Below are 102,460 nucleotides of genomic sequence, written 5' to 3'. Positions count from 1 at the left end.
AGTAGGCTGGGTGGGGACTCCAGGGGGTGAGGAGCCTGGCCCAAGCTGTCTCCAGGGAATTGAAGAGGTGAGAGTCCCAAGTGACTGAGAGGTGCAGCTGATAGGCTTTGCCGAAGGCTGGGGTGTGCGGCTGTGAGAGGAGCTGGGGAGATGAACCCGAGAGTTGAGGTGGCCTGAGGGCCCAGGCCCCAGAGGAGCCCTGCCAGGGAGCCTGGTCTTTCTCCTAGGCGGCTGGGGACCATGGCAGGGTGCAGGGCAGGGGAGGGAGTGGAGCAAGCTGAGGTCCCAGGTGGCAGAGCCCGCAGCAGTGCATGTGCGCAGTGTGGGGCTCTGCTCGCACTGTATCCCAGGACCCTGTGGGTTCCTAACTCTGCAGGGCAGGGTGGCAGATAGGGCCTGAGAGGACTCACTGTGGCCCTCAGCCCTGGGGCTCCTCTCCCTGCAGTGTTGATAAGACCAGCTCCTCCCCCCAAAATAAATCTGGGAATGTGGGTTCCAACCCCTGGGAGTGCAGAGATGCCCAGAGGCCTGTCTCCTCACCGATAAAGTAAAGGAACAGCCCCAGGTTCCGGGTTTGGGAAGGCACATGAGCCACACATTCAGAGAGTGGCTGGATCCTCGGCACTGGCGGCCCTGGGGGTGCCGGTGACACCCCAACAGCCCTGAGCGCTACAGCCTGGCACCACTCTGAGCAAGGATGCACCCCATACTGCTGACGTGACCCTGGGATGTGAGCTCAGAAGTCCTGAGAAGGGAGGTCATGTGTCCGGGGTCCCTGGAGGGAAATGTATCAGGTGGTGGGTGTCTGCTCCTGGGGCAGGCCCGCACTTCTGCCCTGCCTGTTGGCATGAGGCCCAGAGACAATGGGTGGGCACAGGCAAGGCACTGAGTCTCAGCTAGCCACACCCAGCCTCATGGGTAAGGGCACAGGTACAGTGAGGTCACAGCAAGCAGCTTCCCCAGAGGCCTGCTGGGAAGGGAAGAAGGGTTAAAAAAGGGGCCTGGCCCAGAGGGTCACTGTCCCCACTTTACCATGCCCTGCACCCTGCAGGTCTCTCTCCCAGACCCAGGAGAGCCACCCAGACCTGCTCTCCAAGGTGACAGAGGAAGGAAAGCTGGAAGGGGATTACTGAGTTTAAGTTAAACACCCACATGAATTTATTAAATCCAGACTGTGTTAAAGGGCGGCGGTCTGAGAGGAGGGAGCAGTCAGGGGAGAGGGACAAGATGATGGATGGCCATGGGCATCCCAAAGGGGCCTTGGCCCCTCCCCCGCCTGGCCCACTCCCTCGGCAGCACCGCCTCGGCTTCACCATGATTCCCAATGGTGCTGGGCTGGCGGGGCGAGATGGCTGGAAGAAACACAGGAACAGACGGACAGATGGCGCCTCCACAAACCACGTGCTCTGGCCTGCCCCGGCCCCTACACCACACGCGGGGCCCCGGTCCAAGGGAGCCCCTAGCTGCCCCGGCCCGATCTGTCCAGGGAAAGGGCGACAGGGAGGAGAGGCAAGGGGCCCAGGGCGGCAGGGCGCTGGTCACCAGGGGCCGGAGCGGACGAGGACCAGGAACAGTTAATCCCTTTTTTTGTCCTGTGCTGGCTTTGGAGGGACTTCCTGGGGCTCGGTGGCAGCAGAGCTGGCCCCCTGGGTGGGCGTGGCAGGCAGGGGCGTGGAGGCCTCCTCCCTGGCGGCAGCAGCGGTGGCTGTGGCTGTGGCTGTGGCTGTGGCTGTGGCGGGGGCAGGGGTGGGTGGGGGTGGGAGGGCCCCTGTTGCTGTCGGGGCCTCGCCACTCATGCCAAACTCGTTCACCCGCGTGGGGTCGACGCGGTAGATCCACCGTTGGTAGAGGTAGATGAAAAAGACCACATCTGGGGGCGGGGTGAGGGGACAGCGTAAGCGGGAGCGGCCAGCCTGGCCCACTGTCCCGTGGGGTGAGGAGTCCTGCAAAGACTGGCCAAGCCCCTCAGACTCGGTTCCCGGGCAGGCCTGGGGCCAGGACACCTCCCTCAGCCCAGGGCCCGGGTCTGGCCCACCCGTAGCTCTGCTGCGAGCTTCCCGGCCGGCCGCCCGCCAGGCCTCACCATCCCGCAGGCAGCCGATCCGGTACATAACGGGCATCTTGATGACAAAGGCGAACAGGTCATCGATGAAGGTGTTGAGGGCCTTGTAGGTGAGCATGCGCCAGGGCAGATGGGCCACAGACTTGAGCTTGTAGTTGATGAAGAGCTGGGGTGTCATGGTGATGAAGCCTGTGGTGGTGGTGAAGGGACACCCATGAACAGAGAAAGGGACGTCCTGACCCTTGATCTCTGGCCTCACTTCCGGCCTCCTTCCTCTTGCTCACTCTGCTTCGGCCACACTGGCATCCTCTCCGCTTCCAACCCCCAGGCACACCCTACCTCAGGTCCTCTGCGCCGTTCCCTCCTTGGCACCCTTCAGGGCTATTCACACATCTCCTGGGAGGGGTCTCCCTGACCACCCTCTGATGTGTACCCTCACCTTGACCCCTTCCCCACACCCATTACACGCTGTAAGCCACTCGTCTGTTGTTTTCTTTGTGCATTCCCCTGAGGACATGCACTGTTCGCGCCTCCCAAAAGCCCCCCGACCCCCACACCAGGTGTCCCTCCAAGGCTCCCCATGTGCCACCCCTGCCCACCCTGGGCTGTCCCTGTCTCCCACACTGACTGCGAGCCCCAGAAGGACTGGCCAGGCTGACTTGATCACTGCTGAGTCCCCAGTGTGGCCCAGTGGGGTGGAGGGACATCTGCTGGGCACCTGCCCCAACTGGCGGGCCAGGCCTGCTCACCAAAGGTCAGCAGGAAGCCATAGAGCATGCTGAGCACCCAGGAGTACCAGCCCTTGTGCTCCAGGTACAGGAGGCTATAGACGGCATAGCAGCCCAGCAGTGGGAAGAGGATCCAGGACAGGTACCGAAACGCCATCTGTGGGGCAGAGGGTGGGGCTGGGACCCGGCTCCTTGGGCCCCACCTGGCAGCCGTTCCGCATCCTCACCCGCCCACACCTGGTCTAGCAGGCTGGCCTGGGGGAATTTCCAGGTGGCCCTGGGAACTTTGGATTCAGCCAGGTAGTACACATGGCAGGTGGGTGACACTAGAGGGTGTGACAGGCCATAAAGCGTGGGTCTGTCAGTCAACAGGTGATGTACTGCCCCCCCCACCCACTGCCCATCCCCTGGTACCCCAGGAAGGCTTGGAAACCTTCCCCACAGCCCAGTGTGGGGGACACTCACGTCATCATACACTTTGGTTGAGGACTCGATGTATGTGGACTTGTCTTTGAACGTTGGGCGGGGGAAGAGTCCTGCCACCTTGTGCTCCCGGTCCAGCTACAGACAAGGAGGGAGGCCGTGGTCGGCTGCCATGCCGGGTCCCGCCCCTCATGCCTGTCCTTCCTCACCGTTCCTAATTCCCCTGCCCCATGTGACCCGAAAAATCCCCTGGTGTGAAAATCCCCTTGGTCCTAGGAGTGTGGCAGGCATTGGGAAACCCCTGGGGCCAGCTCCAGGGTCTGGCTGACTGGACACCTCCCTCCACCTCTGGTGGCCCCCGAAACAGCATGGCAGCCTGGCCTTACCCGGACATCCATGACCTTGGTGATCTTCCAAAGGTCGATGAGGACCCCGATGAAGACGCTGACCTGGACCACGAAGTTGGTCTCGTTGTCCAGGATGTAGAGAAGGACCACGAAAGACTGGAAGACGCCAAAGAAGACGGAGCGCACGGACAGGCCTTCCAGGGACTGCCGGCTGTTCCAGAACTGGATGTCTGCGTGCGGGAGTTGGGGAGAAGCAGGGAGGCTGAGCCAAGTGCCTCCTGTGGCTCCCTCAGGCTCCACCCTCCTCAAGCCCCTGAGGAGGTGCTAGGTAGGCCAAAGGGGAGGGGTGCACATGCTTCCCGCTTCCATGAAAAGCTTCTGCTTCTCAGGTGCCACCTGCAGCGCCGGATAGGCAGGACCTCTGCAGTCCTCATGCCTGACACCCCCCATGGCACAGTCTTTTGACTGGTGACGGGTACCACTGCCACATCCCAAGTGCTCGCTACCCGCCAGGTGCTAAGGGCCATCAGAGAAGCCACTTCCCTGAGGCCTCAGACCCTGGCCTGGCGGAATCTGGATGAAAGCCAGGTCTGTGTGACACCAGACCTGAGCTGTCCACCCTCATGCCGGGCCACCTCCCCTGGGTGGGAAGACCAGGGACACACGCTTCAGGACCTCCTCCAGCCCACTGTCCTGAAACTGTGAGGAAGGGGCCCAAACCACCTAGGGTACGCACATGGGCCCCAGGCTCTGGTCTCAAACCGAAGCTCCTTCGGCAGCTGCTGGACTCCACCCGAGGGGACCAGGTCAGCCCCTCTCTGAGCCCTGGTTGCCCTGTCAGCCACACGGAGGTAACAGCACTGTCTGACCCTGCCTGGCTGAGCGTTGAACACCTGCGGCCGGAGGAGGCTGCCCTGCACACGCCTGTCTTAGGGCAGCGTCACCAGGCCCGCGATCACAGAGGGCCAACTTTGCACTCAGTAACTGAGGGCTGTGAACACTGGCTGTCTGCCCCGCCCTGGTTCTGATCCCAAAGCTCTCGAACACTCGGTGGGCTCTCGCTCAGACCCTGAGATTTGAAGGGGACATTCACAGAACGCCCCCAATCCTGACCGGGAAGAATGCACAAGGAGACGGGGTTCTGGCGAGGGGATGAGTCCTGCCCCAGACCAGGAAGGCAGCGAGCCGGGTGTAAAGCGAGGCCTGCCCAGGGCCCAGACCCCTGCATGACCTGGGCGAGTGACCACCCTCTTTGTGACTTTTTTATCAGGAAAAGAGGGACCCCAGCTGACCCAGTTCACTAGACCTCTGTTCAGTTTTGATGTGACCATCTAGAATGGAATTCTCAGCCATGGCAATATTGTCTTAATAATAATAACATTCGTCACTACCACCACTTCCAGAAGCTGCGGAACAGCAGGCCGCCTTCAGACTGGGTTCTCTAGGAAGGAATGAGTGGCTAGCAGGGCCTAGAGGATGAAGGCGGGTGCTGAGCTGGCTGCCCGGGTCCAAATCCTGGCTCTGCCCGTTGGGAGCTGTGTGACTGCGGGCAAGTTACCTGACCTCCTTGAGCCCCTGCTTCCTCGCCATGAGCATGGGGGTAATGACGAGCTTCCTGATGGGGCTGTGGCTATGGGGACTCAACAAGCTCACTGGTGACAGCCTGCAGAATAGTGCCTGGCACGTGACCAGTAGCTGTCAAACCCTGGCCATCACCACTGCTGGTCTTTGGAACCTGGGGGCCTTCTGAAGACAGGGCTGTCACCTTCCCATTCAGGTGGGCCCCACCCACCCAGCCCTGAGGGACCTTCCCCAGTGGGCAGCCTGCTGGGCAGGGTGACGGGAGCAGTTCTGGGGCTTCCCTGTTCCTGGCCTCGGAGTTCCCCGGCCCAGCCCCTCCCTCCGGCACAATGCCCAGTGGATGGGAGTTTCTGGGCTGGGAGTTTTGGGGCCATCGCCCTTACCAGTTCACTAAGCCTCTGGAGAGGGGCTGAGAGACCCAAGGTAGGGGGAAGACCTAGGTGGAAGGAAGGGAAAAGGGAGGGGGCAGGCCCTATCCCCCCACCGGGCACCCTCCTGTCCCCTGCCCCCCTGACCTCTCGTAGACCCCGGGGTCCTGTCCCTACCATTCTTGAAGGCCAGGAACTCAAAGACACTGTGGACGATGGACACGATGATGGTGAGCGCCAGCAGGTAGGGGTTGGTCTCTAGGAGGGCGACCTGGGGGGAAGGCGCCCGTGAGCACTGCCGTGCCCTCGCCGGGGTGCTGACTGATGCAACACCTGCATTAGCCCACCCCTCTCTCCTCCTGGACCCTGAGAGGACCCGCTGGGCTTCCCAGAGGGAGAGCATGCACTGGCCAGGAGGGAAGCGGGTAAGAGAGAGGCAAGTGGAGAGGCAGGCTAGTGATGCGGAGAGAGAGATGGCAAGACAGGGAGAGAGGTGGTGTGACCGAGAGGACAGTCAGAGTGGAGCCTAAAATGGACGACAGCCCCAGGCAGGCACGGCCGAGTCTCAACATCACAGACACAGGCAGAGAAAGAGGGAGACACCAGGCGGTTGTCAGGAACACAGTGACGGGGAGCAGAGAGTCAGAGCCCAAAGTTGGGGAGAAATGAGCTACGGGACAGGAGTAGATGGGGGCAGGACCAGATCCAGAGGGCCTGGCCGAGGGGACAGAAAAGCCACGGCAGGGAGAACCACAGAAGCCTTGGAGACAGGATCCCCAGGGGCAGCCAGCGCTGAAGGCGGGGAGCGAGCCTGAGAGGTTGTGAAACCGGGCAGGGGAGCGCTGGCCAAAGGTCTCCGGGCTTCCAGCCCAGCCTACTTCCCCTTCCCCTCCCGCAGCCCAGGAGGGCACTGGGAAGCCCCCGGCGTCCACCTCACCTTCACTGAGTCTTGCTCCTCGTCGGACTGCTCATACAGCTCGTCGCCCAGGAAGTTCCAGGGCGACTTGGTGCTCTGGGCGGCGTAGAGCTGCCAGCGCCAGAGCGAGAGCGGGCAGAAGGAGACACGCAGTGGGAGGCTGGCCAGGCTCTCGTTGATGGGGTAGTAGTCCTTCTGCAGGTTCCAGTAGTCGTTGAAGTAGATGATGGGGTAGTAGTCGCCGCTCACGGCGTCAAACTTCACGTCTGCGGGCGCAAAGGGCAGGGTGCCGCTCAGCCTGGGCTGGCATTGCAGGCACCTGCGAGGGTGGGGAGACCCCTCAGGCCTCCCAGGACAAAGGTGGCAAATTGAGATGGGACCCCCTGACAGACAGTGGAAGATGGGACATTTTTTGGGTGCGCCATGAGGAGCTGAAGGGCCGTTTGACCCCAGTGAAGGGGACAGGGAGGGAACAGCCAGGCAGGCCCCAAGGAAGGGGACAACTCTGGCCCAGCTCCAGCCCATAGCTGCCCCATGGGTGGCTACACATCAGAGTTTTATCAAAGAAGTCAAAAATCTGGGTTTTTAAATGATTCTGCCCCAATTTTAAAAGTCAGCAACTGATGCACATTTTTTGAAAACAGACTGTGGGCTGCGGGAGCCGTGTCCGCAGACCAGTTTTGGCATACTGGGTGGTCAGTGCTGGAGTCACAGGGGGTATGCGAGGGAGGAAGGGTGTGTCTAGAAGGGGAGGGGCAGGGCGGGGAGCTTGGGAGATAAAGACCCAGTCCGGAGGAGACCCAGGAGACCCAGGAGACAAGGCCGTGGCTTGGTCAGGAGCCCGGGGGCTGGGGGCCTACACTGGTCCAGCGGCGGGGGCACGCTGCCCTTCACCCACGGCGTGTGGTCGTCCACGATGTTGATGGTGATGTTGGGGTGCCAGTGGGAGATCACCTCCACAGGCCCATAGTCCTCGGCCCTCTGAGGGAAGAATGGAGGGGGTAGGCCTCAGAGGCACCTGTTCACTTCCCCGAGGGCTCCTGTGACAATCGCGACAGCGGAAGAGCAACCACCACAGCGATACTTTGCCAAGGGCTCCCCCAGCCAGCCCCACGCCCGCCTTTACAGCAGACCCTGCGGCCCTAGACCCCTAGCCGCCTGACAGAGCGGAAAGCCTGGGCCTGTAGATCAGAAGGAACTGCGTGCCGGGTGGCAGAGGGGGCCCCACGTGTGGCCTGCACACTCAGGGACCTCCTGTCTGGGACCTCCTTGCAGGGAGAGGAAGGCTCTTGGCCCCCAGCCAGCCAAGAATCCCCACGGGAGCCCAGTTATGGGTCCCTGCTCTCTGTCCGGCCGAGCCTGGGCTGGGGGCCTGGCTGCCTGGGTGTGACTCCCACACTGCCACACCCTGGCAATGACACTCAGGCAAGTCTCCCCATCTGACAATGGAAACAGCAATGAAAGCCACCCTCCCCCGGAACCCTCCAACTCCCTGAGAGGAAGCTCTGCTTCTTAATCGTTCCCAGAGAGGGAAACTGAGGCTCAGAGAGGCAAGGAGACTTAACTGAGTCCACAGCAGCACGGTAGTGGGCCAGACGAGCACCCAGGCCTGGCTGCCCGACCCTGGGCCCGGCAGCCCCTCAGGTTTACCTTGATCATTTCCGGGTCAGCTTCCGTCTCTCCCGTCAGCAGGTTCTTGGTTTTCTGGAATCTCCGGCGCTTGTATTTGTTGATCACTGTGAGAGAGGGCAGAGACAGGGGAGAGGGAGTGGACATAAGACCTGCTGGCCCCTGGTGGACCCAGACCTCTGCCACCAAAAGCTGCGCACTGGTCTCCCAGCTCCCACTCTTCCATCTGCCAACTGGTGACTGCGGTGACCAGCAGGCCCGAGCTGCCTGCCTTCCCAAGCCTCAGCCGGCCTCGCTTTCTCCATCTTTGCAGTGATACCAACAGCCACCAAATGGCTCCGGGCAGAAACTTGGAGTCTTCCGGCTCCAGAATCTGTTGTGTCCATTCCATCTTGCCCATCCTGAGGATGCCCCCTCTGGCACATGCTTCCACTCCAACTACAGCTGCCACCTCCAGGGCCCCACACCGAGCCACACCAAGTCCCCCTCCTGGGCGACTACAGTCCCCTTCTCACCGGCCTGCAGGCGGAGCCCGTGCCTCCATATGGCTTCTCTGCAGGGCAGCCGAAAACTCTCACACCGAGTATCTGATTGTGCCCTCCCGCTGCTGCCAAAGCCCAGAGGTTCCCACTGCTCAAGCAGGGGGACTGCTATGCTCATGCCCACCCCCTGCAGCCTCTCAGGTCTCACCCCTGCCACCTTTGCCCACCTCGCCCCTCTCTCCTCAAATGTGCCAGCCTGCGGCCTTCAGATGTGCCGCTCTATCCCCCTGACCTGTATCCACCAAGGCTGGAACCTTCCTGGTTGGCTCCTTCTCACCCTCAAGTCCCTGGTTAAATGTCCCTCTTCCACAGGACGCCCGTGCCCACCCCGCCCGAGGAGGCGCCCCAGACATGCTCCTCCCCGCATTTCCTTCACAACTCTCCATCGCTGCCAATTTACTTGTTTGCTGTCTGTCCCTTCAACCAGTCTGCGAACCCCAGAAGGGTTCGCTTTGGACACTGGCATAACCCCTGCATGGGGTTGGCCCCCGGCAGGTGCCAGTGACAACTACCAGAATACGTGAACATAAACAGGCAGGCTGAGGACAGTTCCAGAGAAGGCCCAGAGCCACCAGTGTGAGAAATACTTTGGGACTGTACACCCCTAGCAGGAGTGGACCTCGCTTCCTCTTGGGGAGGCCAGGCTCTCTGCCCCGTGAACCACGATCTCCCCACGTCGACCCTGCCTGAGTACTCTTCAGCTCTTCCTTATCCTGGGAAAATACGCAGACTGCCCCTCCTGTGACTTCTCCATCCTGCCCCCAAAGGCCAGGAGAGATGTGAAAATGGGAGAGGGAACCGGCAAAGAGGAGGACACGGGAGTCACATCCTGGCCCTGTATCCCATGAGCTGAGGGACATTAGTGAGCCATGTCATTTCCCTGGGCCCCGGTCCCTCCTCTGGAAAATGGGGCTAAAAGCCCCACTTCTTGGTAGGACCACCATAAACTCTCTGCTCTTCAGAGCCCAGTCAGGCAGAGCATGCCTGCGCGTCCCATTTACACGAACCACAGAGCCCGGATCCCTCCCACCCATCCAGAGCCAGGGCTTGGGGCTTCTGGACCCTGTGCACGCACTCACGTTCAAAAACACTTCTGGGAACGGACTCAGGGCTTCGGCCCAGGACCTGCTGCTCTGACTGCTAACGCTAAGCCCATCCCTCACTTCTACCACTATTAACGCATTTGAGACCTCATCCCCATGGCCAGGGGAGCAAGAAACAAGCAAGGGTGGGCAATCTGAAGAATGAATCCCAGGGGACACGCTCGCTGCTGTTCCACACCCAGGAGGGGCTGTCCAGAGGAGGGAGGAGCTGTGTCCTCCAGGACCCAGGGGCCTGGAGGATGGGACTCAAGAGATAGGCTTTGGCTCTGGTGGAGAACATTCTACAACCTGGTAACATCGGATGGGATTATACTACAAAATGGACATGGCTTCTGTGGGGAGGAAAGAGTCCTCTTCTAGAGCTGCACCGGCCAGGACAGTGGCTGCCACGTGAGGACAGTGGGCAGTGACAAGGCGGCTGACCCAAACGGAGATGTGTTGGGAGCGCAACACACACAACAGATTTTGAAACAGTGCAGAGGAAGAAAAAGAATGTAAGATAATCTCGTTAATTTTTATACTGATTACATGTTGAAATGACAATGTGTTGACTTCAATAAAATTATTATTCATGTTAACTTTATGGTTTCTTTTATTTTTTAAAATGTGGCCACTAGAAAACTTAAAATGACTCTGGCTGGCACTATGTCTCTAGGCAGCTGTGTTACTCTAAAGTACTTCTTGCTGGCCCTTTGGGGACATGGGGGGCTCTTCTGATCCTACTCATTCTTTGCCCTGGAGTTGGTGGGTGGCCAGCTCCAAGGGGTCCCGGCTATGAGGCAAGCCTGGGTGATCTTGATTCTGGTGGGCTTTCCAGGTCCACTAGCTGTAGATTCTATTTTGCAGACCACGCCAACATCTGTCACAGTGACCAGGAACACTACCTGGCCACACAGCGATACAGATCACATTCACCAAAGATAAAACCACAAAAAATACTGGCACTGATAGAGATAAAGAAGATGAACGCGATCTAGGCCATGCCACTCTGAACAAGCCCGATCCCGTCTGATCTTGGAAGTTAAGCAGGGTCGAGCCTGGTTAGTACTTAGATGGGAGACCACCTAGGAAGACCAGGTGCTGTAGGTGTGCAAAAAATAGAAAAAAAATAAGGGATTGTAAACTGACAAGGTCCTTGCAATCTGTGAGGTCAATCGAGGGTTGCCTCACCTGAAAACAAACAAACAAATAAAAAAAAGGAGATGCATGGGAGTACCACCCACCTGGGTCACATTCAAGGCAACCTCTGAAGCGTCAGGCACATGTACCCCAGACCCCTGACATATCTCACTTTTGAGAACATGTCTGTGGGGACAGCCCCTCAGCGCAGTGGGAGGGTCATCACGCAGAGCACACTGCATACACACCCACCTAGAATAGTGCTCAGCACACACATTGGGACTTTTCCAAATCAGTTTTGGGAACTGGCATAGAGTCACCAATATTTTGTTTCATCCCATGTAGATAATTACAAAAAATAATTACCATCCTTTGGGATGTTTTTGTACCAAAAGAAGTAGGAAAGACCTAACCCACGCAAAAAGAAGTACATCTGTTACTGTACCACACGAAACGGCTGATGGATTGTCACCAAATCCACAGGCAGAATAAAATAAACAAAATTCACAGGAGACGAACGGAGCTTTCTGATGGAGCCTTCTCCATATCTGCTGAAACTCAAATATGGGGAAAGATTCCTATGAATGCCGATCAAGAAACAATGGACAAAGACACAAAGAGCAAGTGAAAAATGCCAAAACTCATGAATTTCACGGAAAATAAGAAGTTGAACAGGAAGGAAAAATAAACTATGTTCGCTGTGTAGCTCAGATGTAAATAAGAGTCACACACTCCAAGTCACCCGAACGCCGAACATCAACCTAATCAAAATTATGTTCCTGTGTTGGGATTTCCTCTTCCAGAGTAGGAGGTAAATACATAGTATCTAAAACCGAAAAACCAAGAAATTGTGCTGTCTTGTTATTAGATGCTTTGGGGATTAAGCAGCAGAGGAAACAGCTAAATGAACTTGAAAGCAGCTGTCTTTGGGGGATGGGAAGGGGGGAGGGGGAGAAGGAGGAACAGGAGACTTATGAATTTCATTGTTTTGTTGATTATTTGAATTTTAAACCATATACAGTTGACCCTTGAAAAACAAAGGTTTGAATTGCACAGGTCCACTTCTATGCGGATTTTTAAAAATAAATACTGTATTGTTTTTGATCCGTAAATGGGAGGGAAGGGCCAACAGTGCACACTGACCTACGCCATTTTATATATGGGACCTGAGCATCCACGAATTTTGAGAGCCAGTCCCCTGCAGATACCGAGGGACAACTAAGTTTTGGGGAAGTAAAAAATTATACATGCATTTTCAACTGTGCAGAGGGCTGTCACACCACCAACCCCTGCATTGTTCAAGGATCAACGGTACTTGTAACAAGAGATTAAAAATATTTTTAAGATACCCTGGGTGGATAAAACCTGTTTCAATATAAGGTTGTCAGAGTTACAAATGACCAGCCTTGACCCAGGACTTCCTGTGGGTCACTCACAGTCTCAGCGGTTTATCCATCTGATTGAGATTCCCCGGCCAGTGGTCAGCAAGAATGAGAATGGGGGGCCTTATCCAGTGCCAGGGCCCTCGGCATCTTGCCTCTGAAAATGTAGGGGACTGCTCGGAGGTGTGTATCCAGGAACAAGCGCTCATGGCAGAGCTATGCCAGACCCAAGCAAATGAGCCACCTGGGAGCCGGGCAAGACATCCCGAGGACAGTGCATATGTGCACCACCCATTCACAAAGGCTAAGTTGGCACAGATGTGATCAGAGCTCACACTGGATGAAAAAATCTTAAAGGTCCTTCCCTCTTCCTCTGCTCATTCAATCAATCCATCATCCATTCTAAAGCAGGGGTCCTCAACCCCTGGGCCACAGACTGGTACCAGTCCACGGCCTGTTAGGAACCGGGCTGGCCACAGGAAGTGAGCAGTGGGTGAGCCAGCGAAGCTTCATCTGTATTCGCAGCCGCTCCCCAGTGCCAGCACCACAGCTTCAGCTCCACCTCAGATCATCAGGCATTAGATTCTCATAAGAGCACCAGTCACCCCATCGCCTAGTCACAGACTATTCTCAAGCATTGACTTCTACCAGGCCCAGCACTGCGCACCAGCCAGCGCCATCACCTCCCTGTCAACAGCCCTCTGTCCAGCTGCTCTTCCTAAGCCCACTGACCTCCCATATGCATGAGAGGTGTCCACAGAGACCTGATGTGTGGCCCGTCAATCCCGGTCTCCCCGGGCTCAGGGTTTCTGACTGCCCTTGTGGACCTGGGATGAGAGGCCCTGCACCACCAGCAGTATCCAGGCTGCCAATGCCTAGATGGGGGGTCTGGGCTGTGGGGACTGACTTACTCCGAGACATGTGGACAGTGGCAAGCCGGCGGTACAGGGCCTTCTGCCGGGGGTCTGGGTGGAAGCCACTCTTGGTGAAGTAGACGTGGATGTAGATCGAGCCATTCTGCTGGACGCTCTGCAGGGGGGCCAACAAGGAAAAAGGACCGCTGTAGACTCTGCCAACACACACCCCAGCGGCTTCCCCGCCCCAGTCTCAGGCTGGCAGGCAGTGAGGGTGAGTAGTTAAGAGCCAAACACTGGAGTCAGACAGACACTCAGGTTCAGATCCCAGCTCTGGCACGCCATGCTGTGTGGCCTTGGGCTTCCTGTCGCTGACCTCAGTGCCCACCGGCAGGATGCAGGTCATCAGGGCTGAAGACACAGCAGTGCTGTCGGGATCATCCCAGAGCACCTAGCAGGTCGCCCAGGAACACAGCAGGAGCTCAAGGAATGTCAGCGACCTTAGTTCATTTAACAGTCAAACAGCACAGCCTGGACCCTGCTCTGGGCACTTCGAATGGTAACTGCCCAGCCCAGCGGGTTCCCACTCCTAAACACATCAAGACCTCCCCCCCACCTCCCACGTGAGCTGACTGGGGCTTAGGCAGAGGGTAACGCGACACGAGTGGATCCAAAACCCGCCTGCGGGCTCCAGGCGGCTCTGCCTGTCACCATCTGCGTCCTGCCTCTTTGCCCGTGCCTCTACCCTATCTCCTGCCTGAGAGAAGGGACTATGCTCACTCCCAGCAGACACAAATGAGGACACTGACGAGGGGCACGGGGTGGGTGGTAAGGGCGCACCTGAGCCCTCCGCTTGACCTTCCTGTGGAGCTGGGACTCGGCTGGCCACGCCTCACCCTCCTCGCTTCCCTGCCTTTGGAGAACACCTCTGCGTTCATCACTTTTTTACATTTCATGCTGTTTTAACATCTCAGAGGACCCAGCTGGCTAGGTAGAGACTGGCCCTGCAGGGCTAACTCCCAGAGATGATACCTAACTCGCCTGCCCTGCAATATGTCTCTTATATGCAAAATAACTGACCCCAAGTCCATAGCCCTATCCCCCCCTTCTTCTGCCTCACACACCACGCTGCCCTCAGTCACCTAGGGCGGGTACCAGAAATCTAGAGACCAGCCCCCTAGATCAGAGCCTGCCAACGTCACCCAGACTAATCAGTCCTAGGCTGTTTCCGCTGCCCCACCTCGTCTTGCCCACAGAAGCCCCAGCGAAGCAGGTGACCTAGGACCCCTGCCCCCGCTCCTTCTGCTCCTGAGCGAACCTGGTGCTTCTCCATGTGGCCCTGTGTGGCATGGCGGGCCCCCTCCTCTCGGGAAATGTAAGTAATAAATGCTTCTTTCAGTGGCATTGGCCTCTCCGTGTGCTCACTCGGCCACTTTCGTAAATGAAAATCAGGTGCAACTGAGACACCCTCCCACCCCAAAGCTGGGAAGGAGGGTCATATGCCAGTGCTTGAGGGCAGCCCTCGCTGTCCAGCTCGCTCCCCCGCGGGCTCACCAGGACCTGGGTCTGGGCCCCGAGGGCTGGGCATGAGTCGGTGGGAGGCGCCTTTCAACAGGGATGAGCCTATCCGCCTCAGAAGCCTGCCACCCCAATAGACCAAGAGAGACAAGCAGAGCAGACACGCCCCTCCTATTCCCTGAGATCTTCTAGGAAGACATGAATGAGGGGCGGCATGCCCAAGGAGATGTCAACTTCATTGATTCATCAAATTAACTGACTATTCGACATTAATTGATTCTGCACTCAGCCCCGTGCTGGGCAGAGCTGGGAGCAGCAGTGATGACAGTCCCAGCCTTACCCTCATAGGGCTCCCAGTCCCGTTGTGGGGACAGGTCCACGTCCAGGTAGTACCAACCCCCCAGAGTGGGCAGGGCTTGGGTGGGACAGCCCAGAGGGGGTGGCTGCCTGAGCCTAAGAGTTGGGAAGGGCTTCTTGGAGAAGGCGGGATCTGAACCTGAGGCTGCCAGGATCCAGAGCCAGACAGCCCGAGCTGAAATCTCTCACTAGCTGGGTCACCTTGGGGAAGTCACTTAACCTCTCTGTACCTCGGTGTTCTCATGAGTCAAATGGAGATAATAGTTCCCACTTCACAGGGTTTCTGGGAGGTTTCCATCAGCTGGCCTGACTTGGTGCCCTGCATACAGCAAGCATTTAATCAATACTGTTATTTTCAAACTGGGCCGCCTGACAAACTAGTGATGACTGGACACCCCCAAGGATGATTGCTAATCTCACTGGTTTACACCACAGGTTTACACAACCCTGGAGGTTGCTGGAACAATCGCACACCAATTCTGACTCCCTCCATATGTAGCTGTGGGGAGGCCAGGGCCCAGGGACCTCGGGAACCTGCCGGTGGCCACACAGCACGTGCACTGAGGGCACTTCCAGGCTTGGAACCTACGCTCCAGCTGCAGGACCGGGAGCTAGTTCAAGGACAGGCCTGTCAGCGTGAGCCACGCAGCCCTGGGGCCAGGAATCGGTGGCTATCCCCACCTGCGGGATGTCGAGCTCAGCGAAGTGCTCGTAGCAGCCGTCCGAGTTCTCGCCGCTGGTCCAGTCACCGTACACAAGGTCGTGCTGCTCCCAGAAGAGGGCCGACGTGGCGTTGAAGTCTGTAAAGTGCTCGTGCTCTGAGATGTACACATGCAGGTTCTGTTGGGAGGGGACAGGGGACTCAGGGATGCTCAGGAGCCTCTGAAGTTGACTAATAAAGAGTAGACGACGGGTGGGGGCAGCGCTCAGCCTACTAATGTGAGTGACTTTGTGGGAAGAGGGAGGGGTCGGCAAGGAGAAGAGCAGCAGCTGGGAGGATACGTTTTCTCTTCTCTCACACCCCTACCACGTCTGTCCCGGTCTGAGTCTGTGACATCTCTGAGCAAAAGAACAACTGCAGAATGGCCGGCCTGGCAGTAGGAATTTGGGGTTAAGGAGGATCAGGACCTCCCTGAATTACCCTCTCCCTTCTCGGCGTCTTGTGGCCCTCTTGCTCGGAGCTCTGTAGGCTTATGGATTAAGCACAGCCAAGCCCTGCAGGAGCATCGGCTGGCTGCTGAGAACACAGCGTGTCGGGCAGCTGGGCCCTGAGAACTCCCTTTCTTAAGACACCGTGGCCATCTTTCTCCAGAGCCCTGAAGGCCTACTGACAAAGAACAGCTGACAGTGGTCACCCTGCCAACTAGAACCCCAGAGCTGTGGAGGACCACAGAGGTGGGGGAAGCTGAGATCACTGGGGTCTCAACACTTAACATAGGTGCCCCTGAACCCGGCCGCTCTGGGTTCTCCCTCAGCCCTGCCTCAGCCCTGCCTCTGCCCAGCCTCTGCCCCGCTCCCCACCTTCTCGGCCTCACCCTTCCTTTCCCCTCCCTCTGCAACTGTGAAAGTCTGAACCTACTTTTGAAATAAAAGATGCTAAGGACCCTGTTAAGACAGTTTTTAAACAACTGAGTGACTCCTTGGATGTATGTCCCTCTTCCCCTAGAGACAGCATCACCACAAAACCAAAAGAATTTACTTTTTCCTTATGGGTGTCACTTGAGCAACAAGTCCAGAATGCCTCAGCCCTGGACCTGTTCACGAGCCTGACAGTGTCCAGGGACCCGGCCACTGCCCACGTCACTCCCCCGCACCCTCCCCCGAGCCTTCATCTCCCGTTTTAGGCCTCCCAGCTGGCAGTTACCATTAAAGTGTCTTTGGGGAACAGGTTGCGGCTGGCGACGCGCGGGGCTCCTCCGGGGCCCACCTGGTCCTGAGGGGCCTGCCCTCGGCGGAACCAGCTGCTGATGGCCCAGATGATGAAGATCCTAGGGAGGGAAGCAGAGAAGGTGGTGAGTTACAGCCTCTTCTTTCCGACGTGGCTCTACGTGACTGACTTCTGACTCAGCACTTGCGAGGGCCTGACCTGGGGCTGGTGACCAAACTGGAGGGTCCCTGTGAAGGCAGTCACAGGGCTGGCGAGAAGACAAGGTGCCCCCAAGGCCATGACTGTGGAGAGACCCCAGATGCCACTGTTTGCTAGTACAGGAGCCTGGCACTGCCCTGGTCTCCACGCAGACCCCCCACGGCATCCTCTGGGAGCTCCTGGTGGCCGCAGGGCCTGGGACCCTCAAAACCTCAGACGTGGAAACCCTAATGTGCCAGGCCCCTGGAAGCCCAGAGTGAGACGATCCTAAGGATCTGGAATCCCAGCGTTTTAGAGGCCCAAGGCCTTAGTGAGCAACATTTTAGAACTGCAACTTGAAAATGGAGCAGAAGAAGGTGAGTTTGTCCTGACTGCTAGCAGCAGTGGGCTAGGTTATTTGCGCCAACTCTCCTGCTGGAAACGACTTGGAAAAACAATAAAAATGAATATGCTGAGAATATCAATATTAATAATAGACGTATAATTACATATCTTGATATAGCAAAAATATATACTGCTTATACGTCATCTTTCATACATTTTTAATCAAGTTTACACACGAATCTATGTAAATGTTTTCTTAAAAGCACTGAAGATAAGATGGATGACTGAAGGTTCACCAGGCAAAAACTGAGGGGAAGATTGGAACCCAAAGAAGTAAAGGGCCACCAGAAGCTTCTTTTTGTGAAAACTGAGGACATTTGCTAAGTACTTTGATAGGTGACAGAAAGAAATGCTAGCCCAGGGCTTGTGCGAGGTAACCACAGGCCTACTCTACAAAAAGCCAAGGGCCCACGGGGCCCCAGGCCCAGGACAAGGGAAAGCAGCCAGGGCCCAGCTCCCCAGGAGTCGCATGTCAGGTTGGCATGGCCGAAGCTCAGGACCCGGCACAGGGAGACCCTGGATGGGTCACGCCCCAGACAGCAAGCAGAAGCAAAACGAGTCCTCTCTGGAAGAAAATGTGTTCATCCTGGGCCTGAAATTATTCCTATAAATAATTTTCCAAGTATAATGATTAACACACAGCCAAAGGTGAGCCAGGTGCATAAGAACACAAGACGCTAGGAGCGAGAACCAGTGGAAAGCAAAATCAACATTTAAACTCAGTGGAACGCTGGAGTTCCGGAATGTGTTATAAAACCCTGAGGGAGCTTCAGAAGTATCATACTCAGACTACCATGACAGAAAAAACGAAAACAAAATGACTCTATCTCAGTTAAAATAAATGTTTTAAGAGTCAGTTTCTCAATTCACAAAACTAAATTAACATAATATTACACGGTCTTCAAACTGTAACTGAATTGGAGGTATTTCCAGGATACACTGTTAAAAGAAAAAGGCCAGATAAAGGCAGGTATACAGATAGAGTCCATTTTTGTGTAACAAACTATATTAAAAAAACAGCAAACCTGGGCTGGGGAGAGGGAGAAACAGGAGGGTTCAACGGGTACAGAGTGTCAGCTGGGGAAAATGAAAAAGTTCCGAGACGGATGGCAGTGATGCCAGCAAAACAATGGCACTGTACACTTAAAATAGTCCACTTTATGTCATATGCGTTTTACCACAACAAAAGGCAAACAAACAAATAAACAAAAGACACCCAACCTGCATATGTACCTTCACACTGATATATAAGCAGAGAAAGGTATGAAATGATACACATCGGACTTCAAAATGGATTCCTTTCGTTGGGGGAGCAGGGGTAGAGGCAAGCAAAAACGAAACAAAAAAACTTCAAAACACAATAAAAACAGCATGTGTGTGAATCAGTATGTAAAAAGATCAACACCAATACAGTAACAATGAATGACAGGTATGTTTAGGTGATTTTCACTTCTTTGTGCTTTTCTTTTTGCATTTCTTTCTAATGAACAATATAAAAGCCCCAAAGCAAAACTGCAGCAGATTGACAGTTGTGCCCCAATATCCATCTTCCTCTTCTCCTTCAACAAGAGGGAGAACATTTCAGCTGAACCCCTCGGCCACCCAGAACAAAGACAATTCTGACCTCACTTATGGCTAGGTGTGGACATAAGGTGAAGTTTTGGTAATAAAATGGCAAAACAAATGTGTTATATTGGGCTTTTGAAAAATGTCCTTAAAGAGCAAAACATCCCTCCTTGACTTCATCTGCCCTCCTGGAATGTGGACGTGATGGCTAGATCTTCAGCAGCTGTCTTAGGCCATGAGGATTAGGGGCAACACCTAGCAATGGTGAAACAAAAATCAGGAAGGGATCTGGGTCACAGAAGATTGCAGAATCCTGGTCTGCCTAAATCCAGACTGGTACGTGAGAGAAAAATAAATATCGTATTAATTCAGGCCTCTCAGACACAGTAACTGTATAATTATTAAATGAAGATAGTACTTATTAATTACAGGTATAAAAGCTATGTAGCAAAGAAGTTAAATGACCACCTCTAAGCAGCAAGACCTGGATCTGAAACCCAGCTCTTCCTGCCACTTATTGACTGTGTGACCTGGGCAGACTCAGAGTTCTCTAGGCCTGTTTCCTCCACAGTCAAAATGGGGAGAGAACGCTAACTACCTTGTAGGGTTGTTTACAAGGATTAAATGCATTGAGACACACATATGCAACAATACATACATCCTCTAGAATGGCACCTGATACATACTCAGTAAGTAGAAGTGTTAGTTATTATTGTTATTTTCATTATAGGAAAAAGGCATATAAAAAAACTTTGGAATGGAAGAACAGTAGGAGAGAATTCTAGTGAGGGTGGGGTGCCTCCAGCTGAGCCCTAAACCATAAGGATCAGGCGCAAGGACTTTTCTCTGCCTGCGGAAGCCATGGAACCCTGGAGTCCGGGGTCTCAGGGGCCATGGACCGGCTGAGCCATCTACTGCCTCCCCAGGAGTCCCCGTGGCACATGGCTGGGGACCCCTCCGCCTCCAAGAGAGGCTCCTGCTTGAGTGAATACACCAAGGGAGAGTTTGGGGGCAGGGACGCCCAAAGGCAGCTCTGTCCTGGCTTAGTGTGTGGCCTACAGGGGTCTCCACCCCTCTATACTTCTGAGTCTCCTTGTGTAAAACAAGGCAGACTAGACTAGACTTTTTTAGGATTCTAGATCCCCAGCCCCCTGAAGAATATGTGTGTACCCAAATTCCCATAGTTTTGGGGACTCTCTCAGACACCTTGTGGACATTGCCCTCCATCCATGCATCCCAGGACAGGAAGTTCCACCCAAGGACACCAGGCCTACAGGGGACAAGCCCTCACCTAATGCTTTGGAACTTTCCAGAGTAAGCAAATAAAAAAGACTAAATCCTCCCTCCCACCCAAAATTGGTATTACTTTCACAGGCTTGGAAAAATTTTAAAGATATAAAAAGATGTATAATGAAAACTCTCCCTCCCACCCTATTTGCCTACCCAGTTCCCATCCCACCCTCTCTAGGTGACCACTGGTGTAATTGGAGGATGTGCTAAGAACCATGGACACTGCCCTCCAAAAAGGCCATTTCAGCACAATCTCTTTGAAGCTTCAGGGAGTTCACACACGCCTGAAAAAAAACCCTGAATTCCATTTTAATTACCCCAGATGAGACTCTGAACCAATGTTTAGTGCTGCCCGGTTCTCAGGAAGAAGAGGGAAATCAGCCTCCGCTGTGGCTGTATTAAAAATGCTCATCTGAAGGAAGTTCCTTTATGTACTGATGTGGAAAGATTTCTAAGATATAGTGTTAATAAAAAAAAAAAAAAAATCAAAGTGCAGAACTGTGTAACATTAAGCTACCTCTTATGTAAAAACAAAAGGAAAGATAAAAATAATCTTTATTCATAGCCTCTTGAAGCACGAAAAAGAGAAACTGGTATATAAGAAAATTCTAAGTCCTATTGGACGTGGAGCTGATGGGGAGGAGAAGAACAGAGAGACGGGACAGAAGCTCCACAGCTCAAGAAGCTTGGGGTACACATCAGGAATGACGGATGCATGTCCTGGCCAAAGAGAGCAGCTTCTCAGGGTCCTGTGGGACACTCTCAGAGGACAGCAGGCAGGCAGGTGTGTCCCAAACTGGAAGGTAATCAGTGACTGCGAAGAGAATTATGGGCTATTTCTTGGCTGTTCCTCTTTATAATATATGCTCTAAGGTTTTTGCTCTTTTTCTTTTCTGAACAGTGAACAAAAGCAATCATGCTTAACTCTGAGCATGTGCCAGCTCCTGTGCCCCAGCTGACATGGATTCTCATGGAATCCTTTTGATGACCTGTGAGCTAACGGTCAGGATTCCTCTCTGAGGTGGAAACTCAGGCACCAGGTCACACAGCTCAGAGGTGGGGAGATGAGGTGTCAGGGCAGGCGTGTGTTCTCCAAGTCTGATGCTATCTGCCTCCCAAATTTCAGTAGCTGATGCCCTTATTGGGCAAGCGAGCTGCTCCCATATTTTTTCTATTTTCAACTGTCTGTGAGCATCCTTAGATATCGCACTTACGGCTAGTTACGGGCGTATTTTTGGGATGACCACCAATATGTTGTACTTTTTTATTACTTTCTTTATACTCTTCCATATTGTTCCAATTGTTTTATTTTGCACAATATGCATGCATTATTTATAAGTTTAGGGGAAACAACTAAAAAGATAGCAAGGAAGTGAGTCGTTGCCCCCTCTCAAAACCACTGTTCTGTTCTTCCTCAGTGATAGAACTCCTTCTTTTCGGCAAGGTGCTCTGTTTCCCAAAATAAAGACCACACTTCCCAGGCCCCCTTGCATCTGGCCATGGCCACGTAGGAACATTCCAGCCAAGGGCAGGGCTGTGTTAAACAACTGTGTCCTGTAGTTCCTTGTAGCTGTTAATAACTGCATGGCCTGGCCTCTTGACCATTTTGCAAAAACACCTCTCCAGAAAGAAGAGCAAATGGATTGTCACCAGGTCTAGGCAGGCAGAGACAGAACCCATGGTATACCCACCCCCACCCCCATCCCCACCCAGGTTTCTCTCTGGGGCCCAGTCAGAGGCCGGGCTGAGAGAAGGCAGGCCCTGGGCTCCCACTGCCCAGGAATAGCTGCATGAATCCATGCATAAGAGGGTCCCCACCGGCCAGTCACAAAGGGACAGACTGCACGACTCCACTTAAACGAGGTACCCAGAGCAGTCAAATTCAGAGACAGAAAGTAGAAATGTGGGTACCAGGGGCTGAGGGGAGGGAAAAATGAGGAGTTAAGTGTTGAATGGGGACAGAGTTATAGTTTGGGAAAAGAAAAAACTTGTGGCGATGGATAGTGGCGCTGGTTATACAAAATGTGAATGTACTTTATGCCACTCGACGCTACACTTAAAAACAGCTAAAATGGTCAATTTGTGTAATGTACATGTTGTGACTGAATTGTGTCCCCCCAAAACTCATGGTGATGTCCTCACCTTCATACCTCAGTGACTATATTTGACTGTAGAGAGGTGATTAAGGCTAGGGGAGCTCCCTAGGGTGGACCCCAATGCAATAGGACTGGTGTCCTTCTAAGAGGAGGAGGTCAGGACACAGACACATGCAGGGGAAAGCCCACGTGAAGACACAGGAAGACAGCCTGTCTTCTGAGGCCAAGGCGACAGGCCTCAGAAGAAACCAGACAAGCTGACACCTTGATCTTGGACTTCTAGCCTTCGGAATTATGAGAAAATTAATTTCTGTCATTTAAGCCACCCCGTCTGGGTTATTTGTTACAGCAGCCCTAGAATATTAATAATGTGGTACATTTTACCACATTAAAAAAATCTCTATCATACAGAAAAAACAAAAAGCTCTCTGTCACTCCATCAACATGGTAACTATGATCATCTTCGATGATGTTTTCCTTATTTCTTTATGCTTTTCTTATTTGTACTTGATCTTAGCCAAAAGGCCGAGAAGTGATATGCTTTTCTCATTTTAACTTTTTTCAATGAACAAAACCAAAACCATGTCAGCTCACCTGAACAGCACGCCTTTGATGACCTGCCAGGCGTTGGGTGCTGGCTGGGGTGGTGGGTTCTGGGGCTGGGTCTCTGATGGCAGGTCTCTCCCGATGCTGCCATTGCTGGTCACCTGCAGAGGATAGAGGCCAGGGTGAGGAGGGAGGAGGCAACCTGAGGTATAGTTGTGTTTTAAAGCAGACCTGGTCCAGCCTGGGGGGGCGGGTCAGAGACAGGACATCAGAGCTGCGACCTACTATATAACAAGTGGCCAGTGCAGAGGAGGCACTGAGGGAAGCGGCAGGTGCAGAAACAAAGGCAAGAGACACAGTCTGACTCTGAGAACTGCTCCCTGGGGCCGGAGCCCAGGATGTAAGGATGCAAAGAGGTGACACTGGGGGACGTGGCAAGTGGCAGATTCCGCAAGGCTTGGGCTTATCTGAAAGGTAAAAGTTTATCTGTGGCCGACCCTGTGCACCACCCATCTCTCTAGGAGCTCCTGAATCAGCAGGTGAGATGGAGCATGCGCCACACTGCTGTGCGTGTAGCGAACACAGCGCACACCACCCTGTGGGCCAGAACCTGTGAACGTCCCCATGCGGCGGCTGGGCACACGGAGGCTCAGGGAGGTGAAGTCGCTCGTCTGCCTCACTCAGGAAGGACAACAGCAGCAGGATGACAAGGGGACGGGCAGGCTGGGGCTTTCCAGAGGAAGACTCTTCACTCAGAAACAGAAGCTCGGAAGCAGAGAATTTCATGATGTCAAATTTGAAGAGCCCAAGACGGGGAAATTCTTCCTCTCCTTGCACCTGCTGACTCCCTGGTCCTGCCCTCTTCCTTCCCACAGCTCTGTCCCCTCACCCCCAGCCTTTAAGAGGCAAAACCAGGACTGCCATGGTCACTGTCAGGTGGGAGCATCACCCAGCCCAGGGCCAGCACGGAGCAGGGGCTTGGGAACACCTGTGGAATCAACAAGTGCTCTCTGAAGGGCCAGCCCCGCACACCCCGGCCACCCAAATCCACCCCCTCCGGGGCCCCCACCACCTGGTCCTCTGCAATATCTTCTGCTGCTAGCCTCCAAAGCTCCAGGGAGCAGGAACAGAGACCCCACCACCGGCCAGACGGGGCTGCCAGAGAGCTGAGGCCAGCGTTTGTTAGATGTGTCATTTGTTACCTCCTATCCCCTTCACCAGCAAGAGCTCTTCCTGTCATCTCCCAAAGTGCAGGACAGCACTGTGGTAAGGGCAGAGACCCTGGGTCTGACACACCTAGGCCATGGGCCTGGACCCACAGTCCCCGATGATGAGACCCTCGGCACGTCACTTCCCCTCTATGACCCAAGGCCCAGGCTATGAAAATACTGGTAAGTTCTGTTCAGAAAAAATTTCTTTCGTGTGTTGAAAAAAATATTTCCTAAGCACCTACTGTGTGCCAGGCCCTATGCTAGGCAGTGGGGCCAGTAGTGGCCATACAGCTCTGGGCCCCGCCTTCCCATATCTGCAGAACAAGCAGGAGAATTAAAAATGGTAAATAGGAAAAGTGCTCTGGAGAAAGCAAGCAGGGGGAGATGCCAGCAACAGAGGTGGGGGACAGGGCCCTACTTTGAGTTGGGGGGTGGGGTCAGGGAGGCCTCCACGAGGCGCTGGAGTGTGCTGAGGAGAGGGAAAGGTTCAGGACAGAAGTTGGCTGAGGGTCGGACGAGATCAGACGGACACAGGGGCCCCTCGTTCAAGGCTGGCCTGGCTCCTGGGAGCCCTGGGGAGCCAAGCAAGGGTTTCTAGCAAGTCTGAGCTAATTCTGGGTCAAGAAATGGAAGCTTGAGGCCAGGCCAGGATTTGAACACACATCTGGCTGGTTCCTAGGTCTGTTCTCTTATCCCAAATGGTGGACAAATTCGCTGGAAACCCTCCCACAGAAACGCAAATGAAAACCACCACAAGATGTCACTTCGCTAGGATGGCTGTCATCAAAACGATGGACAGTCACAAGAGTTTGCAAGGGTACAGAGCAACTGGAACGACTGTACCCTGCTGGTGGGAAAAATGGAGATGCCACTTTGAAAATGTGGCCGATGCTTACAAAGTTAAACGTGCACCGGCCACACAAAGCGGCAGTCCCACTCCTGGGTCTCCACCCAAGGGAGACGGGGACACGACCCCATGAAAGATCACGTGCAAACGTCCACGGCAGCACTGTTCACAATAGCCAGAGACAACCCAACTGCCTTTTGATAAGTGAATGGACGGACTGTGATGTACATACACAATGGAATACTACTGAGCACGAAAAAGAACACCGCCAGGGCCAGAGAGTGGCTGCCAAAGGGACAGGGAATGTTCTGAGGGCAGGGAAGTGTATTGCACTGTACTGTATCACTGCACAGATGTACGAAAGCCATTCAACCCTCTATTGACAATAGGCGACCATTACAGTATTTAAATCATACCTCAGGGACTAAAAAATAATAATAAAATAAAATAAGAAGGGGACTCTCCTGTGGCTCCCATTTCCCCTGGAGTGAAGGCAAAGTCTTCCCTGTGGCCCTGAGGCCTCGCCTGATCTGCCCCCTGCCGACTCTCTCCCCTCACCCCTCTCCCCTCACTCAGCAGCTGCAGCCACACCAGCCTCCTGGCCATTCCTCCCTCGCACTAGGCACCCCCCCACCTCAGGGCCTTTGCACTAGCTGTTCCCTTTACCTGAAAGGCTTTTCTGCCATGCATGCCACCCTCCCTTGTCTCCTTCAAGTCTTTGTTCAAATGTCACCTCCTCAGAAAGGTCTTTCCAGATTACCCTGTTTAAACTGCAACCCTCCTATCCACTTCTCACTTCCGATCCCCATCCCAGCTTTATCTCTGTTCATGGCACTTACTGCCATCTGACTCACTATATATTTTCTTAATCTCCTTCACTGTTAGCCCCTGTCCATTCTTCTATCCTGAAGCCCTCAAGCAGAACGTGAGCTCCAAGAGGACAGGGCTCTGGATCCTCAGCATTAGCATGGGGCCCAGCCTATAGTGGGGACTCACTACGCATTAGCTGAAGGAATGAATGACGGAGCTGTGGGGCGTGTATCTGAGCCAATGGCGGGAGGAAGAGCAGGCTGCCTGGGGCAGGAGACTGCAGAGACCTGTCTAGACCCCACAGGTTGTGGCAGGGTGGTGGACACAGCAGTGACTGAGACACAGTTCCTGCCCTTGGACCTACATGTCCAACCTCGCACTCAATCCCCAGGAAAACCCACTAAGAGGCTCAGGAAGCGGCTGAGACCGTGAGGCTGGACCGGGGCTGGGAGTGTGAAGACAGGCTTTCCAGCGCGTCCTCAGCAAGTGCTTGGGTCCGCCATGGGAATTCCACCTAGGCCCAGCCTCCTCCTCAAGTCCCATTCATTCCACAAACACTCAGCATCTGCTCTGTGCCCGTCCTCAGCTGGGCAGTGCTGAAAACACAGTGATGACCAAGACAGTCCCGGTTCTGCCCTCCAGGGGTTCCCAGTCCAGTGGAGGAGTCAGAAAGACAATGACAACCAGGACTGGGCAGGGCTTGGGACAGGGAACCCAGAGGGCTGTGGGAGGCCAGTCTGAGAAGGTCAGAGAGGGCTTCCTCGGCAAGGAGACATCTGAGATGTGCAGAATTAGTGAGGCTCAATCAGGTAAAGAAGGGAGAACCATGTGCAAAGGCTACAAGAAAGAGTTGGCAAGGCACACTCCTGGAGATCAAAGAGCTTCAGAGTGGCTGATGCTCCTCCCGTCCAGTGGCAATTTTGCACCCCCAGGGGACATATGGCAACATCTGAAGACATTTTTGGTTATCGCAACTGGGGAGGGGCGTGTGTACTACCAACATCTAGTGTGTAGAGGCCAAGGATGCTGCTAAACATCCCAAAATGCACAGGACAGCCCCTCACACTGAAGAATTATCCAACCCAAATGTCAACGGTGCAGAGGTGGAGAAATCCTAGTGCAGTCTAAAGAAAAATCAGATCGCGTAAGACCTTGATCTGCTAAAGAATTTGTACTTTAACCTGAGGGCAAAGAAAAAAGTCTTGAAAGGTTTTAAGCAGAGGTGGAACAAGAGAAAATGGGGGAGGGGATATCTCTGTGAGCTCAGGGCAATCAGGGTGACCTGGGTCCTAGTCTCTCTGATCACCCCCACCATAGAAACTCAGAGCAGGGAAGACCCTCTTTCTGCAAGCCTGGGAAACCCCTGAAGACAGGGACCAAGGCTTGGTTTCACTGCTAACTCAGCAAACATTTCCTGAGCCCCCGCGCCAGGTCCCGGTTAAAGACCAGGAACCAGGTGTGCTGGGCTCTATCACACAAATCTCATCCTGGTGTCCTCTCAGGTGATATTATTTGCCCCTCCTCTTGGCAGCCTCAGTCTCTGGCATAGACTTTCGTCACCACCCTAGTCATCTAGGATTATAATTCTTTACATGTTAGTCTTCTCTCCCACTCCACTGAAGCCAGGGACAAGGCTATAGCCATCTTTGTGGCCCATCACATGGCTGGCCCTCCTGTCCAACCCTTCCTTTCACCACTGGAGAAAAAGGGTCCAAAGAGAGAAAGGAACTAGCACAAGGTCACAGAGAAAATCAACTTCACTTTCCCCCCTCAACTTGTGCTCCTCTCCCCTGTACTGCCTCCCACGTGTCACTGACATCTCAGTGGGTGGGTCGACAGCACCTCGCTGTCACTCTATCCATTCCCTAAATGCCTGAAAGGTGGCTGCCTGAACTAGCTAGTATGTACTGCACCCTAAGGTTAACTGAGGCGGCAATGGGTTAGAAGGCGACAGCACCTGGACTGATTCCGCCACAAGATTATTTTATGCTAAAAGCACACCCATTCCATTCCTGATCACCCTGGGTCAGCAATGTCTGATAACTGCTACACGGAAGAGACCCCAAACTCGACCTGGGGAACCTTCTGTCAGCACCTTAGTCTCTCTGTTCCTTGGATTCCCGTCTATAAAATGGGTCTGTCAGCCTGTGCCTTTCCCCACGACGACTACCTGACTTCCACAGAGCTACAAAACTCCCAATTAACCAATCATGGCCCAACCGTCAGGCACTGAGAGAGAGACCTGAACGACTGACCACTCTAGGAACGGTCTCGGAGCCTGGAATTGCGGAGTCGAGAACCCAGGGCGCCTGGGTACTAGTCTGCGTCCCCTCCGCGCCACAGCCTCTGGCTCGAGAAACGAGCCTGGTGGCCGGCCGGCGCGAGCGTGCAGGGAACCCGACGCGCAACGGGGCCCCGCTCCCCGCACTCTCCGGCCTCCTGGGCCGTCCGGCCCCACCTGGGCCCGGTATTCAAGGTCCCTCTGGGCAAGGAGCCCCCGATGCACGGCATTCCGCGCGAAGGGGCAGGACACGCCCCGTGGGAGGCCGTCGGGTGGGGAAGAACCCCTCGGGCCCCTCTCGGCCTCCGTACCTGACCGGAGCCGCCTCCCCCGGCCGCCACCACGGCGCTGCCGGCCCCGTCCGCCTCCTGCGCCGCCGCCATCTTCCCGCTCCGGGTCCCCGCCCCCGCCGCCAGCACCGCCCCGTCCCCGCCGGCGCCAGCACGATCGCGCGAGATTTTGCCCTCTGCCCTGCACACCGGCCACCGTACCGGGCAAGAGCGCCGCAGCCACGCCTCACGGGAGAGCCGCTTCCGCCTTCCTACCAGCCCGGCCACCGTACTGCCCCCTCCTGGTAGTCCGCTTGTTGTCACCTAGTGGACACAGGACTTTCTGGGCCAACACGTGCGCTTTCCGCAGGCTCGCTTCCTCTTGCCCCCTCTAATATACCCTCCTCTTCCAGTTATATGAACCTTCAAGGCCGTCCTACCCGCTTCGCCCCGCCGGTTCTTTGAGTCCTTCCTGTTCCATGATTCTTGAGCTTTCCTGGCCACCGTAACGCTTCAAAACATCCCGCCTGGGCCACGCCCCACCTACGTCGCGACGGAACCCTCCGGGCCACCGTACCCCGCTTCGGCGAGCACGGCTTTCGGCCGGTGCGGTCGCCTTCTGACGCGTTCCTAACGCAACTCTTTCCCCCGACAAGTTCCCTTAGCTTGTCCAGGGTACTATTTCGGGGTCCTCACAGCCACCACACCTCCGAACTGGATTCTGGCAAACCCTCCCCAGCCCGCGGACCACTACTGTGGCGCGCATGCGCGTTCTGCTAGTGGTCTTCGCTTTCTAGCAAACCTTGCATCTCTGGACTCGGCTTCAAGGATCCTGAGAAGTCCATACTTTTTCTAAGCTATGTAGCTTCTTACAGCTCCAGGCCTGGACACGTGTTGAGAGATCCTGGCTTGGGGAGGGTGTTACGGGGGCCCAGAGAGGAGAGAAGATTCTCAGCCGTTAAATGATCCTGGCTTGAGTTTCTTCCTCTTTCATGAGCTAGGCATTATAATAGTATCCTCTATTCCTCGTCCCCGTTGGTCCCGCCGGATTTGGGGGAAGACCCAGTGAAATCACCAATGTAAAGCACCTGGCTCCTGCCTTACACTTAGTAAGCGATCAACGTCTTGGGTTGTTATTACTTTATACATTAGCTGGAAGGGAGAACAAGCTTTGCATTGGGATATTGTAATTATTTGTCAATTTACTATCTACGTCCTCCACTTTCCTCTAAGTCTCAGCTCCGTGTTATCACCTCCTCCAGCATTCTTGCCCCCGTCCTATTCCTGCCCACTTTGGGTCAACACTGTCAGGGATGGGTATGGCGTGTCTCGCCCTGGGCAGCCAAGCCCAGGGCTGTCCTGCTGTGCCCTCCAGCAATGCCCCAGGAGGTGATTGTTGAGTGAAAGGATGAAACGAGTGCAAAAGGTGAATGACTTACCTCTAGGGAACAACACGGGGGCAAGAAAGAAACTCAGAAAATTTCTTGCCCAGTCCCCTTCTCTTACAGATAATAATGGTAGCAATAAGATTCCAGAATTGTAGCCCAGTCTTAAGTGTAGAGACGAATGAACACACTGATTAAGCCCCCCAGACGGTGGGGATGGGGGGCAGATAGATTTCGTGGGCCTCTTTCTTTATTTACTTTTAAAGATTTTTGTTAAAATATAGCTAAATATAATATTGTGTTAGTTTTGTGGTGGCTGAAAAATTGACTCTTATTGAAAATTACTGTTTGACTATCGCTATGGACACGTAGGCCTTTGATTACGGGAACATAACATTCTAAACAAGCTTTCTGCTTCTGTACCCCCGCTTATGTGCCTGACCTGTGAGTTGACAGGTAACGAATAGAAGAAGGATAGACCTTTGTGTTTAGACAGAATGAAGAATGGGATTTTGGGCTTAAAACCCCTGTACCTCTACATTTCGGGGCTGCTTAATTTGGGGTCTGCGTACCCCTGGCAGACCCAGCTGGCTGAATAAAGAGGGTGTTTCCTATAACTCACTGAGTTCTGGTGGTCCGTGTGTCTTTCGGGGGCTGGCGGCTACAACAGTTTCAGGTGTACACCATAGTTATTCAACATTTATATACCTAAAAAAGTGATCACTGTGATAAGCCCAGTACCCATCTGACACCGTACGACTCTATCACAATGTTATTATTTTTTCAGTATATTACAATATTATTGGCTATATCTCCTATGCTGTACATCGTCACTTATTTGTTTATATCTGGAGGTTTGAACCTCTTTCCTCTTCATATTTTCATCCCCCCTTTTTTGATTTTTTCAATTATAGTTGACAGTCAATGTGATTTTACGTCAGTTTCAGGTGTACAGCATAGTGTGGGCCTTTTTTTCAAAAGTACAGTCTATGGCCATGCCACCCTGAACAAGCCCCATCCCGTCTGATCTCAGAAGCTAAGCAGAGCCGGGCCTTGGATGGGAGACCACCTAGGAAGACCAGGTGCTGTAGGCATAAAAAATAAGGGATTGTAAGATGACAAGGTCCTTGGAATCTGCGAAGTCAACCAAGAGTTGCCTCACCTAAAAAAAAATTTTTTTTAAAGTACAAAATTACCCGTACAAATTTAAATAGAGCACCACAGAAATCCCAGACAAGTGAGGGGCTTTGAAGCTTAATCTCCAGCTTCCCTGTAACTAACCCCATCTCTGCTCTCAGCTCTAGATACCAAATATCTCAATCTGTCTTCCCTCCTTCATATACAGCTGAGTCCTGATATATTGAAGAATGAGAGGCTCTCTGCTAGACTGTGACCTTAGATGGGACCCCTGCAAAGCCCTCCCCCATGTCTGTTGAGTGACCAGATCAATTCTTCCATTCCTTCTAACTGGTAAATAAATCGCAGGCCAGACCCACTCTCCACTCCACTAGGGGACGCCCAACACCGACCAGAGGTTGTGATTTTAGGTTCTAAGGGAGGAGGAGGCTGAGGACCTGAACTTCTGGATCCTAAGGTTAGGGATCCCTGACTCCTGAGTCTGAAGGAAGTGAAGTCTGAGGTCTCAGACTCCTGAATTCTGGGGGAGGAGGAGTCTGGGGACCTGGTCCTGAGGTCTTAAGGGGAATAGGACTTGGGGGGGCTGGTGCTGAGAAGGAAGGAGGAGTCTGGGAAGGGCACCAGGATTGGTTGGAAGTAAAACTGGCCTGGGCAGAGGTTTGGTTTGGCTTGAGTTCGTGGGAAACAAGTGGACAGAGCAGGAATTGTTTCTCCAGGGTCCCCCCACCCCATCACCCGCTAGGTTTGGCAGCCTCAGCTCTTCTCAGGCCCCGGGGACTTGGGGACATTTCCCACAACCCCTCCCCAAAGCCCCTGTTTTCCAGTAGACTCACAGCTGCCCAGCCTCAGGACCTGGGAAAACTGCCCCAACAGTGCTGAAAGGCTGTCAGGAGGTTAGTGCCAAGCAGATTAGGAGAAATGCAGGCCCTCGGTCCCAGAGGCCAACAGCCCCACCCCTAGGGCTTGGGGGCCAGGACCACCCTCTATTCCCTCAGGGTCCAGGAGTCGAGGCCCCTGGTCCCTCTACCACGGGCTTCAGCACTGTCTTCTCTCGGACCACAGTGCCTCAGTTCTTATTTGCATACCCTGTGATTTTAGCCTGTAATTCTCCACTGCCCAGAGACGCCCTTCCAACCACTAACCATCCCACAGGGTCCTGGGGGCCAAGCCAGTGCCCCTTCCCCTCCCTCACTCTCCAGCAAGACAGCTCCAACCACCCTTCTTTATGATGCAGAAGCCTAGGAGGCCCTTCCTGGGCCAGAACCCACTACCTATCCAAGGCAGCTGCCCCCAGGCCTTGATCTGCTGACTTTCTCTTTTCTCCTTGGTCTGTGTTGCTGTGAGTTATCTTCTCCATCGCTCTGCCTGCTCACCCTCTGCCTCCCCTCTGCTTCCCCCTCCTGCCTCTCTATTTGTGGCCTCGGGATGAAACGGAGCTCCTGGCCCTGAGCAGGAGCTCAGGAAATGTCATGACTGTTGCTAATAAGAAGAAAATGACAAACAAAACATGCCACAAAGCTGTACTCACTAAACCACATGGAGTTGGGCCAGGATCAGATCAGCAGCATTTTGAGGGGTCACATGGAGACAAGACTGTCTCTGTCCTTTCCCTGCTGGAGCTACAGGGCCTGGTAGGGTCTCGATAAATGCATGTGAGACGAATGTATAAGAACTGTCATGGAGCACAGCTTTGGCAGGTCTCTCCTCGTGGGTCCCAGCCAACCTGGGCACTGACTTCCTATGCTCAGCAATGACTTATGGGAACCAGTCCCCCCTGTCACAGCACTGTCGAACAGCTCCATACAAAGACAGACATAAAGTGTCAGCCCACAGCCTGGACACTGCTAGAGACCACTGCAGGTTAGCTCGTCCATGGTTTGTCATTTTACAGATGAGAAAGGACCTTAGTGAAGAATGGTCTCTAATTTTGTTGTTATGATCACGTATTGTTATTCAGCTCTTGATTCCGACTGGTCAAGTTAGGAACAAATACTAGGCTCTCAATAAATGTTGGCCTGACTTAATGAGTCCTCCATCTTGGCTCCGGAGGTCTTAGAAAAGCAATCACATCGCAGAGAATAAACTTGGCTTTTTTTTATTAATGAGAAATCAGGCTAAAGCTGGGAGCAGGATGCCTGGGAGCTGCTAGGATGTCGGGGTAAGTCACAGAGCCAAGCGGTTGCTGGAGTCTGGACTCTCCCCTCCTCTGTGATAGGGGGCCCAGCTGTTATGGGTCTCCCTTCAGCAGAGAAAGGACCTGGTCAGTTAAGATTCCTAAGTAAGTGCTCACAGTTGCAGTGCTTACGTTGTACATGTCCCTGGGGAGAAAGGACAAAAGGTCTGAGGAGGGGGAGGCTGGGACCTGGACTCCTGGGTCTGGGGTAGGAGGGCCTGGGGACCCAGACTCCTGGGTCTGAGGGAGGAAGGGCTGGGGCCAGGATCATGAGTCCTGTCAGAAAAGGCGACTGAACCCAAACTTCTGGATCCTAAGAGAGGGCAGGCTGGGACCTCAGAATCCTGTGTTCTGAGGGCGCCGGGGGCCAGGGCTGGGATACCTGGGCCTTGACAGAGTGTAGGTTTGTCAGACTTCTGAGTCTGGAGAAAAAGGATCTAGGGACTGGGACTCATGGTGTCCGGCGTAGAGATGGGGTGTGATACCTGATTTTCTCATCCACGGTGGGAAGGTATGTCTTCTGGTACAGGGCATGGGCCGCTGATTTGGCTTTATCCCAGTAACCAGAGAATGAATCTTGCACCTGGGAGAGCAGTGTGCTGCTAGTAGCCTCATCTTGCTGGGGCAAGTGGGCCCCCTGGACCTCTGCAGGGGGAGAGTGTGTTGAGAGCTGGTGGGCCTGTGGAGGGAGGGGGAGGGCAGAAAGGGAGAGGAGGGGGCAGGGGCTGGGCCAGACAGGACCTGGGCAGGAAAGATGCTTAGGGCTCACCCCCCACCTCACAGACCCACCTTCCCTGTGGCCCACACTTACCAAACCCCAATACCAGGAGGATGAGAAACAGAGCCAGGAGGTAGCGGTTGTCCATGGTGTCGGACGAAGACTTGGAACTGAGGAGGGTGTGGGGCAGGGCCGCTGGAGGCATCTATTCCTAGGGTCCCTCACCCAGAAGGAGGGGGCTGGGCTCCCCCTCTCCCACAGCCTCGCTCAAGTCTGGTTCCTAATGGGTCGCCCTGGGCCTTCCTAACATTCTGTGACTCCACTCCTAATTTTAACATCTTAGTTCTAACACCCATTCATTCACTCAAGAAGCATTTCTTGAGCACCTACTACTACATGCCAAACACAGTTCTGGGCCCAGGCGTGAACACAGCAACGGCCCCGCCCTTAGGAAGCCCACGTGAGAGAGAGATTAAATGAACAAATAGTAAATGAATAAAATGTAGAGCATGTCACATGGAGATCAGAGCTCCGGGGGCAGAGAGTGTGTCATGCAGCCTGGGAAAGCCTCAGCAGAGGGTGGCAGGGACGTGTGCCATGGGCTCAGCTAAAGCCTGCTGTTTGGCTGGGCATGTTTCTGCTGCGTGGGCCCCGCTCAACCCCCATCCGTCCATCCCACCTGTGTGGTTGCGAAGAGGTTGGTATCCGACCCAGGAGGGAGAACGGCATGGGCACACACTCTGTGTTTCTAAATTCCATTGTTTCTAACACAGCAACTAACATCGTAACTCTTGCAGTTTCTGATTTAACAATCTTTGCCCTCTCCCCGCCAACCACCCTCCATTTTGGGCCCTCTCTTACCAGACTCTGGCAGGCAGTCCTCACCAGGTCCCAGGAGCACAGAAAGGCTTTATAGCTCCTGGGATCCACCTCCCCTCCACAGCCGGCAACCGCCACCTCGCCGCCTAGGCCAAAGTCCAGGCCAACGGAACCGCCAAGGGGGTGGGATGGGGGCACAGAGGGCAGTGACGTTCCCTGAGGTCAAGCCACAGAGAGCCCCCACTCTGAAAACCCACCCCTGAGAGGGACAGGCTGGGTGGGGGCTATAGTGCAGCTGGGGGTTCTGGGCACCCACCAGGAATGGGTCTGGGGTCTCCATCGTGTGGGAAGTAAAGGTAGAGCTCTGAATAAGGGGTCACTGTGGGGACCTGCGAACCCCACCTGCTCCCCAGATCTCACCCTCCATTCCAAACTGAGGAGCCTGAAGCCTCCCGCTCCCCACAAGCCCATAGTGGGTCTCAGGACTGGGGGGTGGTCATTCCCCCGACTCCTTCCATCAGCGCCCCTCAACCCTCCCTCCCTTGCCAAGCGTCACTTCCTCTACTCATTAACTGCTGGGGAAGTGTGGGGTGAGGTAACCTCTGGCCTCACTGAGGAGAGACTGTGAGAGGGACAAAGAGAATAATTTCTTTATTGTGGAGGCTGTGAACATTTTAATCCTGGTTTCTGTCCCCCACACAGATGCTGGGGACACAGGTTGTGGGCCTTGTTCAGGAGGCCGTCCTTGGAGCTGCGAAGCCAGGCCTTGGCATGGGGACCCAGGTCCCACAGGTGGTTGTCACAGTAGGTCTGCATGAAGTCTTAGAAGGCCTTGGGGACCCTGTGGGAGAAGGGTCATCACAATTGAAACCCCAACTTCTCCCAGGCCTCTACCCTGTTCACCCCCTCCTCCCCCAGCCCAGGGTCCTGGCCCCCAGCCCCTCCTCCCCCAACCCCTCCTGTACACACTCGCTGGAACCACTGCCAGTTCTCTCTGGTCCTAGTCAGCAGCGACTCCATCGACCCCTTCGCTGTCCCGCCTCAGGCTCCGGGAACTACTCGCCCGGCCCGGCAGTGGGGCTCAGGGTTCCTGCAAGCACTTCTTGCTGGCATTCTAGGTGGGACCAGGGGCAACCTGGGTGGACTAGGACCCCAGAACCCTTCCTCCTCCCTTTTCCTCCACGCTCACTGTCACCGTCACTCCTGGTGGCCCAGGGACAGCCCCTTGCCAGTCCTCTCACCATTGGCCTTTACCTCTTTATAGGTCCCCTGAGCACTTGCCCTCCTCTTATCTCCGTTCACCCTCTGTGCCCGTGGCCCCTTCTGTCACCCCTCTGTCTGCCTTTGGTTTGCTCCCTTCGTCGGTCACCCTGCCTCTCTGGCCCCTTGTCTTCCTCCTGGTGCCTCCTACACTGCCTGACCTTGCCACCCGCTCCGTTCTCCTGCAACTCCCACGCTGTCTGAACCACCCCCATGAGCAGTGGAGGGTGCGCACAGGACGACTCTCGGTCCCCGGGGAAGACGGTCAGCAGGGCTGTGCGACGCCGGTCCACCCTTCACGTCCTTGCACCTGCCTGTCTGTCCAGCGCGCATGCGCCAGAGCAAAGCCCCGCCCACAGAGAGCAGCCGTCACGCGGGGCACGTGTGTGCCCATGCATAGAGGCACCCACCTAGCCCGCGGTGTTCCCTCGGGCACTGACTCAGCCTCAAGACTCAGTTTCCTTTCTGTGAAATGGGATGATTGGACCTTCCTCATGGGGTTATTGTGGGACTTCGGAGTGAACACGTGTAAGGCACGTGTTAAAACGTTCAATGCATGTGCACAACCCAGATATAGTCGCACGGGTACTCAGACACATATACCACGACTGCATATTCGTACTTACACACACTCAAACCCACGTGCACGATCACCGTCATCTGTTCCAGCCCCTCTAGTCCTCACACACGGCTACCACGGACACATACACCCAGACACGCACACTCATCTGCACACTGCAGGGCACACAAGCTTCGTATCCATGTGTCTGCAAACTGTACCGCTCGTCACACAATCACGCTCACACCCCACACCGCTACGGGGTCCCCACAGCTGCCCGCCCACTCCTCCTCACCCATGACATGGACCAAGACCACAACGCGAGGCTGAAGGAGGGCAGGGCCTAGGGCTGCTGTGCAGGGAGCAACATTTCTGGGGGCTCTGTCCCTCTGTGCTCTGCTCTCCAGGCTGGGGGAGGGGGAGGCTACACTGAGCAGAGCCCTCCCCTGGCTGCCTCTCCACGGCCTTCGGCAGAGACTTCAGAGAGAGGGAGCCCGGTGACAGTGACAGTCAGAGGCTATGCCCGCCCCCTTACTCTCTTTCCTATCCTCCCAGCACCCTGGCCTGACAGGGGAGGACAGAATACTCTTCGGCCTCCTGTGCTGAACTGCATTCAAGTCCTGGATCCACCTCATGTGACATCCCCTCCTTCTGGCCTCAGTTTCCTGCTCTGTAAAATGAGCCCTGATCCATATGCCAGGCGGGACATTAATCCAGTGAAATAGTCCCAGGAAAGGTGTTAACACAGAGCCTGGCCCTGAAGGTGCCCACGATCATCTCTGTTTACCATGATTTATTTCATCCTTTGGCTACGCCAGACACATCCTCGCTGCGTGGCCTGGGTAAATACACCCCCTTCTCTAGGCCTCCTTGTTTTCAGCCGTGAAATGGGCATGGTGATAAGTGCCTGCCTCACAGAGCCCGTGCAAGGGGTGGGTGAGGCGGGGAAGAAAAGCTCCAGGTTCACACAGTAAGGGGTTGTCAGCATCAGATTCTGCCTGATGCTAAACAGAAAGAAAGTGAGCCTTTTTCTCCTGGAGGACCCAGCCATGAGCCAGGACACATGGCCCATGGCTTAGCCAGGGGACCACGGCCACAGTGATCAGACAAAATGCAGAATGCCCGGTGACATTGGAATTTCAGATAAATTATGAGTTTTATTTCCAGTATAAGTATGTCCCGTGCAATAGTTGGGAATTGTACTAAAAATTATGTGTTGTTTATCTGAAATTCAAGTCTCGCCCAGCATCCTATATTTTTAGGTGGTAAATCTGACAACCCCACCTCGGCCAGGACCTGAATGACCGCATAGGACAGTACTGACCCGGAGGCCTCCGATGGAATGCTGTCCATTCAGGTGGCCTCGGCATGGGCTCTGGCACATAGTAGGTGCTCAACAGACGTTTCCCAGAGCACCTCACCAACAACCATCAGCCAGATAAAACCTCCTAGAGTTTCTGTTTGGTACTATGGAAAAGTTCCAGAAATGGATGGTGGTGACGGTCACAGGATGTTTTGAATGTACCTAATGCCACCAAACTGTACATCTAAAAGTGCTTAAAATGGGAAATTTTATTTTATGTTTCTTACTGTAATCATAATAGAAAAAGAAAAAGCTTGCTGTGCGTCGTGCTGTGAGAAGTAGCACAACGTGGGGTTCAGAGCCTGGCTCCACATCTTTCTGGCTGTGTGACCTGGTGCCAGTTGCTTAACCTCTCTGGGCCCATTTAATCATCCACAAATGGGAGTCCTGGAGAGTCAAGGAGATTGTTTATGTAAAGAGCTGTGCTCAGTGTCAGATATGCCACAAAGGCGCTCGGTCACTGTCATCTGTTGTTTATTAAACTTGCATTTCCTGACCACACGTGATGCACGAGGCACGAACTCACTGAATTAACTCACAGCAGCCCCGTGAAGTGAACATCTCTGTCGTTCCCATTTTGCAGATGAGGAAGCCGAAGCTGCAGGAGTTGGGGGGTAAGACCACTTAGCCACGGCCTCTCAACCAGCAAGAGGTGAATTTGAACGCGGCCATGTCGCTCAACCCAGCCAAGCCAGGACAATCTCTGCCCCAACTCCCCGCTCAAATTCTATCAAATTCTAGAGGGCGAGGGGGAGGTTGGAGCCAGGCAAGGGGTGGGCCCAAGAGGAGGTCTCTGGCCCCTGCCCCGGCTCCAAGGTCACTGTGGGCTGTTTGCTGTTTGCTTCTCACAATGTTTGCTCATCTCAGGGACAGGAACAGGCTGAAGGTCATTCGAGGTGGACCTAGAGACTGCTCATAAACAACTTTGGGGGAGATGGGTGGAAAGAGGTCACGAGGAAGGAGTGGGGTTTGGGAGTGGTAGGCCCCAAGACCCCAGCACATATGTCTGCCCAGAGCTTGAGGCTGTGTTCACAAACAAAATGCACACTCACTCTGTGAACCGTGCCTCCAACTCCTCTGTCCCGTAAGTCTCTGGGCCTCCAGCCTGAGAACTCTCCAGGGACCGATGAAAAGGCTTGAAAAGAAGTTTATTGGCTCCAAAATGCTAGAAAAAGGGCCAAGTAAAAATTAGTAATTGTTCGATTAGATGGATATAGAACATACCCTTATGCCAACTGTTGTAGCCGCCAGCCCCCCAAAAGACACACGGATCACCAGAACTCAGTGAGTTATAAGGAAACACTCTTTATTCAGCCAGCTGGGTCTGCCAGGGGTACGCAGACCCCAAATTAAGCAGCCCCGAAATGTAGAGGTACAGGGTTTTTAAACCCAAAATCCCTTTCTTCATTCTGTCTAAACACAAAGGTCTGTTTTTCTTTTATTCATTACCTGTCGACCCACAGGTCGGGTGTGCAAGCGGGGGTACAGAAGCAGAAAGCATGTTATTGGAATGTTATGTTCCTGTGGGCGACAGCCCATGTTCCCATGGCGATAGCCATGTTTCCATGGGCGATAGCCAAGCAATAATTTCCTGCAAGTAATAAATTTCTAGCAGTTATTTTTCAGCCACCACACAGCTAGCCAACCACAGCACAACTCCTCACATGGTTAACATCCACCGAGGGATGTGGGTGCATTTTCTTTTGCTGGATATGACGTGAATGAGGTGGGGGACTGGGTGTATGTGTGGCAGCTGCCATGTTCCTCAGGGCAACTCAGGGAAGAGGAAAGGGGAGTAAGAATGTGGCACCTGGGACCGCCACCTGGGTTCAATCCTGGCTCTACCTACTTTGGGCTGTGACATTACATAAGTGACTTTAGCCTTCTGTGCCTCAGTTTCTTTCTCTGTAAGACAGGGTCGATGATAGCATCTACCTCAGAGAGGTTTTGTGAAAATGTAATGTTTAGTTTTTCTTTTTTCTTTTCCAGATTTAGCACACTTGTCTCACAGAATATTACTGAGCCTCTGTACCACTTCGAGCCCTCTGCTAGGCTATGCCTGAGGACATGGTGGTGATGACGGCCGCCCTGGCCCTGTCCTCTGGAGGCTCACAATCCAGTGGGGGAGACAGATGGGTCACACACGGTGACCCAAAGTGGGGAAGGCTGGGACAGGAATGCCTGACTCAGCATGGGGGTCAAGGAGGACTTCCTGGAGGAGGGAACATCAACACCGAGACTAGGGGGGTGGGGACTGTGTCAGTCTCTTTCAGAGCTCTAGGCCAAGTTCTATCCTTGTCTTCTTCCATATTCCCCTTCATTACCCATTGAAAGTGTAAACACCTACTGTGTGCATGGTGACGAATCACCCCAGTCCCTTATCTTGGGCAGCCCACCAGGGAAGAGTACAGTATAGCAAAGTGTTAGCCCCAGGCTGGGGAGCCCATCCAGTTCTCCATTTCCTGGCTAAGTGACTTCCCTTCTCTGGATCTCAGGGCCTTTATGGGATTACTAGGGAGGGCCCAGCTCTCAAAGTTCCTGTGAGGATTCTTTTGCGATCCTGAAGTCCAAAGTCCTCAGCACAGGGCAAGTAGAGAATCCGCAATGCATTGGCGTCCCCTTCTTTTCCCCAGAGATGCATACCCCCACCCCCGCCCCAGTCTCACAGCCCTGGTGGCACAGCAAAGAAGCTCTCAGAATTCTCCACAGGATTTTTATTGCTGGTGGTAGGGGGCGGACATGGATATGTATCGTAGGGGAGGTCTTCGGTATAGGAACCAAAGGTTTTCAGAGCACCTTCTTGGGCACAGGCAGAGCGGAAGGGCTCCCTCTGGCATTCAGAGGGAAGTGGTTTCAAAATTTCTCCTTTAATTTGTTGAACATCTCCGAAAACCAGTTCCTGTAGGGAGAGATGGGGGAGAGATGGGGGAGGGGTTACCGTGCTTTGCCTTCCCTGGGGACGCCCAAATCCTGCTCTCTGCCTCCCTGATCTTATCCTGCCCTCAAGAAAACAGTAGGGCTCCCCGCACTGGTGGGGGGAGGAGAAATCTTGGCTGGGTGGCCCAGCTTCTGTGCCTCAGCTTCCCAGAGGCACCAGAGAGCCTTAAAGTCAGAATGCTCTGCCTCCGCCTGGCTTTTGAGGCCTTGTGTCTCTTACTACCGACCCTTTCTCTAAGCCTGCTCAGTCCCCTAGTCATTCAAGGCCCCTTTTCGGCCCCCTGCCTCTTGGGCCAGGCTGCACCCCTTACATGGAATGCCACTGTCTCCTTGAGTATCTACAGATCTTCCTGCCTCAGGGCCTCTGCACTCACCCTCTACAGGGAACATTCTTCCCAAGTTTCTCAGATTTCTGGCCGGATTTTCCTAACCATTGCGATCTTACTTTAAAGTCTTATCTCTTCAGAAACCAGTCTGCAAAGGTCCCTCCCTCCCCAGTTCTTCACAGTTTAAACCCACCCTGTTTATCTTCTCCTGGCTCAACTCTATCTGGGCTAATCTGGAAATCCACTGGTTTACTGTCTGTTCCTCCCCACACTCTCCCTCCCCTCCAGAATGTCAGTCTCCACCCTCCCCCCCTTCCCCCCCCCTCGCCAGCACCACCCAGCCCCCAACCCCATGCACTGGGACTTATTATTCTCCATGTTGGAACCGTTCCTGGCACTTAGCAGGTGCTCAATAAACATTTGTTCATGAATAAATGATTCTCTAACTCACCAAATGGAGCCAGTGTTGCTCAAATACTGTATCGAGTATTTACAACATGCCAAGTGCTATGCCAGTCCCCTAGTTTACCTCCCCTTAGAACTGCCCACTTCACAGGTGAGGAAACTGAGGCTTGCGACCACACAGGGCACAGTGAGTCTTTGCCAGCCTCGTCCATCCAACTCCCAAACTTGGGTCTTTCACCATCTCTACAGTGGGGCTAGATGAGGGAGTCAGAGAACCTGTCCCCTGAGTCTGAGCACCCTGAGATCCAGCTGTGTGACCACAGGGACAGTGCTGACTTTCCCAGTCTGTTGGTGGATCCCCCCCCCCCCCCTCGCCTCCCATGCATGGGGAAAAGGCCTAACCGGGTCTTCTCTGGAAAGTCGCTCTTTTTGATCTGGTCAACGGCTTTTCCGAACTTGTCCGCCACGGTTCTTCCAAACTCCGTCAGCTTCTCCGAGATGCTCTCCAAGGTACTGGAGACATCTGGGGCTGCCTGGGCTGGGGCTGGGCCTGCCCAGAAGAGGGGCAGGGGTGCAACAATTTCAGGATCGGGAGCCCTTAGGATGAGCTTCCAGGGATGGAAAAGGAGATGCTTGAATAGGATTCTTGGGGGTCATAGTGTTAGAACTGGCAGGGGGTGGGCAGCAGGTGCAGTACGAGTGACCAGGTAGCGTTCAAGCTGCTGAGTATCACCTCCCCCTCCCCCCCAACCTCCCCGTTCCTCTCTGGTCATAAAAGCAAGACAGCCAATCCCGAATGGGTGAGAGTCCTTACATCATCTGTAGCTAGGGTTCCCCTGGGCAGATTGGTTACCCGCTGGACCGCCCTTGAGAGAACCCTGAGAGCTCATCTGATAGGTGGGAGAGGTGGGTGAGAAGGGGGGTGGTGGTGCTGATCATTGGACAGCAGGGGAACCGGGGCACAGGAGGGGCTCAGAGCTCTCCAGGGTCCTCCAAGCCTGGGCCCGGGGCTCATGGCCAGCTTCATGCTTTCAATTCTCAAACTCCCAGATTCTCTTATCCCACTTTTACCTTCCAAAACCATCGCCAGAACCACTGCCAGAACCGGTAGCGACAAGATGAGCCTCATGGCTGGGCCGGAGGGATCTGGAAACAGAGGTGGAGGTTGGGGTGATCAGTGGTGCCCCTCCCTCTTCCCCCAAGGTCCTTCCACTCCTTCCCTTGTGCTCTTGGTGTGTGTGCCCAGGGTCCCTTCCCGGCACCGAGCACCAACCTGGATCAGACTCTGGACAGTCCTGGGAGCAGGTCCCAGCCTTTATTGTCTGGGGAGAGGGTGGGGCAAGTTCACTTCCCTCCCTCGGAGCCTCCCCTGGCACCTGCCTCCCTGTGCCCACCCACCTTTTCCTCTTCTATCCCTTGCTGGTGGGGACGGGGGTCAAGTGGGTCACTACTAGGTCCCTTAGCCTGAAGCCTCTTGCTGTTCATTACCCTTGCCGCCAAATCTCCTTGTTGGGGGACCTTGGCCGGAGCTGAGGGACCCCTTGTTCCCTTGGGGGACAGCCTTCATCCTCTCCCCCTCCTGCTCTCTGTTACTCAGTAACTCAATTCACACTGTGTCCCCAGGCCACCTCTTCCATCCCTTCCCCCTTCTCAGCAAGCTTCTTCAGCTCAAACAACTCTTGCTCCATGCCTGTGGGGTCACAACAGCCTGCTCCAGGCTCCTGCCTGCCATGCCCCCTCCACCTTCCTTTCAGATCAGCCCTTCTAGTCTCCCCTCTCCTTGCATCTGGTGGCCTCTGGGCCTCTCTGGATGCTCTCTGGAGCCTGCACTCCACAGCTCCCGATCTCCCTTTTGGGGAGGGTTTTTTCAGCCTGTTTGAACCACGCAGCCTCATCTGCAAGGCTTTCAGTGTGCGCCCCTCCATCCATTCTACCAGGTCTCCCCAACCCTGCCATTGCCTGGCCACTCTCCAAGCCTCCAAGGCCCCTGTAAACGCTCCATCTGCTCCTCTTCACCCTCTCAGTCCCCTCCTGGCCCCAAGCCTCCCAATACTACATCTATCCCCCAGGGCTGGAGTCCGATGCTTCCCCCACTTCTCCTCCGCTGCCTTTGACCGCCAGTGACCTCTGGTAGTTCAGGGGAGGGTGGCCCTGGGCCCCAGGCTCTAGGCTGACTGGCCCTGTGCCCCCACAACCACGTGTCAGCCTGGGGGCGACAGGGGATGGTTGTGAAAGGGACTCACAGACCAGAGGCTGGCAGGATTGCAACACCCCTCTGGCCAGCTCAGCAGCTTCCAGCGCCTGTCAGACCCCAGCTGTCTTCCCAGACATCTGCTTCCTCCGTGAGCACAGTGCTCCCCAGACACCCATCCTAATGTCTGCCCCACCCTCCCCCGCCCCCCAGGAATGGAACAACTTTGCTTTGCCAGTCTTTTTAAAACTTTAATTATTTAAATTAGTTTCAAGTATACAGCATATTGGTTAGACATCTACGATGTTCATAAAATGATCTCCCCAATTGTTCCCTCCCTCCCCTGGCCCTCCACCTCGCCATCACATTAGTGTTAACTGCATTCTCTCGCCATGCTTGCTTTTCCAGTCTTGGCCTCACCTTGACTATAGGGGTTTTCGTTTATGGATGAGGAAACGGAGGCACAGCCAAGGACATTCAATGGTTAAGTGTGGGGGGCTCTCTCGGACTCCAGGCTGTCTCCCCTGACCCTTGCTGGAGTCAGCCTCCGCCCCACAGCACCCCCTGCCAGCCTGTGTTCCCCAAAACTGCTTCCCCAGCCCTTGTCTCACCCCTTAGACCTGACTGGGATTGTGGTGAGGTGAGACACTCTTCTTTGTTCAGATGTCTTCATGTGTGAGAATTCAAAATTCATCTCTTCAAGTGGGAGACATGGCTGATGCTGCCTCCCTCCTTGACGTCTGGGGAAACTGAGGCTCTGAGAGGGCTCAGCGCTAGCTAGCTGTAGGGTGCACAGCGAGCGAATCGGCAGCAGGCCTGCCTGGGACTAGGTTCCCCTGCCTCCGAGCCCGCTGACCCTTCCCCTCTCTGCTGAGCAGGGGTGAGTCAAGGAGCAAAGGCCCCCTGGGAGACATGAGCTCAGGCCTTGCCTGTCCTTTGGTGAAAGCCCTGCTCCCCTCCTCTGAGACCACAGCGGGCTGGAGAGGGAGGTGCCTGCGACTCCATCCGGGGCCTCAATCCTCAACCCTCTGCCAACTCCCAACTCAGTCTCCCAGTCCGGGACTCCAGGGGCCCATGCAGATCCTCATGGAAGGTTCCTCTCCATTCTCTCCAGACCCCAGACCCCTGTTCCAAGAAAGAACAGGGGACAAGGAAGCACAGCTCAGAGAAGGGACTTGAATACCCAGAGGGAGGAAGGGCAGAGGGCTCAAGTGCAACAGAATGGCAGGCAGGACAAACACTCACGGAGGAGCAAGGGGAAAAAAAAAAAAAAAACAAGCTAGGCCAGAGCACAAGAAACCGGGGTGGGGAGAGAGAACAGAGGTGGAGGAAAAGAGGAAGCTGGAAAAAGGAAGCAGGACAGACAGGCCAGGAGAGGGAAGGAGGTAGAATCAGCTAAGACCGGAATGGATGCAGCCAGGGGAGAGAATAACGAGTGGGAGCAAATAAAAATGGCCTCATAATGGCAGTGGTCTCGGCTCTTTTGAGTCACAGCTCTATGAAGCAGATATTATGAAGCTGGGCAAACTGAGGCTCAGAGAGGTTGCTTTTGCCCACAGTAGTCAGGGCCAACTGCAGGATTTAATCCAGGGGCGGATTTGTTCCAGAACCACATCTCAGAGACAGAATGGAAAGAGGCAGAGGAGAGAGGGTCGGTGGCAGAAAACCCCAGAAAGGGACAGAAGGAAGCAAAGACGGAGTTAAGAGAGACGAAAAACAGAAACGCACGTGGGCAAAGGGGATGGGACTGAGACCCATGTGTGCGGAAGGAGAAACTGAGGCTCGAGCTGTGAGAAATCACACTCAAGACTCTGGCCACTGCTGTGAAACTTGCTGAATCTTTATTAAGCCAGGGCCCCCCGGGGGACAGTGGGGGCTGGGAGAGGCGAGGGCGCGTGTGGCTGGAGAGGGCCCGTGGGCAGTGTGCCAGGCACTCATGTGGTCTTGCTGGGCTTGGTGGAGGGGCTGATGCCCAAGGCGGACTGCACCTTCTCCACCAGGATGGCCCATTGGCGCTCCATGTCTTGCACCAGGGGCTCAAACCAGCTCTTGAGGAGGTTCTGGAAGGCCTCGGCCTGCAGGCGCACCTGGCTGGCCTGCTCCTCCACCTTGGCCTTCAACTCCCCCATCTGATCACGCATGGTGTCCAGGCGGTCGCGGGCCTGGTTGCCCACCGACTCCAGGTGCCCGCGCACCTTCTGGCCCCAGGCCTCCGCCCGCTCACGCAGCTGCTCGCTGGGGGTGATGGCCTGCACGGGGCCCTCCATCATCAGAGGCGCGAGGCGCTCATGGATGGCGCTGACCCCGCGCTCTGCGGCCTCGCGGGCCCCGGCCTGGTAGACAGCCAGGCGCTTCTGCAGGTCTTCCGCGTCACGGAGCAGCCGCTTGCGCAGCTTACGCAGGTGTAAGGCCAGGCGGCCCTGCAGGTCGTCGGTGCTCTGGCCCATCGCGGCCTGTGCTTCGCTGCGGTACTGCGCTAGGCGGTTGCGCACATCCTCCATGTCCGACTGCAGCCGGGCCTGTGCCGCCTGCAGCTCCTTGGACAGGCGGGCCTGGGTCTCCTGGGCTATGGGGCCCACCTGCTTCTCCAGCTCCTCCTTGTAGGCCTTCACCTCCTTCATGGTCTCCTCTATCAGCAGTCTGCAGGCCAAGAGGGCAGGAGGGAGCATGTGGGTGGAGAGAGACAAAAGGAGAAAGATGGGGTGTGGGGGCAGAGACCTCAAAGAGGAACAGAACGAGAGGACGAGACAGCAGCAGAAACAAGAGGGGAGAATGTGAGACACTGACCTAGAATGATAGACGGAGAGGCGGACAGGAACATGCCAGAGACAGAATCAGAGAGGTAAAACCTGGAGTCCGAGGCGGGGAGAGGAAGTAAGAAATGAATAGATCCCTAGGAGCTGGTGACAGGGACGGAAAGAAACCCAGACCGGTGGAAGTTGCGGGTCCCGAATGAACTGCTCACCAGGAGGGGTCGGGGCCAGGCGGGGACACTCACTTTAGCTCCTCGGTGATCTCCGTGCTGAGAAGCTCCTCTTTCACCTTGTTAGACAGTGTCTGCACCCAGCGCAGGTATTCCCAGAAGCGGCCCAGTGCCTGCTCCCAGGGCTGCTTGGCCTGCCACCTGTCGGGCTCCTGCCCCAGCTTCACCTCCTCCGCCACATCGGCCTGGCATCCTGCGCGGAGCAAGTTCAAGGCAGTCAGGGTCCTCCCTCCCCTCCAGGCACACAGGCGGTGCTCCACAAATGCTTGTGCACTTCTTCGGGGCACTGGTGGGCAGGGAGGGGGTGGAGGGACGGCCAGCCAGGTTCATCACATAACAGGCATTTACTGAGTGTGTGTTCCATGCAGGGCCGTGGTGGGGGTGATGGAGAATAAAGATAATCACAGCTGACACATCGTGATCACTACCTGCCCCACGACAATGTATTAGAAAAACGTTATAACACCTGTTTTAAGGACGGGGCAACTGAAGCCCAGAGAGAGTAAATAGTTGCTCAGAGCCAATGAATATTAAAAGAGGCCTCAGACCTGGACCTCCTCTCAAGGGGGAGAAAGACCAGCAGAAGTGGGGACCCAGGGATGGAAGGAGGCAGGGGGTACAGGTGAGATGGAAGAGGGAGGGGCAGGAACCTCAGCAAGCCCCACCCCATACCTGCCAGGAGCGTGACCACTAGGGCAGCCCACAGAAACTTCATCTTCAGCAGGTCAGTCTGGGGGAGGGAGAAAGTGTCAATCAACAGCCAGTGGGGTCTCCTCCGTCCAGCCATAGCCCCACCTGCAACCCCATGGAGGCCTTCAAAGCCTCCCCTAGTCCCAGGTCTGCATCATCCTAATCCCATCACAAACATTTACCTAGCGCCCTCCATTGTCTATTTAACTCCCTCATTGTCTTCTGTCTCCTCATCCCAAGGTCAGCCTCCCCACCAAAATTCCATCTCCCTCTCCCAGGGTTCAAATTCCACTCCCCGCCTGCCTTCCATGTGGCTCCAGCTGGGCATTCTAAGTTCCGACCCAGCATTCCTCACTCTGCCTTCACATTCTAAGCTCCAGCTCCACAACCCAGTGCCATCCTCCACCTATCAGCTAAGTTAATTCTTATTTAAAATCCTCCCACCAATGCCCTAGCTATCCCGCCACCGCCCCCAAGCCTCCATGTAGTGGGGATCTGAGGATGCAGGGGCATCCAGTAGGTGCCCAATAAATGTGTGAGAACACGTGGGCTCCCTCTATGGCTCATCCGGCTCTTCTATTAGTCCGGGTGCTGCACTCACCCCACCTTCTAGCTGTGTTGGGCCGCGCCTGGGACCGGACCCCACCTCCCGCAGATCCAGTCCCCAGCCTCTGGCCGCGTCCCCAGCTCCTGATTCTGTTCTGATCCTGGAGTAGGACAGTCACCTCCTCCCCCTGGCCCATCCCGCACAGAAACCCTGAGCTGGTCTCCGCGCTCCCACTCCTGCTTCTCACCGGCTCCTGGAGAAGCCGTCTTTCACCTCCGCTCTGGCTGAGTAGGACTCAAGGATAGATCCCAGACTCCTCCAATTATAGGGCTCCCCCTGCCCCGCCCATTCCTCCAGGGCTAGGGCAGCTGGGCCAGCCCCCAGTCACGAGGAGGGCTGCTCTCCCTTCACACAGCAGGGAGGAAAGGAGGTGGAGCTTGGAGGCCCTGTGACGCCCCCAGCCCCCATGAGGGGAGGCACCGTCTTACCCAGTAACTCAGGCGCCCTCTATTCTGGGGGGCTGAGCATGGAAGGGGAAGGCGCAGGCGGCTGCTGAGAGCACCCCCTGTCTGCTCCTCTTTTCTTGTGGATAAAATTTTGGGAGAGGGCTAGGGTCCCGAAATCCTGGGTCAGAGGAAGGAGGGGCTAGGGGCTTGGATTCCTGGGTCTGAGGGAGGAGACTGGAGGCTGAAAAACGGGGTGGGAGGCTGGGGGCAGTGGGAAGCATCTGCTGAAAGCCTGGACTTTGAGAATGAAACTTGGGTCTTACCCCTAGCTCCCTCTTTGGTTGTGACTTTGGGTACGAATGAGCCTATCTGAGCCCCTGTCCACCTGTGTGAAATGAAAATCCAGCACAAGCACTGTGGATTCCAGGTGCCCGAAGAGTGTGTCTTCACTGGGCTTGAAGCATTTATGCTGCCTGGTTAGGACTGGGGACTCTGAACCAAACTGCCACAGCCTGAATCTGGGCTCTGTCAGTTGCCAGCTGTGTGACCTTGGGCAAATGACCAGGCCTCTCTGAACACTGTTTCTTGGTACACAAAAGCAGGGAAATAGTTGCATTTACACCATCATTCAGTGATGCAACGAACTACAGGAAGTCCTTACTTAACCTTGTTGACAGATGGTTCTTGGAACTTGGGGAAAACAATATATAACAAAACCAATTTTACCAGAGGCTAATTGATAGAAATGAGTTAAGTTTCTACTGGTATCTCGTATAAGGAAATGATGTGGAACAAAATGTTAAGAACCTGCTGTACCCTACTACTGAGGGAGAGAACACCCTTGGCACACAGTGGGTCCCAAGTTAGATCTAAGTGTTGTGATCTAATACCGTCACCTCCCTAGCAGTCCTGTTACAAGAATCCAGCTATTTCACAGATGAGAAACCCCAGGTTCAGAGCCAAGGCCACACAGGAAGAACCAGAGTTGGGATGGGATTCCATGGGGTCAGGGGAGGCCAAATGCCCGGTCCCAGGAAGTGGGCCCCAGCGCCAGCCAGGCCTGTTTGCTTTGGCCTTTGAGGGCGCTGACAGAGTGGGCATTGTGACTTCTCCAGGTAATAAGGGGGCATCTCTGCCTAGCTGCCACCCTCTCCAGACCCTTTGTGTGTAGGTTTCTGTTCCTATCTGGGGAGTTAGGGGTGTGTTTACCTGAGCCCTTAGTGGGCCAAACTGATCCCCCCGGCTCCCAGCATCAGATGCCTGAGACATTGGTGACTCGGCCTCCGAACCTCCTCCTCCGGACCAGGGTCAGAGACTTCAGGCCCTTCCCCAGGCCCAAGAGTCCTCCGCCCAAGCCATTCTCCCCAGTCAGGCTCAGTAATTGATTAAGTCTTTCCAGGTGCTTGAATCCATCATGAAACATCTGGAAGCTTGGACCTCCCTGTCAGAAAGAAGTCCTAACACCCCATCACCCCATGCCCCTTTTGGAACCTGGAAAGCCCCCATCTCAGCCTGCTGCCTCCACCCCTGCACTCAGACAGTGCCGTCCCTGTTGCTTTAGCTCCTAGGAACAAAGTATCTTACAGCCAGTCTGGCCAGGCCAAGGGGCAGCCAGTGACCAGAAGACCCCGCCCTCCTGGTGAGGGAAGGCCTGATTTCCCAGGGAGGGCGGAAGTCACAGGGTAGCTGTGTGATCCTGAGCCAGGCTCGACCCCCTTGCAGCGTCACCCTTAGGCGCTCCAGCCTTTGGCGCCCCCTACCGACGGCTGTGGGAAGGTCAGACTGGATGGATTGAGCAAAACAGGGCCACAGACTGGTAGGAAAACCAAGGCCTCCCATTTTGCTTTTTTTTATGTATATTTTTTGTTGTTTTTCTGTAAAATGTCCCAGTTCTTCCATAACTTATAAACATGATTTATACCACGGGGTAGATGGGAGAGTGGGTGGGGTGAGCCGGGGATGGGGAAGCTCCTCTTCCTGCTGCCCCCTCCCCCGACCCCGGGCCGGGGCCCAGGGCCCTTTAGAGGGTGGGGACGCCCCAACACCTCCCTGAGGCTGTCTGGCTGCCTCTGCCCCTGGTGCTCCGAATCTGGCAAGCCCTTTGTTTCCGGAACCCTTTCTGGGACCTCAGGGCCACTGGGCATGCTGCCCCTGGCACTCCGAAGCCTGAAGTGCCCGTGTTCCAGAATCCCCCCTCAGCTGCTGGGATGATGGGTCCCTTCCTTTCCGCTTCCCCGCCCCCCAACCCCCAGGAGGGAGGGAGGGAAGGGACGGAACGGGGAGGGGGCTCAGGTCTCCCCTCCATGACAGGAGAGGGGGTGGGATCTGAAGGAAGGGTGTGGGAGGCGGGGACCAGGAGGGGTTCAGCCGATGGTGAGGCCGAAGCCGCACTGGAACTTGTTCTTCCGGTGATTCAGGAAGGCCCCGAGGGCCAGCGTCAGGGGCAGGGGCGGGAGCTTCTTCTCCAGTGTGGCGCCCACGATCCAGTTGCTGTCCACAGAGCCTGTGGGCAGACAGCTGCCGTGAGAGCGATGTGCCCGCTTCCCACTGTCCCCGGAGTCACACTCCAGGCCACCTCGGACACCACCAGCCAGATGCCAGCTTCCAGACCTCTGACCAGGCTGTTCCCAGAAACCTCCCGTACCCCAAGTACTCAGCCCTGGGAGCAGCTGGCTTAGTCTTCCTCCACTCCCAGCTCAGTGATCCCTTCCTTCCAGGAAGCCTCCGCCACCCACGGGCTCCCCCATCCCAAGTCCTGTCCAGATCAGGTCCTAGCTCTCTGGGGATGGGTCTGTCCTTCCCAGGGTGAGCCCTGTGAGGACAGGGCCTGGCTGCCACTGTGTCCCCAGCATCCCAAGCACGAGGCTGGGAACAGTGGGTGCTCACTGTCTACTGAACGAAAAATGGAAGTCTCCTCTCAGGCTCGTTTGCAGAACCTGACGGATGTGTGTGCACAGAGCCGTCCCCACGTGGGAGGGGGGCTCACTCACTTCACAGAGCAGAGATGGAACCCCAACCCAGCCTCTGCCACTGCGCTGACAGCAGAGCGAGGGCTGAGAGGCTTCAGACGCCAAGGAGCCCCTGGACCTAATCACTACTGGTAGCAGCCCTGCCCTTGGCTGACTGACGAAGCCTCGGGGGGTGGTGGTCTTTACACCCCTGAGCCTAGAACCACAGAGGCCCAAGAAGGAAATCTTAAAACTCCTGCTCAGTCCTCGAGTCGCAGCTGAGAGGAGGTTCTGGACCTAGTAGCTACCGGGCAACCTCGGGAGGCTTGGTTTCCGCTGAGAGGTGTGTGGGGTGGCCAGACACACTCTGGGCTGCCTTCCACTCACAGAAACGGAACCAAGAGGGAACCGTGCAGAGGGGGAAGTGGGCCACTGGCTGGGGTGACGAGGAAGGGACGTGTGAGGTACCAAGGCTGGGGCCCAGGCCCCCACCTTCTTAACAAGCGTTTCTGGGTAACGTGGAGACCCACAAAGTCCCGGCATGCTGCCCTCCATCATCTTCAGCCTACACCCGCTCAGAGCTGAGTCACCTCTCACCCGTTTTCCAGGGGAAACTGAGGCCTGTACCTTTGAAGAGGAGGTTGGCCTTGGGCAGGTCCAGCTGGTACCCGAAGGAGACACTTGTGTCCTGCATCCTTGTGCTGGCCTCAAACTCCACACCCACCTGCAGCTGGAGGGGCCAGGGCAACAGTCAGTTTCCGAGGCTGGAGCCCCGGCACATGAGCCCCTGGCAGCCCAAGCCTGGAAGTACGCCCGGCAACGGCGTCCGGACCAGCTCACCTGGTTACTGGCTTTGTGGTAGTAAGTCGCATGCATGCCCGCCTGGCCCAGTGTTACTGTCGCCAACCAGTTGTTTACTGTAAGAGAGAAGGGTGAGAGGTGGGGGCAGGTTACCAAGAGGACTTGAGGACCCAGCCCCTCCTCCCACAGACCAGGAGTCCAGCCCCCAGCCCCCTTTTCCCTTAAACCCAGGAGTCCAGGCCCGCAGCCCCGAATCCTACCCTTAGGCCCCAGGCTCACATGTGTATTTCCCAGCTAGAGACATGACAGTGCCCTCTTCCCCGGGCCGCCGGTGGTAGACCAGCTCTCCGCCCAGGGCTAGACACGGTGTGATACTCTGGAGGTAGTGGGCCACGAGGATTCCTGTGGGTAAGATGGCAGGGTGTGACTTAGGCTTCATGGTGGTCACTTTCTACCTGGCCAGTGTGCTAGGCCACACTCCTGCTCCAGACAGCTTTTTAAGCTGGCCCCTGCAGGAGGCCTGGGGCCTGTGGCCTGGCCTCAGGCCTCCCACACCTGCTTCTCCATAGAGCTGATGACAGGGCTCTGAGGTCAGCCCTTCTGGCCCTGTGGGAGCTCACTTGGTCTGTACAACCCAGTGCAGCTGGCATTCATTCGCCACCATTTACAGAGGAGGCCGAGTAAGTGACTCACCCACGGTCACAAAGTGCATATGAACCACTCTGCTGCTGAGAAAGCACACCCGCGGGGACAGGATGGCCAGGGTTCACATTCCGGCCATACCACTTGCTGGCGGAGTAACCGCAGGCCACTGGCATCACTGCTTGGTAGACAGGACTACCCCTCGGGGTGGAGACAAAGCCCCAAGGAAGGGATGCCAGCACCCTAGGACTGATCCCTGCCCCTCATGCCCTGAGGCCCCTGTGTTTGCTAACAGATGACTCTCCATGAGCCAAGGCCTGAGACTCATTCACGCCCAGGAGAGCAGATACCACAAATGTGATCTTATAGGAGGGGAAGAACCAGGGGTGGGGGACGCAGGAGTGACAAGGAAACAGACAACACAGATACTTACGGAGACAGGAAAGCAGAATCAGAAATGGAGGGGAAAGAAACGTAAGGTTCTCTGGAGAGAAACCAGCCAAGACTGAGCAGAGACAGGTCGAGCGGTTGCGACCCAGCAAGAAAGAGGAAGACCTGAGAAAGGGGAAGCGGGGACGGGCAGGGACAGGATGGAGCAGAAGGCACGCACGACCCTGTTTCTCAAAGAAAACCAGAGGCACAGACTCGGGCTGGCCGAAGGAGCAAGGCAGGAACAGGCGGATAGGACCAGGGGTGGGCTGCCGGTGCGGCTAAGGGAGAGTTCACAGCCAGGGCCCTGGTGGTGTCTTCTGGGGAGGTTAGGGTCCCGGGTGGGCTGGAGCTGGCCACTCTGAGCTTACATTTCCTCTCCTAACAAGCAGATGACATAATCAGCCCCTCCCGCTGGCTATTAAACCATCACCGCACACATCTGGCGTGGCCCATCCATTCATTCAGTTGAGGTCCACAGAGGGAAAGTTACTTATTAGTCACATGAGACTTAAAACTCACGGGCCTCCCAGCTCTGCCAACTGTTGAGACTGAGGGCCTTGAGACATCTCAGACCCTTCCTCCTATCTCCCGGCCTGCCCCTGGCCCCACCCTCCTTCCTGGTCTCCTGCCTGAGCCTCGCCCTCTCCCAGCAACTGCACGTGCAGCAGAGGGATCCTGCTACAACACACACTCAGCCCTGCTCTACCCCTGCTCAGAGAACCCGCTGTGGCTCCCCAGTGCCAAGGAGGCCCTGGGTCCTTCCTCACAGCACACCTGCAAGGCCCCGTGTGGCTCGGCCATAGCTCCCAAAGAAAGCCACTTCCTCTATCCCTGACACAACTGGCCTAGACACAGGGACCGGCCAGCCACACCTGTGTCTAGGCAGCAGAGCCACAGAGCTCTCTCTGCCCTCTGGGCCCATGAGCACACTGCTCCCCCGCCCAGTGGACCCTCCCCTCTACCTGGTCTTGCCGATTAAATATCTGCACCTAAGCATCTCCTGCATTTGGCTACTTTTCTCCAGCACGCTGCCGCATGGAGCCACCACCCCCATGGGACCCTGGCAGTCGCCCGGTCCTGGTTCCCCGTTTCCACCCAGCCCCTATCACTGGTGAGAGCAGAGCACTGAGTCTGTGGGAACCGAAGTCCGAACGCAGTCTCCACTGCTGAATCTTCCCTGGCCCCCACGGCCCCTGTTCATCCCCGAAGCGCACACCCTCGGCCCGTGGTCACAGTGGCCCAGGCTGCTCTTCCTCCTGGAGCTGCACAAGGTGCTGCCAGCACTCAGGTCCTCGTGGGCCTTTTCCTTGAAAACCTGACCCCTTCCTGCTTCTCAGTCCCCTAAACCCACTCTGGTTTTCCCTCATGCCAGACCCAGCTTTCCCGTGGCACGTGGGCCTGAGGCCGGGGCTTTGCTGAGAAGGGCAGCTCTCATCGGGGGGCAGAATGGGGGGGCTTCCTGCAGGGGTTGGAGAACCTGGTGAGTCCCAACCCCACTGGAAGGAGAGCAAGTGGGTCAGAGGTCTGGGAGAGAAAGCCTCAGGCAAGGGGCAGAGCCCCGCCCTGCAAAAGCAGTCCTGTCTCCCAAACCTGCTGGGCAGGAGATTTGGGTGCCACCCCCAGACCTTTCCCTGCAGAGCTGGGGCCACACCAGGATTCCTTGGGCAGTTGCCTGGGGCAGGACTGGCACACACCCAGGGCAGATGCTCAGGTCAGGGCAGCATCCAAAGGGAAGGTGGGTCTTGGTGCCTGCTGGACAGGACCTCTTTCTGCCCCTCATTGTAGTACCCTTTTCTGAGGGCCGCCCTTCTTGCCACCCTCCCTTGGATGAGACACTGCCATTTTAGAAAGGCTCCGTCCCTGTCACTCCAGGTGAGATGGGATCCCTGTTATCAGCTCCCACAGCAATGTGGACTTTTTCTGTGTAGGATTTCTCACAATAGCAATGAAGTCACTAGTGACCATCTGTTTAAAAGCACACATCTCTACCCCTGGCTCACAAGCCCCAAGAGGGCAGGAAGCGGCTGTCTCGGCAACCCAGCACTGTCTTGCTCAGGGCCGGCACAGGAGAGACATCCAAGAGGAGCAGAGGCCTTGGAGAGGGAGCCAGGTAAGAACATGGGCCTTTGAGTTAGGCCGCACCAAGTTCCAGCTCCTCTGCCTCCTCGCCAGGTGGTCCTAGGCCAGATTTCACCCTGGGGCCCCACTTTCTCCATCTGTGAGATGGGGGCCATGAAAACAGACACCTCTGAGCATTGTGGGGCACAATGGAGACCAGACAGAGCAAGCGCTAACTACGCGTCTGGCCCGGGACGCAGGGCTGAAGATGGGACCCCCACTGATTCCTTCGGCAAGGTGGTCACTGCTATTGTGCTCCTGTGACAGGCGAGGAAGCTGTGGTTCAGAGGGGGTGGAACCACCAGAGACCCGAGTCTGAGCTGTTGCTAGCGAGTTACTTGTGTGCGCAGCACTGACCTGGCCCGGTAGGCACAGTTCTCATTCGTGTCTAAGGAGAGGAAGAGACACCTGTGAGAACTGACATGAGTAAAGCCGGTGGCCCTGGGCCATGGGGAAGAGGGACCTGGAGGCCAGTGTTGGGGAGTAGGAGAGGATGATGCTGGCGAGGGTGATGCCTGGTGCCGGAGAGAAGCACGTGGACTACGTGGCCTTGGGGAAGCACTTCCCCTCTCTGGGCCTCAACAGGATGGGGACAATGTCAGCGCCTACCCCACAGGGCTGATGAGAGGATTCAAGAACCCATTTTTGTCACTAGTGCCTGGAACGGCTGAACGAAGGGGAGGATGCACATAGCATGTTTGAGGGAAGAAGTAAAAGATGGGACCTGCCATGAGCACCATTTACTCCTTTGCTCAGTATTTTCTAAGCACTTACTCGCTCCTGGCAAGATTCCAGGTCTGAAAGAATCGTCATCCTGACGTAGGAGATAGGCGATAAAGAGAGAAACTACTTCAGAGGGACGGGGTGACGCGATACAGCGCAAACGTGCATGCGTTAGTCATGGAAAGGCTTCTAGTCAGGGTGGATGTGCCCTGAGACTCACTCTTTCAGCCATGTCAAAAACCAGAGAATTCTAAGCAGTGGGAACGGCATGTAAAAAAGTCCTGGGGTAGAAAGAACACAGCCATTCCGGGAAGCAACAGAAAAGCTCATGTGGCCTAACAGCAGTGAGCGTGTGAGCAGAGTAGGTGATGGCTTCAGCGGTCAGCAGGGGAAAGAAAATGTTGCTTCCTGCCCTAGGCCCCTCATTCTGCCTGGGACCCCCACGGACAAAGCCTCACCGAGGCAGCCTCTCATGCCCAGCTTCCCTGTCTCCTGGCTTTCAGGACAGGGCCCTTCTCTTTCCCTGAACTTTGCAGCTACCCTCCTCCTCCCCTTCTTTTGGAAGCCCAAAGGTGATATCTCCTCTGAGAAGCCTCCTCAGCCTTGGCAGGCAGAAGTAAGAGCTCTCCCCGGGCAACCCCTCCCAGGGATTCTGTTTCCTGCCTTCACAAATGCGTTCAGTATTCACTGCCCAAGAGCCTGCCCCCCAGGACAGAGCACATGTGGGAACCACCAACTCCATCCTTTGGTTCAAGCCTCAAACTCAGGAGTCATCCGGATTCCTTTCTCTTATCTCCTGGCCTACATCGAATCCATCATCAAATTCCATCAGCTCCAACTTTGAAGTGCACCCAGCTCCAACTACTTCTCCCCGCCTCCACTGCCCCTGCGGCTGGTCCCTTTGTAGTCTACACATCACATGTCAACACAAGAGATCCTGTTAGAAACCAGTCGGATCCTGTCCCTCTCAAATGGTGACCCCTGACTCAGAGTAAAGGCCAAAGTTCCACAAAATGTTATGTGACTTGGCCCCCTCACTCCTGACTTCTCGCCCATGAAAGCCACTCTCCTCGACGCTCCAGCACAGGGTGTCTGGGGCCTTTGCCCTTGCTGTTTCCTCTGGTGGAAAAGCTCTTTTCCCATGTACCTGCTTGGCACCGTCCCTCCTGTCCTTATCTTTCCCTACAGCCCCATCACCTGACATCTTTTCTTTATAGACTGCTTCAGTTGTATCTGCCTCCACTAAAATGGAAGCTCCTAGAAGGCAGACTTAATTCTATGCTCACCACCTTATCCTCTGTGCCTAGAACATATACAGTACACGATCAATAAATGCTCGTTAAATCAACGTGGAGAAATCAAAGGCAGACACCTCAAGACAAAAACAAAAACAAACAAAAACCACCGAAGAGACCTGAAGTGCAGACAGAACTCAGATGGTTTTAGCCATCAGCCTCCATCTCAGACTACATGTGTCCTCCCCCAATTGCATATAGACCCCAGCAGCCCTGGGGTCTGCTCTGTGCCCCCAAACAACCCCAGGGTCCTATGGGTAATAATAACAGCTCCCTTCCTTGGGATGTGTTACAAACTTGACCCTCTTTGAAGGTTTTCATGCACACGAACCCACATGACCTACTCGACAACACTGTGCGGCGGCCCAATCTTACAGACAAGGAAACTGAGGCTCATCGAAGTGCTGGAACCTGCCTACAACTGTAGTTCAGCCAGCAGCAGAACTAGGGTTCGAATCTTGCTCACCCACGATGCTATGCTGTCTGATGTTTCAAAACCTCTCCCGCCCCTGCTTGTTTCTCGGATGTTAGAAAGGGGGTCTACAGAAGGGGATGGGCTTGCCGGTAAAGCCGCGGCTGGGGTTTGATCACCCCCTAGCCCTGCGCCTCTTACCTGAACCCACCAGGACATCTGGGTTCCCCAGGGTGACAGCTGCTGTGAAGTCAGAACCCCGGTACTCCCCGTCCACTTGCCAGTTCACGAACTTTGACTGCTGGGTCTGTGGGGGAGGAGGGGGAGTGTGAGGCAGCCTGGTGCTTAGGGTGGCTGGGGGAGCGGCCGACTCGACTCCCACTCACCTGGATGGCCATCTTAGATCTGAGGCCGGGGCCCAGCTGATGAATGACCTGAGCGTTGAGGCTGCCACTATTGTCCATGTCACCCACCAGCACGGGGAATGCCTGTGAGTCAACGGACAAGGTTAGAGGTCGGAGGTCTAGCACAATGAAATTACATGAGTCATGGGACAAGACGAGAAGCCTAGGAACAGACAGCCTCAGTTTGAGGTCCTCCCTTTCAGGAAGCCCTCCCGGACCACCTAGGCTGCATTAGGTTCCCCTCTGGGATCTCACAGCCTTTGGGTTCCTCCATTTCAGTCCTGCCCACCCTGGACTATTATTCTCTGGGGACAAACCTGTCCTGTCTCCACTAGACCATGAGCCCCATAGCTGTTTCAGTCACTGCTATGTCCCCAGCACAGGGCTGGGCACAGAACAGGGTTATAATGTTTTGTTGAATAAATGAATTTACTGAACAGAAATAATTAACACAAACAAAGACCTAATTCAGTCTTCCAACTCCACCTGAGTCCTGCTTCCTCCCAGGTCTCCAGTTTTGCCCTCACTCCCCTAACCTAGCCTCTGCCTGGAAGCCTGAGAGACATGTCAAAGGCATCAACCTGATCATGACTTTCCCTAGTTCAAATCTTCCCATGGCTCTCCAGCGCCCCCTAGAGAAAGTTCAAATGCCTAGTCTGGCATTCAAAGCCTCATCCAGCAAAGGACTGGGCAAGGAGCAGGGGTTCAGGATGAAGGAATGACTGGTGTTCTAACACATCTTAGAGAGACACAGTCCCCTCTTTCAAAACCCTTAGCTCCCTCAACAGCTCTGGCCTCCTACCCACAAAGCTTTTAGCCTGGTATTTGGCTACAATTGTTAGAAAAATGATACAATGAATGACAAGAGCAATCTCACCTCTGTGGGACTCAGCTGCTTTGTCCCCACATACGTGACCCCGAAGTGGTAGTTGGACTCCCCGATTGTGCTGAGGGCTACTGTGTGGTTTACCTGAGAGCACAGGGAGGGTTGCGGGGATCAGGCTATGGGCCACGCCCACAGGGAGAGCCCACCCCCTGCACAGCTTCCCTCCAGCAGGGGATGGGGGGTACCTGCCAATCAGGCTTCCCCATGAAGAAAGACAGGCATCTCTGGGCTGGGCAGGGAGTAAAGACTGGGAGGTGTGGCCTGACTAAAGACTTAGACCAAAAACGTGCTGGGGCTATATACCTGGCACTTCACTCCTGCCTGGATGTTATGGGGGGCAGGGTATCTCTGGATTCTGGGTCCCTAAACACTACCGCTGGCCCCCATTGAGTAGTCAGCCTGGTATTGTATCTCTGGGTCTTTTCAAGTACCAAGGAGCCCAGCCCTTTAGGGAGGAGTAAGGGGGCTGTATGTACAGATGCAGCGGGATGGCTGAGATGACCTCTAGAGGGTAAGGGCACCAGGAAGGCTCACCTGGAAATGGTTACTCAACCCTTTGTTGACTGTGAGCTTGACACCTTCCATCTGAATAGGAAACAGCTCTGAAGAAGAGAAATGCTGTCACACTTGATGCTCCACACACACACAATCTCTCATCCCTGCCTTTGCTATCCCCGTGAACTCTCCCTTCTCCAAGGAATCACAGAATGCTCCCAGCCAGTAAAATGGTAGTATAGCCTAATGGATGGGGCCTAGATCAGGACTTCTGCCTGACTCCAAATCCCAGTGCCACCACCCACTACTGTGTGGCTTTAGGAAAGTTACTTTACCTATGTCATCTGCTCATCCCATGGAAACATTGCAAAGATTTAATGAATTAACACACACCAAACGCCAGAATAGTGCTCAACATAAATTTCCAACACTTTTCCTATCACAATTCTTCCAAGCCAGGATCCAGAAGCTTGGGGTTCCGCCCCCACTAGACTCTTGCTAACACCTGACTGACACTGTGACCTTGGGCCTCAGTTTCCTTCCCGATCACACGAGGAGGCTGGCTTGACTGATTCCTGGTGCTTCTGAGGTCCCAGGGGCTTTTCTAGGAAGGGCATTCCATCCGAGATTCCATCATCTAATCTCATCATTCTAAGCCCCAAGTCCAATATTCCACCATTCGATCCCAACGTCAACTCCTAACGAACGCTCTGTTAAATAATTCCAATGGTCCGTGCCAATTCCCAAGGTTGCCTCAATGTGGTCCCCCTTTCCCCGAGATCTAGGCCATCACACCTCCGCCGGCTCCATCGCCCCTCACCCTTGCACTTCCGGTGGCACTCCTCGAACGTGCCCGGGTTGGGAAGGCAGCCGCAGGCCCCATCGTCCGCGGTTCCTGCAGGGCTGGCGGCCGCAGTCCCGGGCGTCCGTTCCGAACCTCGACCCGCCCCAGCCCCAGCGCCTAGGCCGCCCCCGAGTGGCGGCAGCGTGAAACCCGGAGGAGACGGCGGCGGCGGCGGCAGTCCCACGAGGGCGGGCGCAGGCGGCGGCCCTGCGGGCGGCGAGCTAGCGGCCAATACGTTCCCCATGGTCGCCTGCAGGGGAAAGTTCAAAGGGCGGGGGTCAGGGACCGTGCGTTCCCGGCCCAGTCCCACCCAACCCCCACCCTACTCCGGGCTCCAGTTCTCACTGGCGGCAGCGCCCGCTCCCGGCCTGGGCTCCGCTCCCACCCCGTGCGCCACGCGCAACCGAACCCACTGCTGCCGCCGCGGCCGCCGCCACCACCACCGTCCCGCCCCGCGTAGCTGATTGGTCCAAGATGCCCTGAAATCCGCCCACCAGCTCCGGGGCCTGGCCTTGCTATTGAAGCCATGGATGGAAGTCCCACCCACTTCTTTGGAACCTCCTTTTCTATTGGCTTCCAATCGCAGGAGGTCAAAGCACACCCCCCCACCCTTCCCATTGGCTCGCAGAGCCCACGCCTATTGGCTCGCGACGCCGCGGGTTCCGGTGCTCGCCTGCTATTGGTTTGTGCTGAGCACTTTGCAACGCCCACTGCCTTGTCGTCTCCGCCCCTCTTTCGACCCGGCCCCGCGGCGAAGTTTCCTTGATAATTGGTTGGTTTTGGCCCTTGCAGCATCCTGATTGGCTCCGGCAGGCACAGTGGTGACATAATCAGTCTGGTGCGTTCATTGGCCAACCTGCCAGGGTCGAGGGACACGGGTAAAGGTGCGTTGCGCGGCAGAGGCTGCTAGGCAGCAAGGTCAGGCCTCGCGTCCCGTCAGGCACCGCGACAGAGGGGCAGCCCCCTAGTCCCGGGTCGGCGACTGAAAACCGGAAGTCCTTCCCACAGTGCCCTGGGAGAATTCTAACCGGTTTTGTGAACCCTGTCCGGCTTCTTGTTACCCACAATGCCCTTTACCTGTTGAACGCGACAGTTGCCATAGACTCATCCCTCTTGTTACCCATTATGCCTTCTGTCCCCCACCTTCCCACACTCCAGACCTGTGTCACTGCGACTTCTATCTTTGGCCCATTCATTCCTCTCCCATTACCCAGCATGCCTCTGTCCCATTCATTTCAGGTTCATCGCCTATACTACCTTTAGCCCGTTTCTGCCTGTTCACTTCCGTCTTTCTTTTAGCCCTTAATTACCCATCATGCCTGCGTCCCCTATTTCTCCATTATTTATCCTTCTGCCTCTGGCTCATTCATTAAGATGTTACCCATCGTGTTCGGAGCTCCTATTACATTATTCATAATTTTGCCTATACCCTATTCTTGCCATCTATCCATTAAATCTGAGCCCCTCGTACTTAAATACTACCATTCCTATCATTGTTCTCTTTATTTCTGTCCATTACCCATTAGACAGCTATTGCACTGTTCCTTTTCATTAACTACCACACATTGGGCTCCTCCCCCTCCTTCCATTACGTCATTATGTTTTTGGTTCATGCATTTTTACTCATTATCCCCTCACTTAATTTTTTCATGTCTTTGGCTCTTTTGTTTTTGTCAGTAACCCATTCTGACCTCTAGTCTACCGATTCCCTCAAGCCCTAGGACCCCCCTATTCATTACCCATCATGTTCCACCCACATCCCCTTCACATCCCACAGAAAACACAAGTTGAGACCTGGTCAAAGTATAAATTCTTATTTTGCAGGAAATGCCATATTACAAAACAATATCAGATCCTTCACTCCCAACCCAGGTAACCCTCTATCTCCCCTCTGTAGGGAGATGTTTGGGTTCTATCCTGCTGGGCAGGAGGAAAAGGACACAGTAGTCTTCAAAGTAACAGGAAATTCTTCTCTCAAGGCTGGGGCCAGCGAGATACTCTGCGTGATGCTCACCCCAACTAACCCTGGGCTGGGGCTTAATTCCCTGTAGACAGGAATTGGGGCAGTGAGGGCTCAGGGAAGATCTGGACCCCGAGACTCCTGCCTGCAGGAGAGAGACGAGGAAGCTCTTCCTTGGGCTGGGGACTCCCCTCCCTGTCACCTTTGGGGAAAGACAAGGCGGAGAGCAGGCGAGTGGGGCTCTGCTACCTGGAGGGCTCAGGTCTGAGCAGCAGAGTGCCACCCCAAAGCCCAACCCAGCAGAGCTATTGGGAGTATACTGCCTGAGGACAAACCAGAGGTCTGGGGTCTTCTCTGAAATTTGGGGGGAGACTGTAGATGGTGGGACATGAGAATATAAACTAAGATCACAACACAGTCTTTGGGTCAGAGATTGTATAGACACATATCACCCCCACACGCTCGCACTCATGAGATACCAGGTTTCCACTGTCATGGCCTATGTCTCTGGGTCAGAGATCATGGGTTAGAGGTCAGAGTGGAGCCTGGCCAGAGGTTAAGGGCACTAGATCCCCAGCAGAAAGTTGAGGGATCGGAAAAAGAGGCAGAGGCCAGGGCACGGTTGCTCACACATACATGGCCCGGGACATGACAAAGCCTTTGCCCTGGTAGGAATCAGAGGGGCTGGAGTAAGACAGGGCATCATAGATGGGGTTGATCTTGTCCAGGAAGTCATCCTCCTCCTCTTCCTCATCCTCTAGGTCCAGGGAAATCCCCTCGACAACAGGCAGCCCTGGAGGCACCAGGATGGGGGAACCCAGGCTTGTAGCCCCCAGGAGCAGGGGCCCTGGCCGCTCTTCCAAGGTGGGCAGCTCATGGTACCGAGGCATTTCCTGGAGGTGGGGAGGGAATAGGAGCCCAAGGTCACCTCTTGAATATGACACAGAACCCTAATCTGCCCCCTTGACTCCAATATCCTGACCATCTCCCTATGCCAACCAGACCTGATCGCTCCCCTTGTCACCTGGGTCAGTACTGCACTGGGGCAATCATATGGCTTGACCCTAACTCAGCTGAGAGCATTGACCTCACCCTGTCAATCTCGAGTCCCTACTTTGTCTTTGGAGTCCTGACCCCAAGTTTTTCCTCATGAACCTCTGACTCCAGTCTTGACCTCAACTACTTAACCTTAAGCCTGAAAATTTCCTTAAACCTTGACTTTTTGCAACCTCAGTATCTGACCTGACCTCCAGTAGACTGCTGAGGGGAGTGACTTGTCTGTCTTGTCTCACAGTATCTGACAAACGTAGATGTTCAACCGTCTTCGCTAACTGACTTTAAACTCTGACCTCATGTCCTTGGATTCTTTCAATCATGACCTTCCTCAGCGAATTCCAAACACATCTCAATGTCCTAAGCTCTGACCAGAGACACAGCCTTGAACTTGAGTTGTGACCGTTGGTCTTTGACCTCTTATGTCAGGGACTGACCCCTGGCCCTTAAACCCAGACCGTGAACCCACCCTTCTCTTCCCCCAAACTTCTACCTGTTCAGTGCATGAGACTCCAGCATCAAAGTAGGGGGTTTTGAGTGGGCTGTGCTCCGAGGCTCCCAGGGTGAAGAGCTGGGAGGGCTGCAATGGAAGGGGAGGGGCAGGTCGGTCAGGACCCTCACACAGCCAGCCTCTTCCCCCCAGCCCCTTATCCTCAGTGGGGAAACATGGGTGTGGAGGTGGGGGCAATCTGGGCTCCAGGGGAAGTGCTCACCATCTCTGGCTCCTCCAGCTTTGCCTTTGGGGTCGGTGGCTTGTATGAGGGAGGCCCCTCCAGGCTGTGGGGTAGGAGGTAGGTAAAGCAGAAGCTGAGGCCTGAGAAGCCCTCCAACCCCAGGGCCGCTGCACATGCTTGTGCCTCTGCCTGATCTCCCTTTCCACCACCCCCATCCCCCTTGCCTGGCTAACTCCTACTCATCCCATGAATTTTCTTCTTCCAGGAACCCTCCCTGATTCTCCAGGGGGATCAGGAACTCCCGTTATATGGTCACATCTAGCTGTACCTCCCTCCTGGGGCACTTAACTGAATTTATATTTGAAAGGCTATTTCCGATGTTATTCAATGACTATACCCCACTGTAAGCAATGTGAGGGAGAAAACGAGATCTTTGTTCAACACGGTATTTCCAGAACTCATTACGGGAATTCAGCAAATATTTGTTTAAAGAATAAATGAATGAAATGCTTGCCTGTCCCTAAACTATGTTAAGTTCCCATTCTTCCTAGCTACAGACCAGAGCATCCTGTATACATAATAATGATGGATGCTTGCTATGCCCGCAATCCCAGCTCAGCTCTCCCCTCCTCCAGGAAGCCTTCCGTGACCCTCTATAGCTCCAGCTCCCTCAGATTCCCTAAACCATCCCTGGCCATGCTGGATCATCAGGAGATGGTTCATCTCTTCCAGACTGTGAATCCCAGGAGGGCAGGGCTACAGCCACCTCAGGTACCACTGAGTCTCAGCACTGGGCCAGGTATAGGAGAGGCGATCAATAGCAAGTTCTTTTGCATTGATTAGATGGTTGAAACAGTGGTTCGTACACTTTCTTGTGCATTGGAATGACTCAGGGAGCTTGTTATAAATACAGACTCTGAGCCCTTCTTATGAAAATTGAATTAGTAGGTTTGGTATAAGACCAGGAATATGCATTTCTAACAACATTCCCTGACCCCTCGCCCCACACACTGGGTAGTGTTATTTCAAAACCTTTTGCCCCTCAAACACTTACTTGCTGGATGAATTTCAGCAAGTGATTTCACCTCTCTGAACCTGTTTCCTCTTTCATAAATGGTTGACATTAAGCAACCTGTGAGAATTTGTTTCGTGGTATATTTATATGTATGGACACTTTTTAAATATTTATCTCATCACTAACCTCCAGGGTTAGTGCATTCCTAACCTCCAGGGCCTGACTCTGCGTGGGTACTTTCTGAATTCGTGTTGAATCAATGAATGGATGTGAGGCTTCACTGAGGTCACACATGTATAACGCATCTCCCCATGCCTGGTCCATAACAAGTACACGGAGTCCATGTGGCTATGTTCGTCCAATGTCCAGGCTCCTTCTTTCTTATACTAATAACGATTTTAGCCAGGTGAAGACTACATTTCCCAGATTCCCCTGCAGCTGGGGATAGCCATTTGACTAATTCGACTAATTCTGGCCAATGAGAAGTGATGGGTTCCCTTAAAGGACTACGCCTTATTTCCGTTTCTTTTTCCCACTGGCAGGAATGGGGGCTTTGAAGTTGGAATAGCCATTTGTGGTTATCAAATACACAGACCACGATAGAAGAGTGGGGTGAGATCTTGAAATGTGAACAAAGGCCACAAAGATGGAGCAACAAGGTAGCAGGAACCTGGGTTTTGATGATTTCGCTGGGAGACAGAACTAAAACTCTCCTCTCCAACCCACTTAAGTCAGTTATTTTGGGTCTCTGTTTCACACAGCCTTTGGGGATATTTTATCCCACCTTCTCCTGCCACCCTGGACTCCCCAGTTCTGGGACCCCTCCTCCCTCCACTTCTCGGGGCCCACCACTCACTCATCCTCCTCCTCTGCTCCCTGTAGCCTCTGCTCCTTCCTCTGTTGCCGGCAGATGAGGATGCCCGTGGCAGCCACAGCGGTAGCAATGATGGCAGCGATGATGCCTCCGATGATGCCACCCGTGGCCCCTGCGCCTGCTGTGCTGGGCTTCTCTGCAAGAAGAGGAACAGCGTAAAGGGGTCTTCAGGAGGAAACCGCTTCTCCTTATTCCTAGCCCTCCTCCCCAAGTCACCCACCCACTTGCCTATCTCCTCTCTCAAGGGGACATTCTTTCATTCAACTAATCCTCACTGAGCATTTGTTGTGGGATAGGATGGTGAACAAAATATACAGAAGTCCCCACCCCCATGGAACTTATGTTCTAGCTGGCCCCGGGGACCAACAGTACAGAAACGTACAATAGCTAAATGCCAGGTGGCAGTCAGTGACGTAGGATGAAACTACATAGTGGGGAAGGTGATAGAAAGTGACAGGGCAGGTAGTCAGAGAGAGCCTTACTGCAAGGTGACATCTGCGCAGACCTGAAGGAGCTGAGGGAGTGAGCCATGAGAAAGTGAGGGCGGAGTTGACAGCCAGTGCAAAGGCCCTAAAGCCTCGTGTTGTTTTTAAGGAAAGGAAGAAGTCTGCAGCCAGAGCAGAGTGATGAGGGGAAGCGCAGGGAGATGAGGGGAGGAAGGTGGTGGGTAGAGGGATGGAGCTAAAATGCACAGGATGAGGGAGGATTCTGGGATTGGGAGCAGACCCCCTCATTCGTTACAGGGATGGAGTCTTCCTGGGAGGGGGAGCAGAGCTCCTCCAACCCACCAGGAAACAACCTCCATAGACGCCCCCTGGCCTCCCCTGTGTAGCACTTCTTCCCGCTTCCTGAAGTTGTTATTGGAGCAATTACCTGTTTACTTGCCAATTTCCACACTAGACTGTGAGCTCCAAGGGGCAGGTCTGGCACACAGTTGGCGTTTGCTAGATGTTTAAGGAGGGGCTGGCGTGGGCGCTCGGGACCTACTGTATGCCAGGTTAACAGAATTCCCCCCCTGCCCTCTTGGCACTACCCTCCCAGGGCAGGAGGAGGGGCAGAGGACTGGAGGGGTGGGACAGAGGAAATAACGTATGTGCAAAAGCCCCAATCACAGGCTTCAACCTTCCATCAAGCCCACTTCAAAGATGATTTAAAGCCCCCCAGAGGAACGGTGTCTGGAAGCCCGGACCGCCTGACTTCCTGTGCCACACCTGGCATCCTCGGGAGGGCTCGAGTGTGGGAGAATAACAGAATAATTGCTGCTCAGTCCACACCCGGTCATCTTAAAATTACTGTTATTCCTGTCTTCCTTACTGACTGCACGCCCAGGGGGGCAGGGCTAGGTTTGCCCCAGTCACCACTGTGTCCCCAGCAGTAAGTGGAAGTCAAAACTGGTGAGAGAAGTAAACTCACAAAGCCCCTCCTGGTGGCTCAGCCGCACGGAGTCCCGTGACAGCTTCAGGAGCAGGGACGTTTTCCAGAGATGGTCCTGGGGCGGGGGGGGGGAGCAGAGGTGACTGGGATTCACGCCTGCCCCTCCCGCTCCCCAGCCTGGGGTTAGATTTCTGGTTAGAGGAATGAGGGATACAGAGCTGCAGCTTCTCCCTCTGAATCACTGAAAATCCCCTCGGGGTGGGCCCCCAGAGACAAAAGAAGAGGAAGGAGGCTGGGAAAGGCCAAGAGCGGTGTGGCGAGGTGGGACTTTCTTGGTCCCTCAGTCCCCCTGCCTGTCCTGCACCCTAGGGCCCTGAGAATGCAGGGGGCAGTCCTCCCTCCCCAGGTTCTCAGTGACCTTCAGGTTGGGGGAGGGGTCAGGTCTGAGCTGTCCCCAGAGGATCAGACCATAGCACCCCCTGCAGGGGCCCAGGGTTCCAGGGTCGCAGCCCACCTCTCTTGGGGAAGTCAGGCCTCTCACTAGTCTGGCCGCTGCAGCCAGGAAGGCAGCCTCAGTCCCGGAACCTTTGGGTCCAAGCACCCCAGTCTCTCAGCCCAGTTCCCAGTCCCACTGGCCCTGGGGGTCTCAGTATCGAAAGTGTCCTTCAAGGACCCAAATGGTCAGAGCCCCCAGCCTCCCCAAGTCTAGCCCCTCCAGGCCCCAACTTCCTGGACCCAGTTCAGCGATTCCCACCCCTGGGACCTAGTAGTCCCCATCACGCCCCGCAAGGAGGGGGTCCGACGTATTACAAGACACCCCTGATCTTTTCCTCCAAGGCGTTTATTGACTCCTGAGTGTCACAGGGCAGAGGCTGGCTGGGGTGGGCCAGAGCCAAAACCAAGTCTCTGGCGGGGGGTCCTCTGTGGGTCCCCCTTCCCCGCCCCCATGTGGCCCTGGAGACATGAGTCCAGTGTGTGATATTCCACCTCCCTCTGAATCCTAGGAAAGTGGGAGGTAGCATCTGAGCTCCAGTGTCTTCCAGACAAACGAGTCCAACCAGTCTGGAACCCGTGGCTGGTACCAGCCGGCTCTGTCTCTTGTCTTTCTGTCCATCTGTCTTGGGGGTCACACGTAAACCGCCCGCCGGGAGATGAGGGAGCCGTCCAGCTGGGACTCCATGTCGTCCTCGGGTGCCACGGGTGGAGGCAACATGAGGCCTTTCTCTGCCTTCTCCTCTTCTTCCTCATAGTTCTCTGCGTCCTGGCCATCTAGCCTCAGGGGACCAGGGGCTGTTGTTGTCCAGAAGACAGGGGGTCCCCCGTTCCCAAACACCTGAGTTTTCGGATCATAGGATCCTCCTCCGTCTCCTCTTCCTTCTCCTCCAGGGCTCTTCCTCCTCCTCTTCATCCTCAGCAGGATGAAGGCCACGGCCCCCCCAGCCAGAAGCAGCAGCACCAGCAGGGTCCCCCCCACGGCCCCCCACACCATTGGACCCGCGTCTCGGGGTGAGGCCCGGGGGGTGTCTGAGGAGAGAGAAGCAGGGATGAGAAAGAAAGGAAGACACGAGGTCAAGAGGATACACCTGGGGGGGGGCGTGGCGGGGGCAGTGACAGGAATTGGGGAGGTGACTCTGGGCAGAACGGAGGGGGGTGGAGGGGGGAAGGGAGAGCCCACTCACTCTTTGCTATAGATTGGGAGCTTTGTACACGGAGGGGTTGCTAGGTGGGACCCCCAGGTGTGTTTCCTTGTACCTACGCAGTGTTATTAAACTTTTCAAAAACCAGATGATTTTATCAAAAATTCCAGATTTCATTTAGGGGGTAAAAAAATCAGAACGGAAACACCAAACTCTCGTTCCCTCCACCTGGTGGTAGGCTGTAGCTGAGTGAAGGCTGGGTACTGAGTTCCACATCCGGCCACCAGGTCACCTGCCGGGTCGCAGCAGGCACATGAGTTTGGGACGCCCCGAGGATGAGCTCTGAGGATGAGCTCTGGGGTAAGGTCGTGAAATCTTGGGGCAGATCCAGCCAGGAAAAGGGAGGAGCGGATCTGAGCGTGAGGCTGTCTGATCCCAAAGCTCTCTGCCTGAGAGGAGGGGAACGGGAGGGTGAGGGGCCTCCTGACAGTTTCTCCCTCGGAGCACAGGGAGTACCTGGTCTGGGCGGCATGGCTGCCCATCCCCAGTGTGGAAAACAAGGCTCACAGAGCCCACTGTCCCTTCTCCCTCAAGTTGTCCCAGTGATGGCTGAATGGTGGGAGCAGAGGGGTCTGGGGGAGGTAGAAAAGGAAGCCAGGGGTTCCTAAGGAGGGAGCTATAAGGATGAAGAAGGGAAGCATCTGGGCTCCGCACCAGGGACAGACATGACGCAATGGGAACCTCGCCACACACACCCCTCCCCACCCGCTGCAGGCAGGGCCTGCCAGGGAGAGACTTTGGGAGCCAGGAGACTGTGGGGAGCTGCTTACACTCTCCCCTCCCCACACCTCTGTTCACAGGAGGGGCCGGGCCCCAGGCTCCTGAGGGCATCTGTTTTTAAAAAGGGAGTCAAGACTGGGTGGGCTGTCAAATCCATTTAGTGACTAGCAAGCAGCAGTAAAAAAAAAAAAAAAAGTACAAGAGAAAAAGTGTACCTTAAGCAGGAAGGTAAGTACTATTTTGTGAACCTTTTGGTGGTGGTGGGGACATAGGTCTCTCCCTGGACACTGGAGCGGGGAGACAGAAGCAGACCGCCTCCACAGCGTCCGGAAGCCAGCGGTGGCGCGTGTTGGGATGTTTGTTTCTGGAGGTGGTGTTTTGGAGACAGCGGCGAGTGTCCATGTGTCTGTGGGCTGGAAGTTCTCCCTGAAATGACGTGAGGCCTGCGGGGTGGCCTGCACACCCGTGGTGCACCAGCATGTCTATGACGGCGTGTTTGGGTCCGCGTGCGTGTGGGAATGTGGTGTGTCCCTGAGCCCCTCGCGGACCGAATCTGCCAAGAACTGGGAGTTTTCTCTCCGAGCGAGGCCATATGGTGGCACACTCATTACCTGGGCCTGGATTTCTAGGGTGCTCAGAGCGTGTCCCCATTTCTGTTGGCATCCACCTGTAGGTGTGTGTCTTCGTGATGATGTTTTTGAGTGTATGTTGGTCTATGATTACCCATGGGGTAGTCAGAAAGGGGGCGTCCTTCCTTGGTGCTATCTTTCTCCAGGGGTATGATTCTGTGTGCACCCCAACTTCAGTTTTTGACGGGCCTCTGAGAATGTGTGTTTCGCTGGGTGAATACTGCGCCAAAGGGCTGAACTCTGGGGCTACTCTGTTCCCAGACAACCTTGGGGTTTCCCTGTGTGTGTGTCTTGGGGGGGATGTTTTCATGGCTGTGTATACCTCTGATGACCCTTAAATGTGGCTGCCTCTGTGTTCCACAGGCTGCACCCCTTGGAAGTGCCTGCTGATGACAGAGCGTGGGTAGGGACCCATTTCTTGGGTGTGTTTCTTGGGTAGAGGTTCAGGGGTGTATTTCCAGTTGGGTGCCTTGCTGTGGGTGGAGCTGGTCTCCTCTGAGTGTACCTCTGAGGGCAAGAGCTGTGTCTCATTCACCACTGTACTCCCAACGTCAAGGAGAAAGCCTGGCCAAAAAGAAGCCTCAACGAATATTTGTCAGATGACTATTTGTTAAAAGAGAATCTCTACAACGGTTTTTGAAAAATTTCTGAGGGCGCACACCCCGAGACCGCTGTGGGATGCTTCCTTCAGAAGCTGCATGAGTGAGATATCTCCGCATGTGACTTGCTGCTAGATGTCACCCTTTTTCGTCCCAGTGCGTCTGTGTGATAGTGCCTCCCTTCAAGTGTGTGTATGTCTGAGCATGACCAAGTGCTGAGGGTGGGCCAGCTGTCTCTCCGGGTGTGTCGTTTGTGACAGTGTTTCTGAATAAGTCCATCATACCTCCCTGGTGACTGACTTCCTGAAGAGACATCTGTGGTCATCTGTGTATCTTTCCAGGTGTGTGCATGTGCGTGTGTGGGGGAGGGTACCTGTGTGCATGTGCATGCGTGTAAGGGTATGCCTCGGTGTGTGTGTGTAAGGGTATGCCTCGGTGTGTGTGTGTGTAAGAGTATGCCTTGGTAAGGGGTCTATTTCCATCTTGGCCATCTCTAGCTTAGGGGTAGTATGTCTGTGCATCTGACTGCCGTCGTCTCTCGGGACCTGGGCCACCGTTCCTGGTGTTGTGTTTCGCACAGGCGTGCAACAACATGGAGCTGCGCTGGGAGGACCTTCCCCAGAATGGCTCTTCCCAGGTCCATGTGGCACTTCGTAGGCTCTGGCTTTGTGCAGTGTCTTGGCTGGTGCCCCGCCTCTTGGGGTGTGTGTCGTGGTGACAGTGGGTCTGAGTGTGCGGGTAATGTTATGGGCGAGTGTCTGTCTTGGTTCCCACGCATTCTGAAGCACAGGGCATGTCCGCAGATGCGGGTCCTGCTGGCTGAGGCTCTGAGTGTGTGGATTACATTATGGGCGAGTGTCTGTTCTGATTCCAATGCATTTTGAAGCACAGGGCGTGTCTGCAGATGCGGGTCCTGCTGGCTGTGGCTGTGACGTGAAGGGGACTGTTCCCAGCCATGGGTTCAGTGTGCGTCTGAGTCTCGCGGGGCATGGTGCTGTCCCTGTCCCTGCCTCCCCCTGGGTGGCGTGTGGGTCTGCAGCCACGATCCCGACCCCGTTTCCATCAGCCTTGCGCGGGCCGCGTCTGCCTGCGTTCTGTCATCCCCTGGCCACGTGTCTTGGGGCCCACCTATGTTTCCGAGTTAACATTTGGGAGATTCAGAGAACCTTCTACCCCACAGACACATTTCTCCACCAGCCACCGTTTCTGAAGAACCAACTCTAGACACACAAACATGCCGACACGCGGTCGAGCTGGCTTCCCGATGGCACTGACCAGCACTCACCATAAGAGATTCGTGGGTCTGCGAGTGTTTCTATTTGTCTCTGTACAGCTGCCAGACACACAGCCCTCTGACTATTAGGTGTGTGATTCTGTCTCACTGGCTGGAGCTCGGGGCAATGTCCCCACGTCTCTTTCTGAAGACCCTTCCCAGGTCTCTACTTTCTAGGAAGTCCCCAACACAGGCCTTAAGCTCCTGATTCCTCTGCCAACACCTACCCTGTCACCCCAATCCGGGGGCAAGAGAGAAACCCACACCACACTCCTCTCCCATCATTGAGGCGGGTCTGAACCCCTCCCCCAGCCGGCGGCACAGCCTCCTCCAACGCAACCCCAACACCTGGGAAGCAGACCCGGTCATCACACGCTGCCCCCGAGACCCACTCACCTCGAACGAGGACCAGCTGCTCGGCGTGGCCTGTGCCCACGGCGTTGGTGACAGTGCAGATGAATGTGGTGTTGACCGCCCTGTCCACCGAGTGGATAATCACCTGGGAGCCCTGGACTATTGCTGAGGCTGGGAAGATGCCTGAAGTCCTAGGGGAAATGGAGGTCATGTGAGGAGAGCAGGATCCACAGAGGAGCAGAGGCCAAGTCACTGATGACACGGCTCTCAGGAGCTATGCTCCAAGGACTTCAAACTTACTGCTCGAGACCCCAAACTGCCAGCTCCCTCCTTCTAGAGGGCTCACGGTTCAAGCCCCCAGCCCCCTCCTCCCTCAGCCCCAGGGGTCCAAGTCCACCCAGGACTCACGTGCTCCAGTCATAGCCTGTGGGCTCTGGGTTGCTGTGGACATCACAGTTCAGAGTGGCCTCACTACGGCCAAGATACCAGTTGTCATCATAGCCGGAGATGGAGACCTCGGGGGGATCTGCAGGAAACGGGGGGACTGGCTCAGAGACGGGAGCATCCCAAAGCAGGTGACAGGTAAGCAGATAGGTGGGAATCCTAAGGAAACGGAGCGGGCTGGCAGAAGGTGGACCGTGCAAACAGCCAGGGGCAATCCGTCCGGGCCAGTATGGACACCGCCCAGGGACACCACCTGGATCGCTCTGCGGAGTTATTGTTCAGTGCAGGCAGTGCCTGAGGGATCCACTACCGATGATACGCGATACGCGTTATTCCCAACGTGCCCAGAGTAGATGAGGGAATCTGATTAGACTTCTGGTTTAACTGAAGGTATTGCCCGGAGAGCAGCATGGAAAATGCTGAGTTGGGGTATGGAATACGTCTGGACAGTGACTGGAAGAGCTGGTAAAGTCACTATTTGACAGGGCCCAGGAGAAGACTGCCAGGGGAAGCCTCTCTGGGTAGTACTAGGGATGTCAATGTGGGTGATGTTTGGAAGAGCCAGCATAGAACATACTGGAGGGGTCAGTATTGACAGAGCCCAGTGGGGCTGACAGGAATCACTTTAGGGGGCAGGAACTGGTGTAGGGACCCCAGGAGAGTAAACAGAGACAATTCCCAGGGACACCAATTTAGATAGTGCAGAGAGAGAGAGAGAAAGAGGGAGAGAGAGAGGGGGAGAGAGAGAGAGAGAGAGAGAGAGAGAGAGAGAGTGTGTGTGTGTGTGTGTACAACGTGGGGCTGGGCAGTATGGACCCAGAGTAGTTGATACAGTGAGGGAACCAGTTTGGGCAGTGTTGACCTTTGATTGTGGCCTCGAGGAAAGAGCCGAGGGGAGCCAGTGCAGACAATAAGGGGGCAGTGTGCAGATGTGGCCTGGGGCAGCTGGTGCAGAAGTATAGACAATGGGCAGGAAGCAGTGCAGATGTGGCCCTCAGGGACAGTTTCGACAGCACCCTAGAGAGCCAGCATAGATAGCACTGGGGACGCAGTCACATCCTGACGCACTCACAGTGCACAGAGAGAGTCACGGGCAGCAGGGCTGGCTCCTGGAGGGTCTCGTGCTCCACTTTGCAGGTGATCTTGACACCATCTGCTTTGCCCGAGGGTGCCAAGGTGTAGCGGCTGGTGACAGTAAATGTGCCAGGCTGGGTCCCCAGATCCTGGCTCTCTCTGGCTTCCCCACCCAAGGACGAGATCCAAGAGATGCGGGCAGGTGGACGGCCCCCTGCAGAGACACAGCGGGCCACGGGCACAGGCTCCAGGCTGAGTGTGACCTCCTGTGCTTCAGCGTGGTTCTCGGGCTGGGCTGGGAAGAACAGAGAGAGTGTGTCACTCCTCACTTGCAGTCATTCAAAAACACCTCAGCAGTGGAGCCGGGCAGCTAAGCCTCGACTGCTTGGGTTGAAACCCCGGCTCTGCTGCTTAGCAGCCGCTCAGCTTGGATGAGTCATTTCCCAGCTCTGCACCACGTTTTCTATTCTGTAACGTGGGGATAACAGCAGTACCCACCCCAGACTGTGCTGTGGGTTAAATAAGCTGATATGTAAAGCTCTTCGGACAGCGCCTGACACTCACTGTGCTGAGGTCAGTCGTTGTACTACCTGAGCCGCTCTGCTAGCAAAGCAATGTCCAAAAGCCTGGAAGAAGCTGAGATTTAAAAAGAAAAGCCACAGCAGAACAACATGGTTCAGAGGTCCAGCGGAAAGACCTCCTACTTCTTTTCCTAGAATCGCCATTACACTGTGGTGGCAGAAGTGACATAAAGACAATGAAGATAGATGGCCAACGCTTGTAATTTTTGCCCCTTCCACTCATCCTCCTGGAAAACATGGAAGAATATTAGGAGGATTAAAAAACTCCATGAGGAATGCCGACTCATCGTTACTGATGTGTGTCCTTAACCAGACTCTCCCGAGTTCTGACACCCATCTGCAGGTGCCTCCCGGACCTCTCCGTCTGAGTATCTCCTGAGCTTCTTAATGTGGTTGAGCCCCCTTGTCCTTCCTTCTTCTCCCCTTCTCATCTGACTGCCACAGAGCCTCCAAGGGGCGTCCTCACAGCCTCCTTGGTCAACCCCATCGGTCCTCTGACTGCTCCAGGCACTCCGCCCCATCCCCTGCCCCAGCCCACTGCAGGGTCTTGATGACCTTGCGCCTGAAACCCCCTGGCCTCCCTTCTCCTTGGCTTGCTCTTCTCCAGATCACAGCCGCACTTCCTCAAGGGACCTTTCCTAAAGTCTGACTCTCGCTGGTTAGTGACACTCACATCACCCGCTCCCTCCAAAAAGGCAGAGGCCGGGCTGTTCTGTGCTCCTAGCCCAGCACTGCCTGGCGCACGACAGGCGCCCTCTGTGTATGTCCTGAAAAGTACACATGATAGCGCAAGGAAAGAGACCTTTGAGAGGGGTGGGGCGAGAAGAGCTATGCTTTGAGTTACGCAAAACTGTGGTTCCGGCTCCTTAAAAAGAAGTGTTTACCTGGAGACGGTACAGGGTAGACTTCTCAAACTCTGGGGCTGAGAGGGGGAAAATAAAGGGTCCAGAGCGACATGGCTTCTGGGACATTGTCAGTGACAGTGGGATTCTAGGAAAATGCCAAGATTTAGCAAAAAACTATCCTTCAAAAAAAATGCCATCCCCGAGTCAGCCTTGCTTCACTGGGTGGTTCTGCCACTCGCTCTCCTGGGGGAGCCGGAAGCCCAGAAGCCCTTCCTCATCCCCCCTCCATTCAGACAAGCTCCTGGGCGGCCTTTATTCCACCCATCCTCCCCAGCTTCCACCCCTCCCAAGCCAATGCCTCCTCTCCCTGGTCTCCCAGCCCCATTTACCTGCACCTCCTCCTCTGCCATCCTCCCCTGCTATCTTTTAATAATGTTTAAACGATCTAATCAGGGTGCCCTGTGGCATGCTCCCCTCCGAGGCGAAGTCCAGCCTCCTTGCCTTGGCTTTCGAGGCCCACGCCCTCTGGCCCTGTTGGCTTTCGTGCCTTGCTGAGTGTCACTCGAGGCCTGGTCACCAGTCTCCCAGCCTCATTTCTGTTCCTGGAACATGCCAAGCTCACTCTCGCGTCCCAGCTTTTGCATGGGCCGTTCCTCTGCTCATGGCTACGTGCCCGTGGGTGGCTCTTTCTTACCCTTTAGGACTTGACCAAGAGGCTTTCCCTGACCAGTCTGTCCAAATAAGGCCCCCGGGTCCCTTACCTTTAACTACTATAGCATCCTGGCGTCCCCTTTCTTCACTAATTTGATTGTCCTCTGGCTTTACCCGTAAGATTTCCCACCCACCACCACCTCCGCCCTGATCTGGCTGCCATCGCCTCCTACCTGTACTTATGCAGTCACCTGCCTCCACCCTCGCCCCCCGCACACAGCCAGAAGCAGCCTGTGAAAACCCAAGTCAGATCACACCCTTCTCTGCACAGGACTTGCCGTAGCTCTTATTCTCCCAGGCAAAAGCCAAAGTCTTCACGTGCTCTCTGAGGCCATCTGTGATCTACGTCTCCGTCACCTCCTCAGCCTTGTTCCTTCCTACATCCTCCCATTCACGCATCTCCAGCCACAGGGACATCTTTGTTCTTTCTCAGACATTCTGGGAGCACCCTGCCTCAGGGCCTTTGCACTTGTCATTCCCTCCGCCTGAGCTCCCATCGGTCAGACCGACCTGCAAGGCTCCCTCCCTTCCTTGTAGTTTTTGTTCAGATACCACCAGACCGCCCTAGCTAAAACTATAACCGGCTCCCCTCCAACTTCCACAGCACCTACAACCACCTACCTTACTCTTCTTTTTCTTATTTATGTTATTTACATTCTGGAACCCTCTGACTGGAGCAGAAGCTCCAGGAGGCTGGCGAGCTCTGTCTTACTCACTGCTTTATCCCTAGAGCCTAGAACAGTGTCTGGCACACAGTAAGTACTCGCTGTGTATTTCTCGAATACCTCGTTGCCTGCTGTATCCCCAACTCGCAGAACAGCATTTGGCAAAAAGTAGGTGCTTAATAAATATTTGCCAATTCACTGACGATTACAAAGAAAGCAGAGAGAGAAATAAACCAGCAGGGGCCCCCCCCTAAATGCTGTGCCCCTCCCAGTGCCCTGCACCCCCATCCACCCTGCTCACCTATGGCTCTGAGCCAGGTCACCCCACGACTGGTGCCCTGGGGGAAGGTGGCAAACTCGCAGGAATAGTTGCCCTCATCCTTCACGGTCAGCCCCCGGAGGACCAGCGTGGCATCCCGCATCTCTGGGCCTCGCTTGTTCCCGGTGCTCTGTCCCATGGTGAGGAAGGACAGCCGCTCCTTGCTAAACTGTGGGCTGGGGAAGCTGAGACCGTGTGAAGGGTGAAAGGCGGCCACACTCTGGCTCTCCTTGGGTGGGTCCAGGCGTTGCCATGTCACCTGTGAGACGTTGCCTTCAGGCCCTTGTGACAGTAGGTGGCATGGCAGCTCCACGGTGTCCCCCAGCCGGCCCCGTACCTCAGCCGGCATGCGAACTCGCATATCCTGGGCTCCTGGGGAAAGAGGAAAGAGAGAGGTCAGGTAGGGGAAGGACACAGACACCTCCAAGCCCAGCACGATGGTCGCTGAGAGGGCGTCCTGGGGAGACGTGGGCTCCAAATGCAATGTACAAGCCTACTCAGGTACCCATTCCAAGGCTAGCCAGAAAAAACATTTTGAGGAAAACTAGAGACACGTGAGTCCAAACTAGATTACATATTATTATGGAATTACTGTTAACATCCCTCGATGTTATGATGCAATCGTGGTTATGCAGTAGTCCTTTTTCTTAGAAGGCACGGAGTTGAAATATCATGTCTGCGACATACTCTTGAATGTTTTTTTTTTTTCAGTAAAAAATAAACAAAAAAAAAAAAAGAGAAAAAGTGATAAAAAAAAGTGGCAAAAATGTAACCCACTGTCAAGTCTAGCGAGGGCGGGCGGAAGGTTCCTGGGTCATTCTTCCAATTCATAACTACATGGTTTAAATTTTTCATTATCAAATGTTGGGAGGAAAAAATAATTCTCTGAAACTTAATAAAAAAAAAAAGTCTATCCCAAAATAAATTTTTAAAAGTTTAAAGTGTGAAGCTTGCCTTTATCCTTTTCTGCACAATATACTTCCCTTCACCTTTCTATAAAATCTACAGCTCTCTTAGCCTATCTTTTTTTTTTAACAGGCTTATTGAGATTAATTTCCATTCATCCATTAAAAGTATATAATTCAATGGCTTTTTGTATATTCACAAGAGTCGCGCACCCATCGCCATAATCGATTTTAGAGCACTTTTATAATTCCCCAAAGAAATCCCTAGACCCATTAAAAGTCACCCATTCCCCCTCCTCGTAGCCCTAACAATCACTAATCTACTTTCCGTCTCTACAGATTGCTCTATTCTGGACATTTCTTATAAACACACAGCCTTCTGTGGCTGGCTATTTCACTCGGCTGATGTTTTCGAGGTACATCCACGCTGTAGCGTGTGTCAGTACTTTGTTCCTTTTCATGGCTGTATAATACTCCATTGCCTGGATAAACAACATTTGGTTTCTCTATTCAGTTGATGGACCTTTGGTTGTTTCCACTTTGGGGCGATTATGAATAAAACTGCAGTGAACATTTGGGTACATGCTTTTGTGGGAATGTGTTTTTATTTCTCAGCTTATCTTTTGTTTTCCCACTTTTAATATATATTAGAATAAACAGACATGTTTCTCTGCTGTGCCAGGCAGTATAGCATGGTGACTGATGGTGCAGACTGTCTATATTTGAATCCCAGCTCTGCCACTTGCTGGCTGTATGACTTTGGTTGGGCAAGTAATCTAACCTCTCTGTGCCTCAGTTTCCTCAACTGTAAAATGAGGATAATAACTGTGGCTACCTCCTAGGAATTGTTATAAGCGTTAAAGAATATTTGAAGAGCACCTGGCCGAGGATCACAGGAAACACGAGATCAATGTTTATTAAATAAACACAGCCAGCTAAGTATCATTACAAGTGGCCTTGACACTCAGCCTCGAGGCAAGGCCAAGGGCACATGCCCCAACCTCAAAAGGCAACCCTGGCCCAGCTCTCTCTGACAGAGTCTCTGGCCTCACGTAAGAATCTAGGTGACTCTAATGAGAGGGTGCTTGGCAGAAGGCAGTCCCTTGGGCGGGGCTATCCCAGGGACTTTCAGAAAAAAGCCAGCAGTGAAGGCCATTGTGTGGCTCATACACGATAGAATACCCACATACATCCTATTACTCAAACCCGGGGTGCCGCCTCGAGAGACGGGGCTGTGCACCTCTGGAGGGTCCACACTGCAGAGTCTCAGGAGTGTGAGACCCTGGAGCAGATCACTTGGGATTCTTTCTGGCTCTTTCCAGGTGGGTGACCTTGTTTCTGAGCCTAAGTTCCCCCACCTGTAAAATGGGGGATGTTTAAGCTGCCCAGCAGGGTCCCTTGTGACAAGTCCATGAAATGATTTTCTCCTCTAAGCTCTTCGCAGGGCCTGGCACAGCTGGGCGGGGCAGAGGCAGTCGGCCACCCACCGGCCAAATCCGCTCTCACTCGTATGTTCTTTCGGCCCCCACAGCATTGTTTCAGGCTGAACTAGCGGCACAGAAGGGTCTGGAGATTAAATGTCAAAATGCAGGCAAAGACAAACATGAGGCTCCTGAGGGGAACAGGTGGGTGGAGCTGAGGAAGGGCCACCTCCTTCCATTAGGTGCCAGGACCCTTCGCCCACTGGGACCCCAAAGGCAGAGTGTGCACGAGGGTCCCCAAAGGCTCTGCCCCTTTCTTACTGGGTGAGCAATGAAGGGCATTCGGTCAGGAAAAACATCCAGTACGGTACACTAAGGAGAGCGAGGTAGGGTGGGATCAAGGAGCTAGATTTTCTCCTTGAGGCAAGTGGGAGCCATGGAAGGCCCCTCGGCTAGAGAACGACTTCGCTTAAAGCAGGGAGGGAGTCCAGGGGGGAAGGTGGAGCTGGACAGAAATTGAACTTGAAGGGACGCAGTGATGGGGGAGAGGGCAGAACCTGACAAGATTCCTCCCTGCCATTCTTTCCCGTTCTATGCAAATCCAAACAGTGGCTGAACAAACAGGCCCTGGGTGGTAGGAGGGTCAGCCCTGGAGGACAGGGAATTGTCTGTCTTGTTCCCTCCTGTATCCCCAGAGCCTACACGATGGCCTGGCATGTAGTAGGTGCTCAATAAATACTGTCAAGTGAATATCAGGCTCTGTGCTGGGAGCAGGTGCCACAGAAGTGCCTGACCAGATCAGGTGCATGTCCTCTGGGAGGTGACATTCCCGTGGGGAAGACAAATACTATAAACAGCCATCACCAAGGATGCTAGTAAAACTGCAGGGGGTGGTTGGAGGGCTTCCTGGAGGAGGAGAACCTGACTCCTTTCCAAGGGAAGCCAAGCTTCAGGCACACAGAAGCCCCACATCCCCCTCTAGGACTCAAATTTCCTGTCCTAAGGAAGCCCTTGTGATTGCAAGACGCCTCCATTTCTCCCCTGAGGGAGGCTGCAGCCCCACACCTAGGGCGGCATCTCAGCACCATCGGCTTCTGACGGTTAAAAAAAAACACCTGCTTTTAGCTTCTTGTGGGGCAAACTCCTCAGGTAGTTCTTTCACCACTAATGCTCTGTCCCAGATGGCCGCACACCTCTCCCTCCCTGACCAAGGTCTATTAGGGTCCCATTTGAAGTTTCTAACTCTGAAAGAATGAGCAGAGTAGCTCGGCCCCCTGTGGCCTTAACAGTCCCTTTTCCAGGCATGCCACTTCAGTGAGGTTTAGGATCAGAAGTTGGCATTATCCCCATCTTCTCTCCTACCCCACATGCGACCCCTCGGGAAATCCCGTCAGCTCCGTCTTCAAAATCCATCTTCAAGCGGACCACGTCTGACCCCGGAACTGCCCCCATCCTGGCCTAATCCAGTCACCTACCCCCGCCCCCCGGGTCATTCCTCCCACGGAGGATGGCAGTTGCCACGCTCGGTCTGTTCCCACAGGCAGCCAGAGGGGTCCCGTTAAGAGTCTACGGCAGACAAAGCCCCTCCTCTCTGCTCACTCAGGAAAAAAGCTCAGTTTCTACATTCTGACCTCACCTCCCACTCTCTCTCCTTGGCTCGCTCTGCTTAGTCACACTGGCTCCTTCTCTCTGTTCCTCAAACACCTCAGGCAAGTCCCACCTCAGGGCCTCTGGGCTTGCTGTTCCCTGGTCCTGGAATGCTCTTCCGCCACCTGTCCCCAGCTCCCTCCCTCCCTTCCTTTAGGTCTTTCCCACACTAACGATAACAAGCTAATGATAACAACAAAAACTCCCAGACTCCACTTTATCTTTCCTTTAGCACCTGATTCATCTTCCCTTCTTGACCATCAGTGCCAGGAGGCAGGAATTTTCATCCTGTGTCTCCTTTCCTGTGGCATCACCGAGCCTAACACAGTGCCTGGCACACGGCAGGACCGCATTCAGCATAAATGTAGTGAATGAATAAATGAATGAATGAATGAGGATGAGAAATCAACAGTGCACTAGATAACACGGGCTGAGGATGAGTTCAAGCCTGGGTTTTTCCTGAGGGAACTGGGGAGACATAGAGAGTTATAGGCAGGGAGAAGAACAAGGTTAGGTTTGTTTTAAAAAGAGCCCTCAGTACGGGGCGGGGATCCGGGGGAAGGGGAGGCGCCTGAGCCAGGGTAGGGGATGGAGGACAAATCGGACTGGAACACGGTCAGAAGCTGGAACAGTTTGGAGGCCAGGGAGGCTGACTGGCTTTGGGGGTGAAGGGGATGGGTGTGGCCCACGCCGAGACAGTTTGCATCTCAGGTGGAGGCCAGGGAAATGACAATTCGAGGACGGCTGGCCTGGAGTAGGACCCTAGGGCCCAGCACACTGCTGGGCAGGTGCCCCTGCCCTGACCTTGGCTGGGACATGACCAGACCCGCAGCGGGGGAGAGTGCTGTGGGAACATCGGCCTCCCTCAGCTTCCCTTGGGAGGCCAAACTGATGACAGCTTCACGAGGTGTCAGCCGGGTCCCCAAGCATGTTTCCTCTGCTCTTGGCCAGGGCCTGCAGGCTTCCTGTGGTGGCAGAGTGGGATGCATGTGTAAGCCCAGGGTAAAACTTTGGGGGACAGAGAACAGAGCCTGACACCCCAATGTCCAGGGAATGGTAAATCAAAGGAAGAGGAGGGGGCAAAGTGACTTATGGTGCCTTGGAGGAGGCGGCGGCTGGGGGCCTGGTCTCCAGGGTCTGAGACACGCTCCTGCCTGGCTGGCTCTTCAGGGCTGGGCTCACCCCCTGCAGACCTACAAAGCCCCAGTGTGACCTGTCCTCTCCCACAGGGCGCGGCCAGACTCCAGCAGGCCCTTGAAGGCAAGCGTGCTTTGAGCGCTGGCCTCAGCTGCTGCCTCAGCTACCTTGTTAATTAATTAATTGCATTAATCACAGTGCCCACCCCCACAGCGGACATCCGGAGCCAGTTTAAGAGGCGAGCAACAGTGGCAGCCGCAGCAGCCGGGATGTATGGGGTTGTTGGCCTTGCCTCCTCTTTCGATAGGGGCTTTACACCCTGAAGCACTCCCCTGTGGGGTCTCATGTTTCTAGGGGTGAATCTCTAGGACTGGTCTTCCTGGCTGAGCCCCTCAGATAGAACCCCTCACACACCAATCTGCCTAGCCCAGAATTTACACCTCAACGTTTCTGTCTCTCTCCGCAGCTCGTTCTTAGGGTCCGAATCTGCCCCCTCTGTGTCTCCAGCTCCCAGGGGCTCTGGTCTTCGCCTCTGTCATTCGCAGGCTCTCAGTTGTATCTGTGTCTCCCAGGAGTCCCTGGTCCGTGCTCTGTGTCCCTCATAGTCTCTCTAACAGCTTTATTGAGCGACATTCCCAGACTGTACAATTCGCTCACTTAAAGCATGCAGTTTCAGTGGCTTTTAGGATATTCATAGATTTGTGCATCCATCAGCACCATCAATTTCAGAACATGTTTGCCAGCCCAAGAAGACACGCATGTCCCCTAGCCGTTCCGGTGGTCTCTCTCCCCTGTATCTCTGACACCTGCAGGCTTGGCGTTTCTGGGTCCAGGTCTCCCAGTCTCTACAGTCTGGGTTCTGCTTCTATTCCTAGGGTCTCTGATCTCTCATGGTCTTCTGATCCCTGTCTCTCAGGATCCCTCCTCCTCTGTCTCGGACCCTGGGATGTCCCTGTCTTCTGAGTCTCCCCAGGTCTCTGCACACCTCTGACACACTTTCTCTCGGCCTGGGCCACCTCGATGGGTCCCCTCACCTCCTCCCCCTCCTGCTTCATTCCTCTGCATCGCCAGGACATTAAAAATGTAACAGCGTCCCAGGCGGGGGCAGGGGAACTGGCCAGCGGCGTGCCCAACTCCCTGTCCCTCCCATGTCCAACGCTCCTTGTGGCCCCACACACTGCTGGCCTTGACCTCCAGGGTCATAATGTCTCCATCAGTCGTGGAGGGGGTTTTTCTGGGCTCCCTGCCTGTCACCAAACCTCTAAGTCTCTCTCCTTAGGCACTTCCTGCCGTTATCCTGGGGTTTCTGTCCAGCTCCCTTCCCCCCACCTTTCTGTCCCATCCCAGTGTCTTTCTGTCCCATCTTTTCTTCCACTCCTGTGTCTCTGATCCCATTCTTAAATCTGTTTGTCTTCTGTTCCCATTCCTGTATCTCTAGCCTCTCCAAGCATCCCTCTCCCCATCTCCTCGCCCAGTATGTGAGCAGATGCACCCCCTCTGCCCAGTCCCCCTTCCCTAATGAGAAGAGACAGCAGGCCTGCAGTCCCCTCTCCTCCCATCCCCCTCCACTACCGTGGGGTTGCCTGGCTGAAGAGGATGAGCAGTGAAAGGTGGGGAGGGACCCAGCCAAGCAGGAGGCCCAGGTGATGCACCCTCATTTGTAGAGGCCAAGGAGAAGGAGCTAGAGACAGGTTGCAAGAGATGGGAGGAAAGGAGAGCTGGAGAGAAGGAGATGAAGGCAGAGATGAAGGGCAGAGGGTGGGGGGAATGAAGAGAGGAATAGAGGGAGAGAGTGCGGGAAGGAGAGGGAGAGGGGAAGGGAGGGAAGGAGGGAGACAGAGAAGGGGAGAAGAGAGGGAGGGAGAGCCAGAGCATGAAGGCACAGGATGGAGGGTCTGGAAACAGGGAGGGCCCCTGTGCTTTCTCTTGGGATCAGAGGGACCTTGGCTGCCAGGAAGGGCCTGTGATGGTTTTACAAGGGAGGAAATGGAGGCTTAGAGGCACTTTCAGGAGCCCACTGGGTAGAGCAGGGCCAAGAGAGGTTCTGAAGTCTGCAGTTTGGCTTCTCGGGGTGGGACAGGCTGTGTAGCCTGGGAAAGTGGCCAGCCTTTTTTAAGCCTCTGTTTCCTCATCTGCAAAATGGGAAATGAGACAGGATGTTTCCTAGGGTGATCAAATGCCTTTCAAGAGATCAAGCACCAAGTCAACGCCTGGCTCAAAGTGGGGTGGAGTCTGAGCATTCCCCCAGGACTGGTAGGTCCTGACCTCAGGTCCCTATCTCTGACATACAAGGGAGAGGCAGGGGATGGGGAAGGCTCTGGGGGAAAAATGAGGCCAAAGGTGACCCAGATTCTTCTAAGATTCCCTTAGGCAAACCCTTGGGAAACCCGGGGTCACCTGCATGCGGCGGGACCAGAGCCTGCTTCACCTGTTTCCTCCTGGCCCCTCCCCCACCAGGGTTGTGGGGGGAGCAGGAGGAGGCCAGTGGGCTAAACAGAGGGAGGGGCGGGAGATTAGGGCGGCGTCTCCTCGCGTTCACCTCCCGATGCGGCTCCGAGGACAAAGGCGCGACTAAAGGAAAGAAGGTCCCGAAACTCGCGAGTCGGGAACCGGGAGCCAGGAAAGCACCCGCCTTGCCCAAGCCAGGCTCGGCGAAAGTGAAACCGGGAAAACTTCTCCCGGGACGTCCCTGCTTCCGGCTCCTACTCCACTAGCCGACCGAGCCTCCCGCCCTCGATTACATCTAGAACCCAAGAGACAGCACAGGGTCCCTGTCCACACTCATCTCTGGATCTCGGGAGACATTCCAATTAAATCTGAAGCCCACCACACAGGGCCTCTTGCGCCCCTCCCCAGTTTTACCTGGGACCCAGGAGAGCAATTAATGTGAAACCTACAAATTTGAGCTCCTGCCCCCTATTCGACCAGCGCCCCAGTAGACAGCCCTTACCCCTCATTCTACTTGGGACCCAGGAGACAGAGCTCCCACTCCCTAATTCTTCTGGAGCCCCTCCCCGGGCCGCCCCAACTCTCATCCTTGTCTCTCCAATAGACCGACAATCGGGCTCCCTACTCTTCTCGCGGACCTCTGGTCCTCCGACCGCAATTCTCCCCGCATCTCAGACGCCTGACCCTGGGAATAGGGAAAATGGGGGGTGATTGGGCCTCACCATCGCGCCTCTCCAGCTAGAGGGAGTAGGAGACTTTCTCCCATTCCTGAGGGAGGAAGCGGAGATGGAAACCCAGATCCAGGTTAACTGAACGGCGCGGGGTGAGGAGGGGGCGCGCGGCCTCGGATTTAACCCTTTCCTCGCCGGGATAGGGGGTAAAAGTCCGGCGTAGGATGGGGAGTTGGGATTAAGAAGGATGTTGGGGGTGAGAGGGACGCAGAGAGGTAAGGGTCAGAGTCTCAGAGAGAATGAGGTGTGGGGGGTCGGAGTCTGTGGGGCCAGCGAGGAAAGGGGCTGGAGACACGGGGTCTCGGTGAACTGGGGGAGGGATGGGGAAGGAGCTCAGGCTGACCCCACTCAGAAGGTGCGGAGGGGCTGGGTCTCGCGGGGAGGGAGGCGCCTGCGGACACTCACCCGTTTCTCGGAACAGTGGCAGCAGCAGCAGCAACGGCAGCAGCCGCAATGTCGGCGACGGTCTCAACGGCGGGAGGGCTGCGGCCCGGGCCATGGGGGGCCCGGGAAAGGACTGCGCCGGGGCGGAGGACTGCGGGCCACTCTGCGTGCGCCGATCGGCTGGGTAGGCGAGCAGGTGCCTGAGGGATTCCGGCCGGTGGCCGCTGCGCTCCGCACTCCGGGATCTGATCGCAGGGGCCCGGCTCTCCAAGCTGCGTGCCCCCGGCCCCTGGCTGCTTTCCGGCGGTTCGGACTCGTGACGTCGCAGGACCCGCCCCCTTTCCTGCCTCCCCCCACACACAGCTGGGCCGATCCTGGTCTCCGGCCCCACCCCCTCCTGGGATTCCGTGTTGTCCTTCCCCGGGATTCAATAGCCCGCCCCCCAGCTTTCTGCCCCGCCCCCTCCCAGAATTCTGCACTCCCCGCCCTCCGGCATTCTGCACCCGCCCCCTCCCAGGATTCTACACCTGCCGCTCCCCGGGATTCTCCAGAATCTCCCCTCCTCCAGAATTCTCTCAAGTCTCTGGGGTTTTCAAACCCCTCCCGCTTAGCATCCTAACCACGCCCCAATTTGCTCTCGAAGACACCCCGCCCCCAGCCGCGCCCCACCCCCAGTCTACGGCAGCTCCACTAAAGTTCTGCCACGCCCCCTTGCGAGCTCCCGGCGGTCCCTCATGAAGCCACGCCCCCAGACTCCCGGTCCATCCGCTCTCCCAAGAATCTGTTCCACTTTTTCCACAGAGCTCCATCCGGCCTGGTCTCAGCCCCGCCCAAAGGCCTAACCCCGCCCCCTTCAGTATTAGCCCAGGCCCTCTTGTCACACCTGCCCGAGGCACGCGGCCTCTCTTAGGCCCGCCCCCTCTGAAGCCCCGACCCCGCGCCTCTCGTCTTCTGCTCTAGGCCCTTGCCGGGTGTCTGTCAAGTGTTTTGGGACATCTGAACGTATCTCTTCTCTGCCTTATCTCTGCCTCGGACTCGGGGTCGCTGCATCGTTCCTTTCTAGATTTCTCTGTCTCTTAGTGTCTCTGTCTTTGTGCCTCGCACTATCTTTGGGTCTCCTTCTCCATCCTGTCTCTATCTCTGAGTCCTTCGGTCCTAACGTGTCGGTGTCGCTTTGTGTTTCTGGACTGTCTTTGTCTTTCTATCACTGTGTCGTTTGGTTCCCGTGTCTCTTTCCATCCATTTGTCTGTCTCTCTGTGTCACTATCTCTGTGTCTTTCTGTGCCTGTCTCTGTTCCTCTGTCTCTATGTGCGTCTCCGTGTCTTTCAGTCTCGTTTCTCTCTGTGTCTGTCTCTGTCTTTCCCTCCATCCGTGCCATCTCCCGTCCTCCCTCGCCTCCTTCATCTGGTCCCTACAGCTTCCGTACCGCGCCCGTCCGCCAGGAGGCAGCACAGACCGGCCCCCGCGCTCCGTTGGCTATGCGGTGCTGGGCCAGGGTCCGGCTTCCAGACTCTGCCAGTCCCTCCCCGTGTCCTTGTCCCACTTCTCTATCTCCAGCCTCCTCGCGTCTTTGTGTCTCCCGCTCTGACTCGGCCCCTTTGTCTCTCCCCGGAGCCTCCCGCTCCTCCCCACCCCCACCTACCTCTTCACATTCCTTGGGCTGCCCGGGGGAGCTAGTGAGGCCCGCCCAGCGTGTGGGGTGAGGGCTGAAAGCTGGAGGCAGAGGGAGGAGATGCCACTGAGCGCCTGAAATCCCTCCATTCCAGTTCCTCTAGGGCGGGAAGTCGCTGAGTCGATCATCTGGGGGTGGGGCGGGGGGGGGAGACGCATGGGAGCTTTCTAGCTAGAGGACCCTTTAGACTTGCCCTCCCTCCCCACCGCTATGCACCTGAGCTTTCCTCCCCAAAAGGGCACGGTCTCAAGTAGTGGAGACTTTTATTGACTGGCATTCACGTCTTGGTAATAACGCTCTTAATAAATTTATTTATTTAACACTTACTGTGTGCCAGCCACTGATCTAAGTGTACTCTAAGTGTTATCTCAAAAAACCCACACAGCACCCTGTGTGATAAGGGAACAGGCACAGAGAGATGAAGTGACTTGGCCCAAAGTCAGAGTTACAAACTGGCAGATCCAGAACTGACTTACCTCTCAAGAGCCTCATGAAGGGGACACTCTCATGATCCCTATTTCACTGGTTATCTGCCCCAAGCTACCCAGTAGGAAGCAGCAGACTGGGACCCCCAGATGACATGTATCTTAGACTTGGCACAGCCTGGTATGAGGCCGACTGGACAAACAGGTACATAAGAAATGTACTCTAGATTTCTCTTTCTCGAATCTGGGGCCAGAATAGGGGGTCAGGATCTCTAGGTTTTAGTGTCAGCCTTGCTACTAACTTTGTAAAATTCTGGGCCTTCCGTTTCTCCCTTGAGCAAAATAACCAGTTCCCAGGAGACTTCTTCCAGGAAGGCAGGAAGGGCCCCTTGCACCCACTCTTCTCCAGACCTGTACGAATGGGCTCAACTCCCCTAGCTCTTCTCTGTGGGCACAGGTGAGCCTGGGAGGCAAGCCCCAGGAGGGTAGGCTGGAGTTTCACTCACCAAGCCCCTCCAGGCATATACTAATGCAGAGCACAAGGTGTTTGTTGACGAATTACTGAATTACTGGGTGGGTCCCATGCCTGGAGAGCTGACTTCCAGTATCAACAAATCCCAAAGTTGGCACTTCACTGAAGAGTCATAATCACCAGGAGGTAGGGGCACAGGGCCAAAGGCATCCTGATACAGCCATGGAATTGGTGCCAAGTTGTAATTACGCACGGATTTTCTACTGCGCATGTCAGTGCCTATAATCTCCACAATATTCACGGGTCAACTGTATTTCACCTGCCCAGCAACCTCTCCCTTCTTTCAGCTCCCCCACCCCACTTTTCCTATGGGAAGTCCCCTACACTCAGTCCTTATGGTTCAGAACGAGCCTGACCCAGTCCTGGCTAATGAGAGCGTTTGATCCCCTGGCCACCAAGTGAAACCCAATCCTGACCAATCCTGAGGCTTTTGCTTGAACTAATTGGAAAGGGACATCCTCTTTTGGTGAGGATTGCCAGGCTGATAGGGGAGAAATCTGGCAGTGTGGGGTCACTGGAGACAAAAGACCCGTTTGAGCCCCTGGCTCCAGCTACGCCTGAAGGAACTGGCCTTCGATCTTCCTGATTATATGAGTGAATAACTTTTCCTTTTCACTTACACAAAGTTTTTACTTCTTCTTCTTCTTCTTCTTCTTCTCTTCTTCTTCTTCTTCTTCTTCTTCTTCTTCTTCTTCTTCTTCTTCTTCTTCTTCTTCTTCTTCTTCTTCTTCTCTTTCTTCTTCTTCTTCGTCATTTTCAACTAAACAATTTTTACTAATAAAATCTGTATGAGTTCAGAAGAGGCACAGCTTCCTATAAAGTTCCAAGGGCAGGGAAAGGGGGTCGAACACTTTTCAGAACCCTTCGAGATGTCCAAGCTTTGAAGGACAGGCAAGCTTTGTCACAGTGAGGGGGAAATAGGATGGGACATTCCAGGTGAGGGGAGTAGTAAAGTCACAAAGGCACAAGGTGGGGGGCATCTGTGAGAGGGGGAGCGGTGGGTAGATGTGAGTGACATCTGAGAAGGTCCAGGTGGCTCATGCTCCTGACAGCAACAGGGAGCCACGGAAGGTCAATGACAAGGGGAGTCTACTCCAGACTTTGCTTCCTGGAGCCCCAGATCCTGTGATTCATCCCTCCCCTGTGTTCTTCCCCAGACTCTTTGGCCAAGGTGTAAGGAGGGTTAAGGCTGAGGAGGGCTCAGGTTTCCCTCTATATGTAAATTACCTGAGATGCTATGCAGATGAAGGATCTTATGCAAATGTATGCCCTCCTGGGAGGCAGGCCAGGACCCTCCCCTCATTAACTTGGGGACCAGGTGCTGGGCAGAGAACCCCTTCCTCCCTGGGGTTCCCTTTCTCTCTTCCCTTCAGACATCTGTTCAGCTCCCCAGATCCCTCCTCCCCAATGTCTGTTCTTAGAGCAGGACCTCTTTCCACCTGGTTCCTTCCCTGTATCAAGGGACTCTATTTTGCTTTCCTCTCTGTCCCCCCATTTCCCTCGGATGGGACCACCACTGCTAATAAACATGTACAGAGCACATGCTCTGTGCCAGGCTGTGTACTAAACACCTTCCATCACAGTCTCATCAGATTCTCCCAAACCCTGTGATCCTCTGTGTCTGCTGTAACTTTTTTTTTAAAAGAATATTCAATTCCATCATGGAGAAAACAGGAAAGCCACACAAATAAGGAGACAGATGAAATGAGGGATAGATATGAAGAAGCAACTCATGAGGCCTGCTGGATGTATCAAGAGTGTGAGTTAAACACAGAGGAGGAGGATGGAAGGATTGACTGAGCTTCAGGTTCCGGCATCCTAAAGGTGCTTCTCGTTGGTGACTCTGGCTCTCTTCCATGAGTCCTGTGCCCAAGTCACGCAGGTAAAAGCCAGGCTCATTTGCCCCGCTGCGTGGCCCTAGCAGCTTCCGGGTGCAGACCTTCTGGCTCACCTTCCACCTGGGGGTTAAAAACCACACCGTGGGGAGTGAGACAGGACTCAGGAGCCATGCGTCTGCCTACCCCAGAACTCAGTGGACCTGTGACCACTCTTGCCCCAAACTAAGTGCGTTAACCTGATCCCCCTCTGTTTCTTGCGTTTTAGACTGATGCAGCAAACCATGGGACTGGAGCACCTGGAGCAGGCCGGTGGGCTCTTCTGCTCCTGGCGTCTGCACATGCTGCTCAGGCAGCTACCAGGAGGCTCCCAAAGCTTCTCGCCAGTTTTGGCTGAGCAAACCGAGGACAGAGAGGTGGAGTCACTTGCTGAGATTAGGTGTCAGAGTGCAGAGACCCTCTTGTGTGCCCGTCATCCAGGGATTGCCATGCCCAAGCCTCCCAGCAAGCAGCCCAGGTGTGATTTATCTCTGTTTGATGGCCTCAAGGAGGGAAAGTCACATGGCCAAGGTCACACATGCCCTCCTGCTACCCTCCCACTGCCTCTGGGCCACTCCTTTCAATGCTTTTTTTTTTTTTTTCTTCTGGCTGTAATTCTCTCTCTGTATCCCAGTTATCATCGTGTTTCCATGTTTCTCATAGTCTTTGCCTCTGTTTGTCTGTCTGTCTGTCTCTGCCTCTCTCTCCCCTGAACCTTTCTGTCTGCGTCTGACTCTATGCTGCTCCAGCCCATCCCTCTTACCGCCCTCCCTATTTCAAACCCCTCTCCCTCTGCCTCAGTCTCTCTCTCTGGCTGGCCTCGCTGTTCCTACTGCCTCTTCTCTCTGCCGGTCTTCGAGCCACCCCTCCTCCCCCAGCTGCAAGAACCGTGCCTTTCCCAGAGGAGGCAGCTCCATTCCCAATTCCATCCGTTCTGTAGCTCAGAGTTTCTCCTCTCGCAGCTTCAATTCCCTCTGGGGCTCTGGCAGGAGAGCCTGGGAACTTTTACTTAAGGGGACGGCACCCCGCCCGCCAACCGGTCCTCAGGGACCAGGCTCGGCGCTCTCCAGACCCCTGGCATCTCTCTTTTCTACCCTCGGCCAGCTGAGTCACCCTCTGCTCTCCCTGTCTCATTTTTTTCTCCATGACATCAGACTTCTCCCAGGTCTTGAGAGGGGGCGGGAGGAGCAGTGGGAAGGGGAGTGTCACCTGTGCCCCCTTCCCCTCTCATCCACTAGAGGAGGCTCTGGCCACAGGATGGTGTCAACGTGACAGATAGCATTTATTCCAGACTCCAGTGTCCACAGATGAGGAGGCAGGGCAGGGGGTGGGGATCCAGTGTCAGACTATGCAGCAGGACGTCAGGTGGGGGGACCAGCAATGGAGGCAGGAGGTAAAAATAGCCCCGGCCAGCCGACCCGACCCTCAGAGCCCCATCCCAGGCCGGGCCCTGGGCTCAGCTCCAGGAGCTATTCTGGGACCTGGGAGAGTCATACTCCCTGGAGGAAGGTCCCCTCCCACCCCCCCCATCACACCCTTCCTCCCTCCCAGCAGCAGCAGCAGCAGCTGCAGGTCCCTGCTCAGCCTGCAGAGAAAGGAAGGGAGGGTGGAGTGGGAAAACCAGGAAGGCAGGGGGTGGGGCGGGCAGGGCGTGAGCAGGGCTGGTTCTCTGATGCCTGCAACTCCAGGTCAGGTCCAGTGACTTGCTTCTCGGAGGTCCTAGGCTCAGCACTAGGGAGAAGAGGGACCGGTTAGACCGTGCCCACGGAGGCAGCTACACCCCCCCACTGCAGGCCCCCTCACCACCAGGGTGCCCAGGCCCTCACCCACCTCATCTCTGAAGCCCCCACTGCCACGCCTGGCTCCTCCAGAGGCACCTCCCATGAGAAGGCCTGTCTGCTCCGGCCGCTGGGACCCCGAGTGGCTCAGCTCTGGATCCCCAGATGGCCTGGGGGGAAGAGATAGCCTGTTGGAGGCGGTCACAGCTGGGGAAGGAACTGGGGATGGAGTGGGGGCGGCAACCGCATTGGGGTTAGGGGTGGGGTGGGGCGGGGCCAGGATCAAAGATGCTGCTGGGGTTGGAGCGTAGTTGGGGTCAACTCGAGGGTGGGTTCGGGAGTAGCTGTGGATTGGAGTTGAAGGCGGTCACGTGGTTGGGGTTGGAGATGAGGTTAGATGAGGCCGGTTTGGAGTCAGGACCGGGACTGAGATGGGGTTGGGGGCCTTGGCGATGGGGACATAGGCGAAGGTGGGTCTGGTGCTCTTTGTGGGTTGGAGTGAGGGGTGGGGTTGGGGGAAAGGCTGGGACTGGAGAAGCTGGAGTTCCAGGTGAGGCTGGGGTTGGGGCTGACGATGGGGACGGTCACGTCACGTTGGCGCTGACAGTGGAGAGGTGGAGAGGAGGTTAGATGGGGTGGGCTTGGGGTGGGGGTAGGGTCGGGACTGGAGATGGGGTTGGAGTTGGTGAGGAGGGTGAGATGTGGTTTGGAGAGGAGACGGGGGTTCAGACGGATGGTCGAGTCAGGGCTGGGATGGGAGGCGGGGATGAGACAGGGGTCGGGCAGGTTCGGGTTGGGGTCAAGTTGGGCTCGGGTGGGTTCGAGGATGGTCATGGATTGGGTGGGCTGTAGTTGGGGGTGACGAGGGGGAAGGGGACGGTTACGGACTGGGTTTGAGGTTGGAGATGGGACTGCATTGCATCCGGGTTTGGGGTGAGGTCAGGGGTGGATGTGGGTTGGGTTACAGAAGTCGGTTCTGAGGGTGCGGGCCACTCACGGAGCCCCCTTCTCCCCCTGCCGGCAGCAGCCGGGGCGCCCCTTGCGTCTCATGCAATAGAACGCGGCGACCACGAGGAGCAGGAGGCCCACGCTGATGGCCACAGCCATGACGGCCACTCCAGCCTGGGAGGTCTGGGGGGCCACTGTGGGGACGAGACAGAGGAGGCGCTCAGTGGCCGCGCTCCGTGCGCCCGCGCCCGCCACCACCGCGGCTACTCACCGGGGCCAAAGTGGAACACGTGCCGGGCGTTCCCGTGGGGGTTGGAGGCCTCGCAGGACACACCGTCTTGGCTCAGGGCACTGGTCACCTTCAGGGTCAGGGAGCTGCTCACCCAGCCCTGGCCTCCGGGGGCTGGCTCTGCTGGCTGTGGAGGCTCCGAATCAGGCCTGGGCCCGTGGGATCAAGGGCTGGGGTAAAGGCGGAGGTGATGTCCAGCCCCCCAGGAAGTAGGAGAGGGGGGCGCAGTATTTGGATCGGTGATGGGGCAGGGTCCCCCAGGGACCTGGGTCCCGGAGAGTTCAGAGGGGACAGGAGGGGCCCTTACATGGCCTCCCGCTTGGCTCCACTTGAGTTTGGGCTCCGGGTAACCACGGGCAGAGCAGACCAGCCTGACTTCATCCCCTTCTGTCCAGCTGCCCTCGGCCTTGGGCAGAGTCTCCTCTGGCCTTAACTCTGGTGACCCTGTGGGTGACGAGCGGGGGGCAGGGGGAAGCAGTGAGGAGGAGGCACGCTGGGGAAAGGGGGGAGCGAGAACGAGGAGAGAGAGGGGGGGGAGAGGAACAGAGTAGGATACAGAGGGACCAGCCATGGACCCGTCCAGTTGGTCCTGGCCCTCCGTCCCCGCTGTCCCCACCCCAGGCTGTCCCTACCCCCGAACCTTCAACCAGCAGCCTGAGGATCCGGTTGCGACTCAGGAGGGGGACTGTGGGCATGGAGGCCTCACACGTGTAGCTGCCAGCGGAATCAAAAGTGACGGAGCTGAGCGAGAGCGTGGGCCCGTCCCCCAGGGGTATCGAGTCCTGTGGGGTAGGGAGGAGAGAAGAGGTGGCACGTGAGGGAAGGGGAGGGCCCGGGGAGGGAGGGGGTCTCAGGGCGGGGGGCTCCTTTCCCCCTCACCTTGGTCCAGCGTAGCGTGGGGGTGGGTAGGCCTTTCACGGAGCAGTTCGTGGCCAGGCTGCCGCCCAGGGGTAAGGCAAGCTCCTCCCCATTGCTGAGCTCCAGGGGGTCCAGGTCTGGAGGGGGTACAGACTGTCACCTTCCCCTGACCCTCGCCCACTCGCTTAGGGGCGCTCCAGGGCCGCTGCGGGTGCAGACGTGAATGCGCAAGCGTTCCTCCTCGTTCTCCCCATCTCCACGAACTGTCCTCTCTCCCGTCAGTCCGGGCCAAATCTCAAGCCCAGACCTGGGAGTCTACCTCCAAAATCCGTGCCCGCCTCGGCCACCCTCCCTCAGAGCTGCTGTCTGGGCCCAAGGTTAATGGACGACCTTGAAGGTGGGCGGTGTTCCTTCTCTGACTGACCACCAAAGCCTTGTGCTCAAGCCCGGACCCTTGCCTTCTCCTCTCCACTGCCCCTTCGGTCATCAAGTCTTTTTCTACTCTGCCCCCTGAATGGATCCTTCTGTTTTGGGCACCCCGAGGTCCAGCTGCCTTGATCGCTGCAGTCACCTCCTCACCGGTCTCTCGGCTGGGCAGGACTCTTTTCTTCAAACTGCGTAGCTGGAGGGATCTTTTTGAAAGATCCCTCTGGTCAGCCCTCCTCTCTGCTTAAAGTCCTGCAGGACCCCTGGCATAAAGGCCACGTCCAAAAGGCGCTGCTGGTCCGACCCCTGCCAGCCTCTATCCCCCTGCCTCCTTCCTCGCCGCCCCCCCACCAGCTCCAGCTGCCCTTGCTGTTTTATCTAGTTTGTCCAGTCGAGTCCTGCCTCAGGGCCTTGGCACCTGCTGTTCCCTTTGCCTGGAGGGCTCGTCTTCCGGCTCTTTGCATTTCCGATTCCATTCTGTGGTTTCCTAGTCAAATAAAGGTCTCCTTCTTGGAGGAGGCCTCTCTGACCCCCTATTGTGAATACTCGGATCTCCCCTCAGCTGTTGCCAGGGCCGTCAGCTGTCGGCCCTCAGCTGTCGGCTCTCCCTGGGAACTGTCTCAGCTGCTGAGCGCCCCTTGCTCAAGGCCATGCTCCCTTCCTCAGGCAGCCCAGCTGCCAAAGACTGGTTGAGGTGGGGGTATCAAGGCCAGGCCCCCTCCGCCCAACTGTGGACATCCCGGCTTCTGAGTGCCCTGTGGGCCAACTGAGGCCTCCTCACGTTGCAGCCCCACTTCTCCCTCTGCCCCGAACTACTTCCTTCCCCTCCCCGCCCCCCAGTAGGTGTGGATGCCAAGGCACTCCCCGTAAGCTTCCTGCCTTCTGAATCGGCTTCCTGGGGACATGGCCTGCCAACACCACCCCCACCCCCCCATCTAAACTCTTCCCCGCTCACAGGGCCAATTCCTTATCCTATACATCCACGTCAGTCCCTGCAGATGCAGGCTTGCTACCCCAAAGTGTCTGGTTAGCATTTACCATCTGTCTCCCCTGCTGGGTCGGGAGCCCTGTGAAGGCGAGCCCTGTGAGGTGTCCCCAGCACCTGGCACAGGGTCTAGCCCCAAGAAGCAGGGTGTAAGGAATGCTGAGAAGGAACACAGCCTCAGGGCCCCCTGGGGGGCGGGAGGAGGAGGGAAACAAGTGAACTGGGAGAGCTTCTTAGAAGACCGGACCCAAGATACTGGTCAGAAACGGATGGGAGAAGGATGGAGAGTTACCATGGGAACGAGAGAGCTGGGGTGTGATGAGGAAAATGTGTTGGTGGGAGAGAAGAATCAGCCACAGGTGAAGCCAGTCAGGTGGGCCCTACGAGCTGTGCTGAGGCACCTGGGCTTTCTCCCGAGGGCACTGGGGAGCCACAGCAGGTTCTGGAGCAGGGGAAGGTCAAGTTCGTGCTTTGGAAAGGGCTCTCTGGCTGCCCGGTGTGGGAGTCTGGAGGGGGCAGGGGGAGTCTGGACCATACATTAGGCAGCAGAGCCGTGGCGGGCGAGGGTGACGAGGCAGCCTGGACCAGGGTCCGCCCGCGCCACCCTCCCAGGGCTCTCACAGGCCACACGAAGCTCCAGGGTCTGGGAGAGCTCGGCGTCCTCCTCGGCGTCGTAGTCCTCCACCCTGCAGCCATAGATCCCGCTCTGGCCCCGCTGCACCCTCTCCAGGGTCAAGTTCCCCTCGAGATTTATTTTCAGCACGTCTTCCTGCTTGTCCTGGGTAACCAGGGATGAGGAACTCGTCTCAGGAGCCACCCTCGCCCGGAGGGGTCATGCTCGGTCAGAGTCAGCAGGCTAGCATCACGCTAGGTCAGAGCCCACTGGGGCAAGGGGGCAGAGGCCTCGCTGGACTTGGGGTTTCTCGCGTCCGGGACCACACTCAGTCGGGACTCTCTCGAATCAGGTGTCAGAGGTCCCGTTAGCTCCCAGGTCACTGGCCAGGTGTCTTGCTAAGTCAAGGGCCACCCAGGTGAAAGGTTAGAAGTTGGGACAAGTCAGTATGCCACAGAGGTCAGGGGCCAGGGCTTCCAAAAGAACGACGAGGTGAATCACCTGAAGGCGGTAAAACGTGTACTCCGGGCTGGGGCTGCCATCCCCACGGCAGAAGAGCTGCACAGAGTCGCCCTCGCGGACCCAGCCCTCCGTGGTGGCTGGGCTGCCCACCCAGAACTGCACGTGCTCCGTGGGATCTAAGGGGAAGGGTGGAGGGCGGGGAGGGATGCTTCCAGTCAGGGGCAAGGGCAGGGCAAGGGCGAAAGGCAGGGCTGGGTGGAGGGAGAGAGGTCATGGCCACAGCAAAGGGGAGGGCTATGGTTGCTTGAAGGTTAGAGGCTCCGGTTCACAGGTTCAGGGATCAGAAGTCGGAGGTTGAGACGAGCTGAGGTCAGCGTGAGATCCAGGAACCCGATTTGGTGTGAGAGGACAGGGAACAGGTTAGTCATGAAACTCCCTGGAGAGAGGCTCACAATGCATTGGGGGGGGTGAGAGGTCAGGGTGGGATCACGCTGCTCTTTAAGGTGAGAGGTCAGCAACCGGAGCTCATTCCAGCATGAGGTGGAGAGAGGGAGGGCCAGAGGGGACAGTGTGTGGGGGGGCGCACTTGGAGGGTCAGGCCTCAGTGAGGTGTGGGGCCCGAGGTGGGAAAGCAGGGCCAGCATGGACTCACAGTGCAGGGTGAGGCCGAAGGGAGGGCTGTCCAGGCGGCCATGCTGGCCCTTGGGCAGGAGGTAGTGCACGGAGCAGTGGAAGCTGGCGTCCCGGTCCGTCTTGCGGAGCCGCAGGTAGAGGGTGCTGGTGAGGGACTGCAGGCCTGAGGCCTCCCGCACCGTGCGGCTGGTCATGTAGCCCTCTGAGAGGGTGGGAGGGGACGGTTAGCAGGGCGGGCGGCAGCCGCCACCCCACCCCATCCCACCGGCAGCTAGCTGTGTTGGCCCTGTGCCTGCTCACCTGTGTTCACCTCCATGGGCACCTGCAGGGGCTCCCCGTTCCGATGCCACGTGATCTTGGGGGCCGGGTTCCCGTTGCGGCTGTTGCAGGTGGCGATCTGAAGCAGACACGGGCATGGATGGCTGGGCTCTAAGCCAGCACCCTGAACCCTGGTCCCCGGCCCTCGGGTGCTCAGATGCAGGGTTCCGGGCCCCCAGCCCTCCCCTACCCCCGGACCCCATAATTCAGGTCCATCTGAGGTACCTCCTGGGCAATGTCATCCGTCACGGACAGTGTCCCTCTGTTGGGGGCGACCTCGGTGGCCTCTGGTTTGGCTACGGGGGAAACGTTACTGTCAGAAACCCCAGGCTGGGCTCTCCCCTGTCCGCCCTTCCCCAGGGTGTCCACAGACACTCACCAAATACCTGGAGCCTCACGGTGGCCTCAGCAGTGACAGTTGCTCCCACTGTCACCACACACACGTAGTCCCGCTCATCGCCCACCTGGGCCTCAGCCAGCATCAGGCGCCCCTGGGAGTCCAGCTGGTATGGGGGGCTGCGGCCCCGGGAGCTGTGCACCCCGCCCTGGATCTCGGAGCCCCGGAGTTCACCCGAAGCCAGACGGTGGCGGACCCCGGAGCGGTCAGCCTGTGGGCAGGGAGCGCCTCAGCGCGGGGCTGCCTGGCCGCCCCGCTCCGTGTCTCCTGTCTCTGCTGCTCTGTGGGTCCGTCTCCTTCCCCCCGCCCCTCCATCATCTCTCTCTGGTCCCTCAGTCCCTCTCCCCACCCCCTTCCCGCCCTTGTTGTCACATTTGCTCATCTCCTTCTTCTTCCATTTCGCTCTGTTCCTATTTCTCTCCCACTATCTCTGTCGCCCTCTCCCGCCCTGTCTCACTCAGCTTCTTATTTTCTCTCCTCTTTTTCTCTCTTTAGTCCCACCCCCCAGTCTTGCTTTCTTGGTATCTGTCTCTGAATGTCTCTTCTCAAGAGGACTGAGGGGCTAGACATCACCTCCGCCCTTGCCCCAGCACTTTGAAGGGGCACTGACTAGTCTCGGCTGTGCCCGGATGCCAGGGGACCCTGGAGAGTGCCTTCCCTTTGCTGGGCCTCAAACTCCCCATCTGTAAAATGGAAAGGCAGCAGCCCCGTGGTGCTCTTAGGGTCCTTTGGACTCTGACGAGAGAACGGATGTTTACAGCCCCACTGCTCCCTCACTTCCGTACCCCCCTCTGCCCCTTCTGGTCCCCAGCCCGGATGTTTACAGCCCCACTGCTCCCTCACTTCCGTACCCCCCTCTAGCCCCTCTGGTCCCCAGCCCAAGGCACTCACCAGGTACCACTCCAGCATGAAATAGTCATGGACTCCCAAGGGAGTGCAGTTCAGGGCGACGGACTCCCCCCTCATCACCTCCACCAGGGGGGGCACAGACACCTGCACCTCAGCTTGGGCATCTGTGGGAGAGCGACTGAGCTCTCTCCCACTGCCACCAGCAGGGAGAGGCCTCTAGACAGCGCGCCTCTTCCCCCGGGGACCCAGGAGTCCGGCCCCCCGCCCCTCCTCCTTCAGACCAGGGGTCCAGGCGCCTCGCCCCCTCCCCCAGCCCCTCCTCCCCCACACTCAGCAGCTCCTTTTCTCTCCATCTCTTATCTCTGTGTCTCTGAGCTTCAGACTCCTCAGCATTTCTCTCCATCTCTCCCTTTACTTGCAGAATTAAGGGCTCCTCCCATGGGTGACCCAAGGCCCTAACGACCTCCATTCAATCCTCCAGGGTAAAACTGTGCCTGTCCTTGCTTTTCCGCTGGACCGAATGCCCCTCACGGGCAGGGCCGGGGCTAGCTCATCCCTTGGCCTCACTCATTCTGTGCAGGGCCTGGCACAGTGACACGGGATAAACGTGTCCATCTTATTAGTCTCTGCCTCTGCCTGTGTGTCCGTTACTCTGGGCTCCATCTCTTAGTTCCTCTGTCTCTGCCTCTCTCTGTGTCTCTCAGCCTGTACTGTTTCCACCTCTCTCCCTCATGAGTGGGGGCCTGGGATGAGGTGTGGGCTGCGGCTGGGCCTGGAGCTGAGGCAGGATGGGTGTGTGGGGGTGGCGAGGGGGGACAGGGCTGGGCAGGTTGCAGGAATGTGGGAGGGACAGGCTGGCTCAGACCTGCCCGGCTTGGCGCCAGAGCCCCCTACCCGCCCCTTGGCCCCTCTGCCTCTTTGATGGTGGGGTGTGGGGGAGAGCTAAGGTGCGTCACCTGGGAACGGGATAGGTTTTGAGGCCCTGGATATCCCAGGTTCCGAGGGAGAAGGGGGCTGGAGGCTTAGGCTCCTGGGTCCTGGGGGAGTAGGCGGATGGGCCTGGCCTCCTGGCCCTAGATCCTGGCAGATAGAGCCATTCTCTTCGGAAACCAGGCTCTCTTGCTCTGGGCTGGCATCCTGGCATCAGCTCTCAGTTCTTAGAACCTCCTTTCCCTTCCCCGCCCACCCTGGCCCAGCCCTGCCCCTGGGGACCCACTATTTGCAGTGCTTGTGCCAGGGGCCTGGATTCCCAGAGACCCACCTCTGGCCTGAGGCCTGTCCCAGGGGCTGGGCTGTGGGGCCAGGCAGGTGCCTGGGGCTGGGGCTGGGCAGCAGAGAGCAAGGACAGACAGAGATCCCCCTCTCCTCCCTAGTCTCACTCAGCTCCGTCCCTCTGCCGCCAGCCCCGGGGCCCCTCCCTCCCACCGCCGCCACCGCCACCACCACGCAGGTGTAGGGATTATCTGGGGCCCAGGAAGGGGCACTGTCACTCAGAAACACCTAGTTCCACTGTCACTGCCCAGAGCCAGCACTCCGGCTGGTCCCTGAAGGAGGCGGGTCCTTTAGAGTCTGGGCTCTGAATCTAGATGGCGAACCTTCAAGTGCCTGCGACTCTGATTTCTGGCTGTTGGGTCCTCGACCCCTTCAAAACTTGACAACCTTTCAGGAGAGGAGCCCTGGGGTTCTGTTCTCCTGGGTTCCAGGGGAAGCCACTCTAGCAACTGGGGCCTGGACCCCTGGTTCTGAGGGAGCAGGGGCCCGAGACCCAAATCCAGGGGCCCTCGGTGCTCCTGGGTCCGGAGTGGCCAGGGACTCTGACTTCTCCGGTGGCCTCTAATTCATTGTCGTGGTATCCCCAGCTCCTGTCCCCAGGTCTCTCACTGATAGCAAGGGGGGCTATCATATCCCTCCTTTCTGGGGTCTCCAGGTTTGACTTCCCCCGGTGGGTGAAAGACCCTTCCTTCTTTCTCCCTGAGGTTTCCAGGGGCCGTCCCCCGTCGCACCCCGCTCTCAGCCCGAGCATACCTGGCTGCGCCCCCAGCAGGAGCGCCAGCACCAGCAGCCGCGGGGCCCCGCGTGTCCTGGCCCAGGCATCTGGGGGCTCCATGTCCAGGCGGTGGTGCTGGCTGCGACTGAGCCCAGGCTGCGGCTGGACGGATGGCTGGGCGGTCGCCGCGGGGCTGGGAGGCGGAGGCCCCGCCCCGCGCTCCGCCCCGCCCCGCCCCGCCCTCTCGGCCCCCCTGGTTCCCCCGAAACCTGGGCGCCTGGCCAGGACCTACCACTTCCCGCAGAGGACCTCCCAGCACTTGGCCTGGAGCGGGGCTCCCTCTGCCCCCAGGCCCAGGCTGTCGCTCTCGCTGACCAGCAGGTAGCTCGATCGACCAGTCCAGCCAGTGTGTCCTCAGCTGGGACTCGGCAGACAACCGAGGACCCTCTCCTGCTACTTCTGACCAGGAGCCTCGTTCTTGCTATGGCCAGTGGCCTGGGCTTGCCTAGTGAATTTGACCTAGCTGACCCCAGAACAACCCTTGGCCTACACTGGCCTCTCCCAATACAACCAGCAGTGCCCAGCCTGACCGGTGGCCTAGTATGGCTTCTCCCAGGATGCCCTGGGAAGCCCTCCCCTGTGGCCAGTGATCTAGGCTGCTTTCCTGTCTGAATAGTGGCCTGCAACCCTTCAGGTTAATCTCATCTATTTAATGGTCCCCAAATCCCAGTTCTGCACAGGCCTCTGTGACGATAGGGTGGGGGGACTGTGGGGTGCTCTCTCCTTGGCCCTCCCCTGTAGGGCCCTTCCTCTCTTTCCCCCATCCAGGGAATCCCAGGAATGCCACCCCCCCTCCCTCCCTCCTTCTTCCCTTTACTTCCTCCCTATCTTGGGGGGAGGGGAGGAGAATCAGGCTGGCAGAAGCAGGTGAATGGGTGAGGGGAGGAGGCCAGGGCACCTGAGAGAAGGGAGGAAGAGTGTGGCCATGGGTCAGGAGGAAGGGTCCCAGGTCACACTGAGGGTCACAGATCAGAGTCCCCAGGCTCCTCACAGGCCAGGTCAGACTGGGCAAAATCGCCAGACTGCTGGCTGGGGGGCCAGGGGTCAGGAGATGTCCCTGGTTGCCAGGGAGAAGTTAAGCACTGGACACTGGTCGGAAAGGGGGTGGGGGCAGCGGGTCATGCTGGGAGAGGTGCCTGGGCCTCTGATCAGTCTGGGAAGCACTGGTGAGACTGGGCTTTGCCCATCAGACACAGAGGGAGGGCTCAGATTACACGTCCAGCCAGGAGTCCACTGGGCAAAGCTCCTTTATCCATTGGTGATATAGGAAAGCATTGTCACACTGGGAGAGGTGACCTTTCAGCAGTAACCATACCACTCCCTCCTCCAGGACGCCCTCCCTGCTCCCCTGGCTGGGTAGGTGTTCCATCTGGGCTCCTCCGCCTGTCCTGCCCACTCTGGGTCATCCCTATCTGGGCATGGGCCTGTCTCTCGAGGGCAAGGCCAGGGCTCTCTTGGGCACTGCTGTGTCCCTAGCTCAAGGCCAGAAACAGAGCAGGCACTCAGGGAAGGATGGCAAGGCTCAAACACAGGAGCACACGGGTTCACCTGTGGGACCCACCCAG

At 55.8% G+C, this 102,460-nt stretch overlaps 7 protein-coding genes and 1 pseudogene across 10 annotated transcripts; 1 reads left to right on the top strand and 7 right to left on the bottom strand.

The window, feature by feature from the left end:
- Positions 1-1,130: 1,130 nt before the first annotated feature.
- CLPTM1 (CLPTM1 regulator of GABA type A receptor forward trafficking) lies at positions 1,131-28,458 on the bottom strand. The gene is made up of 14 exons (XM_016150225.2): positions 28,358-28,458; positions 22,946-23,058; positions 16,794-16,917; positions 15,611-15,769; positions 13,112-13,229; positions 8,076-8,161; positions 7,286-7,406; positions 6,447-6,691; positions 5,687-5,780; positions 3,600-3,790; positions 3,256-3,351; positions 2,812-2,947; positions 2,084-2,251; positions 1,131-1,870 (listed from the first exon to the last, which is right to left on the bottom strand). The coding sequence occupies exons 1-14, from the start codon at positions 28,427-28,429 to the stop codon at positions 1,575-1,577; spliced, it is 2,019 nt and encodes a 672-aa protein (XP_016005711.2). The 5' UTR covers positions 28,430-28,458; the 3' UTR covers positions 1,131-1,574.
- Positions 10,671-10,788, top strand: LOC118611690 (annotated as a pseudogene).
- A 4,455-nt stretch (positions 28,459-32,913) lies between the features above and the next one.
- APOC2 (apolipoprotein C2) lies at positions 32,914-34,647 on the bottom strand. Its single transcript, XM_016150619.1, has 4 exons — positions 34,590-34,647; positions 33,822-33,898; positions 33,496-33,655; positions 32,914-33,155 (listed from the first exon to the last, which is right to left on the bottom strand). Exons 2-4 carry the CDS (start codon positions 33,874-33,876, stop codon positions 33,065-33,067), a joined length of 306 nt encoding a protein of 101 aa, XP_016006105.1. The 5' UTR covers positions 33,877-33,898; positions 34,590-34,647; the 3' UTR covers positions 32,914-33,064.
- Positions 34,648-40,425: 5,778 nt separating this feature from the next.
- Positions 40,426-42,979, bottom strand: APOC1 (apolipoprotein C1). The gene is made up of 4 exons (XM_016150211.2): positions 42,886-42,979; positions 42,469-42,543; positions 41,800-41,947; positions 40,426-40,628 (listed from the first exon to the last, which is right to left on the bottom strand). The coding sequence occupies exons 1-4, from the start codon at positions 42,962-42,964 to the stop codon at positions 40,583-40,585; spliced, it is 348 nt and encodes a 115-aa protein (XP_016005697.2). The 5' UTR covers positions 42,965-42,979; the 3' UTR covers positions 40,426-40,582.
- Positions 42,980-45,407: 2,428 nt separating this feature from the next.
- APOE (apolipoprotein E) lies at positions 45,408-48,166 on the bottom strand. The gene is made up of 4 exons (XM_016150199.2): positions 48,056-48,166; positions 47,244-47,301; positions 46,587-46,764; positions 45,408-46,228 (listed from the first exon to the last, which is right to left on the bottom strand). Exons 2-4 carry the CDS (start codon positions 47,284-47,286, stop codon positions 45,523-45,525), a joined length of 927 nt encoding a protein of 308 aa, XP_016005685.1. The 5' UTR covers positions 47,287-47,301; positions 48,056-48,166; the 3' UTR covers positions 45,408-45,522.
- A 1,914-nt stretch (positions 48,167-50,080) lies between these two features.
- TOMM40 (translocase of outer mitochondrial membrane 40) lies at positions 50,081-60,711 on the bottom strand. Its single transcript, XM_016150192.2, has 10 exons — positions 60,600-60,711; positions 60,231-60,504; positions 59,450-59,517; positions 58,907-58,999; positions 58,012-58,113; positions 57,827-57,932; positions 52,283-52,405; positions 52,043-52,119; positions 51,830-51,932; positions 50,081-50,757 (listed from the first exon to the last, which is right to left on the bottom strand). The coding sequence occupies exons 2-10, from the start codon at positions 60,496-60,498 to the stop codon at positions 50,618-50,620; spliced, it is 1,080 nt and encodes a 359-aa protein (XP_016005678.1). The 5' UTR covers positions 60,499-60,504; positions 60,600-60,711; the 3' UTR covers positions 50,081-50,617.
- Positions 60,712-62,052: 1,341 nt separating this feature from the next.
- Positions 62,053-86,111, bottom strand: NECTIN2 (nectin cell adhesion molecule 2). Of its 3 annotated transcripts, none has more exons than XM_016150167.2 (9): positions 85,810-86,111; positions 77,098-77,487; positions 73,993-74,289; positions 72,885-73,002; positions 72,519-72,667; positions 65,813-65,966; positions 63,981-64,044; positions 63,761-63,847; positions 62,053-63,107 (listed from the first exon to the last, which is right to left on the bottom strand). In XM_016150167.2, exons 1-9 carry the CDS (start codon positions 85,901-85,903, stop codon positions 62,841-62,843), a joined length of 1,620 nt encoding a protein of 539 aa, XP_016005653.2. In that variant the 5' UTR covers positions 85,904-86,111; the 3' UTR covers positions 62,053-62,840. The 3 variants fall into 3 exon arrangements, with proteins under 3 accessions (XP_016005653.2, XP_036087595.1, XP_016005662.2); XM_036231702.1 differs by lacking the exon at positions 85,810-86,111 and adding an exon at positions 81,893-82,122; XM_016150176.2 differs by lacking the exons at positions 62,053-63,107; positions 63,761-63,847; positions 63,981-64,044; positions 65,813-65,966 and adding an exon at positions 68,028-68,728 and having other exon boundaries at positions 85,810-86,108.
- Positions 86,112-91,550: 5,439 nt separating this feature from the next.
- BCAM (basal cell adhesion molecule (Lutheran blood group)) lies at positions 91,551-101,013 on the bottom strand. 2 transcript variants are annotated; one of them, XM_016150161.2, is made up of 15 exons: positions 100,874-101,013; positions 98,891-99,012; positions 97,982-98,210; positions 97,828-97,898; positions 97,585-97,681; positions 97,304-97,486; positions 96,691-96,827; positions 96,198-96,354; positions 94,187-94,302; positions 93,948-94,089; positions 93,615-93,751; positions 93,290-93,434; positions 93,068-93,212; positions 92,123-92,240; positions 91,551-92,023 (listed from the first exon to the last, which is right to left on the bottom strand). In XM_016150161.2, exons 1-15 carry the CDS (start codon positions 100,953-100,955, stop codon positions 92,018-92,020), a joined length of 1,887 nt encoding a protein of 628 aa, XP_016005647.2. In that variant the 5' UTR covers positions 100,956-101,013; the 3' UTR covers positions 91,551-92,017. The 2 variants fall into 2 exon arrangements, 1 of the variants encoding a protein (XP_016005647.2); XR_004954286.1 differs by lacking the exon at positions 93,068-93,212.
- Positions 101,014-102,460: the final 1,447 nt, after the last annotated feature.

This window comes from Rousettus aegyptiacus, unplaced genomic scaffold (genome assembly GCF_014176215.1).
Source record: "Rousettus aegyptiacus isolate mRouAeg1 unplaced genomic scaffold, mRouAeg1.p scaffold_m13_p_14, whole genome shotgun sequence".
NCBI lineage: Eukaryota > Metazoa > Chordata > Mammalia > Chiroptera > Pteropodidae > Rousettus > Rousettus aegyptiacus.
This window is presented reverse-complemented; position numbering and strand designations above follow the sequence as displayed.

Coding starts and splice junctions, on each gene's coding strand:
- CLPTM1 (XM_016150225.2), bottom strand. CDS start 28,429: ATGGCGGCGGCGCAGGAGGCGGACGGGGCCGGCAGCGCCGTGGTGGCG. Junction 23,059..28,357: donor GGGGAGGCGGCTCCGGTCAG/GTACGGAGGCCG, acceptor TATCCTCTGCAG/GTGACCAGCAATGGCAGCAT. Junction 15,770..16,793: donor TCCCCAAAGACACTTTAATG/GTAACTGCCAGC, acceptor CCCTCCCAACAG/AACCTGCATGTGTACATCTC.
- APOC2 (XM_016150619.1), bottom strand. CDS start 33,876: ATGGACAACCGCTACCTCCTGGCTCTGTTTCTCATCCTCCTGGTATTG. Junction 33,656..33,821: donor CCTCCTGGTATTGGGGTTTG/GTAAGTGTGGGC, acceptor CTCCCCCTGCAG/AGGTCCAGGGGGCCCACTTG. Junction 33,156..33,495: donor ACCGTGGATGAGAAAATCAG/GTATCACACCCC, acceptor CTTTCTCCCCAG/GGACATGTACAACGTAAGCA.
- APOC1 (XM_016150211.2), bottom strand. CDS start 42,964: ATGAAGGCTGTCCCCCAAGGGAACAAGGGGTCCCTCAGCTCCGGCCAA. Junction 41,948..42,468: donor TCTGGCGATGGTTTTGGAAG/GTAAAAGTGGGA, acceptor TCTTCTGGGCAG/GCCCAGCCCCAGCCCAGGCA. Junction 40,629..41,799: donor GACTTTCCAGAGAAGACCCG/GTTAGGCCTTTT, acceptor CTCTCCCTACAG/GAACTGGTTTTCGGAGATGT.
- APOE (XM_016150199.2), bottom strand. CDS start 47,286: ATGAAGTTTCTGTGGGCTGCCCTAGTGGTCACGCTCCTGGCAG. Junction 46,765..47,243: donor AGTGGTCACGCTCCTGGCAG/GTATGGGGTGGG, acceptor TGCTCCGCGCAG/GATGCCAGGCCGATGTGGCG. Junction 46,229..46,586: donor GAGATCACCGAGGAGCTAAA/GTGAGTGTCCCC, acceptor CTTGGCCTGCAG/ACTGCTGATAGAGGAGACCA.
- TOMM40 (XM_016150192.2), bottom strand. CDS start 60,498: ATGGGGAACGTATTGGCCGCTAGCTCGCCGCCCGCAGGGCCGCCGCCT. Junction 52,406..57,826: donor AGATGTCCTGGTGGGTTCAG/GTAAGAGGCGCA, acceptor TCTTACCCACAG/GAATCCTCGTGGCCCACTAC. Junction 50,758..51,829: donor GGCCAACCTCCTCTTCAAAG/GTACAGGCCTCA, acceptor GTCTGCCCACAG/GCTCTGTGGACAGCAACTGG.
- NECTIN2 (XM_016150167.2), bottom strand. CDS start 85,903: ATGGCCCGGGCCGCAGCCCTCCCGCCGTTGAGACCGTCGCCGACATTG. Junction 72,668..72,884: donor ACAGGCTATGACTGGAGCAC/GTGAGTCCTGGG, acceptor CATTTCCCCTAG/GACTTCAGGCATCTTCCCAG. Junction 63,108..63,760: donor GAGTCTCATGCACTGAACAG/GTAGAAGTTTGG, acceptor CCCCACCTCCAG/GAAATGCCTCGGTACCATGA.
- BCAM (XM_016150161.2), bottom strand. CDS start 100,955: ATGGAGCCCCCAGATGCCTGGGCCAGGACACGCGGGGCCCCGCGGCTG. Junction 98,211..98,890: donor TCATGCTGGAGTGGTACCTG/GTGAGTGCCTTG, acceptor CCCTGCCCACAG/GCTGACCGCTCCGGGGTCCG. Junction 94,090..94,186: donor CCACGCTACGCTGGACCAAG/GTGAGGGGGAAA, acceptor CCTACCCCACAG/GACTCGATACCCCTGGGGGA.